The 131002-nt window shown below is 33.7% G+C and overlaps 8 protein-coding genes and 1 pseudogene across 20 annotated transcripts; 1 reads left to right on the top strand and 8 right to left on the bottom strand.

Annotated features, from left to right (window-relative positions):
• Nucleotides 1-9384: 9384 nt before the first annotated feature.
• LOC114727634 (uncharacterized) lies at nt 9385-15890 on the bottom strand. Its single transcript, XM_028914322.1, has 6 exons — nt 15424-15890; nt 14830-14883; nt 13416-13496; nt 12167-12236; nt 11973-12061; nt 9385-9899 (listed from the first exon to the last, which is right to left on the bottom strand). The coding sequence occupies exons 1-6, from the start codon at nt 15592-15594 to the stop codon at nt 9765-9767; spliced, it is 600 nt and encodes a 199-aa protein (XP_028770155.1). The 5' UTR covers nt 15595-15890; the 3' UTR covers nt 9385-9764.
• Nucleotides 15891-21476: 5586 nt separating this feature from the next.
• LOC114727677 (probable flavin-containing monooxygenase 1) lies at nt 21477-25726 on the top strand. Its single transcript, XM_028914368.1, has 5 exons — nt 21477-21917; nt 22565-22802; nt 23274-23449; nt 24355-24716; nt 25387-25726. Exons 1-5 carry the CDS (start codon nt 21477-21479, stop codon nt 25724-25726), a joined length of 1557 nt encoding a protein of 518 aa, XP_028770201.1.
• A 2635-nt stretch (nt 25727-28361) lies between these two features.
• On the bottom strand, nt 28362-72442 carry LOC114727689 (uncharacterized). Of its 2 annotated transcripts, XM_028914387.1 has the most exons (26): nt 72436-72442; nt 54439-54542; nt 52804-52927; nt 52643-52705; nt 51267-51368; nt 51002-51170; nt 49065-49163; nt 48482-48631; nt 47524-47563; nt 47318-47375; nt 46993-47075; nt 45271-45369; nt 45041-45156; nt 44831-44949; nt 43440-43510; nt 40904-41009; nt 38798-38937; nt 38528-38686; nt 38347-38450; nt 37977-38152; nt 36317-36506; nt 35574-35673; nt 35021-35189; nt 33978-34060; nt 33815-33891; nt 28362-28920 (listed from the first exon to the last, which is right to left on the bottom strand). In XM_028914387.1, exons 1-26 carry the CDS (start codon nt 72437-72439, stop codon nt 28749-28751), a joined length of 2877 nt encoding a protein of 958 aa, XP_028770220.1. In that variant the 5' UTR covers nt 72440-72442; the 3' UTR covers nt 28362-28748. The 2 variants fall into 2 exon arrangements, with proteins under 2 accessions (XP_028770220.1, XP_028770221.1); XM_028914388.1 differs by lacking the exon at nt 72436-72442 and having other exon boundaries at nt 54439-54704.
• On the bottom strand, nt 58570-62132 carry LOC114727694 (pollen receptor-like kinase 1). Its single transcript, XM_028914397.1, has 3 exons — nt 61494-62132; nt 59824-60454; nt 58570-59222 (listed from the first exon to the last, which is right to left on the bottom strand). The coding sequence occupies exons 1-3, from the start codon at nt 62130-62132 to the stop codon at nt 58570-58572; spliced, it is 1923 nt and encodes a 640-aa protein (XP_028770230.1).
• Nucleotides 72443-77419: 4977 nt separating the features above from the next.
• LOC114727721 (probable serine/threonine-protein kinase PBL17) lies at nt 77420-84335 on the bottom strand. Its single transcript, XM_028914436.1, has 6 exons — nt 84050-84335; nt 83196-83497; nt 82788-82923; nt 81170-81306; nt 80358-80481; nt 77420-78348 (listed from the first exon to the last, which is right to left on the bottom strand). The coding sequence occupies exons 1-6, from the start codon at nt 84090-84092 to the stop codon at nt 77906-77908; spliced, it is 1185 nt and encodes a 394-aa protein (XP_028770269.1). The 5' UTR covers nt 84093-84335; the 3' UTR covers nt 77420-77905.
• A 3686-nt stretch (nt 84336-88021) lies between these two features.
• On the bottom strand, nt 88022-94063 carry LOC114727699 (serine/threonine-protein kinase STY13-like; annotated as a pseudogene).
• LOC114727698 (serine/threonine-protein kinase STY13) lies at nt 88096-109957 on the bottom strand. 4 transcript variants are annotated; one of them, XM_028914403.1, is made up of 4 exons: nt 103289-103480; nt 101618-102599; nt 97645-97976; nt 88096-88391 (listed from the first exon to the last, which is right to left on the bottom strand). In XM_028914403.1, exons 2-4 carry the CDS (start codon nt 102526-102528, stop codon nt 88384-88386), a joined length of 1251 nt encoding a protein of 416 aa, XP_028770236.1. In that variant the 5' UTR covers nt 102529-102599; nt 103289-103480; the 3' UTR covers nt 88096-88383. The 4 variants fall into 4 exon arrangements, with proteins under 4 accessions (XP_028770236.1, XP_028770234.1, XP_028770237.1 ...); XM_028914401.1 differs by lacking the exon at nt 88096-88391 and adding an exon at nt 97264-97383 and having other exon boundaries at nt 97616-97976; nt 103289-103470; XM_028914404.1 differs by lacking the exons at nt 88096-88391; nt 103289-103480 and adding an exon at nt 109953-109957 and having other exon boundaries at nt 97264-97976; nt 101618-102184.
• Nucleotides 107456-120836, bottom strand: LOC114727696 (DExH-box ATP-dependent RNA helicase DExH10). 8 transcript variants are annotated; one of them, XR_003738610.1, is made up of 20 exons: nt 119654-120836; nt 118405-118719; nt 118211-118315; nt 118074-118142; nt 116954-117121; nt 116793-116864; nt 116581-116697; nt 115271-115453; nt 115004-115162; nt 113067-113156; nt 112872-112964; nt 112410-112563; nt 112177-112325; nt 111737-111832; nt 111161-111253; nt 109763-109990; nt 109077-109346; nt 108951-108982; nt 108812-108878; nt 107456-108737 (listed from the first exon to the last, which is right to left on the bottom strand). XR_003738610.1 is itself a non-coding variant. In XM_028914399.1 (16 exons), exons 1-16 carry the CDS (start codon nt 120602-120604, stop codon nt 109871-109873), a joined length of 2934 nt encoding a protein of 977 aa, XP_028770232.1. In that variant the 5' UTR covers nt 120605-120836; the 3' UTR covers nt 109401-109870. The 8 variants fall into 8 exon arrangements, 1 of the variants encoding a protein (XP_028770232.1); XR_003738606.1 differs by having other exon boundaries at nt 108812-108982; nt 119654-120672; nt 120771-120834; XR_003738607.1 differs by having other exon boundaries at nt 108812-108987.
• Nucleotides 120837-121813: 977 nt separating this feature from the next.
• Nucleotides 121814-126645, bottom strand: LOC114727676 (methyl-CpG-binding domain-containing protein 2-like). 2 transcript variants are annotated; one of them, XM_028914367.1, is made up of 6 exons: nt 126476-126559; nt 125909-125991; nt 123919-124549; nt 122824-122877; nt 122470-122627; nt 121814-122351 (listed from the first exon to the last, which is right to left on the bottom strand). In XM_028914367.1, exons 3-6 carry the CDS (start codon nt 124530-124532, stop codon nt 122194-122196), a joined length of 984 nt encoding a protein of 327 aa, XP_028770200.1. In that variant the 5' UTR covers nt 124533-124549; nt 125909-125991; nt 126476-126559; the 3' UTR covers nt 121814-122193. The 2 variants fall into 2 exon arrangements, with proteins under 2 accessions (XP_028770200.1, XP_028770199.1); XM_028914366.1 differs by lacking the exon at nt 125909-125991 and having other exon boundaries at nt 126476-126645.
• Nucleotides 126646-131002: the final 4357 nt, after the last annotated feature.

Here is a 131002-nt window from a genome sequence, read left to right as displayed (position 1 = left end):
GCCCTTCCAGACCTCCCAAACGTTTTTGTACATATGCATCGTCTATCCTTAATTATAGTTAGTTATGCATCAAGCACGTACCTATAATCATCGTTGCATTACAATGCATTACATTATATTACCATCTCTATTCTTAATATAAAATTTAGTTGACTAATTTAGAAAAATTAAAAAAGTTAGAAAATTATTTGATTATAGCATTTGTTACATGATATTTCTGAAATATTTATATGTATCATTAGATTATATATCGATTTATAAGTTAGGCAAATTAGTTTGAAAAAAATAAATACTCCTTTGGTCCGAAATGCAATATTCATTTCATAGTATAAATTACACTATAAAATGAGTCTTACATTTAATATAAGACCTTATTTGATTTTTATTCTGATCCTAAATATAAGACTCTAATATACTTTGTCTCTCATATTTATATATTTTTTCAAAATAACCCTTCTAACAATGATAGTTCTAATCAATACACTTGATTAGCAAGAATATTTTAGGAAAGACAACACCTATTTAGGACAAATAGCTAACTCAACTTCTTTCCTTAATATCCTCAAATTAGTCAATTGGCTCTTATAATTAGGATTAGAGGTTGTATTAAAAAAGTATTCTAAAAAATTTTTTTTAGTTTCATTAAAAAATTACTTGATTATAGCATTTGTTACATGATATTTCTGAAATATTTATATGTATCATTAGATTATATATCGGTTTATAAGTTAGGCATATTAGTTTGAAAAAAATAAATACTCTTCTGGTCCAAAATGTAATATTCATTTCATAATATAAATTACACTATAAAATGAGTCTTACATTTAATATTAAAAAAGTATTCTAAAATATATTTTTTTAGTTTTATTAATCTTTCCAAATTAATTAATTGAGTTTTAGTATGGAGTTGGCACGTTAAAGTGCATTACATTCCCTCCAAGGGACCGTTTGGATTGCACTCCAAACCTTGGTTTGGAGGCCCAAACCAAGGTTTGGCCAAAATGTCATCCAAACGGTCATGCAAATTTGGAAAACCAAGGTTCTGGTAAAACCATGGTTTCAACGGTTGAAACCATGGTTTGGCCAGCAGCACAATTTTTCTGCTTTTCGGATATTTGCTGAAAGGTGCGGGTGGGCCCCTCCACAAATGACCAAAGGCTCCATTATTGCTCTGAATAATTCACTCCTCTCGTTCACACCTCCAGTTCTCCCGTCGGTCCTCGCACCCCACGCAACACCATCCTTCACAGTCTGCACCACGGTCTTCGTCTCCTCCTTCACAGAACCAATCGCCGCCGGTGAAGAAGTCGCCGTGTAGCCACGGTTTGAAGAAGTCGCTGCCGGTGAGAGAAATCGCAGCTCCATGGTTGAAGAAGATTGCAGCTATTTCTGGCGCTTAGGTTCGGCGTGAAGCATTTGGCTGTGGTCGCCGGTCGGTGTTCCCTGGTTCAGATCCATCGCTCAGGTAAGGTGGCTCAGATCCGCAATTTTCTTCTTCTCCATAGCCCCTGTTTCTTGCTCTGTAAATTAATCGGCGTGTTGCGAGCTGGACCTTCTGGTTCTGGGTCTTCTTCTGCCTTCAATGAAACTGAAATCGTTGATGCTGGGTTTAGGAATCGTTTGTCGTTGATGCTTGCTGGGTTTAGGAATCGTGAGCTTGCCATGAGAGTTTGACCCGTTAATTATCCGTTCGGAATCATTGATGCTTGCTGGAAAAATTCTGATTTGATGTTGTTTAATCGGCCGTTTGTCGTTGATGCTTGCTGGAAAAATTCTGATTTGTCGTTGATGCTTGCTGGAAAAATTCTGATTTGAACATTGATGTTGTTCGGCCGTTTGTCGTTGATGCTTGCTGGAAACTTGCCATGACCCGTTGAATGTCCGTTCGGATAAATTCTAATCTGAATATGTTAGTAATCTTGCTTATTAATATTTGGTTTATGCGTGGCATAGGACAGAAATTATTCGGTTGGTTTGAGCCTGATATATGGTATTTTCGGTTGGTTTATAATGTCTGAATTTTTTTTTGGTTCTGAGATATGTTTATCTTATGCACAAATATACCAAATGCAAATCTTTGTGTTAAATGTTTCAATCATGGTAACAAAAATGTTCAACATTTATAAGTTTTGTCGCATCACGGTTTGTCGCCTGACTGTAGTGAATTTTTTTTTTCAGTGCTGGCTTGAGGTGTTTGGTTGGTGCTGATTTTTCTTCATTGATAGTTGTGGCTGACGTTTTGGTTTCAGTGGTGGGTTAATTTTCATTCATGGATTCATTTGTGTAGCTTGGTTTATCTGATTTCGGTTTGCTTCCTTTGTTGAAACCGAAACATCGTGCTACTCTCAAGGATGGTCTTTGCTTTCGGGGCCAGAGGATCAGTTTTCGGTTCATATAGTTTGACTAGTTTTTTTAGAGATATATTTGTAATCCTTATGTTTTATTTTTTGTAATCCTGTTCTAAACAAAATTATAGGATGTTGTATTTGTGGTAATCAAATTTAATTTATTTAATTTTTTTTTCTTGTCATTAAAGGAATGGGAACATAGTTTCATTTTATGTTGGATTAAAAAAATTAATTACATGTTATAAAAACATAGAATGAATTTCTTTTTGTTTGAAATAAAAATGAAGGAAAGAAAAATGTTAATATGGTATTCATAGTTGATTTGGGTAACAATGACACTTGTTATTTCAATTGATTTTGAGTTGATTAACCTGTGATGACTGAAGAGCTGTAATTGTGCTATAGCATAATGCGTAAGAATACGGTGAAAGCTTCCTGGGACCTACGAACCACGAAAGTGTTTATTGATCTATGCATTGAACTTGTGCAACAAGGGGAAAGAAAAGGTACTAGCTTAACAAAGAAAGCTTGGGATATTCTGGCTGATAAATTTACTGCCAAAACTGGAAGAGTGTATGAAAAAGCTCAATTTAAGAATAAATATGATTCCCTACGAAAGGAGTGGCAGACATGGGATAGGCTGCTTCGTGAGACGGGATTGGGATGGGATACTGAAAGGAATACTGTCAGTGCAACTGATGATTGGTGGGAGAGAAAAATAAGGGTAATTATTGAACCTTTTGATCTTACATTTTTCTCTACTTGTTAATGTTTTGTGTATATTTACTGTTTTTGGAATATTTTATGATATTATTGGTGTCTAATGTGCAGGAAGTTCTAAACTACGAAAAATTCAGAGAAAGAGGACTTCAATTTAGGGATCAATTGACTCAACTATTTGGAAGTGTGGCTGCAACTGGACCACAAGCATGGGCACCTTCTTCCATGACACTTCCAAGTGAAGGAACACCGAATGAAGATTTGGAAGAAGGGTCCGGAGATAGTGATGAAATTTTAGGTGCACCAACTGGTATAAGTGGGGAATTTAACACAGTGAACTTCAATGATAATAGTGGAGGTAGTGGAGGCAACACTGAATTGAGGCAGGATACCAGTGGTGGGGGTACAAGCAGAGGTAGGAGTCGACCTAGTAGCTCACTGGGGGTCAGAAGGAAGAGTGAAGTCAAGAAGAAACGCACATCTCCCTCTATGAAAATAGCGGATGCAATTAGCAAGATTGCTGAAACAAATATTTCTGAGGCCGAGCGTGGAAATGAGGTCATTTCACGAGCAGAAGCGAGAAGGTTGGAAGAAGAAGCGCGTGCTTATGAGATTTCAATTAGGGGAGTCCTGTCTCACCTGAAAACAGTTCCTGAAGTTGTCAGTGATCCTGATTTCTTTAGACGGTGCACACAACTCCTTATGGAACGGCAGGATGCACGAGAAATGTATGCAGCTCTGAAGGATCAGAAGGAACAACTTCTACCCATTTTAGAGCATTTTACTAGGGATTTATGACTTGTTTATTATATTAGACAGTTCCATATGTGTATGTTTTATGTGACCAGTGGATTGTTATATGAATCAGACAACTCTGTAACTTTTATAAATGTTTCGTAATTTCTACGTAGGAATTCTAAACTTTATGTGTATGTGCACAGGATAAAACGAATATGGATGATGAAATTAAACATGTGGAAGAGCATGCTAAGGGACGGAAAAAAAGAGTTAACAAAGTTGCAGCATTGGTTGGTGCATACGCTACTTTGAACTTGTGTAAGGAGCCTCGGCATACAAGTGCTTATACAGGCTGCATATGGGTAAGGGATGTTTTAGATGGCAATTCCAGTCGTTGTTATAACATGTTTAGGATGGAACGGGATGTGTTCTTAAGTCTGGTGGAACAATTGCAACAACATGGTCTAAAGAAACTAAAAATATAGGGATACATGAATCAGTTGCAATGTTTTTACATACCGTTGGGCATGCACTTAGTAGCAGAATGCAGCAAGAAAGATTTCAACATTCAGGGGAGACAATTAGCAGACATTTTCATAATGTCCTAATGGCATGCTGTAGACTTGCCATGTCTAATATCAAACCAAAAGATCCAACATTCCGGCATGTTCATACAAAAATTCGGTTTGGTAAATACTGGCCTTTTTTTAAACATGCTATTGGAGCAATTGATGGCACACATGTTTCCTGCGTTGTCAGTGCAACAGATCAAACTAAATTTATCTCTAGGAAAGGAACAGTGTCACAAAATGTCATGGCGGTTTGTGATTGGGACATGTGTTTTACTTTTGTCTTGGCCGGATGGGAAGGTAGTGCACATGATGCTCGGATATTTGATCATGCCCTCACAACTCCTTCAATGAACTTTCCCCATCCACCTGAAGGTATTTTTTTATTTCCTATATTTTTTTTATATTTAGCTTAACAATAGAAACATAATTTACAATAATTTCATTTTTTATATAGGAAAATATTATTTGGTGGATGCTGGATACCCAACACCGAATGGATATCTCGGCCCATACAGACGGGAGCGTTACCATTTGCCTGATTTTCGAAGGACATCTGGGTTTGAAAATGACAATGAGATCTTTAATTATTTCCATTCAAGTTTAAGGAGTACAATTGAAAGAACTTTCGGAGTTTGGAAAAAAAAGTTCGCAATCTTACAAAACATGCCATCTTATGATTTTGAAACACAAGTTAAAATCGTTTGTGCAACGATGGCTATACATAATTTTATTAGAATGACATCTATTACTGATCCTGGATTCGTTCAGTTGGAAGAAGAAGGTACTTATGCAGAAGATGATGATGATGGGGTTAGATTTTCACGTATACATTCATCAATTCAATCTTCATCTTACATGGCTCAGGTTCGTGACAGCATAAGAGACGAACTTGTTAATTCAATACGAGGATAGTAGTCATGTCTTATTTATTTCCTTTTATCATAGATTGTAATATGTAGTTAAAAACAAAACCTATTACAAATGCTTTGTATCGATGCATCATCTTAATGATTATGACACTTCTTTATTTATATTTCTCTTATTAATATTATGCCTTATATTCTCAAGCTAATTATTACTTACTTGAATAATTAATAAATTATTTTAAGTCGTGTTTATTCTATTTTATCAAACAATATCATCCCATTTTATGTTTATAATCTTCATGAAAAATACATGACTTTCTGTTTGCAACAAAATAATTCTTCTCCTCTAAAAATATTTTTCACTCTTATATTTTATGAATATATATGTGTGGTGACAATTAATTAATTAATTGTATTAAACATCAGAGGTTATTATACATGTAGTATGTTATTACAAAAAGTAGTTGTGTAAAAATGTTATGGGATTTCACGTTTACAATCTTTAAACCAAATTAATATTTTTCTGTTATAAAAAATCATTTTTCTATAAACATATTTAATATTATGTTTTATAAATATATGTACACATATTAATTATGTATTAATTATATTATCTTATATATTATTAATTATGTTAGTAAAAAAATTTTCATTAACAATTTTATTTCTTCAAATCAAAATAAATCATAAAATCTATCTTTTATATAATTATCATATTAACTTATACCCTTTTTGGTAATTTCCACATGTAAAAAGCACTTCTGGTAATAACTATCCAAACACTCTCACTTCTCAGAATCACTTTTTCTCAGAATCTATTCTCCAGAATCACTTTTTCAAACCACGGTTTGAAGTCATCCAAACACACCCCAAGGGTTATGCTTTTGCTTTTCCTATCCCTCGTCTTTTGTTCTTCATTCCAGTGGCCTCTATGGATGTGTTTGGTTTGAAGGGAGGAGAGGAAAAAATAAACCTCTCCTCTTATTTGGTTAGAAATTTGAAATTTTGACAGAGAGGAGAGCCAAATCCCTTTTCCTCCCTCTCCTACTCCCCCATGTTGGTTTTCTTTAAATTGTAGTTTTTTTTTTTTTAACGGAGCCAAAATTTATGACCAACTTATCTTCATGTATTTTATGATATTCCATTTCTGCCCATTATTATTAAACAGAAAAAGCTCCCCACCTTGTTGTTCACTGTTTCAGACCCTCCTCTCACCTTGCTTACAGTACAACTCTCTTCCACACTAATTCATTGGCTACAATGAAGGAAAGAGTCAATATTAATAGAAAAAACACACCACCTACCACTTACGTTTTGCTTATCCATAAGATATGAGCCGTGCTGAGATTTTAACATTGATTAGTCCTTTTTTTTTTAAAACCAGAATTAGTCTTTTTTCTTGAACCAAGTGCAAATAAAAAATTTAATAATTTTACTAATGCTGCCCAAAAAGTACTAGATCCATTTATAAGGATCAAATTTGTTAATTTGATTTTCTAAATAATTATTATATCAATTAGAGATGGGAAAACATCATCATATCAATTTTTTTAATACATGTATTGACATGTTAACATGAGAGTGAATTTTTATAAATTATATAATTTGAAATGAAGTGTGAATTAATTTATATAACATGTAAGCCAAAAAAATCTAAACTAACATACAAGGGTAGAATGATAAATTAGTTATCACCTTCCCTTTCCTCCCCTCTTAAACCAAGTAATGGATTATTAAAAATCCCTTACCTTCCGTCCCTTCTAACTGAACCAAACAAAGTAAGATTAAAAACTCCTCCACACCCTTTCCCACCGTTCCCTTCCTACCCTCCCCTCTAACCAAATAGGCTCTGCAAGCTCAAAATCAACAAACTTTGCACTTTCAACGTACTCATCTATGCATTTGAGTTAATATTTGTATTGGCAATTCGGTCTTCTCTTTCTTGCTCGATCTTCCTATGGACTCTTTTTCCCAAGTTTCTTTTTTATGATGTTCCTTTTCAGTCAATCTTCTTTAATCTTGAATTTAAAAAAAAAAAAAAGGAAAATAGATCTGCTATATTATTAGAATTTATATGTGGGTGTGTCAAAAGGGAGTGTCTCACGTTACTTGAAATTGAGTGTCATATTACACACACATTAAGGTATGACCTTGATGCTTTATAAAATGAAGAAAACAATATAATTAAAGTTGAAGTGGCGAAAACTAGGGAAAAGGGTGTTAACACAATGTCAGTTTTAAAAAAGGAGTGGCTAGAAGAAGCTTGAAGCAATACTGAACATCCTTTTATACGGTGCCACCACAATTCGCATGGACGAGGGACCATTGAACAAATTCTTTTTGTATGTGATAATATTTGAACAAATTCTTTTTGTATGTGATAATATTGATGTGGTTCAATGATATCGAAAAAGTTTGAGTAACCCAATATGGCATCAGTCTTAAAAAGGAAAAGCAAAACAGACCAAGATTGGCAGATTAAAGCTTTACCCATCCATGACCCTTAATTATATGTAAAGAGTTAAATATCTAAATGCACCCAATTCCAATTTCAAATTTAAAATAAGGATCAAGGTCCTTAATAAGAATTGAAATTTTAATATTGATCACAATGTCCGTAGTTCTTTTTTGGTGCTCCCTCCATACCTAAGTGCAAGAAACAATTAGCTAACAAAACTGAAAAATTAGTTTTTTTTTTTGCCAAAAAAAATATTAGTTGAAATCTGAAAAATTTATTCCTTCTTCAAACTTTTATCCTCGATTAATCGTCATCATTTTCTTTTATTACGTAGGTTTGCCATCTCCGTTTATTTATTGCTTGGGTACATTTTAGGAAACATGATTTAATTAACCCCTAAACTTTGCCAAGTACCATATATCAAGACTAAGTACCGTATATCAAGAGCACTACATCCTTCAAAAATTCTCTAATTGAAGAAGTATGTGCAGTTGATCTTTATTCTAAATCTAAGACCTATTTTTCATATTTATCAATTTATCTCTAATTACTATTAATGATACTTCCTCAATAATAATAAAATAAGAAAGAGACAAAAGATATTAAAAAAGAATGATTAGAGTGTTTTATGAAAAACGTATAATATTTTTTATAACTAACTAATTTACCTCACTTTTCCAATTTAATCAAATTAGTTAAATATATCTTCTTCTTTTTTTGTGACAATAGTTAAATATATGTTAAACTAAGGACTAAATGAATATTTTTTCAGTAACCTCTAGGATTTTTTTCAGTCATATTTAATACTATTTATTGCTCATTTTCCTAACTACAAATACAACACATACTTAAAATTCCATAAAAAGACGTGAGCCAACAATCTAATTTATGCCATACAAATGAGGCACAAGGTGTAGACGAGAACCACATTACCATCCAATAGACATTTTTACTCCACAAGAAACGAGACTTCATTGTGTCTGGTTTGACAATTTCGTTTCTCCTAAACATGATTGAAGGCCAGCACAAAGTCCCTATTGTCATCCAAGACAACCATATTTTCACTACATAAGATTGCAAAATTCATTGGGCCTAATTTAACTTGCGTTCCTCCGAAACATGATTCAAGGCCTGTGCCATAAGATATGAAATTTCAAATGTTCCCAACGCACACTGCCTAATCAACATTACCATAACTTCAATTGTCACTGTCACTCCAACATGGGTCCTCACTTATATTGGCATTTTCAATAGGTCCAAAACTATTCATTAATACACGGCCAACACTCGTACTATAACTCCAAATCAAACAACATCAAATTGAATCACTATTCTCTCACAGCTTTCTTGTCCCGGTATACCAGTTATTTGATAAAAAAAATATTTTGAATATTTCACTTTCCATCACAAGGATTATCAACAAATAAAATGAATGGGTACCCAAAAAAAAAAAAAAAAGATAAATATAACCTTGGTCCTTCAAATTTGTACTTATTTTAGTTTTGATCCCTCAAGTTTTAAATCATAAGATTAGTCCCTCAAGAAGCAAAATGATCTAAGTTTTTATTAAATTACAGAGATCAATATTTCAAATAAAAAAACTTAAGGGATCAGAACCTATCATTTAAAACTTGAAGGATTAAAACTAAAATAAAGATAAATTTGAAGGTCCAAAAATTGTATTAACCCAAAGAAATGACTGTTTCTTGCACAAGTCATTTGAGAATGAACAGAGCCCTAAACAAGCAAGGTAGGCTAAAGCTGCTTTTAGGCCAACACGAAATACAGTTTGTAAAAAGAAAATCCAAGGTCCGAGTAAACAGAAATACAAGACAGAGTTCTGTAAATTCAGCCACACTTTCATGCTCAATAAATCCCAATGATTGCACAGGAATGCTTAAAATGCTTAACCCTCTCCAAGCATGATGCCTGGTTATCTAAATGCACTTTGAAATATTTTTTTGCTGTAATAAAGTATTGAAACGAGTGCCGGAAATAGTAGTCCCTAATAAACCGAGACGACCTAAATATAAGTTATCACAAATGCAGGAGCTAACTCTTTCTACCTATCTTTCAATTCCTGTTCAAATTGGAGCAACTTCTCTCTTACAGGCTTCAAAAATAGCTTCAAGTCCTCCTTTATCTGTATCTTATCTTGATGCAACAGGTCAGGCACTTCGCTGAGTCTCACTTCAATCTGCAAAGTGGGAGAAATTCATCGCAAGTGATCCAAATCAATATTCAACAAACAATCAAGCATACAGAACTAGAAGACACCGCCCGTCATTTAGAATTGAAAGATCGAGTCATTTTAATGAGAGAAAGCACCACTGAGTTATAAGATCTGGAACATGAAAATTGCTCCCGTTTCTTATCCCTTTTTCAGGAAAATAAAAACAAAACAAAGCAATACAAGTAACGTTTCTCCCTTTTGTGTTGGAAAGGAACATTCGTCCTTTAAGTAAGTAAACATAAGTGGGAGTTTGAATTACAAGAATTTCAGTCATACCCATGATCAGTGTATCCAAAAAAATTATTGCCTGTAGATTTACATTCATTCATTACACTTCCATTACTGGAAGTACAATTCACAGTCTAATTCTCAATATTACGCACTAGATCTTATCTGAATATTGAAAACAAATTTTATGTACAGAAGAATTACTAAGGCCCTAGTATAAAATAGCCTCCTTAGATAGCAATAAAGTGCATCAACATAATCCACAACCACACAGAGAGCAGTAGCCCAGCCAATGGTCTTGCTCCCTTAGGAGCAACCAGGCATGGTGACCTCTGTGTTATGACAGAAGAAGCACCAAGCCTCAATGCTCATGTAGCCAAAGATCTTCTGGGTTTTAAATACCCACAAACCCGAAGGGGCTGTGGGGATGGTGAAACTGATGCAGATGTTCATCAATCCACCCCCAATTGCCTAAAATAGAAGGTAATTCAAAATTAAGGGTAGATCTAGAACAGCACAAAGACAAAGAAATCCTAGTCTTCTCATGAAAGAAACCAAATAGAGAAGAAAACCTCATGTTTGAAGTACTAAGAGAGTCAAAACCTGTGAAAAATCCTAGCATTGGAGCAAGTACTCAAATAAATGAGCAAATGATCATGATTTGCCAATTGTTCTCAGAAAGAAACTTTATTTTTGAAGTATTGGAGTGGAGGGAAGCGGTCATGGAAATGAGAGCATTAGAAAAGAGTAGCATGTCGGAGACGGTGACTTTTCCAAAAGAATGGCAACCCATAAATTTTAAATCAATATTCGCAGCAAAACTCCATGCTGACAAAAGGATTGAAAGATACAAAGCTGCACTAGGACCCACGAGTTTCACACAAACTAACAATTTGATATTAAAAATGCCTTCTTGAATGCCAATCTCACCCCAAAAAAAAAAAAAAACAAACAAACAAAGAAAGTACAATTAACAATGCCTCATGTTTTGGTAAAAAAGGTGCAAAAGATCTAGTCAAGAGGAGCTTGTTGTTTCTATAATACCTTAGTTCATCAAATCCTATTGCCGTCCCTATTTTGGTAGGAGTCCTAACATTTTTCCCACTGAAAAACCATAGTTATTGGAACTTCTGTTTCTTTTCTTAAAAAACAAGATTGTTTATCCAGAACTAAGAGGCAACAAGACACCCTTAGAAAATGACAGCCTCCGAAGCAAAATGCATCATGGAAACGCAAAGGCTACACATTGCCACACCCTTCTTAGATCTTCTGAAATCTTTCTACTTATGAAATGAGTGATCCAAATCTCTGTTGCTAGATCTCCGCATGACACACATGTCAGAACATAACATTTTTATCATTTAGGTTTACCAGAGATGTACTTCATTCTTCAGCCTACCTACTACCATGCAATTATTTTCCAATTTGTTGAATAGGCAAAACACTAATCTGCCTGATGGCACACAAACCGATGGAAAGAACTTTAGTGTGGTGAAAGTCGTAGAATGAATACACACCAGGAACAACATAAAAGGGCTTATAATCATTCATCATTAATAAAAAAAGCCTAACAATTGAACTACCTTAAATAAACATGATATAAATTTTATTTTAGACAAGATAATATGCTTGAACCCAAAAAAAACAAATAAAGGAAAAAGGAGATAAAGAAGGAAAAATAAGAGTTCTCCGATTAAGATGCTGAAATGACATGCTAAAATATATTTGAAAGGTTAAACCTTAGGCAAGCACTAACCAGTTTTATTATGCGTTACAAATATAGCATTTAAGAAGAACATTGAAAGATACCTTCAAGTCGTCCAGCTCACCAACTGAGAATTCTGGGACATCTATGTGGCCATTGACCAATTTCTTATCATCCTGGACCATCCATTCCCCTGTTTCATTTTTAATTTGGCATCATTTATACAAATTAATCAAATTGAAGTGTAAAGAATAATCAGCTAATGTGCGTGTTTTGAAATGCCCAACAAAAATTGTACCTTTAACTTTTAAGGTTAACTCATAGGTGTAGCCAACACGTTTCTTGTTTCGAACTATCACCATAAATGCCTAAGAAATGCATGACCAAAAAAAAATCAATTCATAATAGATAAAAAGGGCATTTTGGAGACATATCCAAGATTGTCCACTCTTTGCATTCAAACTGATTCATCCAAATTAGCAGGTACGGCGGCAAGGGAGGAGACAGCACTAGCATCTTTTATTTGAAAAAAAGATCAGTTACTACTTTATTCTACAAATTTAATAAGTATAAAATAGAAAATTAAAAAAATTAAAAGAATAAAATATATATCATTCTCCCTCACCTTTCCTGTTAATCACGCATTCAAAAAAATGTGCAGCTCTTTCCCCTTAATACCCTCATATCTAAAATTTCTAAACATGGCCAATTTTTTGGGTATTTTTCTGCGTAGACAGCACACAGAAGTCTTTTTCCTGTATCGTTCTTTAAATTTATTGTGGGAATCTTCTATTATTTATTGTACAGTCTCATGTTAGCATTTATTAGTTTTCTTCAAATTCTATTAGTGTTTATGAGGTTTTATGAGGCTTCATTACCTTATCTCATTTTGAGTGTATATATTGAAAAGTAATCTACCATTTGAAGATAAGAAAGAGAGAATCTTTTCCTCTCAAGTTCACATTTATTGATTTAAAAATTCAAGAGCTTTAATGATAACTGTCAAACATATAATCATCAAGAAAAAAGGTTGGGAACATAATTCAATAGAAATTGTTTAGCATACAATGCTTTATGTTGGGGAATATGTAAAAATTAAATAAAGAAAATGAAAGAATCGAAGTGTGGCAAGGATAAGAAGCATTTCCTGGTAATATAACCTAGGATGCTTGTTAGATTTTTAGTTCTGATTAGTTCACATAAAAGACTTCTCTTGCCATTCTAAAAAGCATTAGTATTACTTCAAATTACAAATTAGTATCATTTAATATGGACTCTATATTTAATTCATTCCTTTCAAATAAATAAATTGCTTATTTAATATAAAGAGGTTAAATAATCATTTTACTTCTGTGGCAGATGAATTATATTTTTAAATGATAATTTATATATTGTTCTTTTTTATTTCTAACAACTGTTTATAAAGCAAAGAAGTCCAATACACATTCGTACCTGGAACACATACAAAACAACAAGGTTACGAAAAATTATATTGTACAGGGTATAAAAGTAAAACAGCCCAGTTGTAAATTATTGAATAAACTCACATCGCCAATACATTTTGTTACATCTTCTATCTCTGCTTTCCCAGAAGAGAACTGCAAGGAACCTACTGACATAAGCAACTCCTGCAAGGAGAAAATTAGATACAATAAATGGCATACACTGGGGCCCCCAAAAAAAAAAAAAAAACTGACTATAGCACAATGTCATAGGAGCAAAAGGTGTCTTCTTTCCGGGGACTAGCTGTTCAAAAGGTCAAAATAATTGGAACGGGTCTCTAAAGTTGGCCACAATAATCATTAACAGTCTCTTTCCACTATTCCTTTACATCAAAAGTCCCTTTCTAGAATTCTAGAGTGTTGTCCAAAGAAAAGTTGATGAGAAGCTTCCTTTTTTCAAGCATGGGTGAATTAAGCAGATCATCTTATTAGTTGGGAGGTTTGGTGTGGGCTTAGGAAGGAAGGAGGACTATGATTCGTAATTTATAGCTCAAAAGTATTTCCTTTTCAGCAAATGGTCATGGTGGTCCTGCAAAGAAAATATTCTATTTAGCATCAAATTGCACGGTCACGCTTACTTAACCCCCCCCCCCCACCCCAACAAAACAAAAAAAAAAGCCCATGAACTACTGCACCTTCAAAGTGGATAACAGTAGTCATATACTCATATTAGATTTCAAGAGGATCAATAGAGAGCACATGCTGACTTTTGTAATGCTTTATAAAATTTGTATCGCTTTTCCTCATTGTATAACTCATTTCTAGTGCCTTAGGTCCACTTAAGGGTGTTTTTCTGGTAATACTCATTATGTCAGAAATACCTTTGACAGAAAAGTTCATGAACTTGAGGCACTTTTACCCATTTTAGGTTGCGTTTATCTCTCTTTGGGCCCATTTGGTTCTTGAGAATGTGCCCTAAAAATGGGAAAAGCCTCTCCATTCTGTTATTTTATGTGTTTGGTTTCTCTCAATGCACATTCATGTTGGGAGCCCGTGTACTTCCCTCAGCACAGTAGACACACCAACAAGTAAATGGACTATACCAGATTATAAAATAAATCACTGGTTACAGTCACAACTCAATACCACAAAAAATACAATAGAAAAGTACACATCAACAAATTACCCAGGTAATTCTAAATGGCTTGTAGGCAAAGGTTGTGTCTCTCTGCTTCACTTAGGTATTCTTCCCTAATTGTGTCACAAGGTTCTCTTTGACGAATGTGAACGCAGTGGCATTGTTAATTTCTTAAGTTCAAAAACTTTCTTTCTTCTTTCCCTTTTCCCCCTTACATGCATGCACAGATGCATAAAGTAGAGGTGTTGTAGTTCAAGTTGGTTGATGTACGATTGAAAAGAAGCCTTCTAAAATTGCCAGCAAAATCACATGCGGAGTAAGTTTCTCCATATGCACAAGCATAAAGGGAAAAAGATCATAGGGATGTATAGAAACGCATACCTTCATTCTTTGAGTTGCCCAATTGTTGAGGCTTTTCTCCTCCCATGTCCCAGCCTGTTTTAATATTACAACATTCCATTTCAAAATTAATTGGCCCAAGAAACCTCACAGCTAAGTACATACAGTATCTTTTACAACATTCCATTTCAAAATTAATTGGCACAAGAAAACCTCCCAGCTAAGTACATACTGTATCTTGTAATAAACAAAGTATTCTCTAGCTGTAGGTAGAAAAAAGTATAAATCAATCAGCTCATGATTATATGCAAGGCAAATATGTGTGTGTGTGGGTCTGTGTTTGCCACGAATCGCCACTCATTAATCCGAGTCAAGAGACTCCTTAAAATTAGTACGCACATGTAATAATATCATTGATAAACAATGGACAAGTTAATGGGCTCATTTAGTCATCGATAAAAAACCAAAATCACATGAAGTATGATTTAATATCTTAAATAAACGGATGCGATTGTTGAAAGCATAACACATGAAGTAGGATATATGCCCGATCTTTATGTTTGATTCGTTCACCAAAGAATGAAAATGTAGGCATAAAGCATGCTTAAGTCGAAAGGAAGAGGAATAAGCTCATACGCGATTCCAAACAGAACCAACTGTGTTTGTACGCGGTTGACCGGAGAGGACATCTTCGTGTGTTAGCTTCTGGGGTACTGGCATAGGCGCAGCATCATCTGTAACTTTCCTAACCCAATACGTGTATGATGCTCCTTGTTGCTGTTCTTTCTCTGCTCCTCCACCCTCCATTGCACTTCTCAATGTATTCTTCGTTATTCCTCCAAATAAATTTTTTAAAAAATTGCTTTTTTCCGCGCAAGAGCAAACAAATAAATTGCACCTTGCAAAGCCGGGAATAATTGTGAATCTGAGAAGTAACTACGTGGCCCTAAACAATTTGAGATCCAAATTCAATTCAAAATATATGAAATTGCGAAGCAGACCCAGCTCTTAATGCCGGCTGGTTGAGGAGGAACAAAGAGAAAGCCAGTGGATGGACAAAACCCGAAATGGCGAACTTCGGTAATGGACTTATTGATCGTCTCTCTCGAGCTGTTTCCGGAAGGTTCCCGTGAATCGGGAAAGGTATTGAAGAACACACAGCCATATTCAATTGTTTAATTTTGTTAAAATAAATTAGTGATTACTAGTAAATTAGAAGGTGGTGGTTGCCATTGTTAGCGATGTAAACAAGAAGCAATTAACAGTAATAGTAATTAGTAACATAAATTGTGGTTTATCCATGGGAGGGAAAAAAACAAAAGAGAGAGCTAAATTGCATTTTTCTCAGTGGCACGGGCATCATAAAATATTTTGTGGTATATTTACTATTCTGAAATATTCTTTTAAGTGCATTTAAAATTTTAACATTTTTTTTGCTTTAGTGTTAGATGCACCAAAAACTATTTTAGGATATTAAATTAAAAAATATTTTAAAATATTGGATGTACTGAAAAATATGTTAAGGTATTGGATACATTTAAAAAATTATTTTATAATGTTAAATGCATCACATAATACTTTAAGCTATGGAAAAAAAAATTGTCACTTATATAATTATATTCCATGAAGTTTAAAACGAAATGCAACTATTGATGCTGATCCCAAAAAAAACAAAAAAGAAATGCAACTATTGATTAAAAAAAATGAAATACAGCTAGTTTACAAGTAACCAATGTTAGATATGTGATACACTGGCCATATAATTGTTTAATCTATTTAAATAACTAATTGATACAAATATTTAAAACTGATAAATAATACTACCTTTAATCGTAAATATAAAAATTAGTTAGAGATTCAATTTTATGCTAAGTATAAGATTTTAATTTACTTTCTCACTCATAATTATTCATTTTTTATGCACTATTCTTTATAATAATTGCACATGTTAAATAGTTTTCTTAATATACATTATTGACAAAAACATTTTAAAAAACATAACACACATCTAGTATAATTAACTAACTTTACTAATTTTTTTAATATTTATAAATTAATTATCTAATTTTTATATTAAGTAAGTATATAGATTGTTGAACTATTTTTTCTAAACAAAGGGAACTAGAGAAAAAGACTTGTTTTAGAGAGTTAGTGCATGTAATCTTTTGAGATTCTTGGGAAAGTGGGTAATCGGATCAAACTCTTGCCTAACGCCCCATCCAACAAGTGAGAGTTAAACTTTCATTGTCCATTGGCGCGCTAGTGTCTCTGACTCACGCGTTAATCATCTTCATGGAACAAGCTGGTCCTATCTGAAAAAAAAAAATAATAATATGTTTGGTTTTTAATATAAAAATTAATTAACTAATTTAAGTAGATTAAAAAAATTAGTTAAATTAGTTATTTGTAATAAATAGATATCATTTTATATAAAATACCCTTACAAATTATATGTATTAGCTAGAAAGCTACTATTTGATGAAACATCTAATATGTACAACTACTATAAGAACTGCCTTGAAAAAATAAATAAAAATAAGAGATAAAGTGAATTTGAATTTTATATTTATGATCAAATTGAATGTCAAATTAACTCTTATATCAAGAATCAAAGGTAATATAAAATCATCATGTGCTAGTCCTTTTGTTAAAAAGATCCAAAAACAAAGCACTTAGTCGGGGATAGTTAATTTTACTAAGGTGTTTCTAACACGTCATCAACACTAAGGGGGTGTTTGGGTTCCAACCCAAACCATGGTTTGGGAAAAAATCTCCCAAACACCCTTATAAAAACCAAAACCATGGTTTTGAGTCCAAACCATGGTTTTGGCTCCAAAACCATGGTTATGGGAAAAGTAAAATTTTTTTGCTTTTGGAAAAAAAAGGGAGAGTATGAGAGCCTATAGGATATGTATCTTGTTGTTTTTTTTATAAACATATTTTTTATAAATATATTTAATCTTATATCTTATAAATATATATACATATTAATTAATTATTAATTATATTATCTTATGTATTATTAATTATGTTAATAAAAAATATATTATTAACAATTTTATTCCTTCAAATTAAAATATATCATAAAATATATTTTTTCTGTAAGTATCATATTAACTTATGCCTTTTTTTAGTAATTTGTACATGTAAAAAGTGCTTCTGGTAACAACTATCCAAACACTCTCACTTCTCAGAATCACTTTTTTACAAAATCTATTCTTTAAAAAATCTATTCTCCCCAGAATCTATTCTCCAGAAGCTATTCTCCAAACCATGGTTTGGTTATATCCAAACACCCCCTAAATGACCTAATCCAGTTCTTGACAAAATTATGCCTATTGTGTAACATCTTGGGTTCCCATATAACGCAAATAAGTATTTAAATTCTCATTAAAAAATATCCTCACGTTCACAGCCTCCTCCTGCTAGAGTTCTATCATGTATTACTTTCCATCCTTAATATAAGAGTTAATTAATTAATTTAAGTATATTTAAAAAGCTTATTAAGTTAATAAATACTCTATAAGAGGAACGCAATTAATAAGTTTGGTATTACCGTTAACAACAAGTTTTCTAAAAATTCAAAAAGTAGCATATTTATAACTTTAGTAATACAGTTAATAAGTCATATAATGATATTAACAATTTGTATAATCATACTGATTGCTTAATAAATGAAAAAAATTTTGTTGCACAATCTTCATAGGGAAATTTTTTTAATAACATTATGAATGCTGTTAATATCATTACATGACTTACTAATCGCATTACTAAAATTGTAAAAATGTCATTTTTAATTTTTTTTTTTGGAAAACATACTGTTAATAGTGATACCAAATTTGTTAATGGTGTTTAAAAACTTGTTAATTGCCTTACAAGACCTGAAAAATTCTCTATTTATGATATCATGACTAATCTCTCAATGTGTAAAAAGCTCTTATATCACTTTGTAAATGGTGTTATGAAAATTGTTCATATCATTAGATTGTTAAAATGCCACTTTGTGAATTTTCTTGAAAACCTATTGTTAATGATAATACCAAACTTATTAATAGTATTAAAGAACTTATTAATCACGTTACTAGATTTAAAAAAAATTCCAAAAAAAAGTTGCCGGTCATTGAAGCTCTAGTGATCGATCATTAGCCGGTCGTCGGAGCTCTATGAGGTGGCCATTGACGCTAGAGCTCTGACAACCAGCCAACCGGTGATGGTGTTTGATAGTTTCTTTTTTAAAAAAGTAAAAAGCAATATGGTTATTTTAGCAAATGTGAAAATTCTAATTGGGTCAGCTATACCTAAATTGAAATTTTGCTTATTGGGGTGACTATTTGGGAATTTTCAAATTTTACAATCATTTTTCTAAAATTATTCTTATAAACAAGTAGGTTCAAGATATAAACATCAAATAACCAACTCATGCAATTTAAAAAATTAGTTAAAATTAGTTAAATATAATAAATTTGTTAAAAGAATGCAACTTATTTTTCTTAAACACTGATATTCATAAAGTGAGCAAGTGGGAGAAAGAATACGCGAAAAAAATAGATGAAAGGAATGAATAGAAAAAAGACATGTGAGAGACATATAATTAATTGGGAATAAAAATAAAAAATGCATTAAATGATCCAATAAATCTAGAATAATGCTTAAAAAAAAAGACACTTTCAAAAATTTGATGCTTATATATTATGAATCATAGTCTTTATCAAAATAACATAACCCCACCTATCCACTCTTCATTTTAACATAATCATAAAAATTTAAGATTTTAATATTGTTGATGAATTTTTAATTTTCATTTTAAAACAACAATTCAATCAAATGAAAAGGATCAATAATAATAGTAGTACTAACAAAAAATTTAATATCAAACTCATATGGTCTTCACGCCTAATATGCGCCGGCTTCTTCTCTTTTGCCACGTGTACAGCTAAACACACATGCAACTATGCAAGTGATGGCCGGGAAGCATCGTGCCGCGCTAGCTCCACCCAATGAAGAATATATAGACACATCAAATCAAAGCAACAATATAACAGGATATAATATTTTAAATAGTTAACGCAATTGTTTTTCAGCACAAGACAATTTTCCTTATCAGGAAAGGCAAACATCACGGGACGTGCAATAATTAAGGGGGGAAAATTCTCACTATCAATTTCATACAGAACTTTTTTGTTATTTTTAATTTTTATGATGTGACCTTATTAAAACATAATATTATTTCCGGTTTTTAATATAAGAGATATTTTCACTTTCAATTTGATCTTAAATATAAGATTCTAATACATTTTGTCTTTCATGTTTATCTCTTTTTTAAAGTAGTTTTTGTAATAGTTGCACATGTTAAATGTTTAATTTAATAATAGTTTTAATTAATACATGATTAATAAGAGTATTTTAAGTAAAATAATACCTTATTATTATAAATAACTAACTTAGTCAATTTTCTTAATTTATTTAAATTAATCAACTATAATGATATGTATTGCTGCCACTTGGTCTTTTCTCTTGTTTTCCCATTAAAATATGTGCGCCAGCCCCGAGAAAATAAGTGAAATGAGTAAGGCGACAATATTGACAGAAAGGGCTGCTTGGAGGTTATATACGTACTTTTCTAATTTGATTTATAAGTTATTTTTATCAAGTTTTATCGAAGAATTTTTTTTTATAAATATCATCAACACTATCTTAAAGTTTAACAATTTTTTAATTTTAATCTTATTTAAATACATTTTAAAAAATAACAATCCATATAATAATAAATTAAGAATAAAATAGTATGTTTATATTCAAAATTTAATGATGATGCTTATAAAAAAAGCCTTCATCAACCGGGGGGTTGGAGTTAATAGAAGAAATTAGTTTCTCATAATATGATAAATTAATATTCAAATTTTTATTGAAAGAAGCGCTTATATTTAGTACTTGACATTCACCAAAAAAAAATATTTAGTACTTGATAATCCCTCGAACATGATTGTCTTTAATTAGAATGTAGCTATATTTAGGGAAAAAAAAAACCTGCTTTTTATAGCCTATAAATAAGACTAGAATAATGTGTGATTGTTTGCTTATTGGGATGTGCGTGTATAGATACATATACACACACAAAACGCGGCTGCTTGTTGGATATATACAGTCAAGGAGGGAGGCATAGAAAGAAGATAATATTGAAAATATAAAAAATGGACCATTCAAATTAATTTTTTCAAAAAAGTTCAGATTTCATTACAACAATGCACACAATACTCATCTTAATGATAAGCACCGACTACACACAGGGATATATATATATATACTACCTCCGGTCCTTAATATAAGACCCTGTTTGACTTTTAATTTGGTCCTAATTATAAGACCTCAATCCATTTTGTCTCTCATATTTATTCATTTTTTTCCAAGATAGTCCTTCTAATAATTATAGTTTTAACCAACACACTTAATTAGCAAGGATATTTTAGGAATGGCAACACTTATTTGTTACAAATAACTAACTTAACTTACTTCCTTAATCTCCTCAAATTAGTCAACTGGGTCTTATAATTAGGACCGGAGGTAGTATATATATATGTGTGTATATATTTAGATCAAAAAAAGTGGCTGCTTGTTGGTGTGTGCGCGTGTATATATATATATGGAGAGTGGAGGAGGGAGGCATAGAGAAACAAGATCATATTGAGAATATGGAAAGAAGGCAGGTAGGCATTGTGGGTGCAGGAATAAGTGGTCTGCTTGCCTGCAAATACATGCTGCAGAAAGGCTTCCATCCCATAGTGTTGGAAGCCAAGAGCAGCATTGGAGGAGTTTGGTCCAAAACCATAGCCACCACTAAGCTCCAAACTCCCAAATCCCTCTTTCAGTTCTCTGATTTCCCATGGCCTTCTTCTGTCCTCCATGATTTCCCTGACAACCAGCTCGTTCTCCAATACATCACTGACTATGCCAGCCACTTTGATCTGCTTAAGCACGTCAAGTTCAACACTATTGTCCAAAGCCTTCACTACCATGGCCCTCCTGAGCATGAGATGAAGGCTTGGCATCTCTGGGGCGGCACTGGCCAACCTTTCAGCACCAAAGGAAAATGGAAAGTTTCTGTCAAGAACACCCTCAATGATTCCACCGAGGTAGCTAGCTAACATATCCATTTTTCTATGCTATTCATTTTAATTAAGGTTAAGGTGCAATACTGCAATCGGCACCTAAGAGTTTTTTTGGGTGCAGATTTAATTTGTCCTAAAAATTTAAAATCATAATAATATTGCCTGTTACTGTTGAAAACCTAATGTTGATCGTTCACATTTTTAACGGTAAGGGGTAACAAATCTAAGATTTTAAACTTCTAAAGTAAATTGACACCAAAAAAAACTTCCGAGTGGCTGATACTTCTGAATGAAAACTTCCAAAACAAATTTACACCTTAATTCTTTTATTTCTTTATTAGTGTTAAGATGCAAATCTATTTACGAAATATTTATGAATGCGCACATGGTATCATAATGTTGAAGAAGATTCCTGAACAAAGGAGGCAAAAATGCCATGGCTAGCTAAGAAAGTGTCGTTTAACTTTTAGAATATAATAAATGGATGTGTGACACAGTGACCGGCCATTAAAAAGTAACAGCCGTGACATTTTTGCATCCTTTTGGGATCTTCAGTGATTTGCACCGAACTGAACATGATGGTGTTAGACGTGCGCGCGTTCACGGAGTTAGTTTTGTATCATAACTCCATTCACGTATGTATATGTGTTGGCGTGTGTCCATGTGTGCAGGAATACGTGGTGGATTTTGTGATTCTATGTGTGGGAAGATTCAGCGATGTTCCGAATATTCCAGAGTTCCCTCCGAACAAAGGCCCAGAGGTGTTTGGAGGGAAAGTGATGCACTCGCAGGACTATTCCGCCATGGACAACCAAACTGCTTCTCACTTTGTCAAAGGCAAGCACGTCACCATTGTTGGATTCCAGAAATCTGCTTTAGATATCGCAATGGAGTGCCAAGCGGTCAACGGTAAATTCATTAAACCTCATTCATTAATTACTACTTCCGATCCTTAATATAAGAACTCATTTGATTTTTATTTTGATCCTCAATATAAGCCTTAATTATCTTTGTTTTTTCATATTTATCCACTTTTTTCTAAGATAGTTCTTGCAGTAATAGTAGTTTTAGCTAATACATTTGATTGGTAAGGGTATTTAAAAAAATATCTATTTATTACAAATACCAACTTAACAAACTTATTTAATCCACTCAAATTAATCAACTAGTTCTTATATCAAAAACCGGAAGTAGTATATTATATCTGCCATTTTGTTTGTATAATAATTAATGACATATACTATTATTTTTAATTTAGTTATTATACTACCGGTCTGACTCAATGGTCTAAGCGTTGGAACGGTCTGACTTTTAAAACATTAATTGTACTGAATCTGCCACCGTCTTGTTTGAATAATAATCACACACACACATATGCAGGGAAGAGGCATCCGTGTAGGGTTTTATACAGGAGTGAGCATTGGAACATTCCAGACTATCAGCCATGGGGAATCCCTCTAGCCTTTCTCTACCTTACTCGTTTCTCAGAGCTTCTCGTTCACAAGCCTGGTGAAGGCCTCCTACTTAGTCTCATTGCTACTATTCTTTCGCCCCTGGTAATGCTCATAGATTATTCATACTCACTCAGTTTTTAAATATAATAGTTAGATAAAAAGGTTTATTTTGGTATTAAATTTGAAATCTCAATCGATTTTGTCTTATAAGTCTATAATTTTTTTTTCCTCCAAATCATCTTACCGACTGCACAGAAGTTATAATGCAAATAAGTAAAGAGGATATTATAAAAAAACAATCAACCAATATCTGTTACAAATGACGGCTTAATAAATTTTCTTAATATTAACATATTAGTTGTCTAACTCTTATATTAAGAATTAGAGATAGTAGTCAGATAAAAGATTTATTTCGATCTTAAATATAAAATCATAATCCCTCCTAAGTTTATAATTTGTTTACCTAAGTATCCTATTGATTGCACATAGTCAAAGTGTTTTCATTAAGAGGTACTTCTTATGCATATAATTAATTAGAGAGGGTATTTTAGAAAAACTAACACACATCTGCTACCACTAGCTAACTTAATTAACAAATTTTTTTAATATTCAAAAATTAGTTATTTAACTCTTATATTAAAGATCAGGGATAGTACTACCTTCAGTCCTATATATAAGAAATAGTTGGAGGTTAGATTTAGTCTTAAATATAATACTTCAATCCACTGCCTCTCAAATTTATAATTTTTCTTTAAAATATCTTTATTAATTGTGCATGCATATTAAGAAATTCTCACCAAGGTATGTAGTTCAAATGCAAATAATTAAAAAGGATAATTTATGAAAGAAAGCACATATTTATTATAAATAATCAACTTAACTAATTTCTTTAATATTTACAAATTAATTATCTAACTCTCAATATTAAGTACCTGAGTTAGTATAATAACAACATGCTGGTAGTTAAGATTAAGAATTAATTAATATTTGTTTTAAATCATGAACAGAGATGGCTGTCCTCAAAATTCGTTGAAACCCATATTACAAGGAAGCTTGGACTGCGTAAGTTTGGAATGGTACCAGACCATAGCTTCCATCAAGCCATAAACTCTTGCTTGATCCCATCCATGCCTGACAAATTCTATGAAAAGGTTGAAGAGGGAAGTATTCTTTTGAAGAAAGCTCCAAGCTTTGGCTTCTGCCAAGAGGGAATTTTGGCTGATGGAGAAGAAGACAAACCCCTCAAGACAGATTTGGTGATATTAGCAACTGGTTTCAGAGGTGATAAGAAGCTCAAAGATATCTTTGCTTCTCCCACTTTCCAAGACCTTATTGACGGCTCTCCAAATTCAACCGTTCCTCTCTATAGGTGAGGCCATTTTTTCTGATTTCGAGTCTTTCTTATTACAAAAATCTACTAAATTAGTTAATTACAACAAATGTAACACAATCTCCTTAAAATATTTCTATATATAACATTAGATTATATGTTACTTAATAAGTTATATGAATTGGTTTGAAAAAAATAATTAATATGAGAGATAAAATAATTTGAGATATTATCTTTAGAATCAAATTTAATCCCTCAGCTATATCTTATATGAAAAATCGTAGAAGTACTTTAGAGTATGAACTGAATCCCAGTTGATGCCATTCTTTTATAGTAACCCCACTCCTTAATATAATAACACAGTTGACTGATTTGGAAAGATTAAGAGAGCTAAATAAATTACTTAATTATAGTATGTATTACATGATTTCTTTAAAATACTTATGTGTGTAATTAGATTATATGTCAGTTTGCATAATTAGCTTATATATCAATTTATAAGTTAGACAAATTAGTTTAAAAAAATACAAATACTTTAAAATAATTTATTTACCTTGCTTAATTTGTTTTAAAATTAATCAATTGAGCCTTATAGTAAGGATTTGAATAGTAATATTTACAAATGAATACATACAATACAATACAATGGATGTTTGAGGAATAAAAATTGAAGAGTATAAAATGGTTAATTTGAATGGTGTGGTATCAGAAAATGCATACATCCGGAAATACCACAATTGGCAGTGATTGGGTTCTCAGAAAGCGTTGCAAACTTGTATACATATGAGATGACATGCCGGTGGCTGGCGGAGCTTCTGGATGGGACGTTCCAAGTGCCAAGCATTGGGGAAATGAAGAAAGATGTGAAGAAATGGGATGATTATATGAAGCAAAACTCAGGGCAGTACCATAGGAGGTCATGTGTAGGTGCCTTACATATATGGTATAATGACCAGCTCTGCAAGGACATGGGTTGGAACCCTAGAAGAAAGAAGGGATTCATGGCTGAACTGTTTGAGCCTTATGGTCCTTTGGATTATTCTTCCTGATGTCATTCTTTATCTGACTGGGCTGGATTCGAGTGTTGTCGGATTTAATTGAAACTAGCTGTTTTAAAAGTGTTTTTTATATTCATGTGGACTCGAACTTAAGACTCCGTGTTTGAGCAATAAAAGTTTCTTCTACTTGAACCAATGCTTGTTGATGATGTCATTCTCTCTCTAGCTTGGAATAAAAGAGGAGAGTTTTCAGAAGCTTATTCAAGCTCTATCCTTACTCTCCTCTTTCACCATTTGTAATTCTTTCAAATTTTATGTATCAAGAATAATTCACTAGAAAGCTGTATTAAATCGTTCCTAGTCAATCTTCAGTTTTTTAAGGTCTTTTGAGTTGATGTTGAATGATCTTCCAAGTTTTAGTATCTTACAAGTGTTTTTTTTTTCTTAAAAAAAAAAAAAAGAGGCTACATACATGTTTTTTTTTTTCATAGCTTATTATTGGTATGCGACAGAATCCCATAAATCATTAGACTAGAGCAACATAGAAAGAGTTATGATTGGCCTTAAAAGCGCAAGCAAGAAAAATATTTTACAAGTGTTTGACCCATACTCTTTTCTTTGTTTCTTTCTTTTCACTGTCTTGACTTAAAGAGTGTTGATTATTGGGTGATGCTTCATTTCATTCCTTTATTTTAGGATTAGTCTTTTTTTTTTTAATATTCAGATCTGTTGAATAAGGTTGAAGTGGGCCATCTTTGCACTATTATATATTTGGATCTATACCCTCTCCTCATCTTTTCCCTCATTTTCTTCTCCTGATCTCATCTCACCCTTTGCTTGGAAAATTCAACGGATGAAAAATCCATACTATTACATAATAAATAAACTACTAAAATTTGATGGGTATAGTTCACAATTGTGACTACTACCTGAAAATCGAAAAAAAAGTATACTTTGAAAAACAAAATAAATTAAAGTCTTATATTTAGGATCAAAATACACCCCTTGTCTAGTTCTTATATTTAGTATAGAGGGCAATAGTTAACAATCTTGATTTCTATAATAATAATAATAATAATAATAATAATAATGTCTTGGGTTAGAATAAGTGATTTTGGAAATAGTTAAATGCGTAGAGTCAAATGAAGAGAATGCAAGGTCTAAATCTGGCAACTGTCAACAAAGGACTTTCAACGTTCTAAATCCCATCCTGCCCTCTTTGACTCACCTGGTTCCGGACCATTTTCTTTTTGGGAGAATTTCAGTAAACTCACAGCCAACTAATACCAGTCAACCCCAAAAAATTCTAAAATTTCACTGCACTCCCTTAACCAAAATTTTATGTGTGAAAAGACAAAAATATCATTACTTTATTTAAATTGCAAATCGTCCAATTCATGTTACAAATAGCCAAATTCTTGTTTCCAACTGCCCAATTCTTATTGTAAATCATCAACTTTAAGCTATTCATTCTCGCATAAAATTACAATGATTTACAGCTCAAATTCGTCAATTTACAACAAAAAACACAAATAAAGTAAGGATATTTTTGTGTTTTCACGCATAAAATTTTAGTCATGCTGTGAAATTTCAAATTTTTTTAAAATAGTTGATTAATATTAACTAGGTACTCAGAGGATTTATTGGAATTCTCCCCTCTTTGTATTTCAAGCTACACTTGTTAACGTGTTGTTCAACTCTTACTAGTGAATCTGACTCTGAGCATTGTTAAAATTGAACCAAATCAATTGAATCCAACTAAATTACCCAGTTTTTGTACGCAAAAATCAACTTTACCAATTGAGCTTGATAAAAGTGAGTTGACTATAATCTAACCTAACCAACCCCAAAACTTTAAATAAATTGTTGCCCGTGTTCATTAAAATACAGGCATGAGTTTTTCTCTTTTAACTTTAATTTTAGAATTACCACAAAAAAAAAAACTTTAATTTTAGAATTACTAAATACCATATGAACTTAAAACATTTAAAACTAACATCAAATACATTTAAACTTAAATTGAGCTTTGTCTAAATAACCAATATGGAATTTTTTTTTTCTTAAATAAAATTTCAACTTTTTTTTGAATGATAAATCAGCTAAATTGTTGTTTGCATTATATTTCAACTTAAATTGAGCTTTGTCTAAATAACCAATATGGAAATAGGTTTAACAGTTAAGCTTTTCTAAATATATACTACTTCCACTCTTAATTATAAGAACTAGTTGATTAATTTAAAGAAATTAAAGAAATAAATTAAGTTAGTCATTTGTAATAGATAGATGTTGTCTTTCCTAAAATATTCTTACTAATCAAATATATTAACTAGAACTACTATTATTAGAAGAACTACTTTAAAAAAATATATATAAATATAAAAGACAAAATGGATTTGGAGCTTATATTAAGGATCAAAATAAAAGCCAAACGAGATCTTATATTAATGACCGGAAGTAGTAATTAACTATAAACAAACTAAACGAAATTCAACTCACCAAATAAAAAACTAGAGAATCCCACAAAAAGAAACATTTTAATAAGTTTTAACAACATTGAACTTGCAAATAACATTATATTTTTCTAAAAATTTCTCATTGAGGCCTTAGTAATTATAAACTTCTTTTCGTAGAATTCTCCCAAGCTAAACGAAATTCAACAATACCCAACAAAAAACGAACGAGATCGTTTGGAAGGCAAAACCAAATATATCTATAGATTTCCTACTTTGATTAGAGCAGTATGATCAACAAAATCAAGCCAAATCAGACCTATGAACAATCCTGCCCAACCGATATTTGTGAGTCCTATGGTCAAAATCAAAATGGTTTACACATTCATGACCTCGACTCTCTCTCATTGTCACCCTTCTCTCACTAGTTTCGGCAACTGATCCCCAAACTATAAAGCAGCCCTCTATTACTTATTTCAATTAGCCCCTTTTGTTTTCGGGGGGGTATATTGATGCCCAACCTATAATGCCTTTTACACGAAGACTGAACTATTACACTCGGGGAAACAGTTGTAACAATCCGAACAAGAATTGATTGAAGTTCATAATTGTGGCCGGAAATCTTAATTAATCTTTGGTTTAGGTCGCCTTGGCCTCAGTACCAAGTAAAGGCACCCCAGAACAATCAAGAAGGCAGGGATTGTCGTCATGTCAAACACCACATGGACTTTTCTCTCTCTTGAGCAGTTAATTGGATGGAGATAGGCCAACGTTGTGTTAACTTGGTCATGAAACCTGCAAAAAGTGACGTACTTAAGCAAAGCTTATAGGAATAAGGATTAATTAAATGGTAACAAAAATAGAAATAAATAGATCGCCTGTCATGGGGATGACAGAGAAAGATATTTGATTAAGAACAGGATCCTCACAGACAGGTCCAGCTTCCAAAAGTCAAAGAAAACTAAGGGAAAAAGGAAATAATATATATAATTCTATTACAGCAATAATAATAAGTGCACAACGCATTATCTACTGGTAAATATAGTCTCAGCATAGCTGCCTGCGCACAAAGAGCAGACCCCACATAATGACAAAGGGCATAGACATAGAACACATATGCAAGCAAAGACCTTGCTATTTTTTCCCATAACACTTAAGATGAGAAGATTAATTGATGATCTTGTAACACTTAATACCAGGTCTGCACGTCTAAAATTAACTAATTTTATTCATCAACCTTCTAGTTACCCAACAGGAGTAATTAAAGGTAAAATTTATTCTGATAGTAATCATTTGATTAGGGAGAAAAAAAATCAAATCATCTACTATTAAAGTCCAACGTGTTACATACCTGGCAAAAAGGGGAGAAAAAAAAAACGCCAGTGAAATTTACTCACTTGGAAGCAGGATGATTATAACTCCGCCTATATTGTATAGTCAGTCCCAAGCCCGTATAAAAGAGAAGGGTTGTGTTAGACCCTCGATAGCCAACGTAAAAACCCGTCGAATCTCATGAACATGGATCAACGAAGTAATTATACTAATGTTAGATCGTTGCTCGGAAGTGACGCACTGTATAGCTCCAGTACAGTGAGAAGTGAGCTAGAGCCGCTACATCGTTGTCCAGATGTCGTGTTAAGTGAGCGAGAGCTACCACATTCTCTTGGACGGAGGCAGCTAAAAAAATTAGTTCATGAGACCAAGATTAGATTTGGCATTTAGAATATTGGGACGCTGAATGAGAAATTTATGGAAGTAGTGGGAGTTATGAGGGTCAGAAGGATTAATATATTGTGCCTCTAAGAAACCAAATGGACTGAAGACGTTGCCAAGGAACTTGGAGAGTATAAACTTTGGTACATAGGAAAGGTGAGTATAAGAAATGGTGTTGGTATCATAGTTGATGAAATATGGAAAAAAAATGTGGTAGAAGTTAAAAGGTTTAAGGATAGAATAATCTTTAAGAGTAGTTGGAAAGAATACTATTAATATCATTAGCGTTTATGTACCTCAGGTTGGGACAGAAACACACCTTAAAGATAAGTTTTGGGAAGATATGGAGAAGTTGGTTCAAAGCATACCACTCGAAGAAAAAATTTTTATCGATGGGAATCTTAATGGACATGTCGGTAAGAAAACAGGATAATTCAGTAGGGCTCATGGTGATTTTGGTTTTGGAGAGCTTAATAGTGGAGGACAATCTATTCTCACCTTTTCTCTTGCATACAATCTTAAGATTATCAACATTTGTTTTAAGAAGCGAGAGAAGCATTTAATCACATACAAGAGTGGTGCCTCAAAATCACAGATTGATTTCTTTTTTATTAAGAATCCGAACAGAAGATTGTGTACTAATTGCAAAGTGATTCCTGGAGATGGAGTGACTGCCCAACATAGAGTACTTATCCTTGATGTACGTTTTAAGAGTACCAGGCAAAAGTACCATCAAGTGGTAAAACCCAGGATTAAGTGGTGGCAGTTAAAAGGTGAAAAGCGGGAGTTATTCAAAAGGACCTTTTTGGAGGAAGGGATTTGAGAGTTGTAAGGAAATGCAAACATGGTGTGGGAAGAGATAGTTACAAGGGTTCGTACGGTAGCTAAAGCAATTTTGAAAGAATCCAAAGGTCATGGTTGAAGAGATAAGGAGACTTGGTAGTGGGATAAGAGTGTGTAAGAAAAAATCAGACAGAAAAGAAATTGTTTTAAGGCCATACATTTGTGTAATAGTATAAAAAAGCGGAAAAAATATCAGTTCGCTAAAAAAGAGACAGAGAGCATTGAGCGAAACACGTACTAAAGCTTATGAGGGGTTTTATAAGGAGTTAAGAACAAAGTCGAGAAAAAGAAATATTTACAAGATTACGAAACAAAAAGAGAAGAAAAAGAGAGATTTGAACCAAATAAAGTGTATAAAGGATGAAGATGGTACTAGTTACTAATGGTGATATTAAGGATAGATGGGAGGCTTACTTTTACAAGTTGTTTAATAAGGAAAGCAATTATGCGACTCAAGACTTACACAGGAGTTGCTAATTAACGAAGATGATCGGAATTTGGCTTTTTACCACAGGATCCGTATCGGAGATGTTAAAGCAACTCTCAAGAAAATGGACAATGGTAAAACCGTTAGACCTGATGATATCCCTATTGAAGTTTGGAAATGTTTGGGCGATGACGGTGAGGTGTGGCTAACCAAACTTTTTAATGAAATTTTACGCTCTATGAATATGCTGGATGATTGGAGGAGAAGCATTTTAGTTCCTATTTACAAGAATAAAAGAGACATTCAAAACTGTGCAAGCTACAGAGGGATAAAACTTATGAGTCATACAATGAAGTTGTGGGAAAAAGTGATGGAATATAAGCTGAGGTTGAAGACTTCTATTTCGGAAAACTAATTTGGATTTATGCTAGGGAGATCCCCATCAGAAGCTATCTATTTACTAAGAGGGTTAATGAAAAGATATAGGAATAAAAAAAGGGATTTACATATGGTTTTTATTAACCAGGAAAAGCTTATGATCGTGTACCAAGAGAAGTAATGCGGAAGGCTTTGGAAAAGAAATATGTACGAGTTGCTTATATCAAAGCCATACAAGATATATATAAGGGGATAACTACTAGTGTAAGAACGACTGGAGGTGAGACAAAGAACTTCCTTATTAAGATTGGCCTACATCAGGGATCTTCTTTGAGTCCGTACTTGTTTAATATTGTTTTAGATGTTCTAACCGAACCTATTCAAAAAAGAATCCCTAAGTTCATGCTCTTCGCGGATGACATAGTTCTCATAGCGGAATCAAAAGAAGAGATTAACACTAGATTGAAGTTATGGAGAAGGATTTTGGAGTCAAAATGTTCCTGCTTGAGTAGGAATAAAACAAAATATATGTATTGTAATTTTGAGAGAAGGCAAGGCAATGGAGATTTGAAGGTAAAGATGGGGGATCAAATCATTCTTCAAGTATCAAAGTTTAAATACTTAGGATCCATTATATATGAGGATGGGAAAATTGATAGAGACGTCTCTTATAGAATACAAGCTGGCTGGTTAAAGTGGAGGAAGGCTACCGGAGTTATTTGTGATAAGAAGGTACCTGAGAAACTTAAGAAAAAATTTTATTGGACTGTTATAAGACCAGCTATGTTGTACGGTAGTGAATGTTAGGTAATAAAAGGAAAACAAAAGCACAAAGTTGGGGTAGCAGAAATGAAGATGTTGAGATTGATGTGTGGTCATTCAAGAAAAGATAAGATTTGAAATAAAAATATTAGAACAAGAGTCGGTGTGGCACCTATCCAAGAGAAAATGATTGAAAATTACTTAAGATGGTTTGGACATGTGCAGAGAAGGGCATTAGAGGCCCCGGTGAGAAGAGTAGATCAAACAATATGGAGTCTTATAAAAAAGGACAGAGGAAGACCGAGAAAAACGCTTAATAAAATAAGTGAACGAGACCTCCTAGTCAACAACATATCTAAGGACTGGGTTATTGATAGAACATGATGGTGTCATGTGATTCATGCAACCAACCCCACATAATGGGATAAGGCTTGTTGTTGTTGGAAGCAGGATGATTATAATTTTCCAGTTTACACGCTTACAAAACTATCAAAATGGCATAATTTATAAAAATAGAAAAATAACTCCAATTCTAGCCGTAGATTTGCATAAATTATCTTCAAAATTCTCTCCCTCTTTCGATCTACAAAGTCAAGCACCCTGCATCCCTCAGAAAGATGTTAAACACTTAATAAGCACGGGGGTAGGGCACCATACTGATGAGGACTTGCCTGAATTCTATGGAGGTAATATCCCATTCACTGCTTTGCTTTACCAGTTTATGATGCGTCCAATTTTCAATCACGCACTTTACCTTTAGCTTGTGTGCTAATAAGTTGGTATTTAACCAAGAGACACCCTGTTCTATAAGGTAACCATCCACTCAAACGACAACACCAAACTGAGGAAGTTGAAGACTCTAGCATTCTTCTGTTGAAGGCCTTACCTTTTGCCTGGGTGTTAATAAGACTTTTTGCTCCCTTCTGTTTTTCTCCTTTTTCTACATGGTATCAGAGCTGAATAGATTTTATCCCTAAACATGATTTGAATCAGACCACTAGAGGCATTTAAGTGTAGGCCATGTCTTCAGAAAGTTGACTTCTTACCCCACCCATTCTGGAACGACTTAGCATAAAAGCATGAGTCCCAACGCCACAAACTAAATTCACTTAACTGCCTTCAAATTTAATGGTGTGGTCAGTGAGGATGTTTGTGAGTGGAAGAGGCAAAGAAGACTAGCAGACAGTGAAGCTATGTAGACATGTAATGCTAAATACAACTACTTAGTCATGACTTGGCAGGAAGGAGACAAAAGATCAGTGAGACCTACGAGTACTATGAGATGGTGAATGAGACGCGGGGAAGTGTTTGAGAGTCTTATGCCACTCTAACACGCTTTACCAAATTCTACGAAGGGCCAACTTAGAATGGCTTATAAACAACTTTTTAATCGTAATTTACGAATAAAAGTAAGCATGTGAAAAGAATTTGTTTTGGCTTACGTGAAACGTACTTATATAAGTAGATTCAAACGAGGACAAAATTGAAAGCCTAATTCAGGGGTTGAACCCAGAAGAAATGATGGTAACCCCAAAGAAAGTATAAATCAGAATAATACTGTCTAACCTTTTTGATGCATCTTCCAAGGTGTTTAGCAGTCTCAATGCTTCATCATAACGTAATTCTCCAGTTACTGTTGATACCTGAAAATAGAAGATTGATAAACCATGTACTGCAAAGCAAGATTAAAATTTCAATAAGTTGATAAACATTAATACTCAGTACTGACCCTTTTCCAAAGGCTTGCAACATAATTGTACTTGTTCACAAGATCATACTCCTGGGACTTGAAAATCTTGAAAGTTTTTTCATCTTTATTTAGTCAAGTATTCATCCACAGAAATTTCATGCTGAGTTGCGTGAGGAAAAAGGCGGAAAACACTGCAAAGTTCCCAACAGTTGAAGGACAGCCTTGAATAAAAAGTTTAACCCAAAATAAAAATTAGCTTTAATCTTTTCTGTTCTCTTAAGGCAAGGCACACTCCACACACACAGGGGAGCAGTTAGTTTCAGTTAAATATTTTCCTTCATATGTTTCTGACAACTCTGTGACGACGGGTACGTCTCAAAGTTAGACTTAGTCACCAAAATTGGTCCATGCAAAAGTGATCACAATTGGATGTAAATCATTGTTTGTAAAGCTCTGCTATTATAAGAGGAAAACTGTCGCTAGTTGCATGATATTAGGAGCACATCAGACATTATTTGTTCTCCAATTAATTCTACCACAATAATTCTGTTATAGTACTCAAATGGCTAGCTATTGTCTGACTGTTTTCCAGTGCTGATTTGAAGATATTGCACCACAATCCCCCTCCTCTCTTGTACTTATTTATCTTACTGAGGCTCTAGCAAGTACAGAGAACCTAAAAAGTCTCAGGCTTTTCTTTCAACTCCACCCTTGTACTTGTTTTCCCCTCTCTGAGTATTAGCATTTGAACTTGAAACCTCAAGGTAATGCTTATTTTCAGCTTACCATAAAGACGAAAGGTGCTAGTAAGTCCACTCTTATATTTTGTTACTTCAAACCAAAAGCTTAAGCTTTTACCATAAAGACCAAAATGTGCTAGTAAAGTTTAGTTGATGTCATTAACTCATTTTATTAATCAGTTCCGTTTTTATCATGAAAAAGAAGGTTTTGCTAGATGAGAAAGAGATTAAAGAAACAAAAATGCAAGGCATCCTCCATTAATGATCATGCTGATGTCACTAGAATATGGAGAAAAAAAATTGAATCATCCAATGGGCTACAACACTTGATTAGAAGGATACTGGTACGCTCCATGAGTAGAAGATGAATTGCTGAATTAACCAGTTGAATTGACTCTTCAAGAGTTGTGATGATGTAACTCCGAGCAACTGAATCAGATTGAAACTGTGAAATATGCCAACCTTGGGATGTTATGGATAGAGGGTTACATCCTACAGACCATGTCCAGTCCTGTAATATTTAGAAATAAACTCTAAGATAACAGTTAAATTACACTATATGAAGGAGCAAAATTCTGCAAACTGACTCCTCAAGGTGCACATTTAAAGGCAGACAAGCTTGCAAAACTTATGTTATTTGTATCAGGCAAGGGAGGCCAATAATATATCTTCTCAAGAGAAACAAGAAAATACAAGAACTAGAACAAATGCATAATTTCAAACATTTGCTTGCAGAAAAATCAAACCAAATTGTTTAGTTGAGATTGTTTAAAGATACTAGGTATCAACTGCAATGGACAAGAACTGAAATGCCACAACTTATATCAGAAATCTGGATCTTCTTTTAGTAGATCATGACACTATGCTACATAAGTTGTACAAACATGAAATGTACCTCAATTGCAGACTCATGAGCTTGACTATAAACAAGATGAAGGGGAAGCAAGCCTGCAAGATGCTCAGCAGCAGCAGCCACCGCAGCTTTAATAGGTTGCCTTCATTGTCCAGAGAAAGGATGAAATCATGAGAAAAACATAAATATCTGGTAATATTTCTCACAAGTAAAATGACAACTAAACTTTCAGTATATATCTTTAGTCCAATCAGTTTTATAAATGATGTGACTTGATTATGACTTGAGGCAATTCATATTATATCCAGTAGCAGCGATTTGATTGCCCTTTTGATGTATTATTGTAATTATTTTTAAATAATAGGATCAACGGTCACTAACCGTTAGGAGAGTTATTTGAGTAGGATTAATGATGTAATTAGGCCTATAAATAGACATGACCAGGGTAACCATTGTACGATATTGATTTTCAGGAATACACAGTGCACTATTTAGTAATCTCTCTGATTTCTCTCCGTCTTCTCTAACTCTCTCTGCCTATCTTCTATCTTCCCCTGTCTCGCTCCCTCTCTGAATCTCTCTTCTACCCCTCTTTCTATTTCTATCCTATCACCTTTCCTGCGAAATAAAAATACACTGCACTCTGGACAAAGTTCAAAACACAAGGCGGATGATGCACGTCCCTTAAGATCCAGAATCTGCTAGCTCAATCATCATGATATTTCCTGAAGAGCTAAATTAATGAGCCACTCTTAAATACATAAAAGATAGATCCAGAATCTAACCTCAAGTTCCATAAAAGAGATTGCCCATTGCACTGTAGATGGCTTTCCCAGGAAGAGTGTTCAGACTGAACAACGATAATCATGTCAGAAAGAGCCCTTGCCTGATAATGTTTATCCAGCAAAAGTGGTTCATTGTAAATGAACCAAAAAATTGGAACCTCTAATGTGGATCTGGAATGTGCATGGCGACCTGCATTGTCCACCATTTAATGAATGCCCAAAACAGCAAGCAGCAATAGAGAAAACATTTTTTCTGGAATGATAATGCAAACAATCCATACATCAAATTATGTCAAACATTTGATAGGATAGGAATGCCAGAAATCTCTTAGAAGCTATGGATGCACTAGTTGCAGCAGAACATAAATAGACTAATGCAACGGAAGATGTATTTGCAGCATAAGGTAAAGAAATGTAAAAGGCGAAAAACAATGTTAGAACAGTTATGGCCTGTATACTCTTTCTAAGCAAAGCGTATAGAAGGGTTCAGGGTGGCTTTAATTTGGATAAGGTCCACGATTTGATCCAGCAGGGTATTAGAGGCAGAACAGTCAGCAGTGACTAATAGAGTTGCCAGGAGAGGTAAAGAGCAAACGGAAAAAGAGAGGACTGAGGGACAATAAGCAGTTACTTGGAATTTAATGGGTTTGAAAGTTCTAGAATCGTAAAAAATGCTAAGCGACATGCTACCTCTGTCTCTGCTCTGCTTTTATATTTCTCTGCTGTGTGTTGAATTACTGTGCTTGTTAGATGTTATTTTCCGGTAAGCAATAGAAAACTTGGAAAGAGAGATTGGTGAAATTTGAGAGAAATCGGACAACTTAGTAATGAAATCATTGCAGCGAAGGATTTCATCCTGCAGGAAGCTTTTCAGAAAGTACAGAACTGAGTTTCAATTACACCAAAAAAAAAAAAAGGTTCTTAAACCAACACGGGTGCATCAAGCCAAAACCATTATTCTTTAGCTGCTTTAACAGGGTGTCAGATTTTACTGCGGCATCTTGCTGTTTGGTGTGCATTCAAGTGACTACCTGCAAGCTACCTCATTTTGGGATCAGTATCCAACTAACTGCTCATGGCATTTTCCTGAGGTGATTGCTCTGGATATACGTGTGAAGCGAAGATACAATTCCAAACATTTGCCCTATATATTTCTCTCCATGGTCCAACAGAGAGTTGCCTGTGGAATAAGTGTGGAGGTTTTGGTGGGATTGGGCGTCTTCAATCAGTCTGGATCAATTTCTCAAAATTCAATTCAAAGAGTTAACCAACAAAACGTTGTGTGAAACGTGCCTTTTATGAGATGTTGGGGCTTGTGGTCAAAGAGAAATTTTAGCATTATCAAAGGCGTGTGTTCTCCCTTAAGTTGATTAGAATATAGCATATTACTACCCACTGGAGTTCAGAAAATGGTTTTTCATTTTTTTAAGGGAACCAATTCAGTGGATATTTGAAGAGACTGTACAGCTTTGTTACCTTAAAAAACTTCATAGGGTTTGTATTATTGTGTATTCTGTTTTGACTTTGGAGAATCTCTTTTAGTCCTTGCTATGAGGATATATCATCCAAGAGCTAGTTGTAGATTCTTGTCTTTCCAATAAAAACTTCATATTAAAAATGGTTCTAAAACAAAAAAGAATTTCAGTTATATGACAAGGACCTTTAAGGGAACTGTGCTCATTGAGCCTCTGCAGCTGGTATTGAAGGATTGAAGAATCAAGGTAGGTATTGATTGTCTTTCGGTAAGTCCCATTCACAAGTAATAGAGGGACAGCAGCTGCTCGCCTAGCAACAGAGAAGGCCATTGCTAAAGCAGGATCCTCTGCCAGTAACAACCTACAAACATTTCATTAAATCTGTTCAAAACTTGGAAAAATGCAGGTTAAGAAGGAAACTGACCATCCATCACCAAGTGATGCATTTAAATTATTTACTACCAAAAGAAAATGTCTTAAGAAAAGTTCAAGAATGATAGAAAAAGGTCTTTTAGCAAACCAAAGGCAGAAACAAATGTAATTTTAATTGCATACATGTGCTGACTGAACATTGGCTTCTGAGAAGGCACCAACAATGAGGAAAGTCCTTCCATTATAGCCTTCATATCCACTGGAAGCTGTTTAATATGTCTAACTTTCTGCATATGTGATTGCAATCATAATATCAATTTTCTGTTAATGAATCCATTCAAAATCAAAAGAAATTATATATTACCTCTTGTGTAATGAAAAACAACTGAAAGGATATCTTCTCATAGTAATGGAAGGCACCATCAGCAAGTGAAGGTGAAACAATATGTCTCGTGGAACCCCAAAGAGTAGCACCAAGATGCGCAAGAAAAGCATCCCGAGCAACTGTGTAATTTTGAAACTCCTTCACAGGGGCAAAACCAAGAAAAAAGCTCTTGTCAAGATCTAAACATAATTGATATTTGATATGGTCACCTCACAACTTTAACTCCAACAGACAAACAAAATGGCCTACCTCTAACGTATCACTGAATAAATTCCAGCTCTCCATTCGCTTTAATGCCTCTAAGGCTTTTTGCTTATGGCTTTCATCATATTCTTCACCTTCAAATGACTGTAGCTCATTTCTCAAATCCCGCATCCTCTCATCGAGTTCTGAAATTATCAGATTATAGAAGCAATATGATTCATCTTATGCAATATTTTACTGTAAAAACAAAAAATTTATCAGGCCAAAGGAGGGGGAAAAAAATTTTATGCAGGTTATTGAGACAGATTGCTTCAATCCAAAAGTTCAAGACATTTAATTAAGTCCTAACATTAATATCTCTATCCCCCCACACGTAAAAGTGTTTTGCACCTTAAATGTGAAATAAACGTCAGTCCACCATACCTTGTGCAGAAATTCTATTTTAATTCTTCGGTAACAAGAGTATTTAAGTATTTTTTAAATAATTAAAATGTGAATAAAAGCCTGACATAAGATTAAAATGATATGAGATGTCGTATTTTCATTTGCTAGAGCATAGATGACACAGCACACTAGCTGCACACAAGAATTTTTCCAAAGTACCATAGTATGTGAGACAACAAATAGTGAAATGTTTTCTAATGATTGAAATTATTCGTTCTATAGAATCCCTTTAATAAGCTTTCAATTCTCTATATTCTCCTCCTAGGCTTCAGCAGTTTGATCATATTTTATTTCTGATCCTTTTTGCTCCTTTATTTCTGCCCAATTGCTCGGACAAAAATGGCAGACTTGTTGCACATCATCCCTATTGATGCCAATGTGGGCCTTGGGCCCAAGAAATACGTGTCAGTTCAAGGTTTTAATTTGTTGCTTAATTCTTGTGGCAGATCTGATTCTATTTTAATTTTGTGGATTTATTAAGAATTTCTTAGCGATTGTGCAGTCAGGCCAAATCCTAGGAGTATTAACTAACAAACTAGCGTATGAGGCTATAAGTGTATGTCTCCACCATTGGAATAAAATAAGTCTTTTGGGCATCAGAATCTTCATGGAATCAGAGCACTAATGATCTGGTTTGGATTAAAGCTAGATGTAGACAGCCGGGTTGCCTTGAACTCAGCACAGTTGAATGAACTGTGTCTGCTGTAGGGATGGTCAGAAATCCTATTCACTATGAACAAACTAAACATGTACAGACAGACAAGCATTTCATCAAGGAGAAGATGGATTCAAGAATCATTGAACTTGCATACGTTCCCTTACACTATCAAGTGGCAGATTTCTTCACTAAGGCATTGGCAAAACCGCAATTTGAAGAGCTTAGAAGCAAGTTGGGAATGATGGACATTTATTCATGAGCTTAAGGGGTAGTGTTGTGTTATGTAATCATACAAGAATAAATGATTTGGTTTAGGGGTGGTCATTAATCCTATAAGCCACATGGGTGAATAATGGCTCACTAATTCAATAAGGCCCAAGGGAAGTTTAGACAAGTCCTAGTGGTTGGTTAGTAAGATAACTGACCTTTGTACATGGGTCAATTTTGATCATCAGCCTAATGAATAGTCAGGAGGATTATTCAGTTTCCGATCTCTCTAATCTTCTTCTCCTTATCTCTCTCTGACTTCTCTCTTTCTCCTCTTCCCTCATTCCCGTTTTCTACAATACCACATTATGTTGGCACCTGTGTGGACCTTGGGCCCAAGCAAGATGTGTTAGTTTTAGGGTTTTAATTTGGTGCTTAATATTCCCTAGCTGACGGCAAATCTGATTCTATTTTAGTTTTGTCTATATATTCACATTTCCTTAGAGATTATGTAATCAGTCCAAATGTTAGTATTAACTAACAGCCTAGGGTATGAGCCTGTAAGGGTACACTTCTACCATTCAAATAATATAAGTCTTTTTGGCATCAAATTCCTCAATCCTAGGTATGTATTGCCACTCCCTGTTGTAAATTGAATGAAAATCATTCTTTTGTGTATAAATATCACGCAGGGAATAAGCACATGCTTATATACATTTACTATTCAGTCAGCGTGTTTACAACCACACTCAATACCAACAAAAAGAGTTGCATGAAAATATTTCAAATGTCATTGGAAGGTGAAATACAAACACTGAGAATGTTAAATAAGATGAGTTCACCTTCACATAAGGCAAGCTTGGCTTTCCTTCCTTTGCAATGCTTAAAAGCAAATAGCTCATATATATCAATCTCCGCAAGAAGAATGTCTATGGCTTGATGATCTTTCTGCAGCATGCACACACAATTAATCCACATTAAATTCTCAACACGAAAGTACAAACTTTCCTTTGACTGTGAAATGCGGATGGGTTTCATTAATGGTGTTGCTGTTCCATAAAGAAAGTATTCCCCAGATATCTTATGATAGGAAAGAGAAGAATATGAGAAAATTAAAACCATAACAAAAAATATTTTAAAAAAATGACGCTTTAACAGATTTAAAATTAAATTTGACAATATAAATACTGAAGGTTCAAACAAACTCCAAGGAGGAAAATCAAGAATTCCACGCTCTGCAGTGGAATGGAATCCCCAATCCTTATATCATACATTTTAATGGTTCAGAGCTCCTGAATAATCTTACCTATGATCTTAATCTTGAAAATCTAGCCTGACATTAGGAACATTATCTAACAAGATAACATAGCCTCTAGAATTCTTCAACCTAAGCCTCTTCAATATTCCCCATGACCGTCTACGAGCTTGTCTATTGGAATAAAGCTGCAGCTATCTATGGTGATAATACACTACGTTATTATGATGTATTGTCTTAACACTGTCAGTTCGAAAGATTAAGATATGGATACTGCTACCTCTATTTGCAAAATTGAGTCTTTTAAAGATGAGTTCATATCATTAATGCAAGCTGTGAAACCTCAGAATCTTATTCATAAAAATAGTCAAGCAAGGCTTACAGAGATATATCAGAATATTACAGCAATAAGAAGGCCATTAAATTTGATGAAATTATAGCATTAAATCTAAATTATTCTGATCCCATAAGACCAGGGATATATAAACCGAAAGTAAACTAGGGTAAAACCATATATATAGCTTCTTGGGCTTAGAAGGAAGGCCAAACACAATATCCAACACTCCCCTTCAAGCTATTGAATAGATGTCAAGCATTCTCACCTTGCTGACTGACTCATCAAATCTGTTTCTATCAAGAGGCTTTTGTGAGATCTGATGTGTTAGAGCAACAATGCCTCCTTGAATCTTCTCCCATATGAAATGCCTACCTATTTCAATATGTTTAGTCCTATTATGTTGGACTGGACTATTGGCATATTCATTGATGATTTGCTGTCACACCATGCTTGAATTGGGATCTGAAATTTCAGTTTAAGTTCTAAATGATGTAATTAGTTGGTAGTGTAAGTAGTAGTTGTTAGTAAGGGGTTAAAAGTTAATTCTCTAGCATTTATTAGTCTTGTAAAAGGCTCCTTGTGGAGAGCAAGATGGGAAAAGTGAAGGCTAACAGTCTTCTGACAGTAGCAGTGTAGTTGGAGTGCGTATAAAGTTTGTGGGAAAAGCCGCGAGAAGGTAGGCAATAGAATGGAGAGAGAAGAGGGCATGGTCTCTCGGAAACCAGGCTTTGTGAGGGTCGATTGCTTGTTTTCTGCTTATTTCCAGTCATTAGTCTTAGTTTTAGAAGAGACTAGTTAGTGTCAGCAAGAGTTACTGGTGGTAACCTACTTCATTTAGTCATTTTACCTTCAGTAATAGAGTAATCAATTATTTTATTTCCTCAAATTTAATCAGATTTAGCAGGTTCTATCATCCCCTATTGTGGAGACACGTTGTCGTCCTAATTTTGTGGTTTGACAATGATACAGCATGTATTAGTGTTTTGGAGATCACCAAACCTGATCATGGCTTTGATGCCATGAAATCAGCCTTGTTGTTTGTCAGTCACTATATCTTTTTTTGGGCTAGGCAAAAGCATCCTCTCATAGGAGGCAATCCTGTTCAAGTCACTGTCAAGCACTAAATGTGGACACCTCTTCTAGTGAAGATTCAAACTTGGTTTGTCACATTGTGGGGGGCTAGACCCAATCCCACTGGTGTCAGTCACCATATCTTTATTCATTGAGGTTTTACCTTTCAAATACAGCCTCAAGACAACAAGCCTACATCATTAGCCAGGACCCTTGAGAACTTCTATTTATCTCAATAGAAAATCTAATCTGTAACCATCTATAAAACCTTAATCTTAATTTATATATACAAGACAACCTAACAAATAATCAAATAATAAGCAAATAGAAAACGGAAACAGAATGTGACTACCAGGAAAAAGTGAAGCTATTGGGTACGACTTCCCACAAAATAAAAGGTAAACCCTTATTCAAAACTAAATTAAATCTAACAGATAATCTAGATATCCTAATTTATATAAAACAAAGACTCCTTATTTATCTTACAATAACAATAAAATAATCCTAACTATGTTTCCCATCACATAACCAAAAGAAAAAGAACAATAGAGCTAAAGAAAGAATGTATCATAGTCTAAGATTTTGCCACCTGAATATTCTACTTCATACAAAAGATGGAATTTTAGGTTGCCTGCTGATGATATTAATTAATCCCATACAACAAAGCAACAATGGAAATTAAAAGAATGCAATCTATCCACCAAATTACACATACATCTCCAAACACAGCAAATTTCTCCTGAATAGCATCTTGCAATCGATCTTCGGCTTCTTCTTCAGAAATTTCTGCAAACCAGAGTGAATGGGAAGAAGAAAAGGATCAAATCTAATACTATGCGAAGGAATTTGACCATGAGCCAACCCATACATCAAGTACCAGATAAAAGATTGAAATTTTAAATTTGAAAGCTTCTTTTCAGGCTTAATATTTAAACAAAATAGTAAATTATCAACCTCAAAAGTTTAAGCAAACTCAAATTGGAAAAGTAGACACATAACATAAGCTCGTAAACTCATCAAACTTTATCCTTCTTTTACTATTATAAAAAATTTATCTCTATTTATAAGTAACTGATAAAATATACAATTACATTTTACACAGATGTAGAATTTATTGTTAAATTTATTATTAAAAATTTATTTAAGTGCAACTTGACTCACGCTCATTCCAAAAAAAAAAAAAAAAGCTATTCAAAATGTTCAACTTAAAATCTGTAATAAAAATCATACATAATTATTTAACAAAAGCTAAAACCGAAAAAATATATATATCATTTTTTTTCCGGCCACTAAAAAAAAAATATACCGTCATTCATCACTGTATTTAAATTGAATGCACTAAATGAAATGCACTTCAAATATATTATGAAACTAAAATATAGCAGATATCAGTCGATCAACTTTTTTTCTAGATTAATAGCATCTCCCATTAAAGTTTCAACACCATTTGAATGGTTGTTGAAACCTTCATGGGAGCTGCAAATTTGTGCAGATGGGCCAGTTTTGGAGCAACAATTCATGGGAGATATTAATGTCATTGAAGATGATGATAAATTTAAATTGATCCTCATCTTTTATGACACTTTATAGTGCTTATTGTTCTTGTTTTTAAATTGTTAAACACATTTTATTTGTTACATTGTGGACTATACATATATGTTGTGTATGTGTAGATATTTAATTACATATATCCCCGTATTTGCCATAATTTGCTGTATCGTATCCAACAATTGTACCCATATCAATACTTCCTAGATGATTACACATATTTAGTTAACAACTTTAGTACTTGTCATCCTTCCCAACATTCTCTATGTTACTATAAGGATTGCACCATGTGCATTGACCGAGCCATTATTATGAAATTGATTGGGTATCATTTGTATTAACAATCCAAATTCTCAGGGTTAACTATCAGGCAGTTTTTTATATTTCTATTTTCTCTCTGATTTCTGGCTATTACCCTGTACATACATGCTCGTCCCTCGTGTATATATATCTGGGCACAGTTTATCTAATATATAGAAGTATTCTGATAGCCAGAAACTACACACCATATTAGTTCATCAACTACAGCGATTTAAAAAAAAAAAAAAGCATTATTACCTGAAACTGCACCGATTGTTTTGTCCACATTAGGTAAGCTTGCTTCCGTCCGCACACCTTCACCACCAACAGAAGGCCCCCATGAGAAAGGACCTGCATTTAAATCAATAAATGCCCATCTGGTACAAAATAGCAACAATTGTTAACAAAATTAAATGAACACATATATGTCTTAATTTCAGTATATGAATAAAGATGAAGAAATTGAACCTATCCTTTCCAATCCACACATCGGTGAGGCATTCTGCATGAAGACCACTGAAGTCCCCCGATTTTAACACCCTTTCCATCAAGATCTTAAGGTCTTTGTGCTTCCCCTTCAATAACTTGAAACATAAGGAAAATTGCAAATGCCAAGGTGAGAGACTGGCAGGATGACCTATCAATCAATATATAACACAGAACTCGTGTTTTCTTCCCCTAAACTTATCAGTACATACCTGCAAAACTTTGGTTTTAATAATATCAGTGGAGTCCTTATGTTGATAGAACTTTCCAAAATTATCCACAGCTTCAAGCCAATTATTGTACCACTCAGCCTACATAAAATTGTCAGGATCTTCAATGAAAAATTGCAGTGAATAACTTTTATTCATTAGACCAAAACACAGAGAGGGAAAGTTGATCAGAATTTTAGCCAATCAATCCCATGAAATAAGGAGCAGAGGGAAAAAAAAAAAAAACCTACAACATCCGACTGTGAAATCTGAGACAGAAATGGAATATATTTAAGTTGGCACGACCACCAAGAAGTTCACTACCTCAAGGTGCGAAGTTCGGACTAGTGTTTTCCCCGCCATCACCACCCCCCCCCAAAAAAAAAAAAAAAAACAAAGAAAAGAAAAGAAATAGAATAATTGTGCTCCTTTCGCTGAAGAACCAGAGTCTTCCAATCTACTGTGGAAGTTTGTCTTTGTTGGATACCTAAGAGCACAAGCCCAAGACCATAAGTATCACTTAGCTGCCACACACACATTGTTTCTCTCTGTTTTTATTTTCATCTATTATTTTGCTGCCAGCATCAATTCCACGTAACTCTTTAGGAATGTTTTTCTCCTGGTGGTTTTATTGTGATGGAAACAACTCCAGAAAATAGGTATTATTCAATGATAAAAGTTGATCTGCAGGGTGTAGGTCTTATAGAGCATACCCAAGACAAAAGAAAACAACTTCTCGCTGTGCACTCGAGAGGCACAGAAACTCTCCCAATTCATTCCTCAGATTTTCCATAACCTCTCCGACTAACCTGTTATGTAGCCCCCTCTCTCACTAACTATCAAACGGAAAATACCACAAATACCCATGCTCCCATGGTTCTCAACCCATCTGTCAATATTACACTTGTATTCAACAGTCTCGGGTCTGCTAAGAATCTGGGTCAACAGCCAAGTCTATAAACTTTTTTTGGCACGTTTAATGAATCATCTCATCAAGCCTTCCATTTTGTTTTCCATTCCCTCAAAACCTAACTAGGCTATGATGACAAATGATGGAACCCAAACCAAACCTAATGCTTGGTGAAACAAGGGTCCTTTATCCTTGCCCATAGAGGAAAATGGACAATGGGATGGCTGCAAAGGGCAGCAATGCCAATTATAGTAAAGGAAAAAAAAATAACAAGAGACCCCTTACTTGGCTTAGGAAGTTTATACGAAGGGGAGTCCCCTCCCTTTGTTTGGCTCAAAAAAAGTTAATGGATGGGAGGGGAGCAACTTTCCTCCCCTCATATGGTCAAGTAAGTTTTAACGGACCTCTTACCCCTCCCCACAAGTGAGGGATTTTAGAGCAGAGACTCTTAAATGTGGCATTTTTAGACAATATTGCCCTTACAATAATACTAAGTTCCATTATTGCCCATAAATCCCTCCCCTCTCCTCCCATCCAATAAAACCCAACAAGGAACGCTCCCTCCCCTCTCATGCTCCCCATAAAATCTCTACCCTCACCTCCATTCCCATGAAATCCCTCCCCACCCTCAAATAAAATCTGCCACAACAAACAAACACGTATAATATTAGTGTTCTCAATTCTTGTCCACACTCCTCTAAGAAAACTGATATTGGGTCCATCAAATTAAAATAATAATTTTTTACCTAAATGTTAGGAAACTAACAATTAAATCGAATAAGCTCTGCTGCTACTCAAAGGAAACAAGTACTTACAATATCAGTGTCCTCAGTTCTTGTCCATGAAAACATCATCATTGGGTGCTTCACATACAATGGTCGTTGAATCTTAGGAAGAGCTGTAAAACAATTTATGCAGTGAATGGAAAAGGACATTAAGTGAATTTAAAAGGAAAAATTCATATTTCAAACTTCTGGAAAGGACATATATTGAAAAGTTCAAGAGTTTTAAACAAAACTCTGCTCATTGAGAGGGTTTCTCTCATGAAGAATCAAGATTTGGGGAGATCATAATGCTGATTTCTAACATAATCATAATGATTCAGAACTCTGCCAACATTTACCAAAAAGAATTTCTTACCAAGAAGAGTTTCAGGAATGGCTTCTGACTGATGAATCTCCACCTGCAAAGTCTTATTCTGCATGATACAGGAGATGTGAGTGCTTACATTACATGAATCAATAATTAGTTTTTACATGTAACTTTCTATATGCAGATTCAAGAATTAAACAAGCACATCACATTCAAAACAAAAGTCCTCAGTACAGAAGGAAAGTGACAATAACCTCTTTAAGCACGTTGATTTCAGACTGAGATAAACCTCTCCTACAATGTTTGAAAATAAAAAAAATCAAAAGAGATAAACAAGATATGTAGGCATACATTCAGATCAACAGAAAGTAATGAACAAATCAGAATGTTACAAAATTTGATTACAAATTGACAGAGAAATTGATGAAGATGTTACACAAAGGATACTAAGCTAGATGGTTGAAATGGATTAAGGCATCACAAGTTATATGTGGTCGCAAAGTTCCTACTAAGCTAAATGTGAGCACTGAAAGATCAACAAAAGCATAAAATTAGGGTAACAGAGATGATGATATTAAGATGGATGTGTGGTTGTACAAAAAGAAAAAAAAAACTAATATTCATTATGATTGTATGAAAGGACAAGTTAGCATGGCATCAATTGAAGACAAAATGGTAGAAAATCATTTAAGATTATTCAGTCATATGCACAGAAGGCTGATTAAAGAGTCAATGAAGGGGTGAGCATATGGTCTGTAGCCTTGTAAAGAGATGAGGGAGTACAAGGACACTCAACGAAATTATAAATCAAGATCTATTAGTGAACATATATAAGGAAGAGTTGGTTGTGAATAGAGTGCAATGACATTGTGCAATTCATGTAGTCTATCTCACTTGCTGAGATGACGCTTATTGTTGAATGTTTTCTTCCATAAGAAATATTCTTTAACCTTAAATATCCCCTTGAAAAAAACCTAAATCATTGAGTTGAAGTGTAATCAAGCAAAGACGCCAAATTCGTCAAAGCTAAAACATTCCCTCCCAAAAGATCCTCTTAAAACCCGTCAGACTATCCACTTTTTTTATCCACTTTCTTATTCATTAAATTGATATATTGCAATTAAAAAGAGAGCTCTGTAGCACATAGTAAATGATATATATCCATGATGAAAAGGAATTCAGTAAATTGTATGATCAAATTGGGCTACTCACCGATACCCATATTTAGGCCTGTTTATATCTCGCTTAGTGTTCAAAATGAAAACATTATATGCCTTTTCAAGTTGAAGGTATTCAACTAGACTACCCGCAAGAGCATCTATCATGTCAAGATCTACTTGCCAAACACCACCATCATTATCCCTATAAGCAACAAGGCAAAGCAATTAGAGAAAGCAAGTAAGAGAAACAAAAGGCAAAACAAATAAATCAAGGTGGATTGCACTTTTTGGTTGATCATTGAGCATAAGGGTATTGATTAATAGAAGTTACAAATGGGTAGCAAGCAGTGAGCCATCTATCACTCATTCTCTACTAGTCTCATTTTGCAGCTTTTGATCACATAAGCTACTAATTATCTTCTTTTCTTGTAGTTAATGTGGGTCCATTGATGCATAGGATTTGAGAAATGACGCATTATTCATGCCTCATGAATAGTGAGACTTGTTAAAATTTCCATATTGCATGTGAATTTTAGGCTACTAGAGGATTCAATGCTATAATACTAGTCAAAGCAAACCTAAATACTTCTACTAACAAATAAATTGTTAAGAAATACAATATAAGCATAACAAACCTGCTACCAACCGGATTTTCCTTGCGACCAAAAGTATGTATGGCATGCTCAAATAAAGAAGTAACCTTCTCCCCCATCTCTATAGCATGAACCGAAAAACTGCACCAAAGTATCACAATCTTAGTGATGAACGACAACACTAACTTTTTCGATCACATTTGATTTGGAGGCACCAGTTATGTACCTCCATCTACAATATCACCCAAAAAGGACTATGAAATGAGTCACTTAACGCAGGTTCCACTTATGAACCAGCAGAGGGATTGGAAAGCTCCTGTGAGCTAATTTTACATAAACCTCTTGATTGTTTCCATTCTTCTATTCTCTTATTCGTTTTAAGAGGACTGCTCATCAATCTATGTTCTTTTCTTTCTAATATGTATATTTCTTAATGGAAGCGAGAGAATAAGGGAATTCTGAATAAACTGATATATATTAGCATGATTGAATTCGGGGGGAAAGGTTTAGCTTTTGTTACATAACAGGACATTAAACATCAAGGAAAGCCAATCAAAAGCACTGCTGCTACTCTTTTGAGGTAGAAGCCACCAAAGACCACATATGGGTTTACATAATTCAATTGTGTAATATTTCTTTTTCATCCATTCATTTAGTTCACATTTCGCGTTGTAACTCCTCCAAATTGGATGCCAAGACAATGTGCTTGCGAACATTTTTCCTCTATCAAAACCCCTTTTCAATTGAATCATAATGGTAGGAAACTGCAACTTTTTTCAACAGAATAATAACAAGAGACACTGGAAACTGCCAGCAAGTGGGATAACCAGGGTTCATAAACAAAAGGGATAATTAATATGCACGTCCTTATATTTTTAACCGGTTTTTAATCAAGTTCCTACAATTTTTTTTTTTCTTTTTATCAGGTCCTTATTGTTTTACCTTATTTTTAATTAGGTCCTTGTAGTTTTTATTCTTTATTCTATAAATAATAAATTATTATAATAATCTTATGTTAATATTCTTTTAAACTTTTAGTTAAACATGTATATTATTTATTTTTCAATTCCAATTTTTATGATTATAAAATTCAAATTATAATAATAAAATTTTATAAAATTAGAATATAATTATAAATAATTTATAGTTAAGCATAATTGATTATTCTGATTTATTATTAATTACTAAATGATTATATTAATTATTTTGTCCAATTATGTAATTATTAATCTAATAATGAAATTATTTATAATTTTTTTAAAACTACAAAGAACCTAATTAAAAAATAAGTGAAACTATAAGGACCTGAAAAAAAGGAAAAAAAATGGAGGGGCCTAATTAAAAACATGTGAAAGTAAAAAAATCTTATAAAAAGAAAAAATTTTATGGGGACCTGATTAAAAATCAGATGAAACTATAAGGATCCAGAGATTAATTATCCCTAAACAAAATAACTGAATAAGATTACAAAAGATGGATCCGATCCCAGCCAAAACTCATATCCAAAAAACACCCAGATACAAAATAACAATCACAAGGAAGACATCACATGAAGACACGTGATAGAACAATAATCCACAAGGCAGTGTCAGTGGTTCTGGCTTTCAAGAGGCCGGATCTCTCCTAAAACTACACTCAAAATGACAGAACTCACTTTCCTCTTGCCGAATCCAAGGTTATAAAACCCAAAAAGCTATGTTTTACCACTACTACCACTGCCGATACCTTTGGTTGCACCTAACCATCGTCTACAACCCTTTTACCCTTAAAGGTATGAACATCAAGATAAATTGCATAAACATCGGCATCTGCCTTCCCTAAATCACTTCCCTCCACTGATCTTCAACCATAGATCTTAAGAAATGATTGATAAATCTTTCGTGGAGCTGGAAAAATGAAGAGTTAAATTTCACATATAGGAAATGACATCAGCATTTAAAGAACAGACAACATAAAAAAGGGGGAAACAAAATAGTTACTTGTAATTTATGTGACTGACAACAGGAAGATGGTGGTGCAGCTGCATTTTATCGGCACTGATTTTGGAGAATGGGGTTAGCATTTCTTCGTGTTGAACCCGCGTATGCTCAAAGATGTGATCAATTTTTGAAAACCAGCGCTCAATTTCTTCTGGGTGAAGTTTGAAGTCTGTAGAACAAAAAAAAGCATCACAGAGTTTAAAAAGAAGAATGAAATTAAAATAAAATAAAATAAAAGATGCCATTCAATCTTCCAACTATGTACCTTGGTGACCTTTGCCTTCAAAACCTATAAAGATGAAATTCACAGGAACTGGTAGGTAGATGGAATCAACTTCAAGGAGCTTAAGATAGTTCGCAATATTACCTATAATACAAAAATGCAAATATTTTTATAAATAACGCCCTCCAGTTGGGAATATTATGGCTATGGCTTCTAGTATTTTTTTACGCCAAAAGCTGCAATTTTATGTTTGGTTGAACCCTTTTTTTGGTGAAAGTTATGATACTCTTTTTGGCGATTTCACACAGCCACGCTTCACTAGAAAAAGACAATGGGGGATGCTTGGCAAGTTTTGACTAGTACAAAGTTAAATGCCCGAAGAGATATTTTAATATTTTAATCAAATTAGATTCCAAGATATATCCTTGACATATGTCCATTACTTAATGATGAATTCTCTCATCGAAACACAAAATGCTTCCAAGTTTTCATTACTACTACTCCACTAGGAGCCAAATGCCACCAAGTACACAAATCTCACTCATGTCTTCCACTTGTAATCATTCCAAGAATCATATTGCCTAGAAATATCTAATTCAATTTTTACAATGCAATATAACAGTGTTTTTTAGCATATATTATTGTCATCATTCACGTTCAGAAACACTTCTAAATACTACTTCCAAGGATCTTATCAATCAACCCTGCTGTATTTTAGGATTTTGCAGAGCTTTTACCAAGCTTTATATTTATACAACCTAAACAATCACTATTCAAGGCATTAAAAAAAACTGAGCTTTTGGAATGCCACAACACAACCAAATTGACCCTTAAAGTATTTACATCAACTATTGAAGTACATTAACAATTAATTTATGATTTCCCAAATTGTATACCTTATTAATGCAACCTAATAAGAGTTAGAGAGCCCAGGGCTCAACAAATTAATAGATGTCAAGACACAAGATGTAAAAAAAAAAAAAAGTATCAAAAAAGTGAGTTACCGAGAATCTGACATGATCATCAAATGTTTTTCCAACGGAAATTGTGGTTGGAAAGGAAGAAAATGACCTTTCAAGGGAGAGGCTTCTATTAAAGAAACAACATTTATTTTTAATATGCATAATACAACAACTACTAAAATGTGAAATATTAGTTGGGGGGGGGGGGGAATCATATTTACATACAGATCCACACAAAGAAAGACGAAAGAGTAAACTTTGCACTAAATGCATTGGATCAACACAGGTCATTAAACCAATATACAATGCAATTAGCTTCCTATAGATGACATCTTATTAGCTAAACCAAAAAGCTTGTTGCTGCCGTCAGCTGCATCCTGACAGCAAAGCTTACAATAATGTCAACATTTGAATGACAGAAACTTCAAGAATAATTTTAATTAACGAATGCATCACCTGCATTTGTGTAATTAAGCGCGCTTAATTTGCTGTGGCTTGATAACTTTAAATCATTAAAATCTGAAACGAATATAAAACGTTAGATGAAGTGAAAGTCCATAAAAAAAAAAAAAAATGAAAGATGCTTCTTTTATTCAACAAACATGACTAATACATACCACCACGAATAACATCCTCACTCCAGAATCGGCTCTTGTCTTTGAGGTTGAACAGGGAAAATATAGATGATTTGCCACTTTTATGAGATTCAAAGGGAGAAGCAACTGAGCATACTGCTAAGAACTGACGAAAGAACAAACAAACTGTAAATGATCATTCTACTTAACGATAATAGCAACCTTACCAACGGTATGCATGAAGTAATATGAGCTAATCAGTGTCACCACCAAAAATAAACTAAAAACAAAAGCCATCTTGTGGGACCTAATTATTTCAGATTTAAAACAAAAAAATAAAATACACACAAACACAACTACCGCAGACAATGTTTGCATATATTCTAACTGAAATTATCAAAGCATCTGTCATCATCATTAAAAATAAAGGCTAACTCATCACTATGGCATCAGTGAGCATACTCAATGTGAAATCCAGTAACCATCCAATCACTGTTTTCTTTTTTTTCAACCTCAGCCCTATCTCTTCTTCCTCTCTTCTTTTTCTCTACTCTCTATCAAGAAGCCATTGAAGGAAGCTCCCTCTATACCAAACCCAATCATGGATCCACAAAAGTTACAAAACTAAAGCCTCAAACGAATATGCCAGGTTTTCAAAGTTTAGTTTCCTTTTCTCTATCTCACACCCTCGCCTCTCCAAAATGAAAATACAACATAATGGACCTCAGTGCCTTCCTCCATCATAGCCCAAAAAATTCCCCAAACTCAACAACCCATCACCACCATCTAAATCCAATGCCTCCGCAATAAAAGATCTCTCATATTTATCCTTAGCCCATTGACAAAGGTATTAGAAATTAAGGATTTCAAGCCCATACACACTCTACCAATGGAGCAAGCACATATATATGTGTTCCATCACTATCATAAAAACCGCTTCATCCGTTTTCTCCCATTGTCATGGACTCCTGATCAGTGAAAATGCCATTATTAGTGGCCTCTCTGTCGTTGAAGGAGGAGGAGGCAAAAAAGCAGGTTATTCCGTAGCAGAGATGAAAGGGAGGCAAACGTGGCGAGGAAAAAAGAGAAAATGAAGGCACAACTGAAGCTAAATGAAGGAGCTTTGTATGTGGACTTGAATTCAACAACAAATGGTGTTAATTGCACAACATCAACCATTTTAGGGATCAACTGCTAACTTCCAAAGGCGAAAATGTTGATTGCTCATGGTTTTCTGTGAATTTTTAGGCTAGCCTATATTTCATGGAATTTATGATGGTTGTATTTCTGTTAGCGAGCTGTGGGATAATGTATGTGATAGGAGGGATAACAGGCCCAAGAAGGCATTAAAGGGGGCCAAGTAATGCATGAATCGCACCAACCCCAACAACAAGAAGAATGGACAGAAGAAAGGGAGGATAATCTAAGAAGAGGTAAACTTCCGGGGGCTTGGATTCATAGCATCAATTCCAAGAGTAGCATCCCAACAATTGCAAGAGACAGAGGATGAAAAAAGCATGCCAACGCACCAAACAACAAGCCAAGTGATCGCTTTTCACAATAGAAATCCCAAATCACCCTTCGGATCATGTTAGCTAAACTCACTCCAACCTTAAGCAAATACAAATGATTCCAAAGCCTGAAATAATTCAACTGATTCAGGATCGTTATTATTACCAGAAGACCAGAGCAAACAACTAGGAGCTGCCAGCGCATACAACTACTTCGAAAAGGGAATTTGCGAAGACCCATTCTCCTTCCTTTCAGCAATTTTGGTAATGAGAGACAAATGACATCTCGAAGAATGATGAAAGGAGTTTACTACTCTTACTGCCGTCAGCTAACCGTCGCGCGACTCAGCTCTCGGCCTTTAACTGTCGCAGCTAGGTCAGGGTAGAAAGCTCAAAGCAGCGCCGATGGTCGGAGCCACGAGTAGAATAACGTTTGCGTCGGAGAAAGCTAAGGGAATTTCTCAATGGCAATTATGTCTTGCTCTTTTTTTTTTTTGGCCAGAGCAATTTTGTCTTACTTCAGTACATAAATTTCTTACATAAATTATTTGTCTAATAAGCATTTCATTAATTTTAATTACTTTTTCCGTTTTAATAAGAACATTGGTATTGTTGAATGCTACATAAATTTAACTTATCATTTTCTGGCCAAGAAAAAAGTTAACTTATCATTTTGGTCCTTAGTTGTGATTCTCACCAGAGTAATTTTCATTATAATTGATTGCTCGGTTAAGGTGTATCCAAAAATCCGAAATATTTTCTCAGTGTATCTAACATTTTAAAATATTTTGTAGTACACCTAGTACTTTGAAATACTTTTTTAGATGTGTTCAGCACCATAAAGTATTTTTTGATGCATCAGAACCTAAAAATATTTTTTTGTGTATCCAGTACCAAGGGAAAAAAATATTTCAGGGTAATAGACACACCTAAAAAATACTCTGAAAAACTGGATGCATCACAAAATATTTCAGGATGCTAGACACATCTGAGAAAATATTTCAAACTACTGGATATATCTTAACACTTGATTGTTTTCCAATAAATGTATAATCATTGCATGGGAAAGGGTAAAAAGCAAGAAAATAGAAGATTTGAACACTACAATTTAAATTTGAAGATTGATGAGAATATAGAGAATTGACTCCGGCAACTCATTTCTTTTATCCAAACAAAAAGAATGAAGGACTAAAGAGACTAGAGAGGATGCACTGGAATTCTAAGCGCTGGGAACGCCAGTGGGCTTCAAAGCTTCCACTAAGCTCTCCACCAAACATTGTTCTCGAGCTTCTCTCTTTCGCTAACAAGTTTTGTTGCGAGAAGATGTTGTCTCCTTGTGATGCCCATTTAATTAGCATACCTGTGATTAGTGATATGGATGATGCATTGTTACTTATTGAACATGAATTAGAAGAGACTTCATATCTTCTAGTTGCAGCTTTGCTTGCGGGTGTTTCTTAAAGAGCTTCCCAGTTCGATCCATAGTTTATGAGGATTTTTTGTAGCCCAAAGGATAGAGAGATAGATTAGCTATGGCAAGTGTTTCTTGGATAGACTTTAATGGCAGGCAGCTTCTTTTCCAAGCTTCAGCACCTCCATTGCCAATTATATCTTGACGCACATCCAGTGAAGGTGCCGGTGCATATGTTGGAATTCCGCTTCAGAAACTCCTCATGAGGAACAGAGTAGAGCTTAATGGAAGCCTTGAAGCTCACCAATGACTGGAACTCCATTCTGTCATCTCCCGGTCCTTCAAACACGAGTAGTTGAGTCGGAGTCATATAGGATGAGTCATGATTGAGTTATGAATAACAAGGATGATAATATAAAAATTAAGAAAGGAACTGAATAATAAATAGGTCAAAAGTTCAGAAATAAGTTACAACAAGACATAATTGAAGAACTGAATTATGAGTGAGTTAAAAATTGAAAGATTAAAAGATTTATTTATTTTTATTTTTATTTTGATTTTATTGTGTTCTTTTTCATCCTTATCACTTCATGTTTGATTTGAAGCGTTTTAAAAAATTCCTCATTTAATTACTAAAGTTAAAGTTGCAACTATAAATAGCTCTGAACGGATGTTTAGGTAGAAATAAAAAGACAAAAGACAAATAAATACCACTTGAAATTTCAAATTTTAAAATAGTAACATGAATTTGCAAAATCACAAATCAATGCCCATGACTAAAATGGAATTGTAAAATATTCAGTAATTTCGCAATATTGTTTTTTATTTTATATATAAGAAAACCCAAACATCCACCATTGCTGACAACCCCGCCGCCGGTTGCCACCGAAGTCCAGCGCCTCTAGTAGCCGACGAAGCTCCATCGCAATAATTCTCACTAACAATATAATAATTCTCATTTACAAGTGGAGCTAGCATTTACAATAAGTCAGGGAGTTAGGATTTACAAATAAAATACAGGAATCAATAACTAAGATTAGGTGATTCACAAATATATATATATATATATATATATAGGACCTGTTTGTTTTTGTTCTTTGTTTTTTTTTCTTAAAACAATTTTATAAATTTTTTTTAGAACAAGTTTTGAAAACAAAAAAATAAAAGAATTTGTTTGGATAAAAAATTGTTTTAAAAATTGTGTTTTAAAAAAAACTATAAAAAACCATATTTGGTAGGTGATAATTATCGTTACTAATAATAAATGATGGATAGTAAGTTAGAAGAGAAGAAGATTTCTCAAAACTTTTCAAAACAAAAAATAAAAGCCACAAAAACAGAAACAAAAAAACATTTAAAAATTCTTTTGATTTTTTTGTTTTTAAAAACATGCTACTGTTTTTTGTTTTTTAAAACAATAAACTAAAAACAAATTACCAAACTAGTTTTTTTTGTTTTTCTGTTTTTAAAAATAAAAAATTATTTTCAAAACAAAAAACCAAACAAGCCCATAATCATTTACAATTAGAGTAATAGTAATGATCTCTTTCCACCCACAAAATCTAATTTCATTTCACTCCTGTGAAATTTCAGATTTTTCTGAAGGCACATAGAAATTAAGTAGCTATGAAGGGAGCCAAATGAAATTTTTCCTGAAAAATAAGAAATAGGATTAATATAATTTTCAGTTTCTTAAATTTGTCCTTATTTTAATTTTAGTCCTCAAATTTCTTTTCATTTAAAACATTAGTCCCTATAATTTAATAAAAACCCATATCATTTTACCTTTTTAGGAATAAGAACCTATCATTTAAAACTTAAGGAACCAAAATCAAAACAAGACAAATTTGAGAAAACAAAGATCATATTAACTCTAAGAAGTATAATTACATATCAAACCCTCCATGCAAGTGTGATTCTTGAATCTTGATGTATGCCAAAAAATAGATCAGAAAATAAATCTCGGTAAGCAATAGGTCATCGGGACAAAAGGATTGAAATATATGCTCAAAAAAAAAAAACAAACAAACAAAGGTTTGAAACCTATACTATAATCGATTGCTAAATAACTTCTAATTTCACATGGTATTGGCAGAAGAGGACCCTTGATCACTAGTTACTTCTCTAGAAGAAACAAACAAAACTAGTTTATTTACATACACGTACATCAGTTGTGTCCTGTCAGAATACATTTGATGGCTCGGGATGCAACTTGTGATGATGTATACATACCATTCACATGCTGGTTTGGATGGTAAATTCAGACCAGATGGTAATTTGAATCTTCTCAAGTGTTCAGCTGCTCAAATGAGGAGGGCAACAAAAGTAGTAGGGCCCACATATTCATGTGGGTTCCACATGAGTCTCACTTATCTTCAGGAGATTTAGCTCAATAAATATGAAACCCAGACCAGCCATTTTCACTCCATTGTTCAAGCAAAGAGAGCAATATAATGATAAGCATACCAACTATCAATCTCTTGAAGTATGAGAACCTTTTTTTTTTTAGCACTCTTGAAGTATAAGAACCTAAAGGTTTTTTTTTTGAAGTAAAAAAAAGAGATAAACACATAATAATTTAATATAAGTGCTTCCTCAACCTTTTTCTCGAGTTATTTGACGCTTTTCTATTTAACCAACAAGCATCAAACGTCAAACACACGAAATTCTGTAGTAGTATGTGTTTATTCCTCTTTTTACTTTGAGTAAAATTACTTTAGAAGATCCAAACATACTTACTTTTCAGTATGTGTGGGTTCCATGTGAGTCTTATTCTCCTTCTTTGCTTGAACAATTGAGATGATCCGAATACGATGAGGTGCTACAAGAGGATGCATACATGGCTTGGTAAAACAAGACAGAGAAGCCATTTTAACTCAATTAACTTCAAGCATTTATGGGGAAATTGATTTCATCAGACATTGCAGTTGAAGAACCAACTTCTGCTTCACTAGCATACGAAGAATAGAAATCATCATCGTGATCCTTCTCCCTCACTTCTTGAATTTTCTCAACCACTTCTTTTAAACTAAGTCTCTTATTAACATCATCTTCACAACAACACAAGGCAATCCTCAAAAGCTTCACCATCTCCCCTTCACTGTTCCTTGTTCCTCCCATTTCTTTATCCAAAACCTCACTGCTCCAATCTTCTGGCTCCACACATTTCACCCAACTAACCAAATCCATTTCTCCTCCTTTACCTGCAAATCTCCCACTCATTATCTCCAAAATTAGAACTCCAAGACTCCATATATCGCTCTTCTTTGTAATCTGACCCTCTTGGCTATACTCAGGTGACCTATAAATGACCATCATGTCTTGAGCAAGTTCTTGGTTCATTACTGGAACTAAGCCGTAGTCTGTTAAAAGGGGCTCATAAGATTGAGTAAGAAGAACATTTGAAGATTTAAGATGTCCGTGGGGTGCAACCAGGCTTGGTAGTTCCTTGTAGAGATATTCAAGACCTTTTGTGATTCCTTTCACAATCTTCAATCGGGTTGGCCAATCCAGGCCTGCCTTGCCTACATCTTGGGGTCCTAAAACCAAAAAGCGAAAAAAATCAAACAGTTTAAGCATTTTGCTTCCATGTTTAATGACTGGTTGTACAAAATTACATGCGTGCAATATGCCTATATCATTGCATAGATACGTGTTCATTCATCGGATTCAACAACTTGAAGAATTTTGCAGTGTAAACATAAATGTATTCTCCCGGTTCTAAACATAAGACCTATTGCTATAAAGTAGGTCTTATGTATAGGATTGGAGGAGTATAAAATAAAAGGAGAATTGCCATGAAATTCTAAAGAAGGAAAACAATAAAAAGTTCCAGTGTATAGAAAATGACAACTGCTCATTTATTATTGTAATTTTTTTTATAATTATTTTCTTTCTTTGGCATTTCATAGCAATTCTCTATAAAATTAATAAAATCTACAGTTTTCAACTCAAAATAAATGTTAATGATCATCTATATCTAAAGGATTAGGATCTTTTTTGGAGGCTCTAGACCTGCTTTTTGTAGCATTTCAGACAAAGAAAAGGTTAATTCAAAGATGTTAAAATATGTTACATATCTATACAGATGCATTATTTACTGAAGTATCGTGAAGTATAGATATACAGTTACATACATACCATGAAGTCGAAGTGCCAAGCTACCATTTTGAACATAGTCTGTGACCAACAGTTTCTCCTCCTTTCTGTAATAATAAGCCACTAGAGGAAGCAAGTTAGGGTGATCCAACCTTCCTATCCTCCTCATGTGTTCCTGAAACTCTTCCTTCCCGACGTTGTTCATTTGCTTAAACCTCTTCACCACCATCATTGAGTCATTTAACAAGGCAGCCTTGTAGGAAGAACTGAAGCTACCACTGCCCAAAATTTCAGCTGAGGCTCTTAGCAAGTCTTGTAAATCAAATCTCTCTCTATCTTTTCTAACAAAGCACAACTTCATGTTCTCTGATTTTTTGCTGTGGTTGGAAACTTGTGATGCTCTTGAGTGATTACTTCCTTCATCTACTTCCTTGAAACGAGTCTTCTTTCTCTGGCTTGATTGTGGATTCTCCACTGACTCTGCTGGCTGCCGCCTTTTTCTTCGACGGAGGAGAAAGATTAGTAACCCTATGATCATCACTGCCACGCCCACCGCTATGGCAATCACCACAATAGTGATGATTGAGGGGCTTTTGGAAGAACTACATGCACTCAATGGAGTTCCACATAAGCCTTCATTGCCTACATACTCATCATAAAAAAATTGAATCTCCTATTAATGAAAATTTAGTATTAGTAAAAAATGCTGGTGTAACTTAAATTTATGCAATATTCGATTTTGGTGTCTCTTCCTTATCAGCATGGATTTGATTGTAACCCGTAGAATTAAGCCATAGAATTTGACACAAACTAGATGCAAGAAAGGACAACGCAGTGTCACCCAAATTTTGGGGGGGGGGGGGGGGGAAGGACAACGCACGCAACCTTATTCCTCAAGAAACATGACAACGTAAACATTTGACTAAATTATTTAAGTTTACATCTTCTAATTTTTTTTTTAGTAAAGTTCCTGTGGAGTTCAAAGAGAAGCAAGAAAGAGAAAAACATGTGAAAAAAGTTGAGTGTGAGAAAAAAGGCCCAAGCTTCAGTCCAATTTTTTATTCTAACTTGTCCAAATACATATAAAATAAGCCTATTTTGTGAAAGATCATCATACACCATTTTACCATAACTCAAACCTGAGATAAAGAGGTAGAGGGTGATCCTATTTTTATGCAGCAGAGCCTTTTTTTCTAAAAAAACCAGACAATACAAGTATTTTGACTGATTATTTCTAGTTTATGTCTTTTAAAATTTGTTATAGTAAAGCTTCTATGGAGTTCAAAGAGAGAGGGAATGAAAGCTGAGGTTGAGAAAAATTGATCAAACTTCTCTCCAGTTTGTGCACATAAAAGTTGACCAACTTTACATAAACCCAGACCATAACTCCAACTTAAAACAAAATGAAGTAATTCTTGTTAGAGCACAATGTTTCAGTCCAACAAGATTAAGTCATAGCCCAATACCTTACTTAGTATGTATTCTAAAATGATGGATTTAAGGTTACATGTATAGTCACTCTTCCCTATGACACACGTATAGCACATTACAAGCTCCTTCTTGTCTTTAAAAGAGATACAAAAACCTAAATGATTGTAATTAATGAATAAATCCATTGCACAAATAGTTGGCCAAAAAAAAATCCATTGCACTAATAAAATTTTTAGGTCGGTACATAAAGACTAGAAGGAGCAAGTGTCCGTGTTACATACGTGTTGCACAATGCTAAAAGATTTCAAGTCCTCCTGTAGAAAATTGGGGATTCGGCCGCTGAATTTGTTTCCCTCTAATCTCAACTCCATAAGCTTAGGTAACATGGTCAATGAAGTGGGAATTTGACCAGAAAACTGATTATTCGCCAAATGAACTTTCTTCAACCAATTCATACTCTGAAAAGTCTGAGCAGGAATGTCTCCGTAAAACTTATTATTCGAAAGATAAAAGGTCTTGATAGCCGCTAGCTTGTTCAGTTCTGGCCAAGTACTATGGAAGTCATTGTTGATGAAGCTTAGGGTTCTGAGATCAGGCAACTGTTGAAGAGCATCCACATTAATAAGACCTTTCAGTCCCATATTCTCAAGTATCAAGCCCGAGATTTTGCCTTCTTTTGTACAGGTAACTCCAACCCAATTGGACCGGTCACCGAAACACGGCGGCGAAATAGATGTATTCCAATTGGAAAACGTAGTACTGTTGTTTCCGTATTCCAACGAGTCCCTAAACTTGAGCAGCAGTTCTGGTTCTGAAGAACCAAAACAGGAGGGAACATTAACGCCATGTAAGAAGAGAATCATTAATATGACCACTGAAAAACATGAATTAGAATAAGTTGCAATACCACAAAGTGCCATTAATGATGGTGATTAATCAACAAATTAGGGGTTTTTGGCACATGGCACAAATTAAGGTACCTCAGATCGATCGATCTACTTAACCTGGAGGAATTAGCACAAAGATTGATCGATCGGAGGAGATACAGAAACAAGGAAGGGGGTGGTGGTGGTTGGGGATCGATGGATGAATGTTACGTGGGATAATGGAGAGTGAGGTATTGACCAAGTCCTTCATTTCCTTCTCGTTTGTATGAGAATGTGTATGTGTTGTCTTCTATACTATCAGAAATCTTCGGATAGCCTTTAATATTGCATGCAGTTCGTCACAACGAAGATGATACCTTTTTGCTATTTTTGATGGATACTGTTAGCAAAATTAGCGACTAGACTTTATTTTTTTTAATTATTATTCCTTTTTTCTTAACATGTAAATATCACTATTAATTAATAATTTAATATAAATGATCAATTTCGTTGGCAATATATATATTTATATAAACGATCAATCATTCATCAGTTATATAGAAATTATTAAGGTATGTTTGAGGGCTATAGAAATTATTTAAAGTGAAGAAGCCCTTGGCCAAACAGCCTATTTTCAAGGCATACTCCTTTGTTCTTATTTATAGTATAAAGAGAAAATTTTTTCATGTGAATGTACTTCTTCGGCCCTAAATATAAGACCCACTTGTAATGTAATTTGGGTCTTATATTTAGGACCAAAGGAGTATAATTTTACGCTTCATTTAATATTATGTTGATTTTATTCTCATAAGGTATAATGGATATTAAAATAGAGATAGAATTGAAAAGTTATTGAATTTTAAAAGAGGGTTAATAAAATTTAATATTTTTATTGATCTTTGTGAAATATATTGAAAATAACGTATAAATAGGATTAAATGAATATTATAAGAAAATAAATGAGTAACACCAGGAAAACAGGCTAATCTTTCACAGGCCGCAGGTTTAAATAGGTTGGCTTATTTAACTTGAATTTGAAAAAGTAATCGTTCTACAAAGCCCAGTTCTTATATAAGCAACCCTTAAATTTTCATATGTATGAGTTGTTATTTTTATATTATCCGTTATAAATCTCTATGCGTAGAGTTGTTATTTTTCCATTTTTTATAATTTTTCTATTTTTTGTTGGCATTTGCAATTTGCTTTATGTTGTCTATTTCTTTTTTCACGAGCCAAGCTACTTCTGTCATTTTACTTTCAAACTTAATTTTATTTTTATCCCAATAAGTAATAATAATATTTCTGAATTCTTTAGGCCTTACTTTTAATAAAGACCCTTTTGTGGCACTTAAGTGAGATTTTATCTTTTTATTTTCTGCTATTGCCCTAGCTTTCTATTCCTACCTTGTATATACAAATACAAGCACTCATTGTGTGTTAGTTCTTTCTATATGGATTTGTTCTCCATTTATATTATGCTCTATTTTCTTTTTCCTGTTTTTGTTATCTTTAGTAGATTTTAATGCTCAACTTCACTCTGTTAAGGTTATCGACCAAGGTATTAAAAACCGGATTGGCAATTGAACAGGTCAAGACAATGGGTCAAGGGTCAGTGGGTCAGACCGGACTCAAACCGGTGAGAAATAAAAAAAAAATTTAAATGGTCACTAAGAATTAGATATCAATTTAATATCTTGAATTACTAGTAAAATAATTACATTCTTACAATTTCTTATAATATCATACTACTAAAATCACTAAATATTCATCCCAACAAAATATCAAAATGGATATATGATAATAAAATATTTCTCCTTATAATTACTCAATCACTAAGTCCGAATTATCAACAGCTTTTAAAAAAAATCATCAAAATATTTTTTTTTTTTAAAAAAGGGGAGACCGGGTTGATTTACCAAACCGGGCGGGTTACCCCAGTTCAGTCCGGGTCACCCCGGTTCAGGTTGGGTCACACCAAGTCACACAGTAACCTGGTTCACAGCTTAACCGGACCGGTTTCCTGGCCGGTTCACCGGTTTCCGGTCTGAATCGACCGGTCCGGTCCGGTTTTCAATACAATGTTATTGACACACTCCATGCGCAGCTTGTTAGTTTTGGTGGTGTTACAATTGGTTCAAGATGGGACTAAAGCGCTTTAGCTAATCTTTGAAATAATACCAGCACTGTGTTTCCTTTTTTTTTTTCCTCCCCTTTACAATATCTTGTTTTCTTGTTTTAATGATGGGCTGGTCTTTTGCTCTAATTTATTTGAGCTTTGCTTAACGGGTCAGTCTTTTATGTGTCATCTTTTTATTTAGTTTTAATAAAATTTTGTATTAATAAATAAAAAATATAGACACTCATGATATGGTTGAATGACCTACACAATAAGTTGGCAAAAATAAGTGATGTACACAATAGAGCGATTTAATATAAATGAATATTTCCAATATTTTTAATCACTTTTACTTAGTGATCATAACACGAACACTCCATTGACACATCTTATATCATTTTTCCTTCCAACTGAATGAATACAGATGAAGAAAATTCAACTCACCAAGTTATGGGAGAGAGTATTGTTGCAGATGGGTCTGCAAATGCATACTACAAGGATTTATAACCAAGATATTCGTTACGTTTAAGGTTTTTTTGGAATCAACATCTTACATTCTCCACGAGAATCTTCTATTGATGTTTTAATCAGTTATATTAAAAAGTACTAAAAAATAATAGATTTGGAAGACAAAATAAATCAAAACAAAGCATTTTTTTTTGTTACAAAAATTTTAGGCAAGGGTTCGAGCTCAACACAAACCAAGGGCAGGGCGTTTGAATGATTCTTTCTGGGTGATACTAATATTGGGCAGGGTGATACTGATGTGTATAAATATGAATTTAACAAAACCATATAAAGAACAAATTATTTATTTCCTATATTTACCTAGATTTACTAGTGTGATACCGACCTCCCACTGCAAAACCAAAAAAAAAACCTGATTCATGCCCTGACATTCTTAAGATGATGTTGAACCGGGAATTTGGTAGTATGATGCAGAAGTAGTGTATGCTACTATATCTTCTGATGGGAGTTGTTGGCCAAAATCAATTTTAATTATCAAAGTCTTGTGTTATTCTACATGATCAAAACCAGTTATTGAATGAGTACTGATAAAATGTAAACAAAGTCTTGTGTTAATTGTTTTATTACTTATTTATTAGTTCTGATATTTATATTGTGTTTTATTTGACATAGTATTTATGTCCAATGGATATTTCTAATGATTTAGTCTATAGATATATCTTGACCACATAAATTTGGAAGGAAGCATGGTGAAAAGGGAAGGAAAGAAGAAAGCGGGGAATAAGGTCACTAGATTATATTTGTTTAAACAAGATTATTGGTCAGACAAAAAAAAAAGGCAAGTTTAACACAATGCAAAAAGCTGATGAAAATGCTACGAAGACATGGAAGAAGTTATTAAAGAAAAAGAAGAGAGGATATATAAGAAAAGTAAAGGAGGAAAGAGATTGAAATGTTGGTCCCTCTTCCATTAAAATTAAAGAAGGAGAGTTGCAAACACGATGCTCGCCGAAACAATTTGTAGAAGCGGCAGAGCATATGAGAAAGAATGAAAGGCTGAGGGCCAAGGCTAATGAAATTGGCTTTAGTCAGATATTACAAGTTACTTGCACAAAGATATATCATGCACAGATAAAGTCCAATTTTTATAAATTTTATCCCACATTAATTTAGAATTTAAATGATAATTTGAGCTTAATTGGATTAATTAGTTGATTTTTGGATTTTGCATAAAAATTGAGATTTTGGATTAAAAATATAGATATTTTGTGATTTCCTATTTTTGACTTGGAATTAATTTTTTTCTATTTCTTTGGAAACAAGTCTCATATTTTTAGAAAGATTATTTTTAGAAAGTTTTGCAATTTCTTACCTAATTTTTGTGCATATCTGATATTTAATTTTTGATTATATTTAGATATATTCTACATTAATGGATGCACTTAAATTCTTGTAGGCCAAGAAAGAGCATATAGGAAATTCAATGGTGCAAGATTATTTCTTGAGATTTAAGCACAATCCAATGGCTAATATCAAGTGGGCCAATTAATTACTAATGAGCTTGAGTTTTGGATCCATAAAAATTTCCTTTTCTCCCATCAAAATAATCCCTCCAGGCATGCCTAAATCACACTTGCCTTCTCCATTCAGACCCGACTAGCATCATCCATCGTCAATCACTTCCTTCATCCCATATTCACGCCTTCTCTCAGACTTGCTTCATTCCACGGTCACAAGGGGAGAAAACGCGTCCTTGACTTCCGAAACAATATTCCTCTAGTCTCACGTCTCTCATTTTCCATTTCATATTCATCCAACAATTATTATCACCTCTCATCATCATCAATTAACGTCTCTTCCTTGGCCAAATTCTCATCTACACCTCATCATTCATGGCTATGGCATCTAACAACTTTGGAGGAGGAGACATTTTTTATGGCAGCTTAAGCTTGTTAGGGAGGCAACTTGGGAGAAGCATGGAGGAGACTTGAGTCTTGGGCTAGCACTTGAAGACCAAAAGGGAGTGATGTTCCATTTATCTTTTTAATTCAAGGACTTGAGATTATTTAGTTTTAAATAATTTTAAGTTGTGATTTTGTGAGACAATTTAATTCTATATTGTCATTTTTATTCTTGGATTGGATTGATATTTGGATTTTATTTGTGTTGAGACACTTGCTGGAATTTATGTTTATGAACCTTTGCATTGTTAATTGAATTTATAATTGAGTTTTCATTATGAGTTTAATTATCAATGTAGTTTGAATTGTAAAATTTAGGTTCTTTTACCTCTTAATTGTTTAATTAAGTTGGTTAATTGTCTGATTGTTTAATTGGATAATTTCAAACATAATTTCTAGAATTAATTTAAATTATTTTAATTGGTTTTAATAAGCTTAATTAGCCATCCTTACACTGTTATGAGTTCTCTAATGGTTTAAGGGTTTTGAAATTGAAGGTTTCCTTTATTTCAAGTAGGCAATTAAGTTTATTAATTTCACTCTCTTATCACCTCCCTTTGATTTAATTAAGGTTATGAAGGTTAAATCCATGTGAATCCTAAGTTGTCCCCTCTACCTTACCAAAAATAACTTCTTAATTTTTACTTGTTAACTTTCTTTACTCTTTAGTCAATTTTTTTCATTTATCATTTTAATTTTTTTCCAAAAAAATCCCCCCAAAAATTGCATTGCATTCATTTAAGTTTACTTTAATTTTTCATACAGATTTGAGGACATTTGCATCTTGCATTTAGAATTAGAATTTTGCATTTTAGTCTAGGTCTAATTTATTGCATTTTTTATCACCTAAATTCTCACCTAAAGAAACTCATAACTTGCTCCTTGGAAGTAATGACCTAGGTTGATCCTAAACTACAAATTAATTATGACCTAGTTTAATTGAGTGCTTTAATGACAGAGGTATCATCACACTTTGTCATGAGTTGATTAGAACAATTGATCCAATTATATGTTCAATATGTATTACGAATTGTGTGCAAAAGGTAAAAGGGAAGGATGTACAAATATTAATGGGCTTACCAAATCAAGGAAGGGAGGTCTCAAATGAAGCTAATATGGAAAGTGAATTATGTAAAAGATTAAGGGAGAAGTTTGAGGGTAAAAGGTTTTCTGATATAAAGAAAATGATCGTTTCAGGAAAAGAAGAAGATATGTTTAAGCCAATGTTGGTTTTGTACAACTTGGGGACATTATTATGTCCTCTTGTGAATGGAAATGTGAGCCTACGATTGTTGAGAATGATTTGCTGTGATAAGACAGATCTAGGTTCTTATAATTAGACCCATTTTTTGGCTAATGAACTGATGAAGGAGGTTAGACAATACAAGAATGCATTAAACAACAAAGTGGAAAGCAAATATATCAATGGTTGCATTTATTTTTTGATGATAAGTATTATAATTTAGTGTTTTGAAAATTATAATTATATTATATCATTAATATGCTGTGTTTGGTGGTAGATAATGCTATTTCAAATGTTTCCATTGGATGGTGAAGATGTTCCATCAACTGAAGATGCACTACAGTATTGGAATGATGAGAAGATCTCTGAAATTGTTAAGCTGGAGAAGGAGAGAGAGAAAGGGATTATATTCTCACGTGTCACAACAATCCCGAACTATGCAGGACCCACCCAAAACCTAGAGTGTAATCCATCTAAAAGTGACACTGAAGGCATACCTGATCTTCTAAAGGTCACGATCTTTAGGGAACCTGTAAGTAGATCTATTGATAATAGTAAATTAGGAAATTAATTAGTTGCTTGTAATTATGTATTTCTTACACTAATAAACTAACTTGTCTTGACTCAGTTGAGCTTTTGATGCACATGTCCTTTTTATTGCATTTTCAATATGAATGTGACACCTTGTAAATTTAGGAGCTTACAAGAATTATAGCTCCTTTTGATTGTTTACTTGCTTAGTTGTATTATTAAGTACTATAGTTTTGCAATTGTTCTTATTTTTTTAATTATTTCAGAACTTGCAAATTAGATAATTTATTATGGTTTTTAATGTATGCTTACTATTGTAACTTAATGTGATGCCTTTAATTATTGTTGCAGAAAATTAGAGAAGTGTATTGTTGCATTATGACAAGGATTGGTCAAAGTGTTGCAACTGAATTGTTAAACATGGAACAAGGAATGGGACAAGATATGAGAAGAGATATTGTATTTGACCATAATAAAAGTGAAAGCCATGTTTGGGTAGAGTCTGAAGGGAAAAAAAAAGGAGCAATATTATGGAAAAAGGCTCTCCCCTAATGGCAGAAACCAATTGGCAGGCACAAGAAGCACATTCATTAGTAGTTGAGCCATTTAAAGCAGATGTATGTGAAGGTCATCACAAAGGGAAGGAAACTATTGAATTGGAAATGTCTGATGGAGAATTTGAAGATGAGGTAAAGTTAAGAAGGTCTCAAAGGATAAAAAAACCCTGCACTACATTCACCTTTTTTGTTAGAAATAGGGTTGGTAGGTCGGCCTCGTAACAAGGAGCGATTGTATCATTATTGTACATGAAGAACAAGCCCATTGGAAGGTAATCAAACCATCATAGACTTCTTGGGGTTCCTTGTCAAAAGGTCAGAACTGCATTGTTGTTCTCCTAAAGGATGGATAAATGATTGTGTAAGTTGTGTTGCTTAAAATGATTACTCTATTTACATATGATTGATATTTATATTGACTATACCCTATATGAAACTACTTAGCAAGTACCATTGCAAATCATGGCCCTTATTGCTAATGTGTTGGTCGAAGAACAAAAAGAAAGTGATGGGGGATGTGTTCAACAACATACTTTCAGCCAATTTTTATGGTGAGGGTGTATGGGTTATTTATATTTTATTTTGATTTTTTGTTGGATTGTTAACAAGAGGGCATATGATACTTTTATTCTAGGATCGTATGTTGACAAATATTGACAATTGGAATGTTCAGGATCACACTAGATTTGCTGACCCTGAAAGACTGGAATATAATATCTCTGAATGTGATTTTGTCTTCATCCTTGCTGTTCGAGATTCACATTGGTTTTGTTATGTTCTTGTTAAAAAGGAGTTGGCAGTGTATTTACTTGATTCATTGTTGCCAATGAGTAATGTCCAACATATGACCAGTTATTTCATCAAAAAAGGGAGAGAGGGCAAAAAGTGGTATTGCTTATACTTATTCCTACATATAATTCTGTAAATATCAACTACATATTTAATGGGATAATACTATGTATGTTCACAGAGTAACCACTTGTGCCAATTACTTGCACACTTAAATCCTGAGGTATATGGAGACAAGCTTGATTTTGCTTTCAAATTTTCCCTTGTTCCACAACAGAAGAATAGGTGAGATTGTAGAAATGTAGGACATTGATGAGAAAAATGTATGTTTTTTTTATATACTAATTCTGTTTATGGTTATTTCTGTCTAGTTGGGATTGTGGAATGCATGTCATATCTTGGCTCTAAAGTTGGGCAAATATTAATAAGCTCGAGTGGAATGGTTTGACAATGCCTGAGGCAAGTCTGTGGTCATATTTAACTACTACTTGATTGTACGACATTTGATTAACGACTTTTTTATACAGGAGGATATGGTACAAAAAGGAGTGGAGGTTGTTTGGTGGTTAGTAACACATGAGAAGAATAAATATTGAGCGAAGGTCATGCAAAACATTAAAGAAGGAAAAGCTAGGAAGACAAAATATGAGGGATGAAAGATGCGTAGATAGTAGTTTGATTTAGTGATCTCTTATGATGTATATAGGAAGACAAAGTATGATGGATGAAAGATACATAGATAGTAGTTTGGTCTAGTGATATTTTGTGACGTACATAGGATTTATGCATATGATGTGTATAATTATGTAAAATATAACTCTATGGTATGCAAATATCTACCTATTAATAACATAATCCATGTACTACCTCATTATCCCCCTATTCCAAAATACATAATAGGGCCAGCAAATTAAACTATGTATAAATCAAAATAGGGAAAACCATTTTGCAGGTACCTATAGTTTCATCCAATTTTTAATTTGGTACCTCTATTTTTTTTCTTTTTTTAAAATCCTTTAACTTTACGCAGTTAACACCGTTAGCCCCTCTATTTTGAGAAGCATACTGAAGGTCCAACAGAAAAATAGACAGTGTTAAAACTAGAGATCATCGTTAGAAGTGAATGCAACAAAGGGAATGCGACTTGTGTGGAGAAATCCGATTTGCTTCCAGGGATTCGATTTCAAAAAGAGGTTCTTTGTCTTCCTTGAAGGGAATCGATTTCTACATAGAAATTTCCTTACCCATTAATCACAACTGTTCATCTTCTCCCTTCGATAGAAAAATGATTTCAAATTTCGATTTGAATACGTTAGTTGGTTCCGATGCGATTTTGAGTTTGATTTGAAGCATATATACCTCTATTCTCCTCTTTATCAGAACTGATGGTACACATCTGCTATCTGAATTTTTTTCCCTCTTGGTATTTTAACACCATCTATTTTCCCATTGGCCCTTCAGTGTGTTTCTCAAAATATAGGAGCTAACAGTGTTAACTGTGTAAAGTTAAAGGATTTTAAAAGAAAAAAAAGGAGAGGTACCAAATTAAAAATTGGATGACACTATAGGTACCTGCAAAATGGTTTTCCCAATCAAAATATATAAACAGATTGATCAGAGGTGTATTTAATAGGTATATTTAAAGAAAGCGGGGTCAATAAGTATTTGGGTTCTGGCACCTTCTTCGAGTATGCCCTTCCTGGTGACACCTTGAATATTTATATACTTTCTTATCCTAGAATTGGGATTCTCGTTTACTTGTGTGTGGTCTCCCAGCACGACGACTTGTGATCAGTGGCCACAATAAAGTCTCATTCTAATAATCATTATACTGCAACTCATTCAACTGTGGCATGTCATGTCTATTAATTAGAGCCATTGTCTTATAATATATCGTCTCTTGTGTTACATTCAAGTAGCATTCTTCAACATATCTGTAAATATTACCATTCATATGCTTAATGCATGCACATACACGTGCACATAGTATACTAGACATTTGCCAAGCACAACAAGCACATTCTCTCAATGCAAGATTCACAGCAATACGAACTTGTCCAATTAATATTTGAAAAGTATCGGCAGAATGTTGAATAACTTCTATTGTCTTAGCACACAACACATTCTCCTTCAACTTTGCTTCTATGTTAGGTCCAACTCTATTAGTCTAAAATTTTATTGTATTCTTACTAGCAAATATTTTCTTTGCTAGCTTCTCTCTATGCTCATTTATCATTGTAAAGACTTGATGTTTCCTTTCTTTCACAAGCCTTGCATTATATGACTCGGCCAAATTAGCAGTTATATTCTTCCATCTCCTAGATGAAAACCGTGACAATGCCCAACAATCAACACCACCATGATCTTCAAGCCATCTTGACAATTGAGGACTAAAACGTCGCATATTGGCCATTGCTCTTTCAAAGTCACGATCAACTCTAGTGTGAGCAATCGCATCTAACATCTTCAAAGCATCATCTTTTCTACTTGGTGTATTTCTTCTTGGGCCTCTATGAACCTTTAAATATTTTGAACTGGAATTCTCTTTTATATGCCTATAACAATAGGCATGTTTGTTACCCCCAAACACATGTTAAATAGCATGTATTATTGCATTGTGTCTATCTGATACAATCACCACTTTCAAAAACCCTACTATGTCTTCATATTACGCATAAACAATATCCAATCATCATTGTTCTCTCCTCCTACAATAGCATATGCAATAGGGTAAAGCTAATTATTAGCATTAAGTGTCGATGCAGATAACATGGTCCCTTGATATGGCCCATTAAGGTGAGTTTCATAAATAAACAAAATAGGCCGACATCCTCCCAAGCATCCTTCTATGCAATAAATAACCTGATAAATATATGGTTAGGGAACCCTTCCTATTTTACCATTGTTTTTGGGTCTACTTCCATTAGTCTTTGGCAATACCAAGGAATTAACATGTACGACTGCTCCGATGCTCCTTGTATCTCTGCCAATACCTTCTCTTTACCTCTCCATACTTGATCATAAGACATAGATAAACTATATTCTTGATAAATCTCACACCTTATCTCATTTGGTGGTTTATCTAAGAAATTTCTCAAACCATCTTTGATTATACAAGCAACCAAGCTTTGAGTTAATTTGTGACGTATGATCAAATTATCTTGTGCTGTGATTGTGTTTTTTCTTAAACTTGTACACACGCAAGGAGCTTGACTCCTCCTCCCCCACTTGATATGCAGTGATCTTTCATGGATACTCATCCACCGTGCACCTTACAATCATCTTACTTGCACAATTCTTTACATACTTGTATGCGAATCTGTGTCAAACTATACTTATATAGTACTTCTTTGAATTCAACAGCATTTGCAAACATTTGAGGAGGACCGTAAAGCAAGTCCTTCCACTTTTCAGAACCATTCTCAGGCACGGATGCAGACGCACTTTCAATTAAACATGGCATGTCTTCTGATATCCTTCTTGATGCAGATTCAACAATAGATGATCTATATGATCCTTCAAATGTCTCTAACCTGCATCAATATTTATTTTCAATTAATAACAAATTCTTCCTGACTAATTCAAAACACTTTTAGACTTTCATATAAGTTACCGGTGTGAAAGTATCATGGGTTGTCCTTCATTTATCAGCTCACTTACATCTTCAACTATATACAAATGTGCACATTTATCATTAAATTGTACTAGTTGTTGCACTCCTTCATCATCTTCTATGTCTATAACAGTACTTTGATCTAATCTTGATAGTATACATTTCAATTGATATCCTCTATCTTGAACACCAACACATGAAGATATTGTTCTTCTAAGCTCATTATGTGACATTCCTCCTCTTACCATTCTTCCATTTGTTCTCCCACCAACACATTGAATCTTTCTTTCAGTAGTGACAATCTTGCCACCTATGTGGAAGAAACAATATATTTCTTCAAGCAATCTACTCATTGCATAACACCTACAATAACATAGCTTCAATGTCAAATAAACAAAACTTTATTGATATTTAATAGAATTATAATATTCGTTCAAACATATTTTGAAAAAACTATAACAACTTTAAAGCTAATACCGAATTTGGATAAAACTTTGGTTTTATCCAACCCAAGAAGCATGCATGGATGCGTCAAGTAATTTTCTTAATACACACACACACACTTGATGTTGCTTTATTAATTTGTGTCAGTAAAGGTTTGAGAAAACAAATCGATAATGGAATACTCAAGATTTCATAGACAACAAGTCTACAACAACACTCATTGATCACTGCTTGCTAAAAATTACAATATTATGCTATCATAAGAAGATAGGTTGTATCTTCTATTGATGATTGGCCTAAAATTCAGACTAGGTATGACTATAAAACAAAAGTTCTTTCAAGCTCACCCTCAACTTTGGACAACTGTTCCCAACGTCACATATTGATAAAACAAGCTAATTAACTAACTTGAGCTGACTTTATTAGTCGACTTCCTGAGACGTCTGTAACGCACCAGAGTTAGGCATTGAGTTGAGTTCTAGTGTTCTAAATTTCATTACAATATGATACAAAATCCAAATTTCACAGTCCATTTGATGATGACATTTTCATTATACTCACATCAACTGCATTATCATGTCAAGAATAAACAGAGCAATAATCATTAAAGTGCATCTAATGAATAGGAAGATAATGGAGGGGGCAAGAGGAGCTAACAAAACCAAATGCAAAATTACACGTTTGTTGCTAAACACAAAAAGCAACAACTTATCTCCCAACCCTTCACTGATGGATTGAAGCTTTGACAAGACCTACTGTAATCGATGGATGGAAGGGAGGATGGAGGGGAGAGCAAGAGTTTGCACCAATTGTTTCATGTGTATTGATCTTCCGTCTTTATAATTTATTAAACCTTAAGGCTATTTTGGTCTTTTCCTTGTCAAATTTATTTGTACTAAAGGACCTCAACTTTTCAAAAAAATGCAGGGACCATATCCCAAAAAAATTTCTAAATGGGTAACTTTCCACCAATTTTCCCTAATTATTTAGAAGACCAAATACTAAAATATAAATTCAAAAATACCATATTACCCCTAACAAAACCTCCTAAATCACCTCCTACTTTTATAGGTTTCTGAAAGAAACTAAAACTAAAACCCAAACCACCCATCATCCCCACGTCCCTATATATCCTTTAGTAATTCAACCTTTTTCTTATCCAGATCGGTATTTATATCATCAATCTTTCATTTAATTATTAACATTAGTATTTATCGATTTTTTATTCATCATTACGTTTCTTTGCCTAAATTCACATTATCAACACTAATATCAACTAAAATCTTTTCAGTAAGCAAAAAACTAAACATTTTTTATATCTTGTCAGAATTATCTCTGTAAACTTATGTGATGAATATAAGAGGAAATATCAAAAGATTTAAAGAAGATGAAAGAAATTATATTTCACTTACAAAAATAACAACAAGGGAGCATGCCCCTAAAAAATTAATCTGTGACCAAAGAATAGACTAATGTAGAAGATGTTAAATTTTCTACCTAATATATATCTTAATAATTAGTATATTAACATGTTAAAAAAGCATTATCCCCCCCCCAAAATCTCATTAGTACTTGTTTGTATTGCGATTTATCATAAATTTTGTCGATTATAGTGAAATTTTTATTGACAATATTTTTTTTCTTACACAAGAGTATTTTATAAATTCTAACGGAGGTAATCAAAATTTCACATGAAAGATATATAGATTATTTGTTTTTTTATTTTATCAAAATTACATGTATTTTAAAAAACTTTAATTTCTTGTAAAATAAAACTCTCTTTGATTTATTTAAAATTAGGTAAATTTTCATTCTACTTTTTAGACATGTAACCTTTTTTCTAACATATATAATAAGTTATAAAAGAATGGCAAGTTTTACTAAAATTGGCTAACTTTTGATTTCAATAGAAATTTGTGCTGATTCTAAAAATAAAATTCTAATTTTATAGTAACTGAATAATATAATAGATATTTAAGTAAGTTGTAAAATTTGACAGAAAATCTGTTTAATTTAATAAAGTTTATAAATTCACAGTAGTTTTAATTTATAATCAGAATGTAGGAGAGAAATAAGGAATGTGGAAGGAAATTTAGGAGGTGTGGTTAGGGGTAATTTCGTGATTTTAAATCTATATATTAATATCTGATTCTTTTAAATAAATATAATTTTTATGATCTTTTATAATAAATACTATATTTTCTAGGTCCTTCTCACTAATTTTCCCTAAAATTTTGTCATTTGCATGCTTTGTAATTATATAAATAAAATCCATCTAATTAAGCGTTTAGTTGTTACAAATTTTTCCTGATAATATATTAACTCTTTTTTATTTTAAAATTATAATTATAATTTTACTATCCCTTTAAGTTATCAAATTATATACCTTTTATGGTTTTACCCACACACATAACAAAACACACATCTTTCTCAATCACTTTATATCAAAATCTACTTTTCAATTATATCATTTAACCAAATTTCAGCTTGTCAAATTAATTTTTCATAAAAGTGCAACAAAAAAAGGAAAAATGGCAAAAAAAAGACTACCGAAATGAAAAAATTGCAAATAACAACTCATGACAATATTAATATAGGTTTTGATAATAATTTTTACAAACCGGTTCCTACGTGCAACTTTTCTATTTTGGCAGTCTTTTTTTTACTATTTTTGAAAAATGAATTACATTACCAATTAACTTTCACCCCAATTTTCGGATGTGTTTATGATAGCAGTGAGCAGAGGCAAAACCACACTTAGGAAGGAAAACGCTTAGCCATAATATTTGGATCAGCATTTTGTTGGAAGGGCTTATGAACCAAAACCTACATCACCATGAAAGCCATCTTGAGGTGCTTCGAGAAAAAAGTTATCTTGCCATCGTGGAGAGAGAGGAGAATATGACAATGAAAAAAAAAAAAGAAAGTCAAAGTGAGTCCCTCTCGCTTTAATAAAATAAATGATAAAACTACTATAAGAGCCAATAGCTTAATGCTTGTAATGGCATCTTGAGAGGGGAAAAATTATGTAATTAAGTGTTTATTAGTATTTACAATTTTTTCTAATAATACACGAACTCTTTTCATTTTTTATAATTACAATTTTAATATTTTTAAAGTTATCAAATTATCTAAATATAATATATATCTAATTGAGCCTAGCAATGATCAAGCCTGATCTAGATAGCCATATCAATATATTTATTTATTTATTTATAATCATTTAGCATCTAATCATACTCTTAAATTTTATCATCTAAACAAATTTCACGTTGTCAAACTAATTTTTTTTTTACAATAATCAATCTAAACATAAATCATATTATATAAATTAATTTTTATTCTAATTTCAGTTTACAAAAGTCACATAAAATAAAAATCACTTTTACCATAACTAATCCAAACGCATCCTTAGTTGGCAAAATACAAATGTTCATCTAAACAAGCCCATATGCCAAAGCAAATCCTTCAAGAAATTCTTACATTTAGAACTAAAGGGAATACTAATTAGGCGCCTCGTTCGCACTTCTGCAGAAATCGTATTTTTTCTGATAACTTCACGTAACTTACATCACACTACACATACAAAAATATGTACAACCGAGAAAAATATACGGCCTGAAAAGCACACTAGACACTGGAGGCAAATATATGATGCTCTTGAAAACATTTTACACGTAACATACAAAAGCAATACAAACAGATGCAGGGTTGACAAAGGGTAACAGAGCCCTAAAAAATTTGCTTTAGCCATTTTGTCACAACCATACCATTTTCTCAAAGGCCGTTGGCGCAGCAAGTGGTGCAGATAAATGGAAACGACAAATCTTCACTTAAAAAAATTGCTTGGCTAGTGTTCTGTTACAAATTCCAAGTATTAGCATGCCCCGGGACACAAAAATTGGAAAAGAAAAAGATTGCTTAAGCCATTAAGTGCCTTCACAAATTCTGATTCAAGACAGCAACTGGCATCTTCCAGCGGTTTCAACTTCCATCCATACTGGTACAGCTTGATCACCCAGAAACTGACTGAATCTTGGAGCACGAATCAGACAATCTCATAATTATTAGACTCAGTCGTTTTTTTTTTTTTTGGTCAGTTTCTTCATTCGCTTCTATAAACCTCATCGTTTTCACATTGGCTTTTCCCAGTTGCTGGAGTTTCTCTGGCGTCCTTTGGAACCTCATAAAGGGTTATACTGCTACTGCCAATTCGAAGCATCTGCTCTTCTACATTTTCCTCCTTTGACTGAAAATTTTCAAGAATTTCAACAACCTGACTCATCAGAGGCCTGCCTTTTGGGTTTTGGCTAAGACATTGGTTTGCTAGATGGGCCACCTTTATTGCACTTTTAGATGAATATTGGCCATCCATTCTAGGGTCTAAAATTTTAAGGAGCTTCTTATTATGATTCAACAGTGGACGTGCCCACTCAACCAAGTTGTGTTGTCTGCTGGGCCTGCTCTTGTCTAATGCTTTCCTTCCAATAAGCAACTCAAGTAGCACCACTCCAAAACCATACACGTCACTTCGAGCTGTTAAATGCCCTGTTCAATTTGACTCACAACTCAGTATAAAGACAAAATCGAGCAGCTTATCTACAGTAAAAATTTACCATTTGACTATTAGCTTGACAATGTCAGTTTAGCATGATATAAAACTTTCTGCAATTCCCTAGCTGTATATGAGAACCAAAATTTGATTAGGCTGGAAAGTGGGAAATAGAAAACAGCTGAAGTAGCTATTGGAAACACAAGATTTTTTTTTATTTGTTTTTATAATTTGTTAATGAACTTATCCCTATAAAAAGGAAATTCAGAAACATACCTGATAGAAAATGAGAATTCTATATATTTCGAAGAAACCTCCTATAGAAGGAGATGCAAGGAAATCTATTTTGCTTTTACATCTTATTACTTTCTGGCCTTATTTTATCTAGCATGTGGGTTGTTTAATCATTATATGTATTAAATGGGCAGCAAGTAGAATGTTTCCTTCATGACAAGAAAACCTTGTACTCCTCCAATCCTAAATATAAGACCTATTTTGTAATGTAAATTGTACTACAAAATGAATCTTACATTTAGGATCGGAGGAGTATTTTATTTTTGCTTTTGAGTTTTCTTCGTAAGGAAACCTTAGCAATGGCTTCTATAAATAGCCACCATTCACATGCAAGGAGACTTGAATGAATATTGGGTAGGGCCTTATTCAGAATCTGTGATATGTCTCCCTCCTTGGTGTCTCTCTCCCTCTCACACTTCCCCCTCAACTTTCTGATTGTCCTCTCCCTCCTTCCTCTCTGTTTATACGTCTCTTCTCCCCAAACGTCCTCTGGTTGCATTAGAATAAGTGTTTGAGTGTGTTGCATCAATACAATAACGTGTTATAAACAGTATCGTGTAGGAAGGGAAAGAAAATATCCAATATCAAGAAAATTTGCTATAAAATATGAAAGAAATAATTAGCACAGAATTCCAACCATGGATTGAATCCTTGCAGGTTGAAAATATCTGGTGCTCTTTACGCAAAAACCCACATATTTATCTTTGGTTAAATATTTTTGGTGGTGCTTCTTCTGGTGCATTTTCAAAAGCCACATCTGGTTTCGAGAAACAACCAAGGGTATTCAAGCTATTACAAGTTGAAATAGTCTAAAAGGATCTTCCTATTTTAACTAAAGGCTTGATACAACTATTTTAACTAAACTGGAATAGTTATATTCTCATGTTTTTCATTGTTTTCACATAAAAACACAAAATTGGCTCTATCCTTCCACAAATTCTAGATACACAACCTCACATATTTTATTGACTCTTATAATGAAAATAAATTATTCTATCAATTTCCTATTTCTGATTTCATAGCTATAGGCTTCGTGAGTCTTTAATTTTCACCCCCATATTATTTATTCAAATTAATTTATAGCATTGCAAACCAAAATAAATAAATAACATACTCATTATTGTCATTCTTAGAATAATCAACAATTTTTTGAAATATTACCAAACACTGTTATATGTTTGTAATTCTGACATAACGGTAGGAAGGGTAGGTGAAATGCCAATAGTTAATTAAAAACATTGGCCGTTATTAATTCTTCCCCTGCCTATAAATGTATTCCGAATACACAATCATCAAATGTGTGTGTATCCTCTGTGAATGAATACAGTACTATTCAGTTCCTTGCCTTGCTGTTCTTCTCTCCTTCTCTCAACTGCTTTGTCTCTCTCATTCTCTCTCTTTCCCTCTTTCCTTCTCTTCTTCTACTTCCAATATTATAGAGGCATAACACATTATCAATCAATTATACTTTTAAAAGCAGCTTTTAGCATTTTTAGTCTTTTCTGTACCACCCACAGTATAAGTACCCTTCAGAGCAAGGGGGGGACCACATTTACAAACAGAGCCAAGTCAACTTTTTACTTTAGAATACAATGACATGATAATATAATATGCAACTTTTGCTTTTCACTTCAGAGTTGCCTAACTTTACAAACCTTTAGGAAATCGAAATAACAAAATAGTCCAGCATAACTTGCTTATAACAACTCACCAGTCATCACATACTCAGGCGCAGCATATCCATATGTGCCCATCACACGCGTTGAAACATGGGTTTGGTCTCCCATAGGTCCATCCTTTGCAAGACCAAAGTCTGAAAGCTTTGCATTGAAATCCTGCAGGTTATACCTCAACAATAAATTATACACACGCGCGCACATAGATAATCTTGACAGAATTAACTCATTCAGTAATGGCATGCATGAAAAGATATTTAAGGGGAAAATGACTTGTTCTTCTATCTAGTTTAGCTTTCGAAATTTCTTAAAAACATGTGCATTAGTGGAGGGTCATACTATTATTAAGAAAGAAAGTCTTCCATTTATAAAAAGGGATGTAGAGTAACAAAGCAGCAGAGAGGTAAGAAATCCAAAATTCAAATAGAAACAATAAGACGTAATAAGCATTCAAAAGGACAAAAATACATGCACCATGCAGCTTAGAAATCCATCTGCATGTTGGTCAGACAGACCCCAGATTAATCCGTTGCCTGAGCACCATAAGGATGCCAAAAGAAATAATATCCTCGGTCTTTTAAATAGTTCACATCTAGCAAATCTGATTAAATAAGAAGGAATGATATATAGAATTTAAATTTAAACATTTATTTCTTTAAAATCCAAAAGTAGATTGTGGTGTTTAAAAAACCAGCTAGTTCAGTACCAGCTAAAATTTCATCTTCTAAAATTACATGATTAGGGTAAAAATATTACACTTTTCAGCTTTGTATAACAATGAAAAATTTAGTTTCTCTGGAAATTCCCTTTATCATTCCCACACAACTAAAACCTAGAGTCAACAAACCTCATCGAGCAAAATATTTGATGTCTTGAAGTCGCGATATATGATGGGCCTCTCTGCCCCATGAAGAAAAGCAAGCCCTTTTGCAGCATGTAAAGCAATCTTCATTCTTTTTGACCAAGTCAGCATTGAGCCCACTCCTGCCATCAGTGAACAACAAAGTCCTTTAAACTAAACATGGCGGATACATATTTGCTCTACAATTTCTTTTGCAGTGATGTATGCGAGGTGCTTAAGCAATCAAGAGGTGAGGCTAGAGATATTTAACCTCTTTGACCCTGCTGCTAACTTTCTCCTTTAACAGTCACTTTTTGAGAAGTGTTGTAACAATGAACCAATTTGGGGTTTGGTCAAATCTATAAGCAAGAATTTACAAAATGTTTTCCTGTTTTTCATTGATGTTGCAATGTGCTTAAGCAACTGGATGATGAGACCCATGAGATTTAGCCTGTTTGATACTGCTGTGAAAATTCTACTTTAACAGTCACTTTTTTGAAAGTGTACTAACATACATGCAGTTTAGACTTTGATCAAATTCTTAAACAAGCACTTTAAGCATTGTCATTAATGCCTGAGATAATATTTGTTCTTTTTCGCTTGGGTATCTCAGTCAAATGATGCTTTAATGTATAAGCTCCAATTTCTAGCTTCTCCACCTCAAAGTAGAATCTTCAGACCGTCAGGCTCAAAAGTAAAATTGTATTCGGCAAACAGAACCAAAATAAAGCTTTTTCACAAATTAAACTTAAGGGGAAAAAAAAGGCCGAACAAACAGCTTTTCTCAGCTTAATAAGTACTTTTTCAAGACTTCCTTTTCTGAACCTGAAATTCAAGACTTCCTTCTAGACGGAATTTTGCCAACAAAATGGATTAGTCATTTGACAGTGAACAGGTTGAATAATTCTTGCATATACGAATCTAATTCATTATGTTCAGGGCAAATAGTTATATATCAAACCTTGAAAATGACTGACAACATAAGATCCCTTCAACTGTTCCTAGAAGACAACAATATCATAACCATGCCAACTTAAGTCCACCAAGGCAGTGCTATAAGAAAAAATCAAGCTATTTCAGTAATACATTCTTCAATGAGTAGAAAGTGGAAGACAGCAAAAGCATTAGCTCAAGTGTCTAAGTACCATCAGATGTCTTGTGATCAAGACAGAAAACTCGTGTTGGGAAATTATGGGCATCATTGGCCATGTGCTATACACATGTTGGTCAACAACCGCCTACATAAGAGGGAGAGATAGGACTACCACATCTCTACCACAGTTTTGAAGCTCAGGCAATTGTCTGTCAACAAACTTTTGGATTAATAGATAAGTGTTCAACTTCAGTCAGTTCCAAGACAAAAAGATCAACCACCCAGGTCCACATCCAATTAAGAAACAGTATGAAAATTAATGGGGTGTTTGGCATTCTCAAAACCGCAGTTTCAGAAGCACTTTTCACAAAACGAGATAACCTCCTCTACATATTTACTTCGTAATCCGTAAAAACACTTCGAAACCATGGTTTGGTTGCTATCCAAACACTCGTCAACAACCAGATATTCATCTATAAACTATTTCTAATTTATAATTAAGATTCATCTGCCGTAGCAACAGAAGCTTACTGCGAAAAAGGTGTTTTTCCAAGCTCCCACTTGCCAGGTATTCATAGACCAGTAACCGATGTTCATCCTCACAACAATATCCAATAAGCTTTACAAGATTTGGGTGGCTGAACTGACCTAAATAGTTGACTTCAGCCTGCAAGTAAATGGATGCAATTGAAACATATATAATATGTTAGTGGCATCAAAATTAGGTGGCTTGATCCTCCTTATTGCTACTTGGATCAAGTCATTTTTTCCTTTTTCTTGATAGGATTTAACAACACCTTGTTTTGCTTCAATAACTATCATTTAAGTAATTCAAACAAGAAGATAAAATCAAATTCCGTGCTTCAAGATTTCAAGAACAAATCATTTCAAAGGAATGAATGGGGACCAACAAGAATTTGAGTGAGAAAGATAAGTTACCAGCCATTCCCTGTCACCCTGAATTCCTTCTCGATTTAGCTCCTTGATAGCTACCTGTGTGGCCTTGTAACCTGGCCTCACATTTTCATCTATCACTCCTTTATACACAACTCCAAAACCACCCTCTCCCAGAATTAAGTCTGGACGAAAGTGCTTGGTGGCCAACCTCAGTTCATCATAGGAAAATATATCAACATTCCCATAACCAGGACTTTGGCGGAGATCTTTGATATTCATAGGAGATGATGAAGTGTAGCTTCTGCTTCTCTCTGGCTTAGCTGTTGGTGTGACAGATTCATATCCTACTCATTTGCAGTTACAGAGTATGTGTCAATATTGTTAACATGTAGTAACATCTATTTTTCAAGTGCCGACAACAAATACGTACTTTAGACACCCATTACCAGTGGAGACCTCCAGTTTCTCTTTTCTTCCTTTCGTCTTTTAATTGTTAACAAATAATAACAGACTTACGAGAGCAAGTTCAATTCAGAGTTGACCGAAACTTTCAGAGAAATATATATAAACCATGAGAATCTTCAGTGTGATTATATATGGTTACTAGTAACCCCCACAGCTACTCGTATAAACAATCACAGTGCACCAGTTTCTTGCATGAACTTAATCAATTACTAGGACCATATTGTTCATTAAGATAAAAAAAATAACATGGAGGCCCTTGTGTGCAACTAACTAGATCTAAAGTATCCCCTTTTTCTCTCTCTCGATCTCAACTCAACAGAAAAATTCAAACGTCGCATGACATGCAAACATGAATTGCCCCTGCATTATCTTAGTTTTCTAACTTATATGAAATCCAAACGAAGATGAATAACTAAAGGCTGAATTAATACCTGGGTCCTTCGTATCAGAGTCAATGCTGAAGCAAATACCCATGAATTTATATATAAAGCGAACAGAACCTACATTTCATCGCTCTTCTGCCTCACAGCCTTCTATCTCAATGCAGCATTATACATTAACGCAGTAGCATGAGCTACAACTCCAAACAACTTAATACAAGACCACATTTGACATAATTTATCAGCTACAACTCCTTCGATCTGATTGACCGGAAAACGAACTAACTCCCGACCAAAATCGAAAATGATCGTTTGAAGAAATCAGGGGTAGAAAAATATGCTAGACAGGGAGACCAAGGGTTCGATGCAACGGAACGAGGAGAAGAATGACGGTTTGGTCCACAATATTAAATTAACTACAGTCTGTCCCCAGCATTAAATTAAATTTAACGACAATTATTCCCCTATATATATTTTTAAGAAGACTATCATTAAAACAACTAAGAGTTTACTAACTTGTAAATAAAGTATTTAAAATATAATTCTCAATTTAGAACTGAAATAACTCATTATACATATTATAAAATTCTTACACATAAGATAAGAGATGATTCTTACATTATTGCTATGATAATTCGTAGGATAGTTGACTAAATTTTAAGAATAATTTAATTTGCTTATCAAGTATTATTTTCTTAGCGGATTCTTTAATTTCAATAATTATTTTCAGTGGTTGAAATTATTATAAGTTTTCAAAATTTATAATTAGTACTATTTTTATAATTTCATTATAAATTAGTAATGAGTTTCAGAAAATAAAAAAATAATACCAAAAGAGTAAAAAATATAGCCATATACGGAATGATATTTAAGTCAGTGTTTTAAAAATCAAGTTGAATGTGAAAATGAGAGGACTAACCGTTTATAATTCTCATGATCAACTAGCTAGACCGTCGATCAAACCGATGACATTACAAATAAATAAAAAATAATATTATATGTATGTATAATAATATAAATATGAGTTTTAGAAAATGAAAAATTATACCAAAAGAGTAAAAAATATAGGTGAATGATATTTAAGTCAGTGTTTTAAAAGTTTGGATGGACTAATGGCTTGTCATCTTGAAGGAAGAAAAAGACTCATGGCTCTCAAATTACAAGAGTTTGCCTTGTCGCCGAATTTAAATTGCATGGCGCTGAAGTCTCATCTCATCCACCTCAAATGTCCTTTCACATCATTATCTGCCTTTTATTTCTATACCTTCTTGAGTACTTAGCTTTAGTTACTGACCTTTCCACCTTGCTTTAAATGCACCATTTTATTCCTATTTATTATAATATAGATAATTTTTTAGAGGTGTATATATATTAAATAAAAATAAAGTTGAAAAGTTATTACTTCTTCCAATCCTTAATATAAAAACTAGTTTAATTTTTAATTTGATTTTAAATATAAGATTCGAATTTATTTATCTCTCATATTTATCTATTTTTAAAGTAGTTTTTATAGTAATTGCACATGTTAAAAATTTCATCAAATAGTAGTTATAGCTAATAATATAATTAGCAACGGTATTCTAGGGAGAGATAACACATATTTATTACAAATAACTAACTTAACAAACTTCCTTAATCTACTTAAATTACTCAACTAATTCTTATATTAAAGATTGAAGGTAATATATTTTAATGAAAATTTAATGCATTTTAAAGTTTTTCTTGGTGCGTGTGAAAGTGTCTTATAATAAATAAGATGAGATACTACCTCTAATTCTTAATATAAGATCTCATTTGACTTTTATTTTGATCCTAAAATAAGATCCCAATCTACTTTATCTCTCATATTTATATATTTTTCTAAGATAGTTCTTCTAATAATGGTAGTTCTACAAATACTCCTCCGGTCTTTAATATAATACCCGATTGTTGAGTTGGTTTTGGTCCTAAATATAAGACCTATTTCTCATATTTATCAATTTTTTCTAAATTACTCATATAGATACTCCCTCAACTATAATCAAGTAGAAGATGAAGATGGGGTATTAAGAAAGATGATTATGGTATTTTAGGAAAAACATGTCACATTTCTTATAATTAACTAACTTACTTAACTTCTTTAATCTAATCAAATTAGTTAAATGGGTCTTATATTAAGGACCGGAGGAGTACACTTGATTAGTAAGGATATTTTAAGAAAAACAACACCTATTTATTATAAATAGCTAACTTAACTTATTTTCTTAATCTCCTCGAATTAGTCAACTACTACTTCCAGTCCTTAATATAAGACTTTGTTTGACTTTTATTTTGATCCTAAATATAAGACCCCAATCCACTTTGTCTCTCATATTTATGTATTTTTTCCCAACATAGTCCTTCTAACAATAATAGTTCTAGCTAATACACTAGATTGGTAAGGATATTTGAGGAAAGATAACACCTATTTATTACAAATAACTAACTTAATTTCTTTTCTTACTCTTCTCAAATTAGTCAACTAGTTCTTATAAATAGAACTTAAAGTAATAGCTCTTATAATTAGGACAGGAAGGAGTATAAAATAAGATTCTGGAAAGCTTCACTAGAAGTTAAACAAACTGTTTTAGCAGGGAAAGCATAACTCCACGTATGCACAGAAATCATTGCAAGTTGTCTCTGAGAATATGCGCACATAAATATAAACTCGAGCTAAAGCTCATGAATTAGGTCATTTGACATGATAAGCGTATGAAATACATTCAACTTTGGGTTGATGCAAGTTGTTAGTGAATTGAATTTATTTCCTCGTCACTTTATGACTCATATTGTCGAATTGAATTCCTTCCAAGAGTTTTACTTCAAATCCATAATCATTTGTCTTAATCATGATTACATTATTTATGCTACGAAACCAATGTTTTTCTAGTTTTATTATCATCAAAACACGGATCCTAACTCATTATAATTTGTTACTATTAAAGCTTATATTAACATAATGTCATTGGCCATTATGTCTAACAGCAGTCTTTTTTTACTCACACTCAAATCAATGGGTATTTTTTTCTCTTTCTTTTTTTCCACTTCTCTTTTTTTTTTGGGTCCTTTTTTCACTTCTTTTTACCATTTTAAGTATTTTTTTGGTTTCTTCTCTTTTTCCCACCTTTTTCCTGTTTTTCTTTCACTGAAAAACAGTCCACAAAATTCAACAATACTTGGCTATGAACTCAATGAAGTGTCATAACGAAAAATAAACTCCTGAAAAAAAAAATAAGAAATTGACGCGAGAAGAACTCACAAATGAAAATCTTAGAAGACGGAAGAAAGGAAAGGAAAAAAAAAAAAAGAAATATATAGAAGACAAGAAAAGACAACATGTTTTTTAAGCCACGCTTTAGATGCCAAATGATGTGAAACTATTAAGACTCTGTTTGTCATTATATTTAACTTCTCTCATATATTTATTTCGTATTTCGTAAATCATGATTAAAAAATTTCTTATAAATCATTTTAATGAGTCCTAAATAACCTGCTCTAAAAACATAGAAAACACTTGGTTAGCAATCATGGGAGTGAATAAATAATGAATGATGGGGATAAAAAGGACAGTTTAAATCTTGAAACTAAATACCCTATGAAAACATCATCAAAATTCATCATCCATGAAGAATGACGGCTCAAGAACACCAAGTATAACAAACTCAAAGCATATCAATGTCGTAAGTATCAAGAAGACGGGCAAGTATGCTTATAATACGATTAGGGAAATAATAGTATGATTGTTCCTTTTTTTTTTATTTAAACTAATACGTACCACACCATTAACGAATATACGTACCATTCATAAACAGCCTAACCAAGTATTTTGTTCTGTCAATCAAAGGACTTTAATTACTTCTTCTTTTTTTCCTGGTATCGCAAAGGACTTTAATTCCTTCAATCTGAAATAAAATAATCACCTTCTGCAGTTTATTTTAAGAAATAACGAAATACAAGCCTATGCGCCCCTCCTCATCTTTCATCTTCGCACCATCGCTCTACTCATAAATGAAACTTGATCATATACATACACATCAACAGTTCTCACTTTTCATTCAGGACCTGATATACCACCTTGCTTTCCGAAGCTATACATAATTTTAGCGCATGCATGTATAAATACATATTAAATCTCCTTACTAATTCAGAAACAGACATCCAGTATTAAAGAAACCCAAATAAAAAGCCAAAAGGTCTTCCAAATAAGATATTCCCTTCTGTCTTCTGAAGAAAGAAAATAAACACACAGATACACAGAGCAACAATGCAGTCGCCCTTTGCTTCCTGAGACTCACCCTGAAATGTTTTCTTTTTTACTCTGTTCTTTTGGGAACATTTTTTTGTGTCATTTGTTTTCTCCAGATTCTTCAGTCAGATGTCATGGGTTGCGTCATGCAACACCGAAAACGGGCCTTACGAACAGTCGTCATGATCTCAGTCTCTGCATTCTCAAGCATTGCTACGATTTGAGTAAAAGGTGGCCTAACATCAGGGTTGGGATCCCAGCATCTTGTCATGATGTCTCGGAGGATCGGTAAGCAGTCGTTGGGTATGGTAGGACGAACATTTCTGTTGACAACTGCAAAGGCAGCCTGTACGGCTGTCATGTTCTGAAATGGAAGCATTCCAGTGATAAGCTCCCAAAGGACAATGCCAAAGCTATATACATCCACCTTTTGTGTGTAAGGCCTGTGTTGGATCATCTCCCTGCAACAGAGATTAAGAATCAGTAGCTTCGAGTATCATACCAAATCGCACATTTTTAAATTGAAGTGCATATAATAAGTCCACATTTTGGCAGGGTCGCATATTTGAAGACCCCTCAACTGGTTGCCAGGTGTGACACTCATTCCAAACATACAGGATCTAGCTCGCATCAATCACACAGAAAAATGATTAACAAGCAAAAACACATTCACTGATGCCCGCATCATCAACCATCTTAAAAACCTACGGATATAGGAAAATTTACCAAGAACAAGTAATACAAGTCAAGTTGTTCTGCAACATCTTATTCATATGATGTAGCACAAATGACATGGTGCATACAGATAAGACCTAAAACAGCCCTCCCCTCAAATCTGCTTCATGCGTCTAAATAAAATTGTTTTACACTATCTATTTGCTGAATCTACATAACACAAGTTGTTTGGAGTCTTTGGCAGACGCTGAATGTGCCCTTGCAAACTGGAGTGGTTCAATGTGATCAGCAATAAAGGCTGAGAGTTTCTGGACACTTGGAGGTTTTTCATTGTTGCACCGCATTCGGATCAAGAACACCTACATTTGAAAGGGAATATATATGCCTTCTAATAGCTACGAGACATGATAATTTTCACGACTTCCACTGGGTGTTTTGTCGTGGCTTAATAAGAAAATTCCTATTTTACATGTGCAGAGAGATTTGGCTACCATATTTTGTCCTCTTGTATTATTTCTTTTTTCTGGTATGATGTATAGTCCTGCTTCCAAATCTATTTCCTCATTAGCAGAGAATTTTTTCTTTTATCAAACATGAATAAAAAGTCAAAAAGAGGATATAGAATCCTCTTGTAGGAGAACACAGTACAAATCGGGGTAAAAATATTTTAACAAGAGATTTTTGCTTCTACACATGCTCGTTTGTTTAATGGAAAATACAAAAGGAACTATCTTCAAGATCACCAAAATAATAATCAACCCACATCAAAGCATGCCTAAGGGTAAGGACTTTCCAAGATTAAATCGAACATTCCAACCGTTAACATAAAAAGCACATTGTCAATACACTTTGCCCCTTTTCGCGGGGAAGAAAAACACTTTGCCCTTTCCATTACGCCCAAAGGAGAGGGGAAAAAAAAAAAAATCCTCTGAATTTAATCAGTAAGAGAGTATTTAAGCTCTAGGCATTCAAGATTCACTAGAAAGCTAAAACGATTACAGGAGACTGCCTATTAAATGTAAAAGATTCCAGTTCCCTCTGCATAATCTCCAGGGATACGTTTCTAATTCTAACAACCCACCAAACTTATATTTTTTGGTAAAGGATTCCAGTTCCCTCTACATAATCCCCGGCAACTGCACCATTTTCCCAGTGCCTAAATATGGAATGCAATATCATACTAACAGATGATAGCCCAATACATATTTATTAGTCACACAGATTTAATCATAACAGTTACAGAAACTAACAGAACTAAATCGCTTATCCAAAATAAAACCTACTGCTATTAGTCTTGCTGTCAAGAGGGCTGCCACGGTGGAACGGCAGGGCAGTTTTGGCACTTTCCCCTGTAAATCCTCCAAGGTATGGCAGCACCATGGCATTTGCAATGGCTGTGATGAACATAACCTAGGGTTTGTTTCAGGCTTGCCATTATACTCCATTGAAAACACTGATTATCATTGCATGATGGCAATTGTGGGTGACAAAATAAGAAATTTATACACCCAGTGGCTATTATCATGCAGTAAAACTGCATATTTCTAACGTGATTATAACCAACAGTCTATTATTAAAACCTTCCTGAGGCACGTGCTCTCGATTAATCCTCAATATAAAAGAGGGGTGGGGGGATAAACCATGAAGTATTAAATACAACAAAGCCTCCCAATCTCTTTGCACCCAGTGATAGAGAATAAATCACCCAGAGAAGCCATATGCAAAACCCATATCCCATACAAGATGAAAGGATAAATATGCTTGGAAATACATTTGATCCACTTTAACAAAATAGTAAATAAATAGAGCACGACAAAATTTAAATTGTCTATTTTTAATTGCCAAAAGCTTTGAAATGTATCAAAACAAATAATTATATACTGTCACATTTCCATCAACACTGGTAATAGTTCCTATAAGAGCGGGACAGTGATTCTTCTTTACTTTAAGCTAATATGTAAATATGTTAATTGTTCCTATGTTTGCACAAATCTAGTTTATTATTTTGGGTTAGTTAATACATAGACAATAAGAATCGAAACATACAACAACATAAAAGCTGAGATTTATTTCAAAAATTGAGAAGTCCAATATCATATTTACTAAATTAAAAAAATGCACAGAAAAAAAATTAATATTTTAAAAATAAGACATTAAAATCAAATTTCATAATTTTTTTATTTTTTATTTTTGCAAGAACAACAAATTGGAAAAAAGTTTTTCTGAATTAGGCAATTTTTTTCCTAGCAGTCGTTATCTGTCTCATCAACCCCTTGAGGCCGAATTTTTTGTCATACGTGACACAAAGTCTCTCAGGCTCGGCCTTTTTTAGCTTTTTGTTTCTGATTAAAGAAATTAAATTTGGAAAAAAAAAAAACAAAAGAAATGAATTTGAGATATTTGCCATGGAAAAACACTTGCTAAACATCACAAAAAGGTCATAAAAGCAATCATGCAATCTTGTCCCTTACATAGAAGCTGCAAATATCACCCTTCTAGCTAATAGTCATCTAGCGGTCCATCAAATCACGTACAAGCAACAAAGCACCAATACTGACACAATAATGAGACAAACAGAGATATCTTGTATTAAAAGCGCATTGAAGTGTCGTGTCGCATCTAACACTAATGGTGATTACGTCTCCAAGAAACTCCTGCACTCAATCCTATCTAGCTCGGCCTTTGTATGACTAGATTCTTTCATATAAAGTTTAATAAGTCAACACCTTTTATAAGAATGATAGGCCCTATAGTGTCACACAAAAAATAAATGAATAAAGCTTTATATTGTAACTAGAAAAACATTTAATCATATTGTTATGCATAGAACACGCAATGCCATAGCAACTATTAAAAAAACAAAAAGAATAGGAAGTGCTTCGTTGTTTGTTCCACTTTAGACTCAACTGAATTTATGTGTGAAGGGTCAAATTTATAACACAACAAAACATTTAATCAACCTCAACGCAACAGCCTACCACTTTTCTAAACATTATAGAGCAGATACTAAGAACCACAGTACAACAATATAAATTGCCCAGCGGAGACAATTGAATTTGAATTACTTGTGTGTTTGTGAAGACCAACAGGCTCTAAATGCTTGAGCCCAAGTTTGTTAGAAGCGACTAGATCATCCACTTTGTCCAAACAAGAAAAGATTTTACACACAAACAAACATAACCAAAGACATAATTATAGAAATATAGAAGTGCATGCACAAATGAGGCAAAAGATCAGTAAATAATCTTACGGAGCCATCCAACGATATGTCCCTGTCTCAGGTGTCATTCCTTCGGTTTGCACCTCAATCCGAGCAACTCCAAAGTCTGCAATCTTAATTGATTTGTCACCAAAAATTAAAAGATTGTCAGACTTGAGGTCTCTGTGGATCAATTGAAGGCCATGAACATATGCCATTCCCCTTGCAACATCTAAAGCCTGTTTGACTGCCAATTTGAGGGGAACTGATCGATTTTGCCGCTTCATTAAAAACTGTCGAACCGAACCACCCTTAGCATACTCTGTTACAATACACCAGACCTTTGGCTTCCGGCATGCACCAATAAAACGAACTATATTAGGATGCTTTAGTGTAGCCAGCATCATGACCTCCTGCTGAAACTGTTGTTCCATCAATTGAGCCTTTGCTACATCATTTTCAGGCCTCTCCAAAATTTTGATTGCAACATCTTCGTTATTGTAAGTCCCCCTGTAGAGTTTCCCAAAAGCCCTTGCGCAAAAGCCTCACCCATACTGAGCTTTCTCAAATCAATTGTCCACTCATCAAAATTGTCAAGACCCTCAGTTGGGGAGCTGCTGTCCATTAGAGCTTGAGCCAAACCATCATCACTCAGGGCATGTGTGACTCTTCCTCTACGGTTCACGCTGTGCCCAACCGAGTGGTTATCATTGGCCCGCCTTCGCAATCCTTGGTGGTTTAAAATGCGAGTATGTGAATCATTGGACCCAACACTGCTATTATCAACTGACATTGCAACAGATCCCCCACCGTTGCTTGTTTGCATGCTTCCAATGCTGTCAACTGACATATTGGTACCTTCTTCCAGCTTATGGTAAAAGCCTTGAGAAAAATCATAATAGTGATTGTTATGTTTGTTTAGGTCTATTATACCAGGGAATTTCGCACCCCCTTCCAACATGTTTACCGCTGAAAAGCAAAGCCTTCAAGTATTGTTATTTCTTCAGCATCAGAAATTGCAAAACAAACCACCTGAAGAAAACCCAAAAATCAATATATGGATAGGTCGGTTTTGAGAACTTGAAGTTCAATGCTTCAGTTACCACAATAAATGTAACATCGTGTTTCCATGCGTCTTCCATTCAACACACGCCAAATTAAAAGCATTAAACTTTTAAAACCATCAAAATAATTTCAAGGATAATTTTAAAAAGAAAAAAAAAGTAAATAAGAATTCATTAATGCTCCCGAAATCAGATTATAGACATAATAAAAAATGGAAGAGAGGCTATTTCATCAATTCAATTGCTTTATCACAACTATGGACATTTTTCTAAACTGGAAATGATTCGCACGCAAGAAAACAAGGGAAAGTAGGAATACGTCATGGGACCCAAACTTCACGATCTGCAACAAAACAACATAAGGGAGCTACCTTCAACGCAAATTGAAAATAGGAGCAGCTTATACAAACATGATTCTGACAGAGACAATCAATTTACAGGAAGAAGGGGGGAAAAAACAACCCACGAACGGAGAAAAATTGAGCAAAACCACGGATTGAAGGTCATAAACTCCTTTACACCAATTACTTCAGCTAAATCAACTCTCCCATATTAGCGAACTTCTCAGTCATCTTATCTTATAAGGAAACAGAAAAAGATACGAAGTACTGATACCTCGCTGAACCCTAAAATTTAATAATTACAGAATCAAAAGCTTAAAGAGCCGTAGCATCAGGTACCTGAAGAGGGCTTAACTATGCGAGCTCCGATGGGAAAGTCATCAAAAAGAGGAGACAAGATCGAAAAAGGAAAGAATGAAATCGAAATGCGGAAGATTGCGCCCCTGTAGTGTGTAGGGAAGAAACCAAAGACCAAAGACCGAAGGAGGACTTTCTTTTTAATTTTTTATTATTCCTGTGCTCAGCCTTTTCTTATTACTTTGCTTCCCCCTAGCGTTCCTGGGAGTAATGTCTTTGGCCACAACACGTTTTTCTTCCACATCTTCTATTTTCTTCGCGACGTTATTTCTTCCATATATGGGAAACTGTACTGTTTATACTCCCATATCTGAATTTTGTTTCCGGTTCATGGCCAAAAAAAAAAAGTGATTGAGAAGTTGTTCACCATCATTTCAAGCTTATCGATTTTGTTAAAATAAAAGAGGTCATTTCGTTTTTAAAAAAAAAAACTTTTTGGCCAGAAAAAAAAATCAAAAAGAGCTGTATACATGCACAAGAAAATTTACAAAATCAATCTGCACAAAGGTTCCTTAAAATGAGATTATAAGTAATAGCTGATCATTTAGTTAAACCATCCCATAATTTAAATATTACCTCCAGTCCTAATTATAAGAGCCAGTTGACTAATTTAAGGAGATTAAGGAAATAAGTTGAGTTAGTTATTTGTCCTAAATAGGTGTTGTCTTTTCTAAAATATTCTTGCCAATCAAGTGTATTGACTAGAACTATCATTGTTAGAATGGCTACTTTGAAAAAAAAATGCATAAATATAAGAGACAAAGTGAATTGAGATCTTATATTTAAGATCAAAATAAAAATCAAACAAGATCTTATATTAACGACCGGAGGTAGTAATAAATTTCATTGGCTAGAGATGAAATTTCATTCGAATCCAGACGCAGCCGGTTCCCCTTGAAGCACTTGATTAGATTTCTAAAAGCAAAGCATTACTGTGAGAGAGCGATCGAGACAAACTCTAAATACTAGATATGATTAAGCTCGGTCTCTTGATCATCAAAATTTTCATTAACTGATCTGAGAATCTAAATTTTCTGTTTTTTTTTAATGTTTTTGTTTGTTATTTTGATTCTCTTTGTAATTTTTCTATAAATTAATGGATTTCAGTATTTTACTCAAAAAATAATCTGTGTTAGACAAGTATTTATTAACAAAAACATGATAAATTGATAATGCCTAACTTCTCATGACGTTTTTATCACTTTACTGAAATAAACACTACACCATTAATTTTGCAGATATGAAGCTAGTGATATTTTATATATCAATATATATATATTTATATAGAGAGAGAGAGAGAGAGAGAGAGAGGCATGCATATTTACCAGAAAATGACTACATTATCAGGATTCTAACGCACATTCGCATTTTTTTTTATTATAAGATCTTCAATATTTGTTTTTTGAAACAGGCAAACAGCATATGAAAACATAATCTTGGTAATGATTATGCCATAAATCATAATGTGATGCAAGATTATAATTGACAATAGTTCTGCCATATAATACATGATTTTTTTTTTAAACCAGATATAACACATGAATTGGATATCATAAGATTTGACGTGTTCATAATTTATTGGAGCAAAATATAATGATCTCGCTTTGGTTTTGCTAAAATTACTGACATTTTCCTTTAATCGCGTTAAGAATATTCTAAAATTATTCTAATTGTCTTCTCTCTCATTGTAAAAATTAAAATTTTCGTAAATTATATTCAATAATCTATCTCTTATTATATTAAATCCCTATTTCATTGAGTTTTTTTATATAGGTATTTGAAAAATATTAAATTAATAATTTTACAGAAAGAACTAAAATGAAATACTATCTCCAGTCCTAAATATAAGAGCTAGTTGACTAATTTGATTCAATTAAGAAAATAAGTTAAGTTAATTATTTATAATAAATATATGTTATATTTTATAAAATATCCTTACTAGTTAAGAGTATTGACTAGAACTATCATTATTTGAAAGACTATCTTAAAAAAAATAGGAATAATTAATCTGCAAGTCCTTATAGTTTTAACTAATTTTGAATCAGTTCCCTATAATTTTTTTTTCTTTTTATCAAGTCTTTATAAGTTCACCTTATTTTTAATTAAGTCCCTGAATTTTTTATTCTTTATTTTATAAATTCTAATAGTACTATTCTATAAACATAAAATAATATGTATTATTTAATATTAGTTTATAAACAATGATATTCTAAAAATGATGAATTATTATAATAATTTTATTTTTTTAGCAAAAAAAATTAATTGTTCTAAAAAATTTTCCTGAATTAATTAATTATATTACTTATCCTTTATTATAAAATTATTAATTTAATTTAATTATTAATATTTTATATTTCAGTATTAATTCATTTAATTAAGTTTATATTTAATCAATAAATAAAAATTAAAACTAGATGGACCTAATTAAAAATTTAGTGAAATTATAAGGACTTAATAAAAATAAATAAATATGAGGACCTAATTAAAAACAGATAAAAATATAAGGACATGATAAAAAAGAAAAAAAACTATAAAGATCTAATTTAAAATTGGTTGAAACTATAAGAATCTGCGGATTAATTAAGTCTAACCATATAAGACCAAATTTATACACTTCAACCAAAAATTATTTATCTATATTAAAGTTGGACATGTTTTCTTATTTGGTTAGAAATTTTAGATCGAAAGAAGGACTCTTTTGCCCTCATTTCAACTTCCCTTCAAACTGAGATTTTTAGTAAGGAGCTAAATTTTTTTCTATTTTACTCTATAATTTTTAGATATTCTATTAATACTTATTAGAGAAAAATAAATTCACTCATCATACATTTCAGAAATTGAGGGCAAATTAGTTTAAAGTAAAAAAGATTCCCTATTTTGCCCACGTAATTTTTGAAGTTTTTCATTTCATTAATAGCCATGAAAAAAAAAAAACTTTTCACTCGAAAGAGAAATAACATAAAAATTAAAAAAATTATTGACTATTTCACCCTCCTAATTTTTGTGATATTTCATTTTTAAAATATATTATTATATTAATTTGAAATTAAAAAAATATCATTATATTATTTTTTATACACATTAAAAAGGTGTGGGGCGAGAATAAATTTTAATAATTTATGTAATTTGAATGAAGATGCAAATTAATTTATGTAACATGTAAACCACAAAAAAAAAACACAAATATAAACTAAAGAAATAACAACCAGGTTATTCTAAAGAAATGAAAAAGCAAATAATAACCGGGTTTTAGTTTTCTTCAGAATAAGTTACCGTGTGAATGACATTTATAAAATGTCACGAAAGCAGCGGGTGGCGATGCCACGAGACCACCAATACAAGGCCATGTGCCTTCTCACCTTTCATTTTTGCAACTTCTCTCTATTCATAAATGTAACTTGATCATGTACATACACATCAACAGTCCTCACTTTTTCATCCATGACCTCATATACCATCTTGCTTTCCGAAGCTATACATAATTTCTGCGCATGCATGTATAAATACATTTTAAATCTCCTCTTACTAATTCAGAAACAGACATCCAGTATTAAAGAAACCCAAATAAAACCAAAAGGTCTTCCAAATAAGATTTTTCCTTTTGTCTACTGAAGAAGGAAAAATAAACACACAGATACACAATGCAACAATGCAGTCGCCTTTTGCTTCCTGAGACTCAACCTGAAATTTTTTTGACTCTGTTCTTTGGGAACTTACCATTTTGTTTTTCCAGCTTCTTCAGTCAGATGTCATGGGTTGCGTCATGCAACACCGAAAACGGGCCTTACGAACAGTCGTCATGATCTCGGTCTCTGCATTCTCTAGCATCGCCACGATTTGAGTAAAAGGTGGCCTAACGTCAGGGTTGGGATCCCAGCATCTTGTCATGATGTCTCGGAGAATGGGTAAGCAGTCGTTGGGTATGGTCGGGCGAACATTTCTGTTGACGACTGCAAATGCCGCTTGTACGGCTGTCATGTTCTGAAATGGAAGCATTCCAGTAATGAGCTCCCAAAGAACAATACCAAAACTATATACATCCACCTTTTGAGTGTAAGGCCTGTGTTGGATCATCTCTCTGCAACAGATAAGGAGGTAATAAGTTCAAGTACTACATCAGTTTGTGCATTTGCAAATTGAACTGCATGACATAAATCCACATTTTAGTAGTTTCACACTGGATGACCCTTCAGCTGGTTGTCTGGTGTGAGTGTGACACTCATCTCAAACATACAGGCTTCAGCTCAGATCAATCACACAGACAATAAATCAACTTGCTTCCAGTGGTAACATGCAAAAACATGTTCCCTGAAACCAGCATCATCAAGTAATTATCCTACACAACTATGAGGTATAATTACTGATATCATTCGTACAGGACATTTGATACGTAAGATTGTCGGATACAGAAAATGAAGAAGTGAATGGAAATGACACTCATGTCCCTACTCAAAAATTGAACAAGATGAGACAACAAAAGAATGTCGATTAACAATAACAACAAAGACAAAACAGAATCGTATTAATTAGATATTGTTGATTCTATTCATTCGATTTCCAATAGATTTCCTTCTCCATCTCTCTTTCTGTCTCGGTTTGGGAACCATGTGATGTCTTGAAAATGGTTTCTCAATCAATAGTCTTAAATTGCCATACAATAAAAAAGTACTAACTGATTCAAAGAAAAGTCAGACTACTCAATAGGATCGAGCACTAATGACATGATGCATATAGCCAAGACCTAGAATAGATCACTCCTCACATATGCTTCACGTGCCTAAGTAAAATTTTCTTCTCACTATCTATTTACTAAATCTATATAATCCAAGTTGTTTGGAGTCTTCGGCAGACACTGAATGTGTCCTCAGAAACTGGATTAATTCAATTCGATCAGGCATAGAGGCTGAAAGTCATTGGCACTTTGCAGATTTTTCGTTGTCAGGAAGCATTTGGATCAAGAACGCCAACGTTTGAAAGGGAATATCTGCCTTCCTATAGCTATAAGAGATGATAATTATCATGACTTCCACTGGTTCCGTCAGGCTTACTAAGAAGTTCCCTAATTTACATAAATAAAGCATTCGAACCGAAGACAACATAGATCAGCGAAAAAAGCACACTGCCAATACACTTTTCCCTCTCCACTACCAAAAAAACAACCTCAAAATTTAATCAATACGAAATATTCCAAGCTCTGCAGGCACGCCTAACTAAGATTCACTAGAAAGCTAACAAGATTACAGGAGATAGTCTATAAAGGTAAAAGATCCCAGATCCCTCTACATAATCTCCAGAGATATGCTTCCAATTCTATCAGCCCACCAATATTCTATTTTCCGTTATAATCATCACCAGTTGCCATGAAATGCCAAACCACAGCAGCCTAAATATGGAACACCAATCTCGTACTAACAGATTATGGCCCAATTTATATTTATTAGTCACATAGATTTAATACTACATGGCTTATACAAAATAACACGTACTGCCATCATCAGTATTGTCAACAGGGCTGCAGAGGAGGAATGGGAGAGTAGTTTTAGCACTTCCTACTGTAAACTCTCCAAGGCACGGTGGCGCCATAACAGTTGCAATTTCTGTGGTCAACATAACCTAGAGCTTATTTCAGGCTCGCCACTGTATTGACAACACTGATTATCATAGCAATTGCAGATGCCAAAATAAAAAACTGATGCACCTGGTGACTATTATCATGCTGCATAGTTCTAGTGTGATAATAACGGTCAGTCTGTTATGAAAAATTGTTGAGGGTAAAACAAAAATGTCTTAAAAGCAAGCAAAAAAGCAATTTGATCTGAGAAAAGCTCATGATAGGTATGAAAAACTTAAGAGCCTAAATAATATTTTGACATAAGAACAACTATTTTACCCTATTCTTAAGTCTCTAAGACCTGATAGGACTTCCCTGATTGGGTTTTGCAGTGTCCTATTTTATATTGTTACTTACAACATACAGAAGTTCTATAAAAGCAGAAAAAATGTCGAAGGCACTTGCCTGGTAGTAGCTGGTTGAAGGCAACACCTCTGATAGTATGAGAGGTGCGAGCCTCGAATAGCACCTCGCCTCAGTGGCTTGGCCGCTGAGGCAGGCACCTTTGACTAATCCTCAACATAAAAAAGAGGGGGAAAGGGATTAAATACAGCAAATTTGTCCAATCTTTTCAAACTCATATATAGAGAATCTCTTAAATCAACCAATAGTAGAACTCAAAAGAAGCAATAAGCATAACCTTATACCATACAAGATGGACGGATAATGCTTTAACAAAATTGTAAATACATTAAAAGACCACAAAGTTTATATTATCCATTTTTAACTGCCAAAGGCTTTCAAATGTATGCAAACAAATAACTAGATCAGGCAACATTCCCATCAATTGTAGTTCCTATGATAGTGGAACTGTGATTGTAGTTCCTATGATAGCGGGACTGTGGTTCTTCCTTATTTTATGTTAATCTGTTAAGTTTTCCTGCTTTCGCACAACATTAGTTTCATTATTTTGGGTTAGTTAGTACATGGGACACAAGAAACCAAAATAAATGACATCATAAAAGCTGAGACTTGTTTAAACACTTTTCAGTACTCCAATTTTTTTTTTTTATTTACTACAAACTTCAAAAACAAGGCATAAAAACTTTAATATTTTACACATTTTATTTTTGCAAGATATATATATATTTTTTAAAAAAGTTCCTCTGAATTCGGCCTTTTGTTTCCCCCTTAAAATGCCATCATCTATCTCCTCAATCCGCTGAAGCTCAACTTTTTATTGTACATGGCACAAAATATTAGACACAACCTTGTTTTATTTTTATGTTTCTGGTAAAACAATTCTTATTAGGAAGAAAATCAGAATGCATCCAAAATATTTGTGAGGGAAATTTCTAGCTGAACATCATGGAAAGGCCATAAAAACTCATGCAATCCTATCCCTCACATAAAAGCTTTATTAATCACCCTTCTACTTATTGTCAACCAGCAGACCATCAAATCAGCTGCAAGCAATGAAGCACCAATACCAGCACATGAATGAGACACACTGACATATCTTGCATTTAAATGCACATTTAACTGTCATGTTGTATCTAATAGCAGTGTTCACTATGTGTCGCCAAAAGTCTCATGCATCTCAATCCCTTCTAGCACAGCCCTTCTTTAACCATATTCTTCCATCAACACCCTTTTTAACAATGAAAGACCCTAAAGCGTGACATATTAAATAAATAAATAAATAACTAAACCTTTACATGGCAACTAGAAGAAGCATATAATATGATATGCCATACCAGCTATAAGAGAATAGCTTGTTCTTTGTTCCACTTTAAACACAATGGCCTTTTGTGTGAAGGGTGAATTACAGATAACACAACAAAACAACTCATCAAACTCACTGCAACGACCTACGATTTTGAGATGCATTGACTCTAGACATTAAATAGCATAAAACAAGAGCAACAAGACAGAACTTTAAATCATTAAGTGGAGACCAATGAATTTCAATTACGTGCATGTTGGTTTGCGTAGACCAGCAGGCTCTCAAGGCTTAAGCCCAAGCTTGTTAGCAGCGTCTAGAGTATGCAGTTTCATCCAAGGCAAATAAAATATTTTACGCACAAACGAAAGATCACCATACACATAATTATAGAAATATAGAAGGGCAAGCACAAAAGGACAAAAAGATCAATAAATAGTCTTACGGAGCCATCCAACGATATGTTCCCGTCTCAGGTGTCATTCCTTCGGTTTGCACCTCAATCCGAGCAACTCCAAAGTCTGCAATTTTAATTGATTTGTCACCAAAAATTAAAAGATTGTCAGACTTGAGGTCCCTGTGGATCAATTGAAGACCATGAACATATGCCATCCCCCTGGCAACATCCAAAGCTTGTTTAACAGCTAATTTAAGGGGAACTGATCGATTTTGGCGCTTCATTAAAAACTGTCTAACTGAACCACCTTTAGCATATTCCGTTACAATGCACCAAACCATTGGCTTACGGCATGCACCAATAAAGCGCACTATATTAGGATGCTTTAGTGTAGCCAGCATCATGACCTCCTGCTGAAACTGTTGTTCCATCACCTGGGCCTTTGCTTGATCATTTTCAGGCCTCTCCAATATTTTGATCGCAACATCTTCATTATTGTAAGTCCCGCGGTATAGTTTCCCGAAAGCTCCTTGTGCAAAAGCCTCACCCATATTGAGCTTTCTCAAATCAATTGTCCACTCATCAAAATTGTCAAGGCCCTCAGTTGGGGAGCTGCTGTCCATTAGGGCTTGAGCCAAAGCATCATCACTCAGGGCATGTGTGACTCTTCCTCTACGATTCACACTATGGGCAACAGAGTAGTTATCATTGGCACGCCTTCGTAACCCTTGGTGGTTTAAAATGCGAGTATGAGAATCATTGGACCCAACACTGCTATTATCAATAGACATTGCAACAGATCCCCCACCATTGCTTGTTTGCATGCTTCCAATGCTGTCAACTGACATATTTGTACCATCTCCCAGCTTGTGGTAAAAGCCTTGAGAAAAATCATAATAACTATTATTATGCTTGTTTAGGTCTATTATACCAGGAAATTTTGCACCGCCTTCCAACATTTTTACCCCAGAAAAGCAAAGTTTTTGAGTATTGCTATTTCTTCAGCATCACAAATTGCAAAATAAACCACCTGAGCAAAACCCAAAAACCAAGACATGGGAAGGTAAGTTTTGAGAGCTTAAAATTCAATGCTTCAATTAACATGAGAAATGTAACCGCATGTTTCCATTAGACTTCTATTGAGCACACAGCCAAACAAAATCACCGAACTTTTTACACCTTCGAAATAATTTCCTGGATAATATTAAAAAGAGAAAAAATATCGCCGAATTCCAAAACATAGACTTCATCAAAATTCAAGAAAGGCGATTTGACCAATTAGGCTGACTTATCACAACTATCGACATTTTACTAAGACTGGAAATGATTCGCACATAAGCAAGAAAGACAAGGAAGGAAAACATTACAGAAGCCAAACATAACGATCTACAGCAAAACAATACAAGTGAGCAACCTTCAACGCAAATTGAAGACAGGACCAGCTTATGCAAACTAAAGCATGAGTATCTCAGAGATAATCAAATTTCCCAGAGAAAAAAAGCAACCAGCAAAAAGATGAAAATTTGAGCAAAACCACGGATTGAAGGTCATAAGCTCCAATACCCGAATTCCTCCTGCTAAATCAACTCCCCACATGAACGAACTTTCCAGTGATCTTATACGGAAAAGAAAAAAAAGACACGAAATACAGATACCATTGTGAACCCTAAATTTCATAATTACAGAATCAAAAGCTTAAAGAGGCGCGGCGTGACGTACCTTGAGAGGGCTTAACTACGCGAGCTCCGAGGGGAAAGTCATGAAAAAGCGGAGACAAGATCGAAAAGGGAAAGAATGAAATCGAAATGCGGAAGATTGCGCCCCCTGTAGTGTGTACGAAACGAAACGAAGCAAAGACCAAAGACCGAAGGAGGACTTTCTTTTTAACTTTTTTATTGCTGTGCTCTCAGACTCTTCCCCTTTTGCTTCTCTCTAGCTAGCGTTCCTGGTCCTGCCAGCAACGTGCTTGCTACACGTTTTTCGCTCATATCTTCTATTTTATGACTTGGGTTTTATTTACCCCTTGCCCGCTCCAGGGCGCTAAATGTGGGAGTGTGAGAATTTATTTCTTCCCCACCTTTTTATGAGGTACAACTAACCAAAATGTATAGTTGGCCGCAAAGAAATAACCGAATTACATAGATAAAAAATTAGTTAAGATTAATTAAAAATAATAAATGAGTAAAAAAAATGCAAGTTATTTTTTAAAAATATCTTTATTTATGAAAAAATTAGGTGAGAGAAAAAATGAGTGAAAAATTAGATGACAGAGAGTGAATGAGAATTAATTAAAAGTAAAAATGAAAAAATGCATTAAATATATAGATATTTTTAGTAGATTATAAAAAGAAATATACTTATTCAAACAATTAGAGCTTATATGATGGAACATAGGAAGTATTTTATTTTATCTCTGAAATTTGATAATTTTTTAAAATTATTTTTACGAATTATATTTAATAAAAAGGACTTTATACGATGTAATTTTTATTACAAGTGTTTATCAAAATCAACATGCATTTCTTTGTATAAATAGCTAACTTAGATTAAAAAAAATTATCGATTTTACTGTATTGAATTAGAACTGCATAATCTCAAATTTTGTAAATTAAATCAATCAGCATGATGAGAATACCACCCCATTAAATTTTCAGATATGGAGATAATCTACCAAAAATGACATGTATTATCGAGAATCTGTCCATTAATTTGTAGAATATTCCGTTTACCAAGTCAAATGGCATATGCCATTTTACAATATTTTTCAGACGGCAACAGAAAAAAAATATATTTGTCATAACCAGATGTATCATAAGATTTTCTATATTTTTAAACAGCAAAAGAAACTATAATATTTGTAATAACTATGGTGCGATCTTCCTGCCTAAGAGAATATTACAGGGTTTTACCTAACACATGCAAATTCAAAATAATCAATCATCATCAATCAACTAACTATCAACCAAATATATTCTTAAAAACTTCTAATATCCGGTTCATTTAAAAACAGGTCGGGTATAACATTATGACATCCAAATATATTCAATTAATGAGATTTGAATAATATTTTGATTGGGATTTGGATATATTGAATTAAATGAGGAGTATCATTATTAAATGTGACTCTAATTAGAGGTTTAAATAAAGAAATTAATAATTAATTTTGAATTTGAATAATATCTTAATTAAAATTTGAATATATTGAATTAAATATAAAGTATCATAATTAAATAGTATGATAATTGGGGGCTTAAATGAAGAAATGAATAATTAATTTTAAATTTTCATATGTTTCTTCTAATTTTTGAATCTCTAATTCAAATCTCACTTGAATGAATAAAAAAATCACACTTCTATAAGAAGTGAATCTTAAGCCACCTTAGATAATACAATTTATTTGAATTTAAAATTTAATCAAATATTCTCATTCGTACATCGCACGGAGAGAAATTTCTAGTTTTATATAAAAATCGTAAAAGTATAAATATCTCCATGAAGTTTTGTTAAAATTATAGAGCCAAACATTTATTTTGAGGGGTGTTTGGGTACCCTAATAATCACTTTTCAGAAGCACTTTTCTGCAAATCGAGACAAACTCTTTCACATATTTACCTCGTATACTGTAAAAGCACTTCTAAAACCATAGTTTTGATCTTACCCAAACACCCCCTTAATAGCACAAAGATTTTGTTTAAATATTAAAATGCTTTCTTTTATTAATTGAAAGGCAAAAGCATATTTTTAAATATGGTCCATTGATTTATAAATGATCTTTTTATTCATTTAATTCTTGTAATAACTTTATCTCAAATATTCTTTTGTAAAACTAAACTTAATGTATTAATAGAAAGAACTGAGGATAGCTTATCATTATTTAAAATCTAAACGCCAATTTATTCTATTAACAATGTTAAGATTGCAGTAAAAATACTTTATAAAATTAAGAGATTAAAGTAAAAACTTGTAAAAATTAAAATCTATCAATGCAGCCTTGCGTGATCAAAGTAAATAATTGTTCTTCAACAAAAGTAAAATGATTCAATAGAAAGGCCAGCCAATCACATTTGATCAAAATTATTTTGAAAAATTAAAATTAATAACTCTTCCTTATAATATAATTAGCTACTCACTCTTTCCCTTTAAAAAAAAGGATATTAATTTTTTATCAACAACAATTGTTAACTTCATAAAATATTAATTGCAATCTCCATTCCAGTAAACTCCTCTTCTCCTCCTGTGGTTAAAGAAACTTCACCCAGTGAACACTACATTTATCATCTGTGTGGAAGGTTTCCCTACTCTACTTTCATTCATGCTCGTGTCTGTAGGGGGCTGCTTGATACGAGGAAAATAGAGAGGAGGGAAAAGAAAAAAAAATTTAACGAATTTTATTTACAAAATTGGAGAAGTGAGATTATAAAATTTTAATAAAGAAAGTATATAAAATAAAAGAATGAGTAAAATTAATTAAAAACTTTTAACTCCTCTTATTCAATTTTTTTTAAATGAAACTCATTAAAATTTTTCATTCCTTTCTTATGTTCCCCTCGTATCAAGCCGAATCACGGAAAAACCCAGGTCCTCTCTCACTAACTTTCTCTCTCTAAAACACTTTCTCAGTATAGGAACCTCTGGATTTAATCCTCAAACCTCATCACAAATTACAAAATATAAGTAACTTTTTTGCCCCGGTGCAAAAGGATTGCTTCAAATAATTGTTACTCCCTCCCTTCTTTATTGTTTAAAAAAATAACTACTAGAATCACAGTTCAAACTGTTAGTTAAATTTAGTTTTAAAAAAATGTGTAAATTCTATACATTTTTTAATTATATCTTTATTTATTAAAAAAAAACACATAAGAGATAATAAGTAAAAATTTATTGCAAGGAGATAATAAGTGACATATAATTGATGGGCTTAAAACTTAAAAGACCCGTTTAAAATTTGAAACAAAAAATTTTATTTATTATAGTTAGGAATACCACTAAAAAAAAATAGTGTATCTTATAATAAGAGACAACCGAGTAACATGCAGCAATATAAATGGGTTGGGCTGGTATTGGATGGAGTATGTTTTAGGCTGAACAAATTGATATACTTTGAGGAATATTGGGCCTATGGAAGCAAATATGAGCATATCAGTTGTGAATTGCTTTTTCAATGGTTATCTTTTACCAAATGAGAGTTGGTTTTAAGGGAAAAACTAATCCCTCACAAGTCACAAGATAGCAAATTAAAGTTTAAATTTTCATTAAGAAAAATACCTACACAGTGTTTCAAATACAATTGCCTCTAATATGAGGATACATGCAGGTAGTGAAAAAATGGTTTTTTTTTTTTTTTACAGGAAGAGTATAATCCCTTACAACATGACGAACTAGGTTCAAATCCCTATTAAGAGGTATACATATTTAATACTCAGCAGTGTCTTGAATAGAATTGTCTCCGATTAAAGGATATTTATGTGTAGGGTAAAAAAAAAAATTGGACCCTACATAAATCAAAGGTTGTGGGAGAAGTTTATGACATACGCCAGTTTTTTGAGTCACACAGTGGTCCAGAGTGAGCTGAATTCATGATGGAGGGACGAGCCTTCGTGAACACGACGCAGTTACAAAAAGACTTTTTATTCTGGTTTTGGGGGGGAAAAAAAAGACACTAAACTTTCCACACTAGTGAAGATGCCTAAAAAATAATTTATTTCGTTAAAAAGCCCATTTTCTAATGACTTGTAAGAAAATGAATGAGGATGTAATTATTAGTGCCATGATAACACTAATACTCCTCATTATTTTTTCTACCTTTACACACTTTATTTTGGGCTTTTAGCACTTTATTTGAGTTAATTTGGATTTAATTGTTTGTTTTTGTGTTCGAGGGCAATATGAAAATTTTACTACTTAATTCTCACTTCCACTGAATCTACATTCTCAATAATGTTAGTTCCATTATTTTTATACGTCGATAACATTGGAGCATTGAAGAACTTCTTGTATCAATTGGTCACAAGCTAGCACATCGTGCCATTTTGGAGAAGTCCTTAGGAATAGAGATCAATCTAAGGGCAGAAAATGCAAGGGATGCAGCATGAGGGGGCATTAGGACAACCGAGATTTCTATGATGTTATTTTCGTTTTATCTTATTCAATAGGTTAACAATAGCTAGCATGATAATTTCTCTTGGACTAGTTCAATTAGTTTGCACATTTCTCACATTCATTCCCTCCCTTTTAATTTTCCATTTGGTCATTTTAAATTCCTCCCTTCCTCTCATAATTGCCGCCACCTCATCTAGATTTTACTCGCTTAACTTTTATTCTCTTGAACTCCACTAGAGCCTTACCACTCATGAGGGAACCAAGGGACACCATCAAATTCTCATCATTGATCTAAGCCTTGGAATATCAACCCCAAGTCACCCGCTTCCCTCTCATTCATCACACTTCTCTCTCCTCTTGGCCAAGAAGATCCGTCCAACATTCACTAAATCAATTCCATTTTCAAGCCACAATCTCATCATTCGCCTCGTTCTTCCATTACTCCATCCCTCATTCATCAAATTCACCTAGGTTTTGTGTTGTTGTCAAGCAATCCGGGGCAATTTTCTAGATCATCACGGGTTCATCTTCCCCTTCAAGTTTCATTCGTGGTGGAGCATTTTGGCTTAGATTGCCTGCAAGGATTCATAGTAGTGTTTTAGGGCCACAACTGCACTAATCTGGGACCGCCTCTTCAGAAAGGGATCACCTCACTTCTTCCATGGCACGCCTAAGATTCAGAATAGCGGCAAAGATTGGCATAGGACTACTTTTTCCTCATCAAACATAGCCAGAACCCATTATTCATTTTAATTTAAAACCTGGCCACATGCTGCTTGACCATAACTGTGTCTGAGGGGATTGGCCAGGCTTGCCCCATCTCCGGTTGCAGATAGTGTAACTGTCACATGAAACAACTGCCCGAACTCTCCGTTACAATGACCCAGAGAACCGGCAAACAGGAACGCCAGGAATTTAATCTGATATATGCATCGGGGTCATGATTCTGCAACTAGTAACAGCCAAGCCACCAATGAGTTGGATTCCATGTTGCCTGTGTAATCAAGAAACGCTCGACCCAGCAGTTAGGGACTGACCAGTAGATGCACAGCATTTTGCAAAGCTTGCTCTGCAATGTGCAGAAATGAGAAGAGATAGGCCACACCCTGGCAAAGCAGTATTATCTCAGAACAATTAACTCACCATTTGCAGTGCCTTTCGTGATGTTTGGACGCAGAACGGGTTTCATGATCAGAATCGCAGTCATATCCTGAAATTCCACTTTTCAATTCAGTCGCTGAACTCTCACTATCACATATGAATTCAATTAGAGTCCACGAACATGATCCTCACACCGTTCAACTTACTGTCCTGCTGTACTGACCAAATTTGCATATAAGAAAACTGCTCATCCATAATATATTTAGTCTGAGGTGGATATAATTGTAGAGCAGGGTAGCTTATATACCTCTTCATACGTATACAAAGCTCCCCAAAAACAGTTTAGTTATTTGATGGTCAAATGATATTCAGGCTGAAGCTACCACCTTCTCCCAGACTTCAAATTAAACAAGGCACTGGCTCTCATGAATTAGTTGGCCAGTCTTCATACGAGATTTAATTGCAGAAGAGCTAAATGCCACAAATTTATCACACTCTCTTTTAATGACGAAGTATGAAGTTGGCTAAATTGTCAAAATGTAAACCCAGGCTTACGGTCATTCTAATTTTGCCTTCTCTATTCAGCAGCCGTGCCAACAAAATTAGCAATGAATCAGCGTGGCTCAATCAATCAGAATTTTCAAAATAATCACTAAAATAATAAATTGGTAGTCAAAATTTAACTTCAGAATTTTCATCAATTACAAACTGAGACTACAGACTGCAATAAGCCGCATCTACAACTCGATGACTCAGTTCACAGTAATTTCTGTGTGTCTGCATCCCCAAGGCCAAGCCTTCTGTAGCTAGACTTGAATGTGATTCATTCCATCGCTAAGTAAACTTGATGTATTAAAGATTTCCGGCCATTCTAGACTCAATGATCAAAATTTCCTTTCTCTCTGATTTAATCTATTCCTTTAACATTGGTGACTGTATGCAAAGTGCACAACAAATATACAAGCGAAAGCAAAGAAAAGGAATTCAACGCACCCAGAATGGAGACAGAAAACTTCTGCCAGAACATCTGATTTGTGAAGAATGCAGTGATACATGGGTGGATGAACGACAGATTTACAGCATAGCCTGCAGGGAAACAAATCACAGATAGAGAGAGTTTGCAAACATAATACCTCGGCGAAGGCTTTCACTTGCTGCTGCAAAAGTTCTTTTCCAAGTCAACCTCCCCCACTGCCTCTCAGCAGCAAGTTTTACTATCCACTTGGCCAGTTACTTTGGCAAAGCTTTAGCTACTAAGATTTGTTTGGTAGCTCATTCCAACCAAAATGTCAACCCTTGGCCAGTTACTTTGGCAAAGCTTGAGCTACTAAGATTTGTTTGGTAGCTCAATCCAACCAAAATGTCATGTAGTTATAAACGCCAACTGAAATTCAACTTCCAATAATTATGAAATTTCTCCCAGCAGTCATTAAATCGAGCTCCTTTGCTTTTTTTTCTTTTTAACCACCTATAATCTCAAGGAGGAGTTTACAACAGATGTTGAAGTTTCTATATGTAATATTGAGAAGAATGAAACGCAGGACCATCAAGCAAACGCTCAATAGAGACAGATTATTTGCACTGTAGCTAAAACAAAAATCAAATTACCAATCACAAATGAAGCCACGATCTCAAGTTCCATAGTTATCTTCTTCAAAAAATTGAATGCTAATAAGTAAGAACATAATACATCAAGATTATAATAGTCATTTGATCCTAAGCCATGCATGCAACAAATTCTTACTAGGTAACAGCAAGTATCACCAAACAGAAGAAACAGGCCAGAGGGATGAGAACTGATTAGCCAACTGCATAAAATACTGGCAGAGATACGAAAGCAATCCCATGGATCACTAGGGATCTCTAACAGCCAATGCAGATACAGTTACAGTAATAGATATTGGATAATAATACTTGCGAATAGCCGAATACCATTCCCAGAAGTAATATCTAGCTCTAATGATCAACAAATCAACATTCAGCTCTAGGATTTTAAAGTTCTCCTTCATACTGAATGGAGTAAGTTTGAATATATCAGCTATCCACAAGCACACAAGACTTGAATTATCTGATTACATGTCCAGTTAGTTTTTACCTTGTGATCTCAAGAAACTCTTCAGAAGACAGAACAAAAGTGCAGCCAAGTAAGTTCAGAAAGTTCATAGTTGCAAATTGCTTAGAAAAGCATTAATATATAAAATTGCAAAAAGGTTTCATATCAACAACCCAAGTTTTAAGGTAAAAACTCCAAGACAATCTGACGAATGGAAAATATATGAGTATCAAAATACATAAAGTGTACAAAACCAATACTTCACATATTTCACACATGCATGGAATCAAAATCCAAGTCCAAAAAGCATAAAAACATCAAATATGAGCAGACCATACCTGATTCAAAAATTCATCAAGCCTTCTAGCACTCCTAATGATACTCCCCTCAAAGATATCAGTCATTTGTATAACATCAGCAAAACTTGCTCCCTGGGAGAAGAATTTTAAAAGGATAGACATACATCAACTTACAAAACAAGCGTACAAATCATTATCCCTTTTCTCCCACATAAAGGAGTATGTACACTTGCCAGAAATCTTGATCCAGCTCAGATGTGATATACTATACATCAAGTCCAGGATTAATATTTAGAATCTATTAGTATCATGGCTAATACAGTCAAGTCCGTAGCATAGATAGACACTACAGACACTGCTAGGGTATTAAACCAAGGATATCAGATCAAAGTTTCAAATCAACATAGCAAAAATCAAGTGTTGTGATTTATGGACGCTCATGTCAATATTCAATGACGGTAATCTGATAATAGCATACAACAGCAAGAACAACATCAAGTGTTGTGACAGTAGTGACAATTTATACAGCAACGTGATCTTAATAAAAAATCAAACAAAGGACTTACAATTAAGAAGTAGAAAAGAATATCAATCCAAAATTTAGGGAAAACTAACCTTTGACCAAGAGTATATGACATCCATCAAGTAAGGCCTCACTGTGGACTCCACATACTCGTCCACATTTATATCCAATTTGCATTCATGTTGTATCTGTCACCAGAATGCAAACGTATTCATCACTGCTGAATTTAGTGAAATCAGCTAAGCATTTGACACTTAGCTTCAACTTTATTCAAGGGGTCTAATCAGTACATATAGAGCCCTAATTAAGGTAAATTAAAGAAAAAAATAAAATATATGAAAAGATAAAATTAGATATTATCTAATCTAACCTATCCCAGAGATTAAAAAAAAACTAATTAACATAACATGAAAGCAACACTAAATGAAAGCAAAATTAATAAGTGAGCTCAACTAGGTGGGCTTGGCCCTGCATCGTTCAACAATCCCATAATGCACACTCAAGAAATATCAAAAGTTTAATTATAAAACACCTCTGCTATTCTTCTTGCGCTGTCTTGAAGCTGCTGTAGGGGTCTAGCAAGCTCTGTCCTCAATTGTATCTGCTCATTTGATTTATCTCCCGGAATAAAACAACTTGCAAGGGCAGCAACTTGATGATGGTCAAGATCATTAAATGTACCTAATTGGATAGGGGAAACGATGGCTTCAGATCATGCAACATAATATCATGCAGACTTACTATGGAAAAATATGTGTCAATTACCATTAAACATTAATTCAGTGACAAGAAGCTCATCGCCTGTGTCAACCAAGCAGGCTGCCCGTCCCTTCAACTGAACTACACCATCGGCATCAATATGACCAAGCTTCTTTAAAACTCGAGAGCGGTTCTTGAGCTCCTCACGAAATTTTTGCAGCTGAAAGGTTAATGGAATTATAAATACATGCATAAGTAGGAATAGAAGAGTAAGATTATGTAAGAGACATAATAATTTCGTGCTTAAAATTTGAGACATTTGTCACATTGTAGCTTTTTCATTTAGGTTACTTTTGCCACGAGTTTGAAACCCCATTAATATTCATGAGGACGGGGGAGGTGAAATGATATAATGGCTTCCACAATGATGTCTTTAGTATCTTGACCCCCGTCCATTGATAACATAAGACCCAGCTGGATAATTGAGTCACAATATACCAAATAGAGAAGCTTCAACAAATCGAATACCTGGGAATCACGCATTTTTGTCTTGAGTTGCTGAATTTCATGATTCACCTCTGCTTTCCTCTGAAAGCATTTAATTTGATCCACATCTTGATGCTACAATGTACTAAAATGATTAGAGAAGCTCTCACCAAGTATTATAAGCATGAGATTCAAAACTAAGAGAATAGGAAACATATGGATATTTTTTTCACAAACCTTATGCAAAGGATGAGCATATAACTTTTTCTCAAGTTCCTCTATTTGATTGACAAGATCAACAATTTCTGGATCTCGTATGTCCATGTCCTGCATGCAAAATTCAGAATAGGATTTTCATTAACTACAAAAAAGGGCCACTACAAGATTCTTATAGGAGTGGGATAGCTTGTGAGATCTTTGCCTCTCTATCACAATAAAAAAGAAAATAAATCAGAAAATATTACAAAAATAGAAACTTAAATATAAATTCCTGAATCTTTGTAACAGAAACAGGAATCAAAATAGAAGGAGAAAAAGAAGGATCTGACATCAAATATAAAATTTGGGCCAAGATATTGGACGCATGATAGCCCATATACTAGGCCACACCACACAGACAAACATCACTTTAGACTCCATATAACATAATCTGCAAGTAATGTTGTGATTCTGTGTCCTAAAATATTATGGGTTGAAAGCAAACTGGGAAAATGAAGCAATAATGAGAAATTGAAAGGGTTTAAAAAAAAAATACAGGAAAAACGTAAAAGGTTAGCTATCATATTCAAATATCAGGACACAACTACGGAGAAGCAAACTTAAGGAAGACAGCAAAAAGAGATGGAAAAGCTGTAACATCTGTATTAAACCTGAATCATTCATTAGATAACAAACATTAGAAGCTCTATCTTTCAGCATGTAAAAGCACAATGACTCAGGTAATTTGTTCTCGTTTTTACACAACCAATAAAAGTAATGTTCAAATAGTATTTCCTGTATTGGAAATGCAGAGTTTTCTCCACAAAAATGCTCATTAGGTGTTAGAGAGGTGCAAAAAGCATCTGACAAAATATCACATGCTTAGGTTTAAATTTTCATGCTAGAATTATGATAAAAATTTGTTCATGAGCCTTCACTTGACAGATTAACCTTTTGAAATGAAATAGACCTAGTGTGGTGCCAAAGTCTCTTTATCAAGTCTAAGTTTGATCCTAACTTGTTCTCCATTTTCTCAATAAAAATTTTCATCATAGAGATCATACTACAAACTATTCACAAATTTTCACTTAAGAGCTAATTTTTATAAGTTGACATGATGCTAGCATTCCTTTCTAATAAGAAAACAATTAGCGATTAAGTTATACTTGACGGCGCATCAAACCTGAAAGAAATGTTAAAGCAAATAGCAAAATGTGAATTTTATTTCATCACTGCAGTAATTTTATATTAACATAAAATAAAAAAGTTAACTACATACTTACAATTTTCATTTAAATAATATTTACCTTCAAATGAGAAAGTTGCAATTTTTTTCATTAGAAATATATAATTTAAATGTCTATGTCAATTTCTCATTTAAAATATTTTACTTTATCTTTTTCAATTTTAAAAAGAAAAAAATCTCAAACAGTTGGGGAATGATGACAAGTCACGAGGCATTCTGAAGAAGGCACTGGAGATATTCAAGAGGGGACAAGATGCTGATGTCTTGGGGATATAAGGGATATAATAGCAAGAGCAAAACGACAAAACGAAAAGGAGGGGGTAGAGAATAGAGGGCAAACGGAGACGCCAATAAAGACACTCAATAAATTTCTGGTTAACAGAAAGGTGCCAGTCAAGGAAGTGCCATCCAGACAGCCACGTAGCATTCAGAAGCATCAGTACTGTAGCTGATGCTTTCATCAGCAAAAGATCCAACACAAGTGGCATTTTCCACAAAAGTTCTGATATTTGAACTAAATTTTCCAATGGATAAAGGAAAAATAAGCCAGCGTGGAAAACAAACATAAACCTTGTAATGTGTTTAAAAACTAATATTATTCAGCTCAATCAACCCATGCATGTAATCGTAAACCCCACATTATGATGTCAAAATCTCTCACTGCCCAACTCACAATGCACTTGAGAGATGAACCAGCAAATTATGATAAATAAATCTGAAAAAGTCTTACTTTCACAGGGTTAAGCTTTGGAAGACCTTGAGGAAAACGATTCCCCAGCTCCTGTACAGCAAGCAGTATACTTTGTCTTGCTTCCAAGGGTCGTAGATCAGGAGGTATAGAAATCCTCAATTTACTAAGGGCAGAAATTAAGGGTAATTGAACAGGGACCTAACACAAAAGGATGTGATCAAGGGTAAGTAACAAAAATTTCCACATAGATGGAGTTACAAAAAGAAACATAGAAATGTAACGTTACCATATCAAATGCCAACTCACCACATGCATTTCGCCTTTCTCCCCAGGACAGGGTTGACAAGGTTTTGGCCGTGAACTATTATCAGTTGAACCAGGCGAGCAATGTAGTAAAGTATCGACTATATAACCACCACCAGAAGGTTTCTTAACAACATTAACCACAACCCCCCAGCCCCAATCAGTTCCTCCTTCTCTTATTTTGACCTGTTAGCATCAAGTTACTGAGTATACTGCTAGAGAATGATAAGAAAAAGATATAGATCATCCTAAGTGAAAAATTTGTCTTGAAAACGGACTGAAATTTGCAGGATTAGTAGACAGACAATATGCTAAATGAGTTTTCCTCGCACGTTCACATATGTAAAGCATTAATTATTGGAAATCAATATTGTAGAAATCATGGCTGACAATTCAAATAATCCAATTTACGATGATCAACAGCAATGACAACACATTTCAGAAGTTGGCGCCAAAAACCACCATTATTGCAGCGGAGAATCAAATTTACAAGTCTTGTAGTGATCTTTTTTTTTTTTTTTGGGGAAGGTGAGCAGCTAATATTCATTCTCAAAAATCAAAGATAGCTTACAACTAAAGAAGGGGCATTCCCCTTTTTATATACCAAAGCAAGGGAAGGCATCAAGATAATTTGAACCTAAGCTCTATAGCTTTAAGACCCATTTGGAATAGCTTATAAATAACTTTTTAATCGTAATTTATGGAACACAGGGTAAGTACGTGAGAAAAGTTTTGTTTCGGTTTACATGAAACCTGCTTATAAGTGCTTTTAAATGCCATCCCAAACAAGCCCTGCCTATTTTTGCTTACTAGCAAGTGTTCCCATCTAATCTTCAGTTGATTAATTACAATAAAACAAAGACCATCACAACTGGAATTTTCATACTTAAAGATAACAACATACCTAGATTGCCATATATTATGAGATATTGTACAAAACATAGCAGGAAGATCACCCATTTCTTGTGCATTAATTGTGTAAACGCATGCTACCATGTCATAATGCTCTAAGAACCAATGTCAAAATCCACTCATTGCATCATACCCTTTCAAGATATTAGATGAGATGCAACATTCAAAGGAAAGATGGTCGAAAGTTTCAGGAATATCATTGCAAAGAGTACATAAAACATTTTGCACTAGATTTATTCTGATCATTCTGTCTTTGATACGCGATTTGCCATGGAAAGCAGGCCAAGCAATAAAAGACATTCTTGGGAGATAGTATCCATTCCAAACAATGCAAGACCAATGAACAAAAGGATAGAATAGGTTGTATAAAAGCGGATTGCTGTGCCCTAATTATCACTTACCAATCGACCTGGAAGAAGAAAATAAAGTATTCTTTCAGGCCTTATTATTTGTGACATCATCTTCCTCTCAAGTTGTGCTATTTCCAGCTTAAGTTTATGATATTCTGCCACTTCAGCCTACATATATTATAAACTTATAACACATTAGCATGGTAATCCAACGCAAAACACACAACAGACAACAAAATTGAGGGCCCTGCAACAAAGATTACCTCCCCTGACGCATCAAGCAAGGCTGCTTCCTCCTCCAGCTTTGAAACCCTTTTCCCTATATCAGGTAAGGCCTGAACCAGAATGACGAGTTTGTAAGTTATGAATAACCATGTAACAAACTTTTATCAGACAATTAGATCAGAATGGTTCAATGGGAAACCTTTTCATACTGAAACTGATGAAATGAATTCCTTATTACGTGTTCAGCAGTGAACTGTCCCTCTGCACGGCTCATCAAATTTAAAATTGAGTAATAGCTTAGCCTGAATGTACTGACTAACGGAGCAGGTTTGCCCAAAACCATGTCCTTGAGGGTATTCATTTCCATCTGTGCAAAATAGTGACATCAATATCAATATTGAGTTAAGGAAATACCACTTAGTTTTCAAAGACCCTCCAAAATCAAACAAAAGACTTATTTCGTCTCAGAAATTAAAAGAATGAGATCCAGAAAGAAAACTAAATAAATAATAAGCTTATCTCAAGCCCAACCAAATGAGGAAAGGTCACTCAAATAAAAATTATGTAAACCTTCAGAATAAAGATTTCTTCATAAAAGGTTATTTTAAGCGTAGCTTTTAAATAAATATGCAGGGAAAATGAGTGTGTGTGTGTGTGAGTGAGTGAGTGAGTGAGTGTGTGTGTGAGGGAGAGGGGGAGACGGAGTAACAACAATGCCCCCAACCCCCACTTAATGGAGTCCCTACGTGACTTTTATAGTGACCATGGCAACATCAACCACGACTAAATATTATGTTCCACTTCAAAGTAAATAACATGTCCAAAGAGCTATCAAAGTGTTTATTTTTTCAAGCTGGGGTGCAGTGATGCAGTTGAAAACTGATAAGAAAAGATTTTAAGCAGTAGTGTGTTGTAAATACATGATACACACACATGTAATTATGTATTTAAGTTTTGATAGGAAAGTCATGGTGGAAATAAGAAAACTTAACTTCTGAAATACGAAAATTAATAAAAATTTAAAAATTAGTTTCATTATTTTGTTTGCATTCAAACCTCTCGCTGGAGTTATCTGTTTTGAAGATGAGGATTTTTTTTTTTTAAATGCACTTTAAAAATGAATATGAAATCAACATTTCCTGATATCCTGGCCAGCAACTGATAATATTATAAAATTAAAGATAAGGTTAGCCTAGGTAATTTTCAAAATCATGCGATTAAGAATAAAGGAAAAGCAAGTTCCCCAAAAATAACTAATTCAAACAGAAACAAGGGTAAATCATCGCGCACAAAAGGGTTTTGCATAGCAGTAGACCCACCTGCTCATCAACCATAATGATGCAAATTCCACGTTCATCTTTGCCACGACGACCAGCCCTTCCACTCATCTAGAAGTAGCAATATTTCAATAATGATGAGCTGCAGTGGCAGATAGATTGAATGAATAAGCACTCACCTGGATATATTCACCAGATCCAATATAACGGTGGCTATCACCATCCCACTTCTTAACAGCTGTGAACACAACAGTTTTTGCAGGCATGTTCAAGCCCATTGCAAACTGGAAAATAATAACAATACCTTAGAAAACCACTCCAAAAGGAATATAAAATAACCAGGAAGAAAAATGAAAACTGGACATAATCTTACAGTCTCAGTGGCAAAGAGAGCCTTCACAAGGCCTTCCTGGAAAAGTAGCTCAACCAATTCTTTAACAACAGGAAGAAGGCCAGAATGATGAACAGCAACTCCTCGCTGAAGAAGTGGCAACATCAATTCAATAGCAGGTAAACTCCTGTCTTCTTCATTCAAACAGAGTACTGCATTACGGAAAACATGTTCGACTGTATCCTTTTCCTCTTGGGTATTGAAATCTAGCTTGGACATAGACATGGCATGTTGCTCACATTCTCTTCGACTGAAGCTGAAGATGATAACAGGTTGGAATTTTCGTTCCATGATCATCTATAATGAAGAAGCATTCCAGTTCAAACAAAGGGTGAATAGGAGAAGTTAATGAATATAAAGCAATGTAGTTTAGTAGGGAAGGAACGGAAGTTAGGAATTCAACAATTAGTTATCAACGACCCATCTCTTAATTCACTTATTCAAGGTATAACTTTTTTCCATAAGTGTAAATTCCTTATCTTTAAGTAAATTACAAAGAAGACATAGCAGCTAGAACAAAAAAGATTCAGCTGCTAAAATAAATAGAATAAAATATCTGAATTTCAAACAAAACTACAGGATTATTCAAATACCAAAATGTATATAATCTCATTCTTAACATGAGCTCAATGCAGGGTAACAACTATGCCTAAAATGCCCATGTCATAATTATATACATGAATCAAGAGATGCATTAAAAGGTCACTTCTCATAATCTTGTTATCATAATAAGAATCTCCCAAAATGACTTGGTGTTGATTTTGACATGAGCCCAGTGTAGATGAACAACTGTTACACCCAAAATGGTCACTTAGAGAGCTTTGACACAGTAGTCAAGCTGACATCATGCAGCCCCATGGTCTCAAATTTGAGTTGTGGAAATTGCAAAACTGCTGAGTAAGTCTAAATACAATAGACCCAAAGTGGGTCCAACACTCCCTAGACCCTACGCATTCCTTTACCAAAAATGCCCACTTCACAGTTAAATAGATACACTAAAGAACTGCTAAGAAGTGAATCATTGTGGAGAACTTCCATGAGTGACATATGATTTTTGTAGTTTTCTAAATACACTTCCACACTAACAAAAAAAAAAAAAAATCTCATCTTATAAGTAACAAGGATTAGTGAAAATCACATTTTAGCATTTGCAATTTCCTACTCACACACCACTCTGTTAAGACCCCTGATAACACCACGGGAAAAAATGCAATACAATGGAAGGGCTGACCTTCACTATCTTGTATATATCGGAACCACCAGATGCAGACCCGCCTTTTGCAGTTTTCCCATTAGATTTTGCACTTCCCAGTTTCTGCTTAGAAAAGGTATCCTGCAATTTCACAAAATTATCTTCCCTGAATTGCTCATTCTCATCTACTACTAAATACAAGCCACTACCACCCATGGGGAACACGTAATGCTGCAAAGGAGTTGGTCGGAAATCAGTATAGACCACATGACAAGGCTGTTTGTGCAGGTTACATATCCATTCCGCAAACTCCGTGGCATTTGACATGGTTGCCGATAGAAAAACCATCTTGATAGCTGGGGGCAAAAATATTATGCTCTCTTCCCAAACAACCCCTCTTTCACGATCTCTCATGTAATGAATTTCATCAAATATAACCCATGCAACTTCCTTTAAAACCTCAGAACCCCTGTATAGCATTCCCCTAAGAATCTCTGTTGTCATTACTAGACAACTAGCATTAGGTGAAATAGTAACATCACCGGTCATCAACCCTACATCTTTGAACTCCTGACTAAGTTCTCTGTACTTCTGATTACTTAAAGCTTTGAGGGGCGAAGTATATAAAACCCGCTGCTTGTCCCTAAAAGCCATTGCAATAGCATACTCAGCAACAGCAGTTTTACCAGCAGAAGTATGTGCAGAGACCAAAACAGACTCGTTTCTTTCTAAACAGGCAACAGATACCTGCTGAAAAGGGTCGAGCGTGAAAGGATATTGTTTTGCCATCTCTCCGTTATACACAGGATTTGACAGAGTGCCATAAACTGATTCATCCTTGAATGAAACGTGCCCACTGGGAACAGCCACTTCATGCACGCATGTTCGCGCCAAATTGCGGCGTTTATTTGAGAGGGTCTGTTGAGTTGAAACCTCATTGAGTTGTGAATCCTCTGCTTTCCGTTTTCCAAGAGACGGAGAGTCACCCATTTTCTCAGTTCCCAAACTTAGTGGAGTTTCAGGTTATAACTGATTACAAAACTCTTGCCTAAACTATTCTGCCAAAGATTAACCACAACTATTGATAGTGTGAAACGATAAAGAGCAATGTAAGAAGCCACCAGCTACAGCGAGCAAGAAAGTCAATGAAACTTACGTAGCATCCATGGCAGAAAGCATAAGCTGGGATTTAGGACCATGATAAACCCTAATTTGATTTTGTTTGGAGCGAACACTCGCTATAGCCGCTTGCACCCGCACCTCCCTCCTTTTTCTTTTTCTTTTTTTTTCGGTGCCTTCCTCCTTTGGGACAAAGTTGGTCTGGTTTACTATTTGCTGCAATTTGCGTCTTCTTCCCCCTGGACGGCCCGGTTGGGGTTAAATAAGCCCAAACCTTTAAATGGGAAACCCAAATGGGCCTCATGGTCGGCCGCTTCTTTCTTAAACCGAATTAATGCGAATCAACATGTCGCCAAAAAAAAAAAATTAAATGAAAATGAAAATCAACAAACTCTTCTTCCTCATTATTCTTGCTTCATGAGGAAATCCCAACGGACCCAACCGTCTTAAACAGCCCTAATTTTGTCAATACTTTAATTAAACTAAAATTTAAATAATATTAAATCAGTTTCTTAAAAAAAATTAGCTTTCTTTTTTTCCTCATGCTTACCTATTACGTTGACAAAGATGTGAGATTTGGCATAACTTATGTGAAATGAGAGGACAAGCTTTATCCACTTTGAAAAGATAAAAGATTGAATTATAAGTAAGTGAAAAATTGAGAAACTAAATCATAATTAAAGAATTGAATCATAAATAATTTAAAAGTAGAAGGACTAAAAAAATTAATTTTCTTTTCTTTTCTTTTTTTAACAATCTTTTGTTGCTTCTAATAATTTATTAATCTAATACTTGTTATAAAATAAATGAATATCCAATGCGGGCATTGGATTGATCATGTGACCCGGTCATTGTTGTTTTCTTAATTTTCTGCAACAAATAACAAGTCAATATCATTACTTCTTCCGTACCTTTTATAAGAAACAACTATCATTTTTACTTTTTTATTTTTACGTTGACAATACATCTTAAAAGGAAAATTCCTTTTTTTGCCAATGAAAAATAGGTAAATTTCTATTTACAACCATGACCGCGATATGCAAAGCTAATATCACATACGAGCATAACCCTTCCTTTCGCTGCGTAATATAACATATACTTTTTATACATTGTTTTCGGCATGATTAAACATGCTTAGCTTACAATCCAAACTGAACAACCACTGTTCGGCATCATCTTTTTCCATTTTAGCCAAGTACCATCCCACAAAGAGTACACATGTTATCCGCAACTATATCTGCATATTCCTTTTTACCTCTCTGACATTTCACTCTCAACACTAGTGGGTTCCAAATGGCAGATAATAAAGAAGACACAAGCCATATAATCCGGTGTCCTCGCAACCCCAGCATCAATAACTGGCCCAACCAAAAGGGTAAATAACTATTTACTAACATGAAATCAGATCAGAAACTTCCCTGCTTTAACTTCTGATAAAGCTTGCCTTGCTATTGGACTGCTCACTCAAAGGAGCTCTGAGTTGCTTGTTTTTTCGCAGGACGGCTGAAAGGGTCAACAGCAAAGGAATCCAGGGATGGTGCTGGAACCGCTGTCCTACCATCGTGCAATTCTGTACAGTCATCTGCCGGGCCCACCCAAGATAAAGGCAGAGGATTCACTGCATGATGTATATGAATGTTATTATAATGTTGCATTTGTTCATTTGCAGCACTAAAGCCCGTCTTTATATTCAGAAGTTTCATTTTCGCCACAAGCAAAAGTAAATTTGTCAATACCTGGCTCTGCTGAGGCAGGTCCATTGCCTTTATATGGAGCAGCAATTCGAGCAGAGCGCTTCCTCACATAGTCATCTCGCAATGGCTTTGGTATTTGAAATGAAAATCGTGAGAGACTTAATCCATCTCTTTCATACTCTGGATGTTGCATCAAGTACCTGCAAAACAAAGGCAACGCAGAAATGTTAAAAATAAAAATAAATTTGAAAATAAATGCCCATGAATGTTGGCCAAAGGATCACAGAATAATAACAAAAGCGTTACCAATACGTGAAAACCAAAAAAAAAAGAAGGGGGAGTTGGAATTAATTTCTTTGATCACACTGGAAAGATGATAAAGTAGGTTGAGCATACTTCTGGATCTCTACTGTTGAGCGGAGTTTCTTGCCTGATGGTGCTACATAGTATCTGAAATATTAGAAAGAAAATAACCACATTGATCATTGAGGAACGAGAGTCTCCAAAAGGTAGGCTAAAGAAATAGTATGCATACAACATAATGAGTACATAAAATACCCCGAAAAATGATTTAAATAAAATCAATGAGTACATAAAATACCCCGAAAAAATGATTTAAATAAAATCAATGAGTACATAAAATTGAAATATTAGAAAGAAAATAACCACATTGATCATTGAGGAACGAGAGTCTCCAAATGGTAGGCTAAAGAAATAGTATGCATACGAAAAAATGATTTAAATAAAATCAATGAGTACATAAAATGAGTACACAAAATACCCCGAAAAAATGATTTAAATAAAATCAATGAGTACATCAAATTGAAATATTAGAAAGAAAATAACCACAATGATCATTGAGGAACGAGTCTCCAAAAGGTAGGCTAAAGAAATAGTATGCATACAACACAATGAGCACATAAAATGCCCCGAAAAAATTATTTAAATAAAATCAATGAGTACATAAAATACCCCGAAAAAATGATTTAAACAAAATCCGAGACATACAAAACGATGGCAAACCAGCACAATTTCTCACAATGATATAAAAAATTACCACTTAGAAATAATACATAGTGATGTAGGTTTTAGAACCATACTGAGCATTGTCATGGTCTTCGGCATGATTTTGCGAAATATCACATCACCGATATACCCGTCAATTTCAAAACACCACATCTAACATCTTTTGCCTAACATCAAGTCAATACTCTTTATCTGGTTGTAGAGCATTCAAGTTTTCATGTCTTGACATACCATCACATTATACTATAAAGCATCCATGATCTAAATATGGGAAAAAAAAATACAGATAATAAGGGACACATTGCAAATAACAGAATGATTTAGAAGACCCTCCTTTAGAAAAGAAATTTGTAGTGCAAGTCGAAGACGAAAACTTCAGCTAAAAACAATACAAGCATCACATTACAACACCAGTGATTTTCTGATAACATTCAAAAAAATCACAAAGAATAGATGCACGCGTACACGTCTGCAAATTTGGTGCTTCCTTCTCCTCTGATCCTTAGAAGTCGTTGCCATCCAGGAGGAGGCTGTGCAATACTTGGCTTATCAATAGCCCAGAGCCTGCTGCCATCCTGAGAAATATCTTCTGGATCATCACAAGATACATTAGGTCGCCATTCACGGGCAGTTTCACAACTAAAAGGCCGCTCAAGAATATGTTCGCGTATTTCTTGGTACTTTTCCTGCGTTGGGATCAACCTCCATTTAAAACAGTTTGCACATTGTACAGTGAAAGCCCCTACTGATGGCAGAACCCTAGGAATTGAATTTTGAGGTTTGCTTATTGGATGTAATGGAAATTCATACTGAAGAGGATTAGCAGCAAGTTCAATTGCCCGAGCACCATTTGCCACAGGATCATAAAGGACTAATTGATTAGATGCATCTTCGGTAGACAGGTTTTTTTCATTGTCTGTGTCATCATCTGAAGATGATGACGATGATGATGATGATGATGAAGAAATATCTAAAGGATCCTGAGGACAGCCATTTTTACCAATGGGAAAACTTGAACCAGTCAAGTCCTTGGCTTCCTTATTGAGCACAAGGGAAAATTTTCCACAGTTAGACCACATATAATTTCTCCAAGCACCTGCATATTCCAAGGGCATTAAAAAGAAAGGACATCTGCCAAGTTATAAGATTATGAACTGTTCTATTGGTTTCACAGTTCAAAAGATAATTCTTGAACATACTTAGTCCTTACAAGAGGGAACTCTCATTGTCAAGTTTCTACAGACAATGGTATTGATGCCCTTTATTATTATGCTTTTCTTCTTATCGAATACATCCATAAATAAGGCACTTCACAAAATTTATAGTTTATGAGGACCATAAATAGGTAAAACTTGTTAACAGGGAAACGCTTCGTTAAAACATAGCAAAAGGGGAAACTAACTATATATTAAAATAAATAAAAAATAAAAAAAAACTAATCTCTTATCAAAAAAGGTCCCAGAAAAGAAACAAGGCCAAAATTGAAATACTGTTTAAGAATGTGAACTCCAGTTCTGCTAACGGTATCATGAGTTAATTAGTTATCTCGTAAGAGTAAAGGTTCATGGAATAATTATCATAGCTCAGCAGCAGAATATATTAAAGGCATCACAAAGTACTTCACATTTAATTCACAAGGTTCATGGCCACCCAATGTCTTCAATTCTTACTGTTTTAGACCAATACTTCATGCCACTGCCATGCTATGTCAATATGAAAGAATTTAAAACAAGTTAATGCCCCAGCTTCCACACCAGTCTTATGGGGACCTACAAAAGGGTCGAAAATACTGCTAGACAGGAATGGCCATCTAGGATTAATTTCATGAGTTGTTCTATCATAATGCTTGTTGAAGAATATATGCAAGCCCATGCCACAGGACGCTCATCAAAGAAGTGCCTTCTTATCCATGGTATAAACGGGATTCTTACAATCTGAGTGTTAGTAGCACTCCAGAGGTAAAACAAGCCCAAGCAAATGTTGAATTTATCCCCCCCCCCCCAAAAAAAAAAATCTCAAGTATTTAATCATAGACCTACATGGTCTTGTTCTATAAAATTATCAAATGTTAGCTGTATGCTTTTTCCAATGGAACGTAAAAGGCATCCTTTATATAACCATTTGTAAAATTAATAAGGCGAGAAGTATCTTCAAGAGGTATCAAAAACAAAAGTTATAGTAGATCTCTAAGCAATTCAAAAGATGCAGCATAATAGGCAATTATATGACTCTTGGCAATTTAAGAGGTTTCAAAAAGTTGTAGACAATCAGATAATTATATATTGTATATAATTTGCAACCCAACAAATAACAGGGGAAAGCTGACATGAACAATGTCCTGGGACAACAGGACTGAGAAAAAGAAAGCTTCTTTTCACTCAAAATAAAAAACAATGTAGCTCGGAATCAGTAAATTCCCAACATAATTAAAAGAGAACGAAGAAAATGGCTTTACTCAAACCAAATCTTTTTAATCCTTGATTCTGTACGACTGAGCAGAAGGCAATATGTTCCCGTAGCCAGGGTCCCACAGGAAATCTGCGAAAAAAATTAGAGTAATCAAAGTTCAGAGGGAAAAGTAGTACACTTTAAGAACATCAGAAGCCCGGATAAATAAAAAAAAAGGTCTTTATTCTCAGTGTTCTCATTAACCTCGAGCACGTCAGATTTAACAATAACGTGCGAACGGGAGAAAACATTTACAATATATCCCGGGAAAAACTTAACAAAATGTTCTTGTCGTTTTTGTCCGCGTCAGTTTTCCCGAGAAAAACAAAACAAAAACAAAATGATTTACACGAGCTTAGTTTCAGGGGGAAAAAAGGAAAGGTTAATGGTAATCATTCAGCTAGCTTCACGATCTTTCTCATTGCCCAACCTTGTTAACTACATTTTCGCATTTATTGTGCCCAGATATCAAATCAAATTTATGATCCGAAATAAGAAAGCAGATCCACCGAGGGAAATGACTGATAAAAACAACACAAAAAGCGTTAAGTACGCAGGGGCATTCAGATCTTACACGGATTCCACGAAGAAAAACCACCGGGAATTAACAAAATGGATAGACGAAGTTTAAAAAAGCGAACAAGTGGAGGACGTCGGTAGGGGGCGTGACCTGTTCCCCTCGACCGAAGAACAGAGGATCTTTTCATTTTCCTCCTTTTCCTTTATCAGAATCTCGAGGTAAGATTGAAAAATCACAGATTAAGACCAGAGTCCATTAACATTTGAGTTTAAGAGAGTTTCTTTTAATGGAAAATTATCATTTCATTGAAAAATAATGAAAGAACAAAGGCTACAAGAAGAAATAAGAGGGAATTTATTTATGGGTTAACGTCCTGAAGTATTTTACCATCAGCGTATAACACCATAAATTTTTTATAAGTGCAAAAACACACATAAAATTTCTAAAATTGTACAAAAATGTCATAATTATTAAATCAAGTTAAATCAACTAACATTAATAGTTTAGGAAACATATAAGTTAAGAAAATAATATAAAAATGCATATGAAGTTTTTAAAGTTTCATGAAAAAGTCATGGCCGTTGAAAACTTCATTTGTATATTTTTCATCATTTTCTTAGTTGATATGTTTATTAAATAGTCAACGTTAGTTGGCTTATTGTAGTATTTTTGTACTATTTGAAAATTTAGTATCTCCTGTCTTTGATATAAGATCTTGTTTGACTTTTATTTTGGTTCTAAATATAAGATCCTTTTCTATTGTATCTCTCATATTTATGTATTTTTTTCTAAAGTAGTCCTTCTAATAATAGTAGTTCTAACCAATACACTTGATTGGTAAGAATATTTTAGGAAAACAACACCTATTTTTTACAAATAACTGACTTAGCTTATTTTTTAATCTTTTTAAATTAGTCAACTAACTTTTATAATTAGGACCGGAAGTAATATATACTTTTGTACTTAACAAAAGTTTATAGTGTTTCGTGCCCTTTGTGAAATACTTCTTAAATAGATTTGCACATTAACCTTTTATTTAAATATGAGCATGGATTATAAATTATTATATAAGAAATTTTAAATATGAGAAAATTAGTATGAACTAGCTTTTTTTTTTAATATCAACAAATAAGGGGGTGTTTGGGAAACCCAAAACCATGGTTTCAGAAGCACTTTTTCGCAAAACGAGATAATCTCCTCCACATATTTACTTCGTAATCCGTAAAAGCACTTTTAAAATCATGGTTTGGTTTCTATCCAAACACCCCCTAAATCCATTCAAACAATTAAAACCACTACAACTTAAAAGGTTGGCCTATTACAATATCCAAGCAAAATCCAACTAAACCAAAGTAAGCCAGCCCAATGCAGTGAAAAGGAAAAACAAACAAAAAAGGCTACAAACAAAATGAAAAAGAAATCGAAAACGCATACAACTAAAAGTCCTGCAATTTCAACCCAATCTTAAGCCACGTGGCACTATATAAGGTGAGAAGAGGAATTGGTGTAATTCTCATTCCACACAACCAAAAAAAAAAAAAAACCAAACAAACAAACTAGAAAACAATTCCTCCACAAAGTTAGACCAAAGTCACCAACTTCACGTTGGAGATGACAGGTAAAGTCGTGGGGGTTAGACCAATGGGATTAACCTAGAACAGCAACAAGAACATGCACTCTAACTACCAACAACTTCATAAACATATCTAACAAACATGCAGACCATAAAGCTTAAGGGCTCAACTTACTTATGAACACTAATCAATCATCAATACTATCTAGTCATGTTTGAATGCATCAAAGAAGATGAAGGCCACCCAAAGTAACAAAAGCAATATGAGGGAAACACAACTCTAGTCGTTAAATCATGCCACTCCAGACATTTATATCTTTAAGGATAATAAAATGTAGATATAAATACCTAGAAGCTAGAAGAACCATAATGACGGTAACCATGAACTTAGAAGCAAGGTAAGTAAACCGGTTAACAGCATAGACATAAGTCAAAACAATTTATTAGAGAAACACAACTACTGAAAAAGAAAAACATATCAAGAAACAAATGATGTAGTACTCCAAGATGGACCTCTAAGTGGCTACTAATTAGGTCCTCAATGGAATCATCTACGTGCATGGAGCCTTTTGGAGATTCCAACATACATCTTCGACACAACAACTCAAACAACAAATTCCAAAAGGTTCCAAAAGTAGAATTCTCTCATCGAAAAAATGTTGAAACTAACTAGGTATTAAAGGTTATAAATATCCTAGATATTGGAAATTCCAGAACCCATTAATAAACCACTAAGACAAAGCCTTGCTGCAACAACCAGATTCAACCGTGAACAATTGAATCAAGTACTAGTCACATGTTTAGTATGAAGAGGTGATAAAATCGAAGAGTCCAAAAAACAATGGCAAACTAGTATCATCCGGTAAAACTAATATATAGGATCAACTAACAGAATCGATCATATAATTGTTTATTTTTATTTTTAAATTTTAATTTGTGTTTATAAGCTATGATTCATGCATGTATTATTACTAAGCATTCAGTAAGGGTGGAAAATAGGCAAGATACATCTATGTATGCATGTACATATGTATGTTTTAAGATTAAGAATTATAAAATAAGTGTACAAATATATATATTAATTGAAAAATATGGAGTGTTGATGAATATTGCTTTTATAATTATGCTCCTCTTGTTCAAAATATAAAACCCATTTGTAGTGTAAATATACTCGTATATTACTTTTCTTTGAATTCAATTATGAAATTTTATTATTATAAATGGTTATTTCTTTATATTTTAAGCTAATATCATTTAAAATATATTAACTTTTGTCATGATTGGTTTATTAAAGCTGATCCATGATCCAATCATCAAACCCTAAATCAAAGTCTCAATTTGTTTGATGGCGGATTCGATTTTTTCAACATTGAATCAATGACCATTAATGAGAAATCTTGGGAAGTAACAAAAAAATTGACAATTTAAATGTATTTTTTCCTATTGTAAAAGATTTGATACTGAGGTCTGAGTTTTCTTACTTATCAAATTCTTTTTTCCCACAACTCCTACTTATTATCAAAGATAATATATACAATTTCTTATTCTTAACATAAGAGTTAGATAATTAATTTAAAAATATTAAAAAATTAATTAAATTACTTAATTGTAATAAATATGAGTTGACTTTCTTAAATTATCAATGCATTAGAACTCTTCATTGATGAGAATTCATTACAATCAATAAGAATATTTTTTAGAAAACATTATAAATTTAAGAGATAAAGTATATTGAAGTCTTATATCTAAAACCAAATCTAATATCCAATTAACTCTTATATTAAAGACCCGAGATAATACTCCTCCGGTCCTTAATATAATAACTATTTAACTAATTTGATTAGATTAAGAAAGTTATGTAAGTTAGTTAATTATAAAAAATATGATATATTTTTTCTAAAACACCATAATCATCTTTCTTAATATCCTCCCTCTCTTTTCTACTTAATTATGGTTGAGTGAATATTTATAAGGATAATTTTAAAAAAACTGATAAATATAATAAATAGGTCTTATATTTGAAACCAAAATCAACTAACAATTAGATTATGTATTAAGGATTGGAGAAGTATATATTATCTTTGCTAATCTAAGATTATGTTATTGTTGATTTCTTCATATTTCCAAAAACATTGTGCTTGAAGACCCATTCTTTTTTCAGGCCAAAAAAAGGACCGATGATGTCTCTCCTTTCTTATGCTTAGAAGAAAAATCGTAGCGATGATCAATCATTATTAAGCTTGTTTGAAACTACCTATATTAAGTATTTACAAGTATGTTTACATAACAAAATTTTTTTTACATATTTATTTTGTTATCACTGAGCTGTTTTTAAAGAGTGCTCTTGAAATCCAAAAAAGTACCGCCACCACCGTAATCAGTGGCCATTTTAAAGAATAAGAGGGTGTTTAGATGAAATCAAACCATAGTTTAAAAAATAGTTTCTGGAAAATAAATTCTTAGAAGAACAAATTTTGTGAAAAATAGATATTGTAAAAAAAATGATTCTGATATAATGAGAGTGTTTGAATAGTTGTTATTAAAAACACTTTTTATATGTCTAAATTACTAAAAAGAACATAAGTTAGTATGATAATTATATAAAAGATAGATTTTATAATATATTTGAATTTGAAGAAATAACTTTGTTGATAATATATTTTTTTTACCAATGTAATTAATAATATATAAGAAAATATAATTAATAAATAATTAATATGTGTATATATGTTTATGAAATATAAGATTAAATATGTTTATAGAAAAATATTTTTTTCGCTAACAAAAAATATTAATTTATCCCATAACATATTACCTATGATCTTTAATATAATTAATTAATTGTTGCTATGTGTATATATATATTTATAAGGGAAAATTGCAAAAAAGACCTTGGAATTGCAAAAACGCAGATAGGGACCCTTGACAACTTCACTTTGGGTTTTGACAACTTCAGGGCATATTATTCTTGTCAAAACCCAAAGTGAAGTTGTCAAGGGTCCCTATCT

Source organism: Neltuma alba, unplaced genomic scaffold (assembly GCF_004799145.2).
Source record: "Neltuma alba isolate B1F8T4 unplaced genomic scaffold, ASM479914v2 tig00012505_pilon, whole genome shotgun sequence".
Classification (NCBI taxonomy): domain Eukaryota; kingdom Viridiplantae; phylum Streptophyta; class Magnoliopsida; order Fabales; family Fabaceae; genus Neltuma; species Neltuma alba.
This window is presented reverse-complemented; position numbering and strand designations above follow the sequence as displayed.

Coding starts and splice junctions, on each gene's coding strand:
- LOC114727634 (XM_028914322.1), bottom strand. CDS start 15,594: ATGGAGGGTGGAGGAGCAGAGAAAGAACAGCAACAAGGAGCATCATAC. Junction 12,062..12,166: donor GTTAACCTTAAAAGTTAAAG/GTACAATTTTTG, acceptor AAAATGAAACAG/GGGAATGGATGGTCCAGGAT. Junction 9,900..11,972: donor GTGAGCTGGACGACTTGAAG/GTATCTTTCAAT, acceptor CCCACTTTGCAG/ATTGAAGTGAGACTCAGCGA.
- LOC114727677 (XM_028914368.1), top strand. CDS start 21,477: ATGGAAAGAAGGCAGGTAGGCATTGTGGGTGCAGGAATAAGTGGTCTG. Junction 23,450..24,354: donor CTACTATTCTTTCGCCCCTG/GTAATGCTCATA, acceptor AATCATGAACAG/AGATGGCTGTCCTCAAAATT. Junction 24,717..25,386: donor TCAACCGTTCCTCTCTATAG/GTGAGGCCATTT, acceptor GTGTGGTATCAG/AAAATGCATACATCCGGAAA.
- LOC114727694 (XM_028914397.1), bottom strand. CDS start 62,132: ATGGCACTTTGTGGTATTGCAACTTATTCTAATTCATGTTTTTCAGTG. Junction 60,455..61,493: donor CTTTTAGCATTGTGCAACAC/GTATGTAACACG, acceptor TTTCATTAATAG/GAGATTCAATTTTTTTATGA. Junction 59,223..59,823: donor CTTGGCACTTCGACTTCATG/GTATGTATGTAA, acceptor TTTTGGTTTTAG/GACCCCAAGATGTAGGCAAG.
- LOC114727689 (XM_028914387.1), bottom strand. Junction 51,171..51,266: donor TGAAGGCAAAGGTCACCAAG/GTACATAGTTGG, acceptor TTTGTTCTACAG/ACTTCAAACTTCACCCAGAA. Junction 38,687..38,797: donor TATTCAGTGATACGTTAGAG/GTAGGCCATTTT, acceptor GCCCCTGTGAAG/GAGTTTCAAAATTACACAGT.
- LOC114727721 (XM_028914436.1), bottom strand. CDS start 84,092: ATGGGTATTTGCTTCAGCATTGACTCTGATACGAAGGACCCAG. Junction 82,924..83,195: donor AGGGTGACAGGGAATGGCTG/GTAACTTATCTT, acceptor ATTTACTTGCAG/GCTGAAGTCAACTATTTAGG. Junction 81,307..82,787: donor GGAAAAACACCTTTTTCGCA/GTAAGCTTCTGT, acceptor CACTGATGGCAG/GAGTGGGCTCAATGCTGACT.
- LOC114727698 (XM_028914403.1), bottom strand. CDS start 102,528: ATGTTGGAAGGCGGTGCAAAATTTCCTGGTATAATAGACCTAAACAAG. Junction 97,977..101,617: donor ACATATCGTTGGATGGCTCC/GTAAGACTATTT, acceptor TATCTGTTGCAG/AGAGATGATCCAACACAGGC.
- LOC114727696 (XM_028914399.1), bottom strand. CDS start 120,604: ATGGGTGACTCTCCGTCTCTTGGAAAACGGAAAGCAGAGGATTCACAA. Junction 118,316..118,404: donor CTCTCTTTGCCACTGAGACT/GTAAGATTATGT, acceptor ATTATTTTCCAG/TTTGCAATGGGCTTGAACAT. Junction 117,122..118,073: donor TCATTATGGTTGATGAGCAG/GTGGGTCTACTG, acceptor TATTTTGCACAG/ATGGAAATGAATACCCTCAA.
- LOC114727676 (XM_028914366.1), bottom strand. CDS start 126,608: ATGAAAAGATCCTCTGTTCTTCGGTCGAGGGGAACAGGTCACGCCCCC. Junction 122,878..123,918: donor AGCACCAAATTTGCAGACGT/GTACGCGTGCAT, acceptor CTAATATTTCAG/ATACTATGTAGCACCATCAG. Junction 122,352..122,469: donor ACCTGCCTCAGCAGAGCCAG/GTATTGACAAAT, acceptor TACATCATGCAG/TGAATCCTCTGCCTTTATCT.